Here is a 134,028-nt window from a genome sequence, read left to right as displayed (position 1 = left end):
ACTTGATAACTATCGATTCCTAGGTGTAAGACGCGTTGCTCTTACGGTGTGGGGAATGTTTTGTGTACTTTTGTTTCTCGACGCAATTGAAGACGTAATTTTGTACATTTGGCCAAACAAACCTGCTACACCAACAATGCTAGCATACGAAAAGGTACAGGAATATTAATTTGAAATGTATTTTTAACCAAGATGTTTTAGATTCAAAGGATAATCACTTATTATTTTGGAGGTGAAGAGTAAATATAACCGGCCCAAAATTCAAAATCACTGTTACATTTCAGACATCCGTATCTATGTATTTTGATCACTTTATACAAAATTATACATATTTTTAATCTATAAATTTTAATAACCTTGGAAAATTGTAACCATAAAGTATTCATTAAAGTATATTACTTCCTCCTACCTGTTATTTTTCATCTTTTACTACTCAATTTTTTATCAATGTATAATTGTAGTTCTTAATTACTCCATGTAGTTAACAATTAGTATCATATATGTCGAAAAATTGGGCAATAATCTTGTTTTATATAGTATAATTCTGCTCAAAACTTTTTGGTATTTTATGATGGCAAATGTATCTACATGGTCAGTAATAGAACATTTTTTATACAAGACCTTTTGGTCAGTTTGATTAAACTAAAATTTGAGTTAATTGACATTTCGAATGCAGACTTCAAACTAAAAAAATATAATTGTTTGTTTGTATGGTACCCTTAGATATTTAGAATGTGTGTGTATTTTGTAATCTCTTTTCTGTAATTCTGTAATTTAATTCAGAACACACATAAAACGTTTCAGCTTGCGCGGTCAGCCATGGTAAAATAAAATTCAAATATTTTCGGACCAGAAGGATATGTGGCGGAGTTCGTTTTAGATTTTAATTTGTATTTATGAAGGCACCGCTAAAATTAAAGCTGCTAGACACAAATGCAAATGCATATATAATTGAAACTAGTTTGTAATTTGTAAAATGTTTTAATATAATAAATTGTCGAATAGCGGTACCAGCTGCGCAATGCACAAAGCAGCTTTTAACTACTATGGTCAGATATTAATTTATTTAAATTGTATTAAGAAACCTGTTCTGTTTTTATAATTTTAAATGGTCTGTTTAGAATGTAATGCCTGTTGAAACAAAACTAATTGTGTTAATATGACTGATTATTTAATTTTTGTATAAATACTAATGGAAAGTAAAGCACAACAATAAAATAATGTGTAAATAAAATATATAAATTGAAATTGATTCTATTGTATTTAATTAGTAACAAATATCTTTATGTAGTCGCATAATTAAATTGAAATTCACTTTGGTTCATTATGTTTAATTATATTTTGCTCAACTAAAATACGTTTAATTAGTTGTAAATATAAACAGTTTCATCAATATATCAATCACAGAACATAATTTACATATAAATATTTTTAATTACGCCAACATTGAGTATTGATTTATTTTTTATCGTATTTTTTGTACGAACGAAATATACATATTTTACAAAATTTTTAATTGGAATGTTTTATTTTCTTTTATTCTGACTTTTAAAATTAATAATTATTTTCTGTGTTGTTATCTGTTGACAAATCATAAACATTTAATATGTCAAATGTGTTCGTATAAACTTTCCATTATTCTTGTTGGTTGCATAGAAGGCTTATAAGAATATTCAACTGTTTTGGTTGTCAAAGAAACGTGGTTAACAAGTTTTGATAAAACTCAAATTATATGCCAAGTGACAAACTATTATAACAGTCGATTATACTTATCCTTGAATTTTAGCAGAAGTGAAAATGGCGACTACAGGACAGAAATTGAAAGACAGCACGAAAGTAAGACCAACAAGAAAAGTCATTCCAACAAGTGCAGAAACGCAAGGAATTAAAAATATCAAGCCAAAAAGAAGGCAAATGAATCTTCTTGAGAATGACAGTCTTATATTATTTTGCGAGGATTGTGGTAAAATTTTAACACGAGAGAATTACGAAAATTTTGATGCCGTCAATGCTTGTGTCGCACAAATGACGAAGAAAAAGACCAAGAAGGTTAGAAAACCGAAAACTCAAACGAAAGTCACCGCTGTAAGAAAAGCTGGCGTCAAATCTACAACTTCTGCAAGTTATACTCGAAAATCTATACATTAAACTGATTGAATTTATACAAATATATTATACAATATACACTTTATTGATGAAAGTTCTGTGTTTTATTTGAATGATTCAACTGGCTAAACTTGAATGAGTTGCGAGCATGTTGCTTCGTATGACAGCTGATGCGAATTGGTTTATATAATGCACAAATGGGTTGATTTTAAGACCTTAATTAGGAATAAGAGTAATAATTCTTTAGTAATGCGTTGACACGGCGAAGGAGAAGCGGAGAATGGCGTGCGTCAGTGTTGGTCCAGGAAACTGTAAATATGGACTTCGAAAAAGAATTCAGTGATGAAATGTACACACATTTTTATACTCTTTACATTATATAGTCACTTTATTCATCATCGTTTGTCATGAATGACGCATAGTGCTTACTGGCGGTGCTGCATGATTTGTATCACCAATTTTATTCCTTGTTGAGGTAATATAAGCTTTTTTTGGGGTAAATATACCGGTAGTACAATATGAAGAAGATTTGATGAGTAAGTTCCTCGAACTAGTCCCACATTACTTTGGTACTAACAATGTTTATATAAAATAGTACAATAGGTAAGAATTTTGTTTATTTAGGAATAAAACTATTTTTCTGCTGAAGTCACTACGTATCTTGTAAATTTGGTACGCACGATATTAATGTATTAAAACAACATTTACAATTTTAGAGAAAAATAAAGTAATAATTGTAAAACGTTTATACAGGCCTTATGTACTTATTTGTAAATTAGAAATTGTCTAAAATGTTTAATATTTTCACGAGGCCACTAAAGACCGAAATAAAATTAAATTTTACGCCTTCCTGCGACGAACGACAAAACCAAATGTTGCCTTAATAAATAACGTAAAATTCTCGAACCAACACTGGCGACGTTTTATTATCTCCGTAAAATTCCGCATTAAAATATACAGCCTGGTTGCGAGTGCTGATAATATATTTCAATTCGGACGCGGGGAGACTATAGACTGACCATCTGTTAGAATTACGAGTAATTAGAATCCCGATGCCGGTGAAACAAGCCCCGTCAGAATCTCGAAAGAGATAAAAAGCCATTCAGTTTGGGTTTGTTCGAACAATCCGGTTAAATCTGCTTGAACTTGCCAATCAGCCCTTTCGAACATGCTGATTGTTTTATGGAATGTCTTTGGTCACGTTTTTACTTGGATACAACTAGTTCCATTGCTAGTTTTACTCGGTCTCTTTCTCCGCAGAGTTCAAATTATACATGAATACAGAAGTTCCGAATTGGTTGATTTTTACTGTTTTGGATGTCTCCAGACCTTAGTTTTCTAAACGGTTTCGTCAAAAATACGTATTTGGATATGTCACGCTGTTTCAAAAACGCCAACAGAAACTGATATTTGGCAGACTTCGACAGACTGTAAAACATGATTTCAACATAATTTCTCACAAATTGTTATTTCAAATAGAAACCTCAATGGAATTTATCCTTAACGTGTAGAAAATCCTATGCATAATGTTCCAATTTTATGAATTTTTTTTTATATTTATATTTTCTGTACATATCTTATTTTATTTTTAATTGCACGATTATAATTAATTATTTATTTAATATATTATTTTTTTCTGTAGTATAATTATATAATTTTATAACAAACAAATTTAAAAATATTACAAATCCTTCTGGATAAATAAGGCATCAGCTTCGTTCATTATATGATAAATATTACGAAAATCGGCAAAAATGATTTAAATTATACGCATGATTAAGCACGAATTTTAATTTAATTTAACGAATAAATTTAATATGTAAATAATATTTTTGATTGAAAATAACTTAAAATGACGTTAAATTAATTTGTAAAATAAATATTTTCTATAATATAAATGAACATTATTTTAAATAAAAAGTTACAACTATTTAATTCGTGCAAATAATAAAATTAAAAATAAACAATATATATAAATTAATTATTTATTTGTAATTTATAAATTTGATTAAAGCAAATGCGTTTATGAATAAATTATACACTTTGGTAAATACGTCAGTATGTACATTATATGAATAAATAGTAATTTATTTTAACATTTTTGTAATTAAACGTTCTACCTAGAAGAATCAAAAATTAAATTATTACTGTCCATAATTAGAAAATAGGTAAAATAGTGTTTGCACACTGTATTTGATTTTATTTTAATTAACCGGCATGGATATTTCGCATGTAACATTTTATTTTTGATGGAAAACAATATAAATCTTTAAATGACGTTGAATTAATTATTCATAATTGCAAAATAAACATTTAATTATATTTTCTGTATAATATTATTTTGAATAAAAAATTACGAATCGTGCCAAACTATTAAATTTGCGAGTGCATGTGCAAATAATCAAATTAAAAATAAATAACAAAAACAAATTAATTATTAATCTGTCGTATATGATTTATGAAATATGATAAAGTAATTAATAAATTACACAATTTAGTAAATATAAATTGAAGGTACGAAAAAATGGTCCATTAATTAAACAGCATTTTAATGGAAATAAAAAATGAAAATGAAATAATAAATTTATAACAGAAAAAAATTAAATCTATCAATAAATAAATTGGTTTTAAAAATTTAAACTATAAATTAAATTTTAAACGATATAATATGAAAGGCATAAATACTGTAGCAAGTAGGGTATGTATTTTCTGCAGTTTGAGTTCGTTAAAGTTTAAATTAGTCAGCTAATTTTCCCAATCAAAATCACCGAGATTAGCTTCTCCATTTAAAATTTATAACAACTCTAAATATTTACATGCACTCGATCCTTCACGAAAACTACTTCGGAAAATTTAAATCAAGACAAAAATTCCTTGAATGCTTAATAAGGTAAATGGAAGTACACTTCCGCAAGGATCCTCGGGAATTGATTGTACTCTCGCGAACACCAACTTTCTCCGTGGAGCGAGCCTTTCTGTTTACACTGCTGATTTCGAAAACACGGTTGACGTATTTCAGGGGTATAATGAAAGTACTTGACCATTATACCCGACTTCTTATTCTGCCATTTACGAAGTATAAATACACATTCGAACGACTCTCTCGGGACATCCCGTTCTGCACGGAAACACCCACATGTAATTAATGCTATTTGTAGATTTGTACATAAAAACAATTGAATGTTTACTTAAAATTGGTTCGGCAATGATACGAACACTGTTTAACATAGTGATAAAAAATAAATAGAATTGCAGTTTCTTTTGCGTAGCATCTGGTGCCCGCCCGAGTGGTTATACAGAAGGATCTGGATTTGTTCGATTAGTTAATTTACGAAAGCTGTACGAAATGTAATTTCTTGAGTGGAATTCTGGAAATGATCCCCTCAAGAATATTTATTAAAGCGCTTGTCGAAGGAGTCGCAATTGTGGAGGAGAGCGGCAAAGAAAAGCAAAATAGATGTGCCACGATAAAGGATTTAAGTGGACAATATGTCAGGGATTACCTCTTGATCAAGCAAGTAACTGTCTAACTCGGAAGGCGATTACTGGAAGCAATCGCTAAACTCCAGGGCCAGGCCCGGGTCAGAAAGTGGCGCAGTGGTCGGACTTTGTTATCGCCCGGGCATAGATACGGTGTCACGAAAGCCGCGACATCAAATCTTAACTATTCGGCCCTTGTCACACCGACTACTGACAGCAGATGGCTTTGTTCGATGTCCCGATATCCCCCCGACTTCAGCTCCGGATCCTTAAAGAGAACCTACAATCAGGTACACGTGTTCAGGTGACTCACCCTTAAACTTCAACCCCGAAACTTTTCATGGCCTGCTGTATTCGTTGAATATTCAGTTTATACGTTGAATGTTATCGCACTTATTCATAAAATTATTTAAGTTTACGTACAATTATCACTATAATAAATCTTGAAGACAATTTTCTCAATTTAGTTTTAGTTAAAACAATGCCTCAACGTTATAAACGGCATTCGAAATTTTGTTCAGTAATCTGATGCAGTGCTTAGGGTTTAAAAGCTGTTTTAAAAAATTATACATTTATTTTCTGCTGCAAATGCATCGTAAAACGTCACAATAGATCATCCAGTTTAGCCGTTTTGTACTCGCAAACTTGATAATGAATACAGTAGTTTAACCAGTAAACACTTTATGCGCCGAATGAAGCGAAAATTTATACGGACACTTTAAAACCCATATTGATGCCCTCGAAATAATATTCACATTTTTGTTGCGCTTATCGATTAATTTTACAATTGTTGAAAAATTCAAGACCATTCATAGCCGGTTAGAGAGCTTTTATGAATAAAATTGGTATAATCAATCTATGACCGTTTTATTTTTATTAAGTGATTTTATTTTTAATATTGAATGAATAAACAGTGAACTGAAAGAACTAGCATAGAGATGTTTTTTTCCTTATACTGATTGGTACAGGTAATAATGAAGAAAAATCAATAAGCCAAAATTGTGAAGCACATTCGCATAATGGTGTGTGAGGAATTGTCAAGATAAATGAATCATAATTTCCATTCAATAGACGTTTTGAGAGGGCACTTTGCGAACATATTATTTTACACGGGGGTTATTTCCATAAATCAACCCTCACGCGGCGGATCCCCATCTAAGATCGGGTATCGTGTGAAACTCGCTGTGTCATTACTGGCGTAAATATGCAAATTGTCCTTGCTGATACCGCGGCAACTCGAAACTACTCTGTATTGGGACAGGCTGACTTTAAGAAACCCAATCAGAGACACCTGCGACTAAAAGCCTCTTTAGGCCTGCGATTAACTCGGGACAGGTTAAAATTTTCCACCCGGTCTTCCTTTACCTCACGCTTTATTAATTTTATTCTAATTTTCCTATTTCTTATTTTGAATTTCAAATTTTTAACAGGTTTAAGGTTAACCCTTGATGACTGTTCAAACGCCACATCTTGATTTTAACATGATAATCTGCCATTATACAATTTAGCATAGTATAAGTAATGTAGGCAATCAGTCACTTCTTATAATCTAGCGACAAAAATTAAAAATATGCAATAGTAATAATTAGTCTTTTTTTAAAATTATAATTATAAAATTTAGAAAAACTGCCTACGAAAAAATTTGTTTAAGTTCGAAAAACTTGAAAGGAAATTCGAATGTCGAAAAACAATTCAATCTTATCGACAACTGAAATTAAAGCCAACCTGGAGGAAATGGGATTTGTTGAAACTGAAGGGCTGTGAGAAGATGGTTAGCGGATGGGGGTTTGTTTGACTCCATACCTACAAGAAAAACTCTGGTTTCTACCAAAAAAGTGAAAGTCCACTTTTGATTTGCTTAGGATCACATTCACTGGACCATAGAACAATGGGGACGAGTAGTTTTCAGTGAGGAGTGTCTAATTTTGATTTAAAAAAATGATAGTCCTGCTTATGTTAAACATCCAAGAGTGACACAAAAAGTTTGTTATACATACCCTCAATAAAACACAGTGGCAGTTCAATTATGCTATGAAGACGCTTCAATTCTTCTGGTGTAGGCCTCCTTGAACTGATTTATGTACAGGGATTTATTAAACAACAAGTTACTTCCATAAATTGAAGAAATGATACTCTTATTAAATGTGTTTCAACATGAAAACGACGTATTGGCTAAAACACAAAAGCATCGGTGTTTTGTCTTTCCAGTCTCAATCTCCAGACATCAACCCTATAGAAAATGTGGGGTGTCACATTTATAGCCAAATTCGGCATAAAATTTTACAATTTTAAATGAATTCATCACAATAATTCAACCTTGAAGGAACACATACTTGTCGATGGGCTAAAATTATAAAACATAAAGGATATTATACAAAGTGTTAATGTTAAATTGAATAATAGAGATTTAATTATTAAAAGTCCGTTTCAAAATTAAAGTTGCTTTTCAAGAAAATATATGTAACATTAACAGTAGTACATTAATATTATTCTAATAGTCCATATTAAATAAAAGAGTTAAAATATTTAAAATTTCAAAATTTTTTTAAAATATTTCCATCATTAGTGAAAATATATATAAAGAAAAAATATGTATAAAAAAGAAGTAACAATGCAGTAAACATAATATTAAAAAAAAATATGATAAAAAATAAATTGCTGATGCTTATAGAAATTATTAAAAGAACAAGTGGCACATACGCAATACAAACCAGCCTTTCATATTTTATATTTTATTTTTGTTTGTGACAAATACAACAATTTATATTAAATATTTTATTTAATCTGCTTGAATTTATTAATTCCTATAGACTTTAAAAGTCTGACAAAAATTCAAATTAAAACTTTATTACTGAACACAAAAAATGTAACACTTTGTTGAAAAATATATCTAAAAGGCAGGAACTCAAAGAAACAATTCCGCAACCGTATTCGAGTTATTACGTGAAACTTTTGCAGTATTTGCAATCCCGTTTTACTTTCATAGTGCCTTTTTTCTTTTCCGAGTTTATGGCAAAGTTTCTTAATTTGATAGATTAACAGAATAATTTATTGGATTTTGCAATATTGCCTACATAGCATTTTTGACTTTATAGCCCGGCCTTATCGAGATTGATTTCTCAGTTTTACTTCGGGATTAAGGCACTTACAACTTTAAAATAATTGCGCCTTAAAATTTTATTTTTCAAAGATCCAATTTGCTCACGATGAGCCTTAAACCACTACAATTGTACCACAAACGGTCGAGCAAATTAATTCCACCATAATATACGTAGTGATAATAAACGGAGATAATCGGATGAGTTGAGGTACATATTAGTTGAGTAATGAAAATTTAACTTAATCCATTGCAGAAAGAAAATGCACCGGGAAGCCCCTCGAGATTCATCTCCAGAACACTGAAGCGGTAAGTTTATGAATTTAAATAGCAGAACTCTTGTTTGCAAGGTTCCCTTAAGTGGTTGATACATCGATGACGCGGTAGTTAATTATTCGCGAGTGCCTAATTACCGGAACATGATAATCATCTCATCGTACATCTTCCTTCTCCTGGATGGATGATTGATCGCTATTTTGTCACTAACTCGCCGGATTATTATTACGTAATTGAGATTATATTAATCGATACACGTCAACATTAATTAAATTATTCAATCTCTGTCAATATAACGGCCCTTTGTCTATATTAGTTATCTTAATAGCTGTTTTAAACTATCGCGTCGAAACACTACTAAATTACTTCGCCGCTCTATCCATTTGGCGGTTCATGCATATTACACAAATAAAAATTGCACTTGCTGTATCTATTAAAGTTCTATTATCAAAATATGATTAAAATTGTATAAAAAGATTCAAATGCACATACAATATTGATTAGAAAATTATTGAGATTAATATCGATTTAGAAACACATTTAACCTTAATATAAAAATTCATAATCGAAAGGAGGAAAGCTGTTGGGAAAGCGTTCGGAGCTAAAAGTCCTTGATACAATCAATTCAGAATCAAAAGTCTTCACACGTCCCTTTTATCAGATCGCTTTTATATGGCCAGTTGAGACAATGTTTAACAAAATTACCACTCATCCGAGATTTTATAGAATCAGCAACATGCTGCCTGCTTATGTAACCCTTCATATTAAAACGCCTCACTCTGCTGACTGGAATTATGCCATCAAAATGCTAAACCTACCCCCATAATATTAAAACGTCGAGGGAGCCAGATATATATAAAAATGCCCAGGGAGCTAAATTATTTTATATCTAAATAAATATGCAGAAGTTCGGGTATCAACGCGTTTACGATGCTCTCTACTCGAAATTTACAACATGCGTTAACGTATTTTAATAAAGGTACGCGTTGAAATACCGCGGCGAAACGGCTTTCGACTGTGTTGTATAACTAAGTGGATACAGTTGTAAATTCTTATGAAAGACTACCAAAGTCACATTGGTTTAATATTGAGTAATTATTATATCACTCTTTAAAATGAAAATATTTATAAATTAGTTGCTTTTCTTTCTTTATGATTCTTTTCTCATCAACTGAGATACATTGAAATTGTAAACTTGATTTGAAAATTTATGGGATTAGATTTTTATCGCAAAATAAATTATATTAAAATTGGAAAAGCCAAAGTAAACTCCTTAGCTTATATTGGAAAATAAATGATATTTGTACAAGTTCTCGTCAAAGAAATAATTATAATGTTGTTCTCAGGTAATTTATATTTGAAATGAGACTTGATTCAGAGGATATTAAGTTTTTATTTACCAGATAAGACTCGCTTGTAGATAGTGACGGTACGATAAAGTTAAGATCAACTTGCGTAATTAACAAAAAGAGAATAAAGTAAATTTGTTTTCGAGAGAGGCAATTAAAATAATTAAGGATTCCCGGCTCCCAATAAGACTTTCATTGACCCATTTTAATATGTTTACACTGTTTAGTTACGTTGCCGATACTGTTTTATATCCGAACCCTTTTCAGTTTTAGACACTCGTCAGGCATAATTAAATCCACAATAAATGTAAAACGTTCGCCGGCCCGGGGAGGTAAATGAACTTGATATTTGGAGTTCGGCCCTTATTTTAATATATAATTAAAACTGGGGTTCCAGCTTACCGGAATGACAGCCAGGGAGCTTACAGTTATCTTATCGTGGCCGAAACATTTTGACTTAACGCTCTCCACTTCGATGCAGTGACAATAAAGAACCATAATTCTTCATAATTCGTTTTGTCATAGAACTAGTTAGTTTTAATGAAAGACTGAATAATAATAATAATAATAATCTTCTTTTATTTTTTCTGTTTTAATTTTTCCTGAACTCGCTTCTCTTTAGAAATTTAATCTACTAATTCTTTTAATGCAACATTTTGTAACTTTAACGAAGAGGATAGTTTCTGCAACTTGATATTTCTATGTTAGAGTATGTAAGTTAAATAAAACTATATCTACTAAATGTAGTAGTGAAGATAGAATTGTGCAAATGAAGTAAAAATACTTTATTACTTCATGAGCCAAACTGGATATCTACTCCAGAAAGATGACATTGTGAAGTTTTATTACGGACTCAGGGGATCGAAATTCAAATACCAAGTCAGACGGCGGGATAACTACGAATAGCGCCACTAAAATAGATCACCCTTCATTCAAGCATAATCAGATCGTTTTAGTTGTTGAAGTTATAAAACAGTTAATAATGTTACGGTACATATAATTTCGTGATTAATAAAATTCGGTAAATAAAATGAACAAATCTGGTTGTGGTGAGTTTTGGGTTTTGTGTGTCAAGTTGCTGTAGATATGGTATGGTATATAATAGTAGTGAATGTCCCAACAGAGATCAATAAAATAGATGATGGATAAACGCGACAACAAAACAGAGAGCGGGCCGTAAATCCGTTTGCATAGTCGAATTATGAACGCAGGGAAAGCTGAAAATCTGCCGATAATTACGTGGAAAAACAAGAACAGCAAAAGAACAAATTCAAATGATGTTTGGAATAAGAGGAATCTTAACGCCGGTAAGCGAGCACGAACCGTAAATCCCATTGGGCGCTGATTTTAATGAGAGTTTGAAAAGCCTATCCAATATACACTTGGTTGAATAATTTGCGAGAACAACTAATAACTAGAATATTAAGTGCTATCGGGACCTTCCGCTCATTGCGCGATGTCGCCCTTATCGCGAAGAATTCACCAGTCTGGCATTCTTTATATTTACGGCGCGATATGATACTATAAAAATGAAATTTATTTTTCTTCGCCGAAAAGTTTTTCGGCCAAGAATAGTGGTTATGTGCTAAGTAATCTGACGTTTCTCGACGACCGAGTAATGATGAATAAATTATTAGGCTCCTAAAGTTTATCAGTCTCGGGGATTTGTCTTCAAACTACTTAATGGTCTTGAATTAAGTACGCGAGTAATTTAAATTATGCGCTAAACAGAAATTTACCAGGGTTCAAAAGATTTATAACTAGTCTGAAACAAATAAAAATTCTTTATTATCGTACTCCGTTGAGCATGAATTTTATACTATATTAACTTTTATATGGGAAGTAGATATTTTAAATTAAAATTCATAAGTTCATGTTGTAGATAAATCCAACCATCGGTAATATTTCTATTGAAACTCAAACATTTTGAAATATACCGGCTTATAATCTCTTTTAAGACGTTTATATTATATTATCATCACCATTTTAAAAATATAAACCTCTTACATTTTAAAACATATTTACTGAAGTAAAATTTATGTTCATAGTTTGTATTTAAATTTCAAATATTTCAATCAAATAATATTTTATTACAATACCTCCTAACTGTGGTTCTGCAATATGGAAATTGTGACGATTACTTAGATTTCTTTTGCTCCAAGGCAACAGTATTTAATATCATAAATTTATTAGTTTTCTAAAATATTTGCTTTCGAAAAGTTTCACGATCGAACTTTATTTACACGAAGTTTTCATTTATATTTGTGTCTGTTTCATTTTGATTTATGCCTCCTTTGAATGATTTACCATTTAAGCGACCAAATTAAATCAGCAGCCACAAATAATGAACACTCCATCCACAACGGTAATTAATCTTTAGTTATTACAAATATCACGTCATATTATGCAAATTTGATCAGATAATCTAAGGCCGACGCAAACGAGATCGCAAATCAATGAAGTTGTAGTAATGTGATTGCGTTTCATCGGGACTGACCAATCAAGGACATGCAAGGAAGGCGGGCACTTTGCCCATAATTTATTGTCTACAAACACCAAGCCAACGATCCCTATCACTAATTTTCTACCCATTAACATTATAAAGTATTCATTTAATAGCGGTGTATGTATATGCAAGTCCGGTCGTAATGATTTAATGTTGGTACTAAGTATGCTTGGACTATTTTAATATTTGTTACCGCATTATTTATGTGTGAATTACATAGTTTCAAGGATGGAAACAACTCATAAACTTAAAGTTCACTCTTTCGCGATGTGTTCATCAATAGTTATTGTAATTAACCAGACTGCGATTATGGATATCATTAACAATTATAGTTTATGCCTCGATAATTATTTGTTGATAATTATATTAAGATCTATCAAGAATCCAGTTTGTCTAAATAGATTGAAATAAAATAAAACATATTTGTTATTAAAATTACATACATTAAACCTTAAAATAAAAAGATGTGCTAATTAAATGATAACGTTTTGTAAAATACTTTTTTTGTTTCATAATTTTTAACTGTGAATGGACTCGACCATTTTCTGATTAAACGACAAGTCTATATCCTTTAAATTTCTTTAATTGCTGTGATCAGTTCATTTAAATTGTATTTTTTTTTTCGAATTTAATTACAAATGTGATCCCCCATGTTTTCTATATGATTAATGTCTGGAGATTCGGATGGACAAAACAAAACATAGATGCTTTGTTCTTTTAACCAATTCGTCACAATTTTGGATTTGTTTGTTTTTTGTTTGAGCAAATGTAAGTACCTTAATCAGTCTTCGCTAGAAGAATCGAAGTAACCCTACAACATAATTAAGACGCCAGTACTGGCCAGTACTGTATTTATAATAAACTTTTTGTGTAGTTTTATCTCTATAGGAAGTATTACGTAAGAAGAACCAACATTTTTTTATAAAAAAGTTTAGATTAAATTAATTAAATAGAAAGTACTCGTCTCCACTTTCCTGAAATCTAGTGCATGTGGTCCTAAGCAAATTGGACGTTTACATTTTTGTAAAAATCTATCTAGACAATTCAGACAAATTTTGATACCACGGGGCCAGTTTCTCTAAAATTAATATTATTAATATTAATAATATGGTAAACGATTATTTAGCTAACTCTTCTTGAATTATAATTTTTCTTAAAGTTTCACTTCGGTCAATGATTAAATAATTAGAAGCAAAAGATTGCTAGTAACTAATCCATTTAAATTTAAATTTTGTTCATTGAAAAGATGCGCAGTAGACACATTAATACTAGAGAAAACAATAAACATTATGTACTTATAGGTACTGGCACCTTATTCAAGTAGTACTTATATTTTTAATATATTTTAATAAGTTGATATAATTATGGCTACTACTGTACCTATTTATATTCGAGATTTACACTGATTCCCGATAATTATATGATATTAATTTGAAAATTATGCGTCATTTATTATATGTAAATATTAATATATAATTTTGTTGATATAAATAATTTAATTTATATACAAGTATACATTTCAAAAGTTATTTACTAAAATACATATAGAGCAAAGCTTTAATAAATTAAATTAGTATCGTGTTTTAGTTCAGAGCAAAATTCTGAAATAAAGTTAAAAATAGGGATCTGATTTCTGGCAAGTGTGTCCGAAATAGAACTCAGGACTAGAAAAATATAAACAAAGTACATAATTTAAAAGGCAAAAGAAGTGTGTATCACAGCTGGATGTGTAACTAAGCGAATCCTGCTAGCAAATATCCTGCTGAACAACAGTAAACAGCAGGACTCTGCAGCGTCAGCGTTGGCAAGTTAAGCTGTCACTTATCAGATTGTTTATGTTCTTTCTTATATTCCGTCGCCAAATAGAATATACTTTAAAATATATACAAGCGTTTCGTTCTGCTCTGTTTTTAAGTGCTTTGTGTGATGGATTTACGTTCTGGCACAGTTCATAATAGAATAAGCATAACAATAATACATCAAGCGCTTTTTTTTGATTTCGGATAAACACGATATTATTTAAGATGTTGTTTTAATAAATCTATACAGCTTCAAATATTTGATGATATTATGGCTGCTAAGAAGTTTTTTAATTAGTTTATTTTTTATGTAACGAATAAAAATTAATAAAAATTTTTGTAATTTTTCATCTTTAATAAGGTGTATTGTCGTAAAACTGGGTTATTTATCAGCACAAATGTTTGACTATACAATTTTAAACATTCTATTTATCTTTGAGAAGAAACTATTTATCAAAGTGATTAAATTAAATTTTGTATTTAATAAAGGCTAATAGAAATCCCATTCAAAGGTGGCGAATTTTCATCTTGGGTGGAATTGTTCAAATATGCAGTTTTGAACAGAGCAGAGTAGATAAATCTACTGATTAAAATGTTTAAATTTATTCAAATTGCCGGGTTATTTTTTATTTAACGGATAAAAGCTTATAAAATTTTTATTCAAACATGGTGGATTTTCATCTTCAATAATGTGTATTGCCGCAAAAAACTGACGTATTCATTGGCGCAATTCTTCGGGTATCAGTGTCACCCATTTATAAAAAAACACATACAGAAGGAGACAGGCCGAAAGGCGGCGGTTCCAACATATGAAAAAAATAACGTGTTGCGAATGTAACCGTGTTTGTCGCGAACAAATTCCTGCTGAATATTTACGAGCGTTTGTTCAAATGAGAAAAACATCTGGAAGGTCTAGTGGAAGCCACCACAGTGGTTATTTCTACTTGTTTGTGTGCCGTGATTTATCGCGTATAACACTATATTCTTATTCGGGAATATTTAACAATTCTTACATACGATACCCACATGTGCTGTTTAGTGTCACTGCTTTATTAAACTTCATATTTTATCGCGACGAGAAACGCGCAATTTGTTTGGATTTATTGGCGAAAGATATTAGCCTTTTTAAAGCTCGTCTAATTTAAGGGCGCCACAGTAATTTATGTGTGCATTGTGTTTATACAAGGCTCGTCTTCATTTTCATACATTTAAATTACGTAGAGCATAACATTTTATAATTACGCTGTCTTGGATAAAATTACTTGATAAAATGCACTTTTCTTCATTTAATTTACAACCAAATTAAAATTCAATATCCTTGAGATATCAGATTTTACCATTTAAGTTGTTTTGACATTCTTTATGGAAGTAATAACAGCTAAATATAGACTGTGAACAATTTCAATATATTATTTTTTAATTACTGAGCTTAAAAATCTGTAGATGGAAACGAAGCTACTGAATTATATTAGGAAACTTAGAATAAAATATAAAAAGTAAGTGAGAATATCAGTGGTGTGATTTAACGTATTAATTCTTAATGCCAGCAAGACATTTTACTCAGTATTACGCTAGAAGCACTTAACTGATAGAAGTAATGAATTATATGTGATATCTTTATGAAATTGGAAAAGATTGTGTCACACTTATACAGGAATGTTTGTCTTTTCTTCTTGTGGATCTTTTATTTAAGATTAACATGTTTTATTTTTAAATACACGTTGTATTTAACTTTTAAAATAAATAAATGTTTGTTTTATGCTCGTTTTATAAATATGTATATTTTACCTTTGTAATTAAGTAATATTTTTGAAACATTTGAACATATATTAAATACTTGAAAATATCCTATTTCATAAATATTTTTTTTTGATTAAGTCCATTAAGGCTTGGGGCACTTCACTCCCGAATTTACATCGAAAATTCCGAGGAAGCGAAGGCATCATAATTAGCGGTAGATAGTGAAACGATGCAATAAAAGGTATGTTTTTCTGCATAAAAAGATTATATCTGGTAGCCATTGGCAAGATTATCACTGCTAATGTCTTTTCATATCCAAGTTTCCGGTTAACTGACTCTGTACTCTCTCTCTTTTAATCCCGGCGAATATTGTAAGAATACATAAAATTTACATAATTATCGCTAGGATGTTGAAATAATAATGTCCCGAATATGCATTTCGGGACGTGATACTATTTCGAATTTTATTGTTGGAATGAAACTGCACGGCATAGGTTAAGCATAATTGGAAGAGTTCAACATACGGTGAAAGTCTCATAAAAAAATTTATACACTTAACACCATGTTCTGTTTAAGCACAGTTGAACAAATTCAAATTACCTTGCAGATTATTCTTTTTATGCTCAATTTGAAAAGTTTATCGAATGCGATTATGTTTTTACGAATTATTGAGGTGGACGAAAGAGCTTAAATTACAATATGGGACCGCATCTCTCATAAACGTCCCTTGGCAAAATGGACAAAGTGCAAGGTCCTATAAACGATAGATACGTGTGAGGAATCGAGATCTATAAAGTAGAGAAACTTATACAACTTATTTAGGTAATGAATCCCATGACCGCCTTAGATCGTAAAACAACCGTTCGTCCGTACATGATGCGGATGTATTTGGGGTTTATTGAATCGGACATTTTATTAGAGTGTGGCCATTTTTGCTTTCGTGAAAAATTTATTGGACCCGGTACGAAAGTCTTTATGGTTGTACTTATCTTATTCCCTGTATTTTGGTGTTAACTAAGTAATGATTTTTCGAAGCAGAGATTTTAAATGTAAATTTTATTTCAAGAGGATCTATATAAAAATGGTGAATGCGCAACGTTTTTTTAAAAAAAATGGTGGATGCACTAAAATTTTTAAACTGGCGGATGTGCAAAAGTTTAAAAAATGGTGGATGCGCACATTGGATTTATATGCAGTCGATTTATTATAATTAAGTCAATATTAATAGTTAATAAGACAAGTTCAGCTCAAAACAATTCTTATAATCAGTAAAGAAATTCAACACTGCTCTATAAAATATACCAAAGCACAACCAAAGATTTAAAATATTTACATCGAAACACATACACACATGCATAATCCCGTCGCGGCATTAAAAGCGAACAGTTCATTGGACTAAATTTTTAATTAACAGAATCCTCTTACAAAAGACGGCCGAGGCTTTCCGACAGCACACAGTCCCATGGACCGCTGTTACTTTAATAACGTAAAGCATAAATTGTATTTTATTGTAGCACTAATTGTATTTATTTGCTTTTGTATTATCGTCGCTTTTTCACCAAAACCGTTTGCAACATTTTACCGTACACTTTGTAGTCACCTGCACAACAAAAGCCACTTGCGTAAAAAAGCCAGCTAGTTTTTGAGCCACTTTTGTGAACGTGCATGTGAATTACCAATTTAACATTTATATGCATTTAATTCGTAAATACTTTCATAAACTTCTTTGTTATATCCATGTAACTGGAAAAGATAGACTTTTCAACTAACGTAATAGAATGTAACAGATTCGTACAATATAATAGGTTTTAACACCTCAGGTTACCATCAAATATTAACCACAGCAAAAATGTAAATGTATTTATTTCTTTTGCCTTTATTTCCAGTTTAGTACCAAACGATTAAATATAATTAATTCGTCATCAGTTGCGACAGTTTTTAATTAAAAATGGTTCATATATTGTTACCCTTATTTGTTATGTTTTCGATTCCATCTGTTTGCATATTCACGCAATATTGTCAACAAATTATGTTTGCTTTTAAAGCGAAATTCTCTTTTGTTTGAAAAATAAACAGAGTTTCGGCGAATTATAATATAAACAAAAATATTATTAAATGCACGCGTTCGGTTTGTTTTCCTGAAATCTTTATTTTTGATTGTATTCGATCGCCAACGTTCCGTATCCTTTATAAAAGCAAAAAATAAATTAAGGAATACATACAAAAACTAATAAGGGGTGCGTCATTTTCTTTATAAAAAATTAAACAAACAATTTTGTTACGAGATATTTATTTTGTTAATTCCTGAGACCAAAAGATACAATTTTTATTTATGTTACTTATAACTGATGATACAAAAAATAAATATTACTTACTATGTCTAAGATAAATCAAGCCTAATTTACAGCGAAACTGTTGTATATAATAAAAATAAAACATTTTTTGTATATACAGAAACAAAAGTACTAAATATTATATACATTATGGTTTGGTATTATCACGTATTATACTAGTCTAGATGGCACTTTATAATTAAGTGGTATTTCAAAACAAACTAGAAATTGGGAAAATGTAAATATACATTTTTTGGATATATCAGAGGTACATAGTATGAATATAACATAATAGCTAAGTGTAAATAAAACTAAAATAATCATCATATCACTTCTAAATAAAAGAATTGTAAATTTTAGCAAAACTTTTTGACGAGGAATATTTGTAATGCTATAACATTTAGAGAGTTCGATTAATAGTCATATTGGTTTAAAAACAAATAATAATTTAACAGCAACAACTGCAGTATACACGTATCCTATAAACTAGTGTAACCTAAATGTAGATTGTAGATATTCCTAGTAAAATAAAATAATTACATAAGTTTTAAAATTAACCGTCACAAAAACTAAAACTTCTATATACAATCAATACTTGTGGCTATCATGCACAACCGAGGACTAATATTACGCGCTTTAACCAAGAGAACTCGAAAAAGAGTCATACAAGGAAAATATTAGAAAGGAGACAAGAGATGAAAAAAAAAAGTAATGCGAAAAAGACGAAACTTATAAGACAAAAACACAAACAATACAGTGAGAAGTCGTATGAAAGCTGCGAACAATCGTTGCGAAAATATGCCCGTCGAAAAGGGCCTTCGGGCCTTAACTTCATATGCTGCGGGATTTTAGAGACGACTACTGTTTTACAACTAATGTGCAACGGAACACATTCAAATGCTGGTTTATTAAAGTTTTAATAATGCTTTGTCGCAGTTTTCAAACATATTTTCGCAAGACCTAATTAAATGTACACCACGGTTCGCGAGTTGATCGCGAACCAATGTTTGAATTGAACAGAATGATGAGTTAATTAATTATTGCGCATTTTGTCGGGCCCAGCGAGTGACAGTGGAGGCCAAAAATGGTCGGCTGAAACTATGAAATTATATCTAAATTGTGCGGTTTTACGTATTTTACATAAATAATACTGTTTATCTTTTTTGAAGAGTAACATCTATTTTTTGTTAAATTGTACTATGGTGTAGATAAAACTATGAACACATTTTGTTTGTCTCTTTGTTGTACAGATGAATTTTAGTAATCGGAGCTTTGGGGGGAAAAGCTGACTGGAGCAAGTATCAAGTCGGGGCCTGAAACAAAAAAAAATGTATAAATATCAAAACTCTAGTAGGTACTCATTTTCATTGTTATTTCTTAAATGCCACAAGGGTGTTATAACAAATTGCGTTATGACAAACAAGTGTTGAAATTGTTCAAATTGATAGGATATTTGTCTCGTTGTAAATTGGGCATAATGGGGCTTTAGATTTCATGTTAATGGGAATGTGTGTCCTGGTTATGGCCAACAATGGCACATATCACAGTGGGATATGATAATACATACGAATATGGTTAACAATTGGAATTTAGGCTGACAATTTTACCTTTTTCATACTAATTGTCATATCGTTCCGTGAATAAAACCGTGTAAATCGGCACAGCAGTGACGGGCAAAAATTGGGCACGGTATCGACAAAAGCGCATCGGCAAAATTTCCGGTAATTAAATGATGGCGTGGACGTGGGTCCGTGTCGCACCCAAAGATTTTGTATTCCTGACTGGCTGCCGGTTATTCGAAACGTAATCAGGAAACTAAATGCCGCCGGTCCCGAAGCCGGAATCGCACACACGTGGCCATAACCGCTGCCGGCGCGTCAGCATCCTTTAATGCCGAGGCAAATCGCGAGACCTGCATACAATGCGCCCCCCCATGCAAACACACACACAACTATTAAACTGTTAAAGGCGCTTATTTGCATACGTGCACTGCACATTCGACGCCTTTGTCCGTTAAATTCGACAGAGTATTAATTTAGTTGGGAAACCGCAGCTGAATGTACCTCAGGGATCGGCACTTGACCCCATACTGACCTCACCTGATAAGTAACCAACTCGTGATTAGTTGCACCGGCTTTATGCTCGCCCAAACTTACCACCAACTTAATAAATTTAATCACTTCATTAATTACTTCAAGCTGATTGCTAATAAAATAAAACAAATTATTTTATTCACCGTTAATAATGGTTATAAAGAAATAGTAAAATTAATGATTATAAATTGGACAAATTTTTAAATTTCAATACGTTTTATTAACAATTTTTAAAGAGTATTTATTTGATCACCAATACTAAGATTTCTATTATTTTTTATGTTCTTGAATTATTATTTTCTTCATGTTTCAACTATGTAAATGTATAACTGCGATGCAACTTATATGGCTGAAAGTGAGGGAGAATAAAAAACGTGTTCATTTGATTGCCACAACCAGAATTTTTATTATCTTTTATATGTTCTTGAATTTTTATTTTCTAAATAAAAATGTAATTGGTGAAACAGAAATTATAAGTGATAATTCAGAATATATAAATTTATAATTCAAAATTATAATTGTTGTAGAATGTAGAAAGCACAATTATAGACATGGAACTGAATGTGAGAAACATTTTTTTTTATTTTTTACTTAAGAAAGCAAAGAAAGATAAAATTCATTAAATAATATAAAAAGCAAAAGACTGCTGTAAATAATATATATAAATTCATTGAGAGAAATGAAATACCATAAACTAAAATGTTTGTCAGTTAAATAAATAAAAAGTAAACAATTTTTTAAAGAATAAAATTAGTTTAACCACAGTACACATAACAATAATATACAAAACAATAAATTAATTCAAGTAGTATGGTACATATTTTTAACATATTAAGTTGCTATAATTATGGCCACTATTGTATTAGACTAATTTTTAGACTTTTTTATGTAATTTTATGTAATTAAAAAAACTACATAATGAATAATAATAATTTTAACTTTTTAGCATCACAAAAAAAAAGGTTAAAATACGCAGTACAGTCGCAGTCACTTTTTAAAAATGTACTTACATTTACGGTCGGAGTTTGAGATTTTCCTTGGAGGAGGGACGATTAATTTTTCAGGAAACCTTTAAACGGGCTATTATTTTAATTAAAAATACGACCACGGTCTCGAAATTATTTAGGGCCGAGCAGCCCATGAGACTGGGAAAACAGAAACTGGCTCCCATCCCCGAGGAATCAAACACGTTCCAGGAACAAGACGTATGGTTTGTTTAGATGGTTCTGTCTACTTCCCACGATTTGTGAACCCTGTACGCAATTTACTAGAGAAATGGAAATTTTATTCGCCCTCCACTCAAGTGCTCTTATTCCGAACTTATTATTTTTATTTGAATAAAAGTCATATATTTCGGCTCATGTTTTATACATACGACATTATGTATAATGTATGAAATAATACAATGCGAATATTGATCAAAAATAAATTCTTGTGCTTTGCACGGGATTTCCTAATAACTTTATTGGACACGTCGAACTTCATTGCCATACCTGGCTTTATTTAAATTTTTATTACAAAATTGTTCGCTTTATACATAAAACCCATATTTTGTTTTAAATAATATTATTTATACTAATTTAATATTCATCTATTATATATTAATTTGTCGTAGAATAATTTATCTGTGCCTGGAATGAACACACGTGTAATTTGTACCTTGTGCAGAAATTTATTCATTTGTAAAATAATGCACAGACAGCGCAGTGCAAAATTATATACATTGCTGCATTCGATAATTAAGGTAATTGTACATGTATATGGGGCGTGTCATGACAAATCGACCGCAACTAACAGGTCACATCGTCTGAAATACTAGAAGTAGAAAATTATTCAAAATTTTGTGGATGTACCGGATAAATTTACCTAATGAATCACCCATTTACTATTTTTTATTAATTTCATTCTGATTTGTTCTATAAAAAATGTTATTTCATACATTTTTAGTGACGTTATAAAATAGAAGTATTGTTTCATGAATTCTTATTAATCATTAGTAACTTCAGAATAATTAGTTTTCTCCATCGTTAATATGATTTTATTTTTGTGGACATGCGGATCGTCTCATATTAGAAAATTAAATTCTAGCGAGAACTTCTGAGTGCATTAATTAGATTTTTCGGTCAAAAACCGTCAATTGTGATTGAGGTTGTTGGCTGTTTCAAAATGCGAAAAAATCTGGCGCGGTTTCCGAAATCAGCACAGACGTCTATTAAACACCGGAATTCAAATATTTGTCCGCAGTAATCTGTAATTAAGTTTCGCAAAATATCAACAACGTAAAATTAACTTCCTAATTAAAATACAAAAGCGTGTGCTACGAATTTCGTGTTGGTACAGTGTTACAACACAAAGTTGGAATTTATTAATTAAATTCGTTGCAAAAATGTTCCCGAAATTTAATTTTAATTTGCGGTCCCGTTCTTGGTCTATTCGGTTTGATTTTAATTTGTCTAACTTTTAATTCGATTTCTTTTCAAAGCTGCCGCCTTCGGGTATAATTCCGTTAAAATGTTAGGGTAGTAAATAATTGGAGCACATTTTGATTTTAGTATTTACATAATGTTATAATATTAATACAGTCCTTTTGGCTTATTACAAAATGGATTACCAGCAAAGCAATTGAGGTGAAGATTAATGAACAAAATTTCAGTTCCCATTACGTTCATCTTCGGACTAAGATTTGACATACGGCAAATAACTCAGAAAGTAAGGAGTCCCCCAGATTAAATCGAATAATCGAAATACGAACAATATTTCGTTCGTCGAATTAAAAAGACAGTGAAAATAAAAGACTACCGTTTATGAATGCTCCTATTACCTGATGAATAGTTGGATCGGAGTAATTTTTTATGGAAGGAATGTGTTTCGCATTTACGTATTCGGTCGGTAAATCAAACGATCTTTAAGCGATGCCGGCGGAGCAAATGAAAGGCCACGTTTTATACCAGAATGGATCGAGGGTAAATCTTTCGGCCTTATCGAAGGAATCCACTCGGCTTGTGCAGCTTTGTATCCCGCTAATTCCGAATACGCTGCAGTTCGCCTGCGGTTTACTAAAGAAGTCGCCGATGTTCCGCTACGTGTTTTATTCGCCGTTTCCTTCAACATCAAAAACTTCACTTGCCGTAACAGGTAGGTAGCCCCCCGATGTTTATTTACTCGATCGTTCTTCAGTTCTTGGCTGTTGTGACTGCTCTTTTCACAACTACTCAAAATATTTCTTAACTTTTCAAAGGCTAAGATTACAAAGGCTCAATTTTTAACAGTGAAATTTATTCTATTTTATTCTTATATACACTATGACTCATGTGCAGAGCAACTTTTGAAGTATTCAGACGTCTGAGTCTGAGAAATAAAAGTTTGAGTATACATATTATTATCTGCATATTTGACACTTATCTAATAGGTTTTCGGTGGTTTATTAAGAATGGAATAATATACAGTATCGGACAAATTTAGAGCGGCTTTCCATTTGTTTAAATACTAAACAATATATATACTGGCTGTAACATTCTCACATCTTTTTGTCATATACCAGATTAGACTGGAAATTCTCAGGAGATTAAGCTGGCCACTTTAAGACATTGATTTTTGGTTGAACAAACCATTCTTTAACAAACTTGGCAGTGTGTTTGGGGTCATTGTCATGCTGAAATATAAATTTTAATGGCATTTCCGATTCACAACAGGGTAGCATGAAATCTTCTAATATGTTACGATACATGAGACGGGTCCCTACCGTAAACGGAAAAACAACCCCACACCATAACACTGCGACTTCCATGCTTAATTGTTGAGGTAACATATAACATAACTATCCACCGCCAAATATTAAACTTGAATTCGTACTTTTTTCCAATCTCCTGCTGTTCAGTTCCGATATCTATGAGGGAAAAGAAGTCTTCAGATTCTTCTCTGAAATACAAGGTTTTTTTGCTGGACGTCTTCCTGGCCGCCCTGCCTTCTCTAACCGACGCTGAATTGTTCTCGAAATAATTGATTTATCTCTTAAATCTGTTAAAATTTGAGTTGCGGACATCCAGATTATTTCTAATAAGCATTTTTATGCGACGATCTAATGCTCAGGAGATTTTTCTGTTTCGCCCACCTCGTTTTCGGTTCTCCACACTTCCATGAACTCGAAACTGTTTTTGATACCACTTGTTTCGATGCAAGAAACAGTTCATTTATAAAATTTTTTGCGATATTTCTAAATTAGAGACCACAATAATTTTATTTTTTAAATCCGCCAACAAATATTGATCATTAGACAATAATTTTAATGTAAACACAATATTCATGTAAGAAAGATATAAATACGACTGAAAAATAGTTGAGTCGCTTTAAGTTTGTCGTGTACATTTTTTTTTGTTTTTAGAAATAATTGAATAAAAACAGTTTCTCTCCTACTAAACGTGAAACATATGAGGAAATGAAAAATGAACTAAGAGAAATAAAGTACCGGGCCTAAATAAATGTTTTATAATTTAGTTTTTAAACGTTTTACTTAATATTTATGAAAGTCGCTTTAATTTTGTTCTTATACTGTAAGAATGCGTTATATTTCTAATATATTTTAATAAGTTGCTTAATTGTGGCCTCTACTGTACATAAGATATAATCCTGACCTGTATTTTTATTTAGAATAATAATTTTTATAGATTAGCTGGATTACGTGAATACATATGCAAACATATACAGAAATTCCGATAAATCCAGTTGGCAAAATAAATGAAACTTTTAAAAAGTCACTCTTCAATTTTAGAGCAATAAAGTTAATTAATCTAAATATCATGTGTCAGTACAAAAAAATCACAGGTGTTCGGGCTGAAAGCGCTGCAATTCCCGCATAAAAAAGGACGTTAAGTTTAATACGGGATCATAAATTAAATACTCGAAGCATGACACGAATAAAATTTAATTGGTTCAGCGTATACAAAACGGGTACGGATTGCTGCGATGTATATCTGGCGTAATACGAGGCATAATATTGCCATTATACAAAGCGATTGAAGGATATCCTTCATCGCAGCAACGTGAAAATTTTATGCGATACATATCTGGGTCAATAAGTATTTCAAATCTGTCATAAATACTTCATTGGAAAAATATAGATGATTTGAGTTGATCACACGGACTAATTACGTGACACAGATCCTTGTAATGACATCGTGTTAATTACTATAAGTGTTCATTGCAGTTCAGTTGCCTGTTCTTGAGTGGAAAAACTAGCAGAAAGGGAGATAAAATATCAGCAGAGATTTGTTATAAATAAAATTTCTTGTACCGATCAGTTAAAAGTACAATGAAACTAATCAGATAATCCTAGAACAATGACGAAAGAATACAAAGGATAAAGGATGTGTGATTAATAATGAAAACCATGGCAGTTAAGCTCGCTCTTTTAAAGTGTTAAAATCCAACAAAAGGAGATAAAATACTATCAGGAATTTCTTAGAGTCCACGATCTAGTTCTCCGTCGACTTAGACCAAATGAAGCGACGTTAATTACACGGAATAGGAAACGTTTAACCGTCTATTCTACTTCTTTGGGTCACACTTCCAAACAACTACTACTTTTATTTGTATCTTCCTTTAATAATGAAAACACTAAAAATGCGTGACGCAAATTCAAAATACCATGCAGCTAATTTTCTTTCTAAATGTAAAACCATTAAACTTCGCCGTAACTATGATAATTTTGAACTTTTCGAATCATAAAGGGACAATCAAGGGAATTCTGTTACGGTGTATCAGTCACCTATGCATTTTAAATTCCCCATGTATTTTAAGCAGCCGTTCCAGAAAAGCACGACCTGCTAATCTTATCATCTCTTTTCCCATCATCTCCGCAACAGTTAAATGTACCAGATAAAATGGAAAACACAATACTTTATAGTGTTTTAAATTGGATTAAATCGTCTACTACGGATATGAGATCTTCTTAAATATGTCAAATGCACGTTGGTAATTTCACTCAAGATGAACGTTTTTTTTTGTAACACTATTTTGTGAGCTCGTAATGTTGTGACATTATGTTGTTTCAAATTATGCTTTCAGTAAATGTAGCATTTCGTGAAATCTTCTTTAAAAATTATGTTTAATTATTAAATATCAACTACTCTGTTAAAATTACAACAAAAATAATAGAAATTTCCCTTTTAAGTAATGGGAAATTCATGGAAAACGAAATAAGCTATAATAGAGGTTTCCCCCTTTTTTTCGAAGCCAATTTTCTTAGTTGTTGCAAACCACTCACAATTCTTAGCATAATTTTCACCTTAAACATGTCCGATCCGAAAATAAGTCATAAAATAGCATATGTACGTCGGGATCTGATACGAGTCTGGCCCACCCTAGAATCAGGGCTGTAATTTCCAATTCAGAGGATATGAATTTACAACACTTTCTAAATGCCTAGTTATAAGAAAGTAATGCTTATCTGATAAGGGTGCGTTCGTGATCTAATTTAAGGTGGCGCTGGGGAAAACCAGTAATTTCATTATTTATCCCCGTGTATATAGTAACATATATAGTACCTGTGCACAGTGGCATTACATTAAAAAAGTATTGTCGAATCAGAAATCGTAAATGTTCTCACAATTTTAATTTGAAAATTACATTGTTGGAGAGAAAATACCACATCAAGGGTGTAGATTTAATAAACTGTTAAGCATCCTTTATAAAGCATAACGCTTTGTAAATTTAATGAAATTTATACAATGTGTTCAGTCGATTTAAATATCAAAGAAGTGGCATAATACAATCGTTTATGAGAAATTGTTCTATATTTCAAATACACACAACTATGTTAACGAAATGGACACATTGTTTTCTGTTTATAAATTACAAATGTACATATTTGTAGAAAATTTTTCTTGCCGAAAGAGAGAAACGAGAAAAACGATACATTTTCGTATTGGAAACTTTCCTCTTATTAACCCTCGATAAAAACTAAGTGGAAATCGAGTTCGCCACTGTGTTTTATTGTTTGCATGTTCAGCTTCTTGTGTTTTCCGAAATAGAATCCCTATCGGCGAATCAAAGGTCATTAGGTAAACGCAATATCATTATATTCCACTCCGAAGTCGACGATATCGTTGCGATTACGGTGCCATTCAATTGAGACATTTTACATATAGTCCAAATTATTGCTTCAATCGCTAATGCAGTCCAAATTTTTCTACGATTTGAATAAATGGATTCAAAAATATATATTCGCAGCCGCTGAATGTATAAACATTAATTTTTATTTTATTTCATCGATTAAGGATAAAACAAATCATAAGAAATTATTATTATTATTATTATTAAAGGTTGAAAATTAGGTACATTTAAAACTTTTATTAATATTAATATTTATATCGTTTATTTTAAATTAAGAATGTTAAATATATATAATTTTTAACGTGTTGAACAGTTCAAATTACGAACACTGAATGTGATAATTAATTACAATTTCGCCAGTTAAGCTTCGTGACAAAAGGAAATAATGCAGACTGTATTTAATTTTAAGTCGAAGGAAAATTAAAAAGTAGAGTAATTTGTGGTAGTTACAAGAAAGGAAATAAAGGCAATTATCTTGGATCAAACTATGGAGTAGGTACAATGAATAGCATTAATTAAACAAACTTGGGTTAAAGTTGAAATCTAATATAAAATAATTGTGGAGCTGGGCTGAATAAAAAATAATTTTTTTTTCCTCTAAGTCGACTGAGAATTCTTCTGAAAAGGATTAATAAAATACACGTATAGAAATTAAAATACCCACTGTGTACCTAAAATAATGTTGTTAATGAGGAGAGGTTAAATGGAAGCAAATTAACATTATAATTTCGCATAACCATTTTACATTAGTATTTGGGTCCTGAAAACCATGTCTCCTTGTACCATGCTGAAAACTAAGTTTGCGGAATACTCGCCTTCAATTAGCCTAGATATCCGTTCCTCGGCCTCCCCGTACATGCTCATCCTGTATTGGGCGCTGCGCCTATGGAAATCCTCGCCGAACCCCGCCTCGGAAAGTTCGCCGTCGTCCGGAGGTTTCCTGGTGTTCCTCGGACGCCTTCTGACCGTCGCTGGAGGCTTCCTACAAGCTACGACTGCGGCGGCGACCACTATTCCCACTATGAGAAGTACCGCCGCAGCGGTCAGACCGATTATTATTAGGGTTAGGCCCCTTCTGCTAGAACCAGAGCCGGATTCCTCCGGTTTATCGCCGCCGGATTCTGCAAAACACATTTGTCACTCTGTTGTTCGTTCACAAATACTACTGGCTGGGATTTGTGGATGAAAAAAGTGCGGAAGCCGGTCTGAGCAGTGTGACACAGTTTCGAAGTAAGGGGCATTAGAAAGAAATTGGAAGTTTTTTTTTTTTGATTAGATGTGGGTCGACTCAAACTTCCCTTTTTGTGAGATTGTTTGACTGACGGAACTAAATAATCTTCCACTATAAATATACCTCTATAATAGCAATTAATTTGATTGATTGACATTTTAAATAAAACGTTTGTGTTGGTAGTTAATCACAAAAACTACTGTGTACAACGTTCCTAATGGATTGGTTATGTTATCAATATTTATGAATAGGTAATATTATTTACATTAAGTCAATTTGGATCAAAAAGACATTTTCTTACAAACATAAAAGCTTTGAGCTAGTCTTGTAATATTAAAGTGTTTGAAATATTTCTTATAATATATAACAATATTCTATTGTTATATTTAACATAAACATTATTTTCTTAAAATTCGGAAATTTGCATTCCCGCATCAAAAAAGCGATTTCTCATCTATTTTGTACTTTTTTTATTTTTCAACAATATTATATATTAATTATTAAAAAAATTAAACTAAATATCTATACCACTACTGTATGTACTGATATATGTATTTAATTCTTTAATTTTAACATTATCATTTATGATTTTTAATCAAATTCAGTAAAAATATTTATAGATTCTTTTATTTCATGGTATTTTATTAAAATTAATGTAGATAATAACAGTGTATTAATTTTCAATATATTGCCAATTAAATAGCGTGAATTAATGTTTGTAACATTTTAATTTTAATTAAAATAATAGTCGCAATTTAAATTGTAATTAAATTAAATAGTGATGAATTTTATTGCATTTACATTTAATTTGAATTAAATATCCGTTTAATTAATAATCCAATTACTTTGTGAAATAAATTCTTACAATGTAAAACCGGACAATTCGAATAATACAATTTGCTCGTGTATATTACATGTAGAAATTTCAAGAAATCGCAATTTTCCTCAGTATCCGTATATTGGACAATTACTTAGTGGCAAACGTAGTTAATAGAGAGCGGTGCTCCGATTACTCTTTGCATGTGAACATCCATTTTATAATATCGATGGCCAATAAAGTTAATCTGACCCGGAACTGTAATAAGCAGTGGTAATACAATTAAGTCCATCGGTTCAATCCAATTATTTCAAGTCGAGCCGAACATCATCCGACATGCAATGCGTGCAACATCCTCTCCCACCGCCCACGACTAATGACCAAACTGTTGCAGGACGAAGACGGTAATTAAGACGGATCTCGAAGGTTTTCCGAACAATAACATTCATGGACAAAAAATGCTTTATTGTTGTACGTACGAAGGAGCAATTTATTATACGACGTCGTAATTGTCTTGTCATGACAATGTGTACACATGACCGGCCGTGTTCTATTTGCAAACTCGTGTTTTATGTGCAACGGGGAAAATTGCTGGGGACACGAGTTATTTTTCATTGCACCCCGACGTCGGGGAACGAACGTATTTTGATAAATAAATGGAAAAATTGCTAATATTTTGTTTGCCGGCGATTCGTGACGTGTATAAATATTTCGTAAGTGAACTTTGATGTTTCCCATAAACCACGGATTATCGAGTGCATCATCTATTTCCACTATTTTGTCAAGTGATGTTATACAATGTATAAGAAAAATGTTCTACAAGATATATAAACATTTGTAATCCCATATCTATTTTTTTTTAATATAGAACTAACATAATTTAAACAAAAATACGTGTAGACGATGATTAAGCCAGAGCTAGCCAATATTTATAAAACAATGCTTGAAAAGATCGCTTCCGATTAGTTTCAAGTTCTATAATATTTCTGCCTGTCAAACCTAATTTTTCAGTTATATTTTCAGCGACTATGTTTTCTAGTGGTGCCTTTTATTATTAATTTGTTTTAGTGCTATATTTAATGCAATGCATTTTAACATGTAGCTTACAACACAATAAATAATTCACAACTGACATTTGCTTCAATGGTCAAAACTTCAAATTGAAGCTTTTGTGAGGTAGGTATGTACTATTTATTGCAATTGAAACAAAAACATTACTATAAACTATTTGTTTATGTAAAATATGAAATGAACTAACTTTTAAAATCTGATTTCACACTGTTAATAGTTGTTTTTAAATATTTTTGTTTGTTTACAATTTTAAAATGATAACAGTCATAACGGTGAATTTAAATTTATGAAAAATTTTAAAATAATAAGTTTATACAGATCTAATTGAACATGCCATTTTATAACTGACTGTAATTTTTATTCATTATTTTCTTACACTTATTGTCAAACACTAATTAAAAAGTAAAAATACTACAACGGTTACCTAAATAGATTTATGAAAATATAGTAATAAAATGTCTTAATACATGTACGAATGTAAAGGGGTTGATTATTTGCTTTTTCATGTATTTAATAGTAAGAGCTTCAACAAACATCAATTATTATTTAAATTTTAATAAATAGTTAAGGAACAAATTAGGAAAATTATTTTTTAAGTAAATTCTTAGCAGTAATAGTTGCCTTAGGTATAGTAGGTACCTCAGAATTTAGTGTGATCGTGAGACACCCATAAAGTTCTTTCCATGTGAGAAATTTCAGGCATTTGCTTTGAATTGATAAAACAGTCCGCTTCCTGTTTTTATGTGCCCGAATGCTTCGCATTTCGATCTCCCAAAATTGTTACAGAATAAATTTTCCACACTTGACAAATAGTTTTGATCCTTCAGTAAGTAAGCAGAAAGTTATTTTATAAGCTGCAAATCGGTGTCAGATTAATTTTTCCTTTCCACACTTTTCTAATTAATTTCTAATCAACAATACAATATTTTCCATTTCATCAACGGCAGCAAACATAACGGAAAGTTGGCAAGTTTGGTGAAAAGTTTTACGAAATTATCAAAGAAACGATATCAGCCAACAAAGATTTAATTTAATATTTCAGTAAATAAGCGAAGCAGGAAAAATCTTTTTAGTCGACCCAAGCACACTAATTTACTGTCACTGTCAAAATTTTCCAGACAACTTTCCGTTTTTATGTTTTTTAATACTATAATGTCACCCGATGCCCCTGGGAATGTGAACATAACGAAATTGTATATGAAATGAAGAGGATAAGAGAATACGAAATTAATGTAATCAAATTATTTCGACTGAGATCGTTCTAATGTGTATTTGTGAAAAAACGGCAGAATGGGGAGACTGTTGTTTTTCAATCCCCAATTTGTACCGCACTCTAAGCGTTTCGTAATTTATGCCACACTCTATGTTATTTTATTTGCTTCTCATTTATTCACCAATTTAGGTTACTTTACTACTTAACGCTAATTTGTAATATAAAAAAATGGGATTTTAGGTTTAATAAATAGATTATTTTGTATTAATTTATTAGTGATTTGATTTAATTAACTACGTTTTAGATACGTTTTAATATAAATGTTCAAACAGATAGTCTAATCTTAATAACTAACGATGAAGAACTTTGTGAAGCGTAACAAGTGTTCCTTTTAAAATAGCGGAGACAGGTATGCAAGGTTACATGTAAATACATCGCAAGGTTATAACCCTTACGAAGTTGTACTCGTGTCCTACTTCTGAACCGTTATTTTGTTGTAACAGTAGAGTTTTATTACAAAACTAACTAAAACCTGCAGTCATACCGGTTCGTTCCCCAGATCTTACACGGTCACGAAGTGAGTCTCTAACCTGTGCAATTCTCTTTAAAACGATCTCCGCACTGCTAGACATGCAGAGCGCGACCCCGCGTTATTGTCACCGTCTTCCGTTAATTAAATAAGGGGCCCGCTCTCACGGGAACTACTCACCGCTCTCCTGGAGTGGCTCCTCCGATGGGACTCCGGGACCACCCGTTCCTTCGACCCGGAGGTTGGGCAGCACGACGGGTGGGTCGCTACGGCCCTTGGCGTTCTCCGCGTACACGACCACGTGGTACTGTCGGCCGGATTCAAGACTGTGAAGACGGAAAACCGGACGCTCGCCTAGCACCCGGTACATGGGACCCGATTTTTCGCCTGAAATTTTCGGGACTAGACACTGGGGGCTGTAGTAAGCTGTCGGGGTGGTTGGTCAATATTATTGAGTTATTGCTGTTGTACCTACATTGGATTAGTTACGTCCGTTTGGTTTTATCTTTAACTAGGTTAAATTTAAACAATTAAATGATTAAAGAAAATCGTTATTAAATTCAGATTCAATATTTATTAATTTTATTTTTATAAATTATAATTAAATTTGATTATCTAAAATATTCGAATATTTAATGAAGAAAAAAGATTTTTTTTTTTTTGTTCTTATAAAATTTTTCTTTTCAGTTTTGAGGTAAGCCAAAAGTCAACGTCAATGATTCAACTGTTGAATACAGACTTAGTTGCTACTTGAATAATGTATTTTAAAACTTACAGGAAAGCTTATTAAAATGTTTTCCTTTTTTTTTAATTTTTAAGTTGCTACTTGAACATTTTATTTTTAAACTTTATGGGATAGGTCACAAAATGACTTCAAGTATTAATACCCATTCTAGGCCATAATTTTTTTTTCTTATTTATTTTTAAAACTTGTGGGAAAAGTCATTAAAATGATTCAAGTATTGAATATTGACTGATTATAATACAAATCTATAATTGAAATTGTTATTTTCTTTTACCTTATATAAAACATCAATAGTCTATTTTTTTAATGGTTATGTTGCAACTTGAATAATTTATTTTGAAACTTATAGGACACGTCATTAAATTGACTTCTAGTGTTGAGTATTGACCCATTTTAGGACAAATTTATTTTATATGAAGCTTTTCAGTTTTATATTTTTTAAATGTTCGGTATGATTTGAACAATTTATTTTTAAACTCACAAGACAGATCACTAAAATAACCAACCAAAAATGTTGTGAATATTGTCTCATTATAGGACAGTTCCATAATTGAAAATTTTTTTAACGTTCTAAAAAGTTGAAACTTAAATGATTTATTTTAAACCTTCTGAGAAAATTCACTAACTTGATTTGACTCACACTAAGACAATTATATAATTGAAATTGTTACTTTAAAACCATAAATGCTTTAGGAATAATACGTTCACCCTTGTCCCTTAATTTAAACTATTTACTTGAAATTACGGCCAAACAAAGTTCATGCGTTGCGTTTGTTGGTAACACTATTAGTATATTAGTCGACAGCGAGCGAACTCCGTCACGAATTTCGCTCGAAAACAATTAGGAAATTGAATTGCACACCACGTACACTCGCAGAGATTTAATACCAACCTTGATCGCTGAGCGTGGTTATCCCAGGTGGAAGTGTGGGTATGGAAATGTCGCTAACTTCCAGCACAAAACTTTGGTGCAATCCGCCGTCTTTGCCGGCGATGCAGGACACTTCGAGACCTCCATGTGACGCGTTTCGCAGCATACAGTTCTTCGGAGATTCCGGCGCCGCTGAAAAGTCAACGGAAAACTTTCAGTGTTTCAGGACAACTTTCGTCGTGCCGCAATCTAAATAAATATTCGGAATGTTCTCTTAAGACCGACGCGCACAAAAAAAAACGAGCCAAACTTATAAAATGTTTATATGTTGCATTATGCATGAACGTGTTGGGGGATTTTAATATCAATGGAAACAAATATAGTTTTTTTCTTAAGACTTGGATGACGAAGGATGCGGAGATTAAAAACAACTATGACTTGAGAAATGCTCACAGTTTCCAAACTGAATTGGACAAAATACATACATATTTATGTGTTTCAAAGTGGATCATCACATCAGAAATCACAAACTTTTCATATTTTAATGTGGAAAAATTCTTTACGTGATACCGTGTTTCTTTGATTTCAAAAATAAAGTAGTTAAACTACGTCATAATTGACAATATTTAAATGGAAATTACATTTTTTGAGAGGAGTGTCATCGTCTACAACCCAATTGTAACAAATTATGAACGTTTGTGACATTACATGCATCTATGAACCTTTACAGTGCATTATTTAATTTAATTTTGGCCCGTAATACGCGATAATACATTAACTTGTTAATTGCCAATACGCTGATAAACGGAAACTGTATGAGACGTAATGAGAAGTTATTTATCTCCATGTAACAGTTCATCAGTGAAACAGGTTGGCAAATTGTTCGACAGTGCCGATGCAGTTTCAACTGATGCAGGAATAGCGCCCGGTCGACATGTGGATATGGAACGAGCTGCAACGCCGAAATTCGGCGGCCGAATGCAACGTCAAGCTTTATGTTTTCCAGCCGGTGCACCGCGGTGTGACAATCGCGTTGACTGACAACCGTTCAAGAATTTCATCCCTCTCCCTAAACCTGTAAAATTGCTAAATAGATTTCAGTTGAGGGAAATAAACAATTGGAATTCAGTTGACTGTACAAATTCGCGACGTGTCAATTAAGTGCACAGAGACGTCTGATGAATTACCCGAGTAGATGAAAACAAGAACACTACTAGTGAAGGTATAAATTTCAGATTGCATAATTAACTTTAAAAATTCTGCAGGAAGACTTAAATGACATTTTGACAAGTCTTTGTATACAGAAAGTGACAGCTACTTTTGTTGTTCTTTAATATTCACAGATGGGATTTAATATTTTCATGTTATCTATTAAATTTTTATAGGTTATCATAATCCTTTTGTTTGAAACAAAATTTCATGCTAATTTTTAATCTAAACCATCTAAACTGAGCAAAAATAATAGTAGAATTATGGTACAATACAATAAAAGAAATAAATATCGATAAGAAATTTTGGTAACAAAATTTAATTTACATTTAATACACATAATAAATAAGAAATTTTGTTCCTACATATAAAATGAAAAATACACATATTTTTATATCGAATAATGCCACCTCTGTTTCCTACTACAGTTTGTACTCTACGTGACATACTTCTTATCACGTCATCCAGATGATTTTGATCCAAAGCGTCCTATAATGCTGGAAAAAGTTGTCTTAACCGTTGATAGAGTCTATACATTACAGATTGGTCAACATTAAATGCAGCGGCCACATCAACTGAAAGATTCCTATTCCTATAGCTATGTCGGTCACCTACTGATAAATGACGTCTCTGCTTGATTATAAGAAAAGGCAGAGTTAAAATCGAACTGAATATTTAAATGTCGATTGAAACTCATTTCTTGTTTGATGTTTTATTGTTTTTATTTTTACGTTTTCATTCACTAATAATCAAAGTATACAAAGCGTATAAAAATTTGTGTGCAAATTTATATTTTGGATGAAATATGTTAATATGCTTCGATCAGTTTATTCAGACATTTAAGCCAAATTTAATAAATTATTAAAGACTAAAAAACTGCTTCTTTAGCACTTCCCACAAACGAATCTTATTCATATGTATTATTATGCGTGCAAATTTGAAATCGATACGTTCTTTGGTAAGTTATCGGAAGTAAATACGAAAATCTTGTTCCACGACTTTAACGTCTCAGTTTCTCCAAAAGTAACGTAATAATACCATATAGAACGAACCCTAAAATTAATTATTTGATGAGATCTTTAAAGTTGGGAGAAAAGTAAATCCCGTAAAGTAGCACTTGAACCGCACAAAAAAAGACGTGGGACAGATATTACTATTACTGTAGCAGGAAACGACATCACCAAGGCGGCCATAATCGTAACAATATACGCAAATTTATTTAAAGCGATCGGCTCTCGAAGAACTAAAAACATATTTCACCTTTCCGGTTATCCTTTAACAGTGGCTTCTCCTCGCAGGACTTCGGAATATGGGTAGGTTTAGTGCGTATAAATTTTGAACCGAAATGGACATATTGGTAGGTTGCACGCGTGCCGTCGTGCTTTTAGTTGCCTGCTTCTTACAAGGATCTGCACTCAGGATTGACCATTAAAATTTTCCATTACTGGCCTTACGGGAATGCGATTTTACTTTTGTAGGACGAATTCATTGTGACATCTGTATTATCTCTATTAAGATATTATTTATCACTTTTACGTACTTTATTAAATATAAATTGTCTTTTATTACTCTAATTAAAATACAAAATACTATAAATTAATATTATAAGTTATAATAAGTTGAACAACGAGAAAATGCAGGAAATCTTAAATAAATAAAATTTTAAATCTAGCAAAGCTAATTATTATTTTTAAACGATGTGTTCTGATCCTTCTTCTAAAGCGAATAAAACTCATATGTCACCGTTTTATGTATGTTTAAAAAGTTCTAAAGTTTTAATTATAAAACAAAAAGGATCATACATTGCATGTTTAAATCTGTCTGAGGCACTAATTAAACTTTTTAATTAAAATAATTAATTTTGTTGGTATAAAGTAATTTGCCAACATTAACTTCATGATGCGTAGTTAACTTTAAGTATAAATTTTTACTATATAGCTAGCTAGCTATAAAAATTTCCAAAGAGTATTATCATTCTGAGTTGACCCAATGATAAACATTATTTTAATTAAATTAGATTTTGATCCGCTGGTATGGATAGATAATTTAGTAGGCAATCAGGTTCATTAAATTTGTAAAATCCTTTATCTGGTGTATGTTCAGCCGTGTATTTTAGGAATATAAATTATTCAAGCTTCTACCATATTAATTTCATAGATAGGGACGCAACCCAATGATAATAAATTAAATATTAGCCTTTGTTCTATTTAAGACTTATTAGTGAACAGCTTAATTATATTTTGTATTATACATATATTATAACAATTTTTAGAATTAAAATAGTTTTTGAAACAGAGCCGTTGTTTAAAAATGCTTTTGTCATAAAATTATGAAAAAAAAATTAAACTAAAAAATTTAGACCCTGATATATTGAATAACAAGTAGGCAAAATGCGAAAATCGCGATGAAAATCATCATTAAGCAAATAGATACAATTGAAAAAAAAAGGGGCTTGATTTGCAACACTAAATCGACACGTATTTTTACAAATTACAAGCCTGTAAATAATACCAAATCAAATACAACTAGTTATTTTTTACAAAACAAACAAAATATTAGGACCAAACAGTTTTGCACTACAAAAAATATTACCTTACTAATATTTTTATATCGGCAAATTTTAGAACATGATATAATTTATTTTGTAAACAAGTCATTGCAATCGATGATAAACATTGTGTTGAAATAATGTATTAAACACATAGAAAATATTATAAACGTATTTGCTAATTCGAATGAAATAAATAACCATTGGCTTCTAGTAAAACGTGATCATGAAACAATTTTTCAACGCATAAATGGACCTATCAAGTTAATGAGATTTCAGCGTTGGGTTATACTTTGAATATATGGCATGGGTTTTAACGATTTTATAATATGATAGTAATTTTGATAACAAAGTGTTTGTCTAGTTATTTTCTCATAAATATATATAAATCAAATATTGATTCAAAATTATACGGGTATCTTTAACAGAGAAATGTGAGGAAAAACTTTCAAGATTTAGATATTTAAAATTCGTTGGTGAATTGAAATGAAATAGTAAGATTAATAGTCGGAGTCGGATAGTTATTAGATGGCAAAAACTGGATGGAAACATTTCGAAAAGCGTCGAAATTAATTTGGACTAAGGGAGTCGAACCGACGGATGGTCCTTGGGGCAAAGCAAATGATAAACGTCGATATTTTTTCGTTAGATTTACACATCGAGGTTTGAAGTGCTTTCGCAAAGTAAGTAATTAACGGGTTAAGTAGTTTGAATATTCATAAGCTCGGATGAGACTTCGAGATGCGAATATGGTAATGAAATTACTCGTAGTTATATTATCAAATTTTGCGAGGTGTATAAACTTTGCTTCATTATTAAACTGGCTAATTTAAAATATAACGAATTCAATTTTAATGCGGGGTTGGAGGGGCTTTGCGTAATGCCGAATGACGTTATTTGTTGAACACATGTGTTCCCGTCTAAATTAAATGTAAATTTTGCACGAGGTGTTCAATTATTAATATCATTTAATGAAGTAGTTGTATATTCCGGCATATAAAGTTTTCGCGGGCTTAAACTTTGCATCTTTAAATAAGTACTTTCCAAATAATGAGTAGTTTTTGATGCACAAAATCATGTCGCAATAAGTATGAAAATTAAATTCCTCCTCCTCCGTACTTTTATAAAAATAAGATATATGAATTAATTCAAAATTAATAGGGCGCATAAAAAATATGTATATTAATTTATATTCATAAAATGTCAAGAACCCCTTTCCAAATTATTTACGTCCAAATTTATTACGTTCAATTTTTGAATGTGAAAACTTTGTGATGACTAACAATGTCCAAACAATTTGATTCGAAAACTTTAACATCAATTATTCGGAAAGTTCGCGGGAATTTCCCATGAAATCCAATTTGCAACGTCTAAAACACCTCATGCACTCCCACGCATGAGATAAACAACACCCCATAATAAATTGGCTCACCTGCGGGCACAATGTAGAACAAACACGGAGTCTGCTGCCTTCCGACGTCGTTCGTTGCCCAACAGGACAACGATTCCAGATCCTCCTCGCCGGGAGTGAAGTGCAGTATGGAAACGTTGCCGGTGTTTTGCATTTTGGCCCCCTGGACGGGAAACACACCCCTGGTTGTGTTGTAAGTCCAGGAAAAGCGCGTCACTTCCGGCACCGAGTCCACGTGACACTGCACCACCAGGGTCTTGTGGGGCAGGGCACCGACTCTCATTATTTCGTAGCCTTTGGAACAGCGTGGTGCAACTGAAATTAAAATTTATTAGTTTAGTAAAACAACTCAAAAGGCACAATCAACTTGAAAATTTTCCGAAGATCGCCTTAAAAAATTCGTATAAATTTAATGATATTCACCTAATAGGAAGAGAATTATCATGAAACATTAATCGATTGTATGATAATAATGGAATATTTGAAGGAGCCTAACTCAAAGCTATACACACAGACGGCACTCGAAATGGTTCGAAAACTTTGGCCAAGATGCTAAAGATAATGAAATGTCTAGATCCCGATAGTCGACATCTGTTCCCCAATTAAAATTGACGGTCGTTATTGTTATCACAGTAATTTCCCAATCGAACCATTGTAATCCGTAACTATGCAGACTATTGGCAGTCATGCACTTTGTAAAACACTCTTGTACGTCTGGAGGCTGCATTGTGAAGCCATTCTTAAAGTAAATGATTTATCTAATCATTGAAATAGAAGATTGAGCGAATAATCCGGTTTTAATTTGAAGTTGGTCTGGATGCACCTAAACTTGTGAAGTGGAAACAACATTTATAAACGCAAAATTAATTTAATCTGATATAGAAAGAAGTTGAATGCAACGTGAAATTAATTTTCACTGTCTACCAAAAGACACCTAATATTATTACAGTAGCTTTTTCTGAAGTTGAACGAAAACTTCATTTTAACGCAAATATATTTTATCTATCCCTTTGCAATAACAATAACAAAAATACACAACATAATTCAATATTATTTGTTCTATTTATAATATATATTTCCAATTTATTCCACAATATTGCGTTGGTTTTTATTTAATTTACGTATTGTAAGCAAATTATTTTAAAGTTTATTTTGTAGCCCATAAAACATTGAAATGTAATAATTATTTTTGTTCATCCGTGTACATACATAAATTTATATTGAATTTCCTACAAAATAAAAATAATTTTTATGAATTAATTATATATTTTTTAACATTACTTTGGGGGTTTTTATTTTTATTGCCGTTTTTAATATTAATTCGTTCAGCACATTCAGTTTAAATACGTATAATTAAATAAATGAATTGCGAACCAATTTTCAAGTAAATTAAACACGATGAATGGGTTTTTATTAAATTTCAGTTTGTACAATTCACATTATGCCCACATAAAAATGCACACTCCCGGTGAACATTGTAATATCAGTAATGTGCATTTGAATTTTGCATTTCGACTATCTTCCATCTCGTCCGGTTCGTGTGGGAAAAACGCGGCGCCGACTTAATTGAAAAAAATTAAAAGTGGTAATTTTTAAAGCGAAATGGCAAATTAACAAAGGCACACATGTAAAATAGATTTTAGTCGTGCAATGTGTTGCGCCACGGGATGGTGGTGGTCGTCAACCCTTTTAATTCGTCGCCGCGTTATCCGGTACCAACTCTTCCGCAAATTTTCACTAAACACAATCTGTCGTTTACTGATAACCAGTTTTTGTTGGTCTCACTGAACTTTCCTCGCTTTATTCAATTTATACAAAGGGAAGATACAAATACCAAAATCATCTTATGTAAATTATGGGTCCTGGTGCGTTAGTATTACACGTGCCTATACAAATGTTTACTAACCTTTATGTTATATTTGTTTGGTTTACCTTTCATAAATATACTTAGACATCATTTTACATAAGAATTGAGTATCTAAGTTTAAACCAATTTCGGATTATATTGTTAGGTCAAGTAACTTTTCGAAATCAAACATGTAACTTAGGTGAAAGAAGCCGTTTATAAATATTAAAGTGATGTGTTTGCCATCATAAGCTATATACGGAAATCTTTGGGCTGAGGGGGGTGTGTTTGGCTTTAGTAAAAATGAAACTTTTCTGTACAGATACAGTCATTCTGCGGTTTTCTGGGGCAATTCTCGGAATATCCGACCGCTATCAGACGTGTCCTCGGAGTTTTCTGGTTTCATAAATAAGTAGGATTTATTGCGACATGCACTTCGTGACTCTACTTTTCAGCATCACTCCGCTGCAGATGATGGCACCTTGTCACACACCCACTTTTACGGCATTTATCATCTTTTTATTTCAGATGTATAACTGTAAAACCATAATTCAAGAAGACACCCATTTAGACATTAAATTATATTAGAGACTAAGAAAAAGCGTAAAACTTGGACGAGATAAGAAGATTTGCATACTACAAGGTTCTCAGTAAAAAAAAAGGAACAAAACACATTAAACGAGATAAAATTTAAGGGCAACGTGATACAGTTTCCGAGACTACATTAAATAGATCTTTATTGTTGCTGTTTTATCCAAGATACTTTTAAAATCGCATCTCGATAGAAAATAATTTTAAACTTAATTACAAACTTCTTCCTTTAGTCACAATAAATTTCTTAACTCCCTTGTGAAATATTATTAAATAATAATGTTAACAGTTGTGCACTTAAATGAGCTGTTTCTCTCTGTATAATATTTTAACACTATTATAAATAAAATTGTAATTAAAATTAAATGTAGAAAGTTTGTGCATTAAAAGTAATGAAATCAATAATTTTAATCATAAACTATTATTATTTTCTTATAATAAAGTTTGATACTCCATTGAATAATCAGTCAATCAATTTTAAATATTGTCTTTTTGATATATAAATTATTTTAGTATTAGTATTTTCAATATGCTGCATTTTAAATTCAATTTATTTTTTGTTTATTTAATAGAAAATAAACATTTTATTTCTTGTAATATTATTGATATTCTGATTTTCGAGATAATTCAAATCGTACGTTTCAAAAGACGCGTATTTACTTAAAAACGGATATTTTTAGAAATAAATTTTGTGTTGTGATAACAAAGAATGTATGTAGGTATTTATTACTTTTTACATTATAATCTTTTTTATATGACGTCGTAAACAGCCTGTTTTTTATTAATTATTACACGCTTTCATGAAGCACTAAAACTTACAAATATGCGATATTTTTTTACGAGTGTATTTTGCCGAGAGTTCAAATTTTTAAACAAGCATGTGAGCAAATAATAAAGTTGTCAGATGGCTTTAATAGTTTTGTTATTATATTACATGTTTATTTCAAGTGTTATTTCTTTATATGTTATATATTATATTAATAAAATTATGACCAACATAAGTTTATAGAATACCATGTGAAGTTATAATGAGTGCATTAATTTAAATCATCGAGTATTTTCGCCAAAATAATTGTAACTAGTATTAACAATTTAATAACGCCGTTAAAATATATTTTACTCGAATAAATATATAAATTCGTCAAGTTAATGAGTATCATGCCAGATTGATCAGAAGTTATTAATCATATATTCGACATTGAACTGTGTTGCACGTAATCAATGAGGACAAAAACAACCGATCCTTACACGAAGCTAATTAGCTGCGACATCGGACCCACCCTCGGCCCATCCGAATGCTCTTCACTCTCCGCGTAAACCGCTCAGATTTTGCCCGACGATACAACGTCCGCCGAACACGCATTAAAACAATTACAGACTGGTGTTGTTTGGTTAATTACTGATGTTTTGCTTGATTGTGTTTGCCTTATCAGTCACCATCTTGCGTTGAATGTAAAACAGCACCGGTCCGGGCCCCCGTGTAGTGCATGCTTTTTATCTGATTCCTTTCAGAGTTGTTTTGCAATATGTTTTTAATTGCACTTATCAACGACCATCGACGAGAGTTCAGGCCTATGTGCGGCTACTTGTTAATTAGAGAATTTGCGGCAAAGTGTGATAGTTATTAGGCACCACCGTTTTTCCTAATCTATCATTTCTACAGCTCACTTATGTAGTAATGCGAGTGTTTAAGACTTCGTACGTATTTATTAAAATATTTCTATTTTAAATCAATGAAATATCCATAATTCATACAAATATAATTTCATTTATATACAAATAAATCATTATAATAATAACATAGTTAAACTTTAAATTTTAATGTTCGAATTAAATAAATTCTGGTTTAATGCATATATAATTCCTATTCAATTTTTACAATCACAGTTATTAATAATTAAAATGTTTATTGCAATATTATTTTATATTAAAATTGTTTATAATCGTCGAAATTTATGTTATCAATTAATTCAATTTCAAACTCGCAAAAACTAGACCATCAAAACTCTTAACCATTTATAATTGATTAAATAATAGAGACGTATAAAAGCCACGTATAAATTTTTTCTTTTTAATTAACAACAATTATACATTTAACATACATCCAATTTCCGTTATTGGTGCAGGAACGATGAACCAGACATGATTAGTTTTAATAAAGGTATGGGGAAACGGCGTAATATTTTAATTAAGGCCCGACACTAACAACATTATCAACGTATTCATCCCTGAGACAGATTAGTAATTGAGTGAATTGTGTAATGGCAAGAAAGTTGTAGTTATACTCGTCAACTTGTAAAACGTGACGTCTCCCAGTCAAGGGAAATTGCTCGCCATCTTTCTTAATTAAATTGACCTTGCCAGTTCTCTTTTGCTAGATAAAACTATGACTGTTTTCTTTGCCAATTACGTTGCAGTAGACGTTCCCGTTTTAATTATCTATATAGAATGTGAGACTGAGTCGTAATTTATTTCAAAGGACGTTGATAATAATAGAAGTCCAAAACTCAACGTTTAATATATATGTTATCGAGGTTATTTTGTAATATATTTTTTTAATATTATCATTTTTAAAGGATTTCTAATTCTAAAAAATAAAATATGAACGTCGCAAGTTCTATTATATTACAAATTTGACAGAAAAATGGAACTACATATTTCATTTTATCCCATGTTCAGAAAAATCTTTCATAAAAACTACAAAAACTACATGTATTAACGTTTTTACAAAATCAATATCATATCACTAAATTAACCTACTGAATTTTTTTAATAAAAAAGTATATTGATTTGTTAAGTGATAAATCAGTTTTAAATTTCACAATAAAGCAATTTCGTTAAAAGCTCAACTTCCAATAAAAAGCCGACAAAACTTAATTACGCGATTTATTTATTCTAAAAGTTTCAATTAATCAAACGATTTATTCCATAGTTATATCTTTTAATTTCAAATTGACTATTCATAAATCAGTTTCAAGCTTAACTATATTAAAACAATGGTTTTATCTGTTAATTTTTTATGTCGTATATTAGAAAATAATAAAAAACATAAATACCAGCAATACATGATATGAAATCAGTTGCACAATAAAAAAAATATTTAATAAAATTTTATTAACATTTATTTATGCTATTTTTGCCAATAAATTTTAGTATTTTTGGGTTATTTTTTTCAGGGAATTTTATTATAATAAATTAAATTTTTAAAGCTATTTTAAATTAATATTAGTTCAATAAATATTGTCACATATGTACAATAAGGCATTCCCGAATATTTATTATTGTTTATAGCAATATTATATTTGACGCTGGCTCAGATTGTATTACATCCTGAATAAGGAAATCATCGGGATCATGTTTTAATAAACATTAGTATATTGTTTAATTAAATAAAATATAAAAGTATAACAGTTGTGGAAGATAAGGAATAGTGAGATAGAAGGTGGATTAGGTACAGTCATGTATTGGTTTGTGTGCAGTATTTTGTATACCGTACGAAAAATGCTCTTCGTGTCTGGATGTTGTAAGAGATGGATGCACGACAAAGAGAGAAAAGTTTTGCCCGGTAGTAAGAATCCCTACTCTCAGAGACAATGCGCCGTGCTGGTGCGCGCCGGCGCACAATGTAAATTAATCTTTGCGAATGCATTTAGTAACTCTCCGTATACGTAGGGATGTAGTTCGAGTTCTTCGGATGCTCCATTTAAATTCCGTAACTTTGTATAATTTTCAATCTGTAAAATGAAATATTTTTTGAGGGTATATCAAAAACAAAAATAAGTATTCTAAAAATAAACTACTTTTTTCAAAATAAAAATGTATCCCAAAAATTAAATAAAATATACTAAAAACAACGTCTGCGGAGACGAACCGCATGCTAAACGCAGCAAAACCAAATGATCCCCTCCAGTCAGTTCGGCCCGCCCACATAATTGCATGTATATCTTTCCTTTTTGTTTACAAAGGGGTATTGATGTTCCGTCTCAATATGCGAGTAGACACGCTCATCATTTTTGATACGGTATATTTGGATTCTGTGTTTATCTGAGCTACTCTCAAACTCCAATAAGTCATAGATCTGACATTATTATGACGATGGCATTTGGTTAATGAATTGATTGTTCAAATCAAAAATGGTGTGATTTAAAACAGTAACAAAGACTTTTCGGAATATTGTTAATTATCAAAATGTCTAGGGCTTTATCCTTTTTTCAAAAAATTAAAATAAATGAAAATTATATTCAGTAAAAATTTCGATGAATTTATGATACAAGTGTAAATTACTCTAAAAGAAACCATTTTTGATCAGATTTTTTTATTGAATTTGGAAAGTCTTTTCTATTGCAAAAAAAGATTCTTAAGTCGTTGCCATGGTAGCTGGCTTACAACATGGGTATTCAATATACACGCGTGAACTGCAAATAGGATAGAAAAGCACTTTCAGATCATTATAATCAAATTCTATGGGCCAAACAGATTTGTCGGTCCGAACAATTTTCTGGTTCTTCACTCCTTTAGATCGGATCAGCTTTATACAGGTAACTTTTTTAATCTTTAAAAGTTTTTTAAATTTTTAAAAATATGAAAGTTCTGCTAAAAGATAAATACAGACAGTACATCCCTCAATTCAGTTGAAGTAAAGTTGAGTAAATTTCATAGAATTTATTTTCCTATTTTATTTGTGTATTATTCTTAATAATCGTGATCATCTTAAGGATGAATTGTTTGGTTATACAGTCTTAGAAATTATTGTTTAATTTCAATAATCCCCTTCAATTGTTGAGCACCAGACACACCAGTACAATTTTCATTTCACCACTGTAATTTCCATTCATTTTCTCAGTATTAAGCCCGCCCCTTTGCGTTATGCGTTGCTGCATAATATAAATTCTCATGTATGCCGATTTTTCAACGGCTCGGCCAAAATTGCATTTGGGAAACTTCCCAATTCAATCGTATTTTTCTTAAACTCATAAATCGAATGTTCAAAACATTACTTAAATTTGCCCCCATCTTTGGCAGTGATTGTGATTCGTGGACGGCATCTTTCAGTCTGGGAACTGCGGGATTATAACTAAAAGGGCGCCACCTCTCACCACATAAATATTGCGTGTTTCTTCCGACCGGGCATAAAATGTGGGTCATTCTAATATTGTTGGAAAAAAGCTTAACCACTTATTGGGGACAACCCACCTTAACTACGTTATTTGTAAAATAAACATGGTATGAACCAGACCCAATATTATATCCCTTATTATGCATAGGCGAATCAAATTTTGTATACTTACATTGCACCAGAAGTTCGAAGGGTGGACTGTAGGTTTCGCCTTCGGTGTTTGTTGCTGAACAGGCATATTGGCCGCCGGACTTTTGTTTAATATTCTTTAGTGTCAGGATGTGGTCTATTGGCAGAACACCAGCTGTGTCGTTGTACGGTATCAGGTAACCCTAAAACCAATCAATAGCCAGGGTTAAATGCGGCCCAGAATAAACTACAACAATCTGAACATCCTGTGGATCAGCAGTTTTCCTGTGGTATGTTTTAATAATATGTAAATTTTTGGATTCCTTTAGTAACATTTAAATGGACACTTTTATTGGTCGGTGTAATAAAAATATTGCACTGAGTTGATTCAAGTTTTCTAATATAAAGAAGCTTTTAAATAAAACACCAGTTTTAATAAACCGTTCTTCATAAATATAATAATATATATTTAACTATAATATTAATTTAACAAAAGTCATCTTATGCCACAGTAATGTTATGAATAAAACACAAATTCTCTCATATATGATTAAAACTTGTAATATCTGGGAAAATTCATTAGTAAATGTACATTTCCTGGAACTAAAAGGTCTCAAAGGACTGCGTCAATCCTTGCCGGAGGACCCTCACATAAAACGGGAACGCATTAAAAGTGCACCCGTTCTTAAAAACTGAACAGACCGAAGAGATAATATTTGGTAGACAGCTCTGAGCAAGGAACACATAATTCTCAGGGCCGCGTTTTCTCTTTCTTATGGAACGTGTACACACTTGGGAAATTCGTAATTTCTTCTCCGCCACTTTTCTATTTTCTACCAAGATAAGCGTGTGATATTACTTTCTTGTTGCCCCGTAAAATATTTCGCCTCTGCAAATATCATTCTGCCGCAATTTTATTTACATCTATGGAAATAATTCTCTATCTTTAGGGCGGAACAACGATTTCAACTTTTTTCTATTACTTAAAAACAATGTCTGGAGTTGAGAAAATTTACGTGTGCAATTGAATTTAAATTAACGAGGTTTAATGCTTCGCTTTTTCAGTCTTGTTTGATGCACTTCTAACTGACAAAATCATAATTGCCTGTTTGTATTAAAACCTCAAACTGCAAATGTGAAACAAGTTTTCAATACTTCATATAAATATATTGAGATGTATGGAATAAAATTAATAAATCAAAAACACAAAACATTTATATGTTACAACCACAATACAAATTTCAATAACAACAATAAAATGGTTTCATTCGTGTTTTAATATTTAAATTCTTTGACATGATCATTATTTTATAATAATCAGAAAAGCGAAAATAACTTGATGCATCATTTACAACTTTAGACAGTATAAATCATACAGGGATGGACTGTTAAAGTTTCATAAGTTACAAAGACCCGATTGATGTTGCCGTTGTTGCATAAACAATATATTCGAAAATATAGTATAGCTTAAACAATTCATGATCACACAACCGCCAATATTATGTACTATAGCTTTAATTAGTTGTGGTCTCATGGCAATCTAAATTTCAATTACAAAATTTCCACTAGATGACAGTTTAACGTTGTCATAAGTGCAAAATAAAACTTCGTCGACTACTTTCGTTCTCCAAATTACATAACAAGTTAATTGATTTCCTGCTATTGACGTATGTGCTTAACTACTAATTAGTCATTACTAATTACACATCGATTGCAAGCAAATAACTTTTTTTAATGCCATAAAGTGCTCCCTCCTACATAAATTACGTGCCGGTTGTAAAATTTACAGTTTAAGTAAATTAATGTCTTATTCTGTTTGTGAATTATTTTCATCCGTTTTATGTCACGAAGTAAAATAATCTATTGCAATAAAAAAGGACGCTTTTCGTCTCGGTATATCTGAACGTAGGTAAGTTTTATACTTGGACAATAACAAAAAATGCATAATTCATTGCAACATGATACAAGTTTCTGTCATAATCTTAATTCAATGAGAACTCCTGCAGATTCTTCAACAAAACAAAACTTTTTATTACGGCTAACGAAGTTAATACTGCTTTCGTTTAGGACTTATTGGATTTAAGAAGTTCGTTGTCAAAACAAGAAAAAAAAAAGTTCTAGGAAAATGTTTTAATAAAATATCTAATTTTAAAACTGCACGGAGCCATATCGGAAACTAGATTCCTCATAATTTCTGACGTTTTTAAATATCGCCCTAAAACAAATTACTGGCAGATAAAGAACAGTTAAAAACAAAAGTTCTACTTTATCTCGGCCAAATCCATCTTTAATAGAATCCCAGTAAATATAATTGTGGCAATCAGAGTCTCGAAGATTTATCTCGGAAGAAACGAGTAGGAATTAACGTAGTCAAAACGATATAATCATTAGTGACATGAATGTCACAAAGGGTCGCGAAGTTTTCAAACTTCGCAGCGGCAATTCTGATGAGTGTATAACAGCTGCCGGGCCTGAATCGATGTAAAACGAGCACACCGAAGGTTTCATTTCTGAATGCACGCCTCCGTCGAGATAACTACGTGTCTGAAAGAAAACTTTTTCATTTCGGCCCGTTGTACTCAATGGGATTCAATCAACTGACGCCGTTTAAACAGACAAACATTGTTATTAATCGATTTTCCACCTACCTCCCTACGCAAACGGCCTTCAAATCGTGCAACATTTGAGTTTGGTCCTATATAAGTCCTGCGATTCCCCCATTATCATTCTTTTATAAGCAGCGGTGGAACAATAAAGAAACAAAATCAGGTGGAATAATAATTTTTTTATATCAAAATACCAATGGTATATATTGCTTCAATTATTTTATCGAAATAAGTCTTAATAAACCAGGTAATATTCTGCATAAATGTCGTCTAGCAAGAATAATCAGAAAACGGTCACTTCTTTTAGTTGTAGCTCCTTGTCCATCACCATCATACACACATCATACAGTATCGGACAAAATTAGAGCGACTTTCATTTTTGTTCCGTTAAATAGTAAGACACGTATATATAATAAATTATGATATTTATGGACGAAACATATCACGTCCTCACATCTTTCTGGCATAGACAAGATTAGATTGGATTAAAATCTGGAGATTGAGCTGGTCATTTAAAATATTGATTTTTTGTTTACAAATCAATCTTTGACAAGCTTAGTAGTGTGTTTGAGGTGACTGTCAGACTGAAATATAATTTTTAACGGCATTTCCCATTCACAATACGGTAGTATCACATCTAACATATTACGATACACAGATTCATATTGCTTCTATTTTGATGAAGTCTTCTGTTTTTAGGGCGATGAGCAAACTGTCCACCATTACTTCCGAAAATATTAAACTTTGATTCGTCCGAAAATAGCACTTTTTTCCAATCCCTTGCTGTTCAGTTTCGATGCCTATGAACGAAAAGAAGTCCTGATTCTCGATTCTTTTTTGAAAGACGGTTTCTTTGCTGGACATATTTCAGGAAGCCCGGTCTCCTCTTACCAACGATGTTTACAATTTTATTTTTTGTATCTGGCGACAAATGTTGACCACGAGACATTGTTCTTAATGTAAACATAATATTCATATATGAAAAGAGTCAGATCACCATATTCCAAAGTTGCGATTAACATATATCAATAAATCTGCAGAAGAAATGTTTACAAGAAATGCAACATATATTTCTACATATAAAAAGTAAAATAAATTTAGAATGCAGACCGTTTAGACGTACGTATAGAACGCACATACTCAAATAATATTACTGGCCAAAATAAAATATATTTAATATATTTTTAAATTTATTTAATCTGGTAAAAGTATCCACTTGAAAAGATACGAAGCAGCAAAATTTCTTTAAATATTTCTATTGCACAATTTTCCGTAAAATGTAATGAAACTATTCGTATAGACCTAATATATTCAAATTATTGAATTTAATTATAAAACATATAAATTTAAACAAACACCAAGAATCTAATCAATTCATATCCAATTACATATTGCAACATTCCTATTAATGTAAATGTTCAGTTTTGACATTGCACTGTATAACTTTTCAATATAAATTTAAGTTGATAGCCACGACTAATTAATTTCACAGTTAGTCATAATGAAACATAAAACAGTTTTCAGTTTGTGATGTATTACTAATTAAAACCATATTACATATTATTTTGACAATTTGAAAATAGTTTTTGTATAAAGTGAAATAATTTGTCTATATTATTAATAGTAGGTAAAACTACAACTCCAAACTCCTTAAAATTGATAGGTCTAGACCGATTCGCAATTTTTAGACAATCGGTCTGGGTAAACTGCCAATCTGTAGATACTTTATAAAAGTAATTCATTCTTTTCACGGCCAATAAGAAACGTTCACTTTTTGTTTAGCATACATTTATCTAGTTACCGCTTTCATCGATCACTATGACAGTGGATTTGTGTTATCTATGTATGTCTTACTTGATATTTATCTCCCGATTCTTTTTATCCGTTTTCGCGTCATTTCTTTTATTCGACTTTTTCCGGCCCCGATCACTAACCGGATTTTATGCTTAAACAAACGCTTTTAAATTAATATTTTTAAACTGGCTGAACGCATCTCCTTTGTGCGATCTAATACGATATTCGTACATTTGATGGATTGGTTCAATACAGCCTTAAATATACGGAAGGTGGATTATATTGGAATAAGAGAATGAGGTAATACACATCATTAAAATATTTACATCACAATTTAAAAAGCAAAGTCGGATTCGCCAACGTTAGTTTTGTGTATGTTAGAAACATAAGAATCCTTCTATAATATGTAAAAATATTTATGTTGGTTGCAATTAGAACATGTACCACATTACAAAATGACCAACCGAATTTTGGTTAGATCTGACAGTAACGCGTAGAAGAACAATGATAAACTAAAATAAAAATATATATTACAAATAAAACTTGACAATTGCAACAAAAAATATCTACATTATACACAATTAGATGTAAATTCAGATTGACGTGTAATTATGTTATTATTTACCTACAGCAAAATTATATTACGACAACAGTTACGCAAATTTGCAATTAACAGTTTATTAATCTTGATTGTTTGTATTTAATAATTAAAAAAATCACCCCATTAATTATATCATTCATTTTAATCTATACATTTATTATTGAATTTGTTGCATAAATATAGTATGAATACCCTTATGGGGTAATTTTTGTTCACTTATTAAAATACTATCCGAATTAAATTTGAAATATTTATCTCATTTCTATGTTTGTATTAATATCTAGTCGTGTAATATAAAATTAAATTTTTCAAACCTCGCTTCCCAAGTCATACAGAAATGTAAAACATACAAGTTAAAAAGTTTATTTTAATTTTGTTTTCTTCATCAAAGAGCTTGAAATATTATATTTTATTTTTTACTTAAAACATGCTTGATCAAAATGGAGTCTATAAAAATGGAGAGAAAGCTGAAAACGAAATTTCTTTAACAGAGGGGGAACCTTAAAACCTTTTAAACAATTTTTATTTAAGTTACGAATTTTAGGGATCTTATTTAAACAAATTTTAGACGTTTAAAATATTAAATTAAATTATTTAATATATTAATATTATGAATAGAATATTGGTACTACCATTACGCATGAATTGAAAACCTTATTGATTTTATCTAAAACTACGTCTTTAACAAAGAAATATATAATTTAATAATATTATGATTTGGCGTTAAAATTAATTAAGGCTAAAAATATTTTAACTTACACAAGTTGTATAAATTGACTTTCTGTGAGAAAGTAAGTATTTGATAAAAGTTTATTTTAAAATATTGATTAAAATTAATTTCAAGCGAAGTGTAAATTATATTGGTGTTGAGAGTTGACAAATATTTAGTTTAACAGTACATGAATAATTTATAATTCACCCCTCTCCTATTAAATCTTGAATGTAAAAACGAAGACACCATTAGTAATCTTGTTCGGGCTATAAAACAGCCATAAAACAGGAGCACAATTTAAGTAGCCAATTCGGCGGATACATATTTATGAAAAGAAAACACAAGTACAACGAAAATATTACAGCGAAAAATATAAATGGGACTTCAGTATGCGGAAAGTTAATTTCCATATTTTCTTCGATTTTTATTTATATTGGACCGCTCAGACTTCAACAGGGGCTTTTGCATAGCTTCCGCATATATTAGAATACTTTTACTTTAAACTCTAAACATACAATGGACTGAATAACAATTGCGCATTTTGTTTCTCCACAACATTCAATTAAGGGTTTGTTTATGTAAATAATTTTTCGGGTTGTTGTTGCGCGAGTGCCCCGCTCATTTTCCATGCTGAAATTACAATTCAATCCGACGGATTTCGCTACAATTGATTTTTGTTTGCGATCTCATTAACTTCGTTCTCCCCTTCTAGTTCTTGTCCATGCTTAACGTATTAATAATTATTATGATGGTTATATGTTAAACAATTTAAATATGCTGTTTTATGCATATAAACTGTACTAGGAATTATCGTGTGGGTTGAAACACTAGGCTAAATTTAATAAATGGTTTATGTTTGTATGCAGATCGATCTAATTAAATTCGCAAACAAGCCATAAATCACGGTTATGTTTATTGTTGTTATAAGTAGAAACTGTTTTGCCATTTCTATTTTAGAGGCACATGAATTAATAATTTTGTGTGCTCAGGCTAAAAAGAAGCTCATATCAAAATAACTGAAAAGATTTTCAGGGTTTTAGGTCTTTATTTTTTCACACTGTTCCAAGTAATATCTTCAAGGATTACGCTACTCGACAAATTACTCTTTGAGATTACACACCACACGGAAAAGAACCAGCCAAATTCACTAAAAAGATTATTTCGTTTGACAAATATAATAACTGAGTGAACAACATGTGTGACATAAAGTATAATCGAGCAAACATAAAAATGTATAATTAAATTGGACAGTAAACGTTTGATTGGCGGCATAAACAGGTGCTTAGTCCACTTGAGAGGCGGTCGATGGTGTTTAGGGTTATGGTTGCTAACATCAACAAGTGTCCGGCAGTTATCTTAAAAGCAACTTTGTCTCGAACGGTCATAAAACAAACTTTGGGTCTTGTAAATATTTAACGGGCGAAATTAATTTTAATACGACTTACATTTTGATACCAGCTGTAGCTGAGGGGCTGAGGACGGGCCGAAGTCTCGCACCGTAGAATTATGTCCGTGTCTTCGTTAATGGGACCCCCGTTCGCAGAGTCCATCTTTACAGCAACCCTGGGAGGGTCTGAAACAATCACACATCAATTAGTCCTTTTAGTGAGAGCTGCAGGAATGTAGACCGGAGTGAACGTCGACTTGGGGATTGGTTATTAATGACACAATAGTGTGGCTAATTTACGAAACCCATTAAGACAAATAAGCAAAAGCGGCGGAATAACAATTTCGGGGTCCTGTGTGGTTCGCGGGACGGATTCCAAAGTGAAATGTAATTGCCCCGGTTCGAATAAAATAACAACCTTCGGACAATGCAATTATAATTGGATTGTTTGTGTTCCACGTTAGGGCAATATAGCCAAACACACATTAATTAGCTTAATAAACACTGAGTAACGACCGTCAGATGATGATATTTATTTTTGCGAACACTTGACATATCGATATCGGTATTTGATAAATAAAATTCTAGCCGGTATTCCCAATCCATGTTCTTTGCAAATATTTCAGCAGACACTCGCACTTAAGTAAATATGACAAACCGTTTTACTGACACCGAATTGAAAAGGTTAAGGAGACAACACGTGAAGTCGAAAAGTTTTAGTAATAGATAAAACTAAGACGAAGATAATTGGAAAGAAAGCAAATGTAATTAGTTTGCTGATGAGGTATTTCTGGAATTCGGATTGAACTGAACGTCGATCTGGGAATTGATTATTATTGACACAATAGTGTTGCTAATTTGCGAAACCCATTAATTGCAAGGCAAATAAGCAAAAGCGACGAAATAACAATTTGGGGTTCTCGGGTTGGTGCGGAAGTAATTGAACCGGTTCAAATAAAGACAATTTTCTAACACTGAAAATTGGACAGTTTGTTTTTAGAAAATTAAAAAATATTAATTAACGTTATAAAATACCAGATGCTGATAATCAGCGACGGTTTTGAGCCACTGGCTTTAGAGAGATCATTGTTCTGAATGTAGAAAATATTTTTTATGTACCCAATAATTTTATTCAATTATGGGTAGTTAATTGAATTTTTCTTAAAGTAGTCGAGCGACTCAAATAACATTATGAAAATTCTTTTAATGTTTTATTTTCACATAACTTTCCTATGTAATTGAATGAGAGTTTCATTATAAAGAATATTATCGGACGTAAACTTGTTCCAAACTATTTAATAACATGAAGCTTGAAATTTTAAGATAGATAATGCAAAATGCGCTTTGTATTAAAATGTACTAATTATATTTAGTTGGAAGCTAGTAATCTTATTCACAGTAACTACGTCGTTTGTTTGTAAATAATATTTGGAGAGAAAGGTAAAATAATATGTCAGTTGTTCCGAGCTCTAATTGTTTCAATAATCGTCTAATTATCTTCAGCGAAACAAACGGCGAAATTTAATTCTTGAATGGGAGGGGGGAGGCCGTAATCCAGTTTGCTTACATTTTATTAATAATAACGGAAAATTTAATGAAAGTTTACAAAGAGCTCAGCAAAATGTACGGTCTTTCTATTAAAACGGCAAGAGTAACGTTGCGGATGTCTTTAACAAAGCTAACTCTGGGCTTTTTCGTTGGCGAAACATGCATAGAATTCGGGATGATCCAGGTTTTCGGAAACCGAGCAGCACAAATGGGGCAGTTTGTATTCGGATCGCTTGTCAGCCAAAGTTTTGTATCTTCTTAACTACAAGATGGTATGTAATCGCTTCGGAGGTGGGTTCCGGCGCAGCAAAACAACACTGATTAATTTATTGCCGGCACTCTTTATGCTTTATTAAATTTCTCTCCGCCGATTTGTTCGTAAGTGCTAAAGTATTAATTAATTAAAACTTTTTTACGTTCGGATTACTTGTTATGTACATTTTATACACTTTGACCCTACTGTTTGTACCCATTTCCGATTATTATTAATACAAATTTATTGATTTACACGCCATATTTGGTTTACATCCGCAAAAACCAATCAAGTGGGTAAATAAATATTAATTTTAACGACTGTCCTTGTGGTAGGTAAATTACAAAATTATACTTATAATCTGAAAATTAATTTATATTTTATGAAAATTTTCTTAAAAGCTTTAAAATTATATTCAAAGCATGTATTTTTGCAAATTTATTGGTGTGTAATTCATTAATTAATGAGTTACAGTTACATTTAAATACGTTATTCTTAAAGAAAAAATATCCTTATATTGCAACTTATTGAAACATGTTAAACATATGAGCAGCTCTACTCTCTGTTGTGTCTACGATGCAAAACTATAATTTAATATTACCAAGGCCGAGAGAAATATGAGGAGGTTGCTAATAGGCTAAATAAGTTAATCGTTTCCCATATTATTATGGTAAAAAATTTATAGAAAATGGTCAAGTGGTAGTTATGAAAAAATTTTTCTGAGAAAACTTGAAAGAAAATCAATAACTAGTTAATTCGAGTGTCAAAATCCAATCCAATTTTGTCAACTGAAATTAAAGCCAACCTAGAGGACATTTGACCCCAGACCTACGAGAAAAACACTGGTTTCTGCTAAAAATATTATTCAATTTTATCTTGCTGGACCATAGAACAGTGGAGACAAGTAGTTTTTAGTAACAATGTTAAATTTAATTTATAAAAAAATAATGGTTTTGCTTATGTTAAACATTCTACAGCCACAAAACTAAATAAAAATTTTATTAAACCCACATATGGGTGGTTCAATTATGTTATGGGAATGCTTCATTTCTTCTGCCGTAGATCGCCTGATTTATATACAGAGATATATTATGTAATTTGCTTCCATATATTGAAGAAATGATGCTCTTAATAAATGTGTTTGAACATGAAAACGATCCCAAACCAAAATTATGAAGGATTTATGTTATTAAAATAACAAAGCATCGATTTTTTGTCTTAACATCAACCCTATACAAAACATGGGAGATCACGCTCATAATAAGTTCGACATAAAAATTTTATAAACTCATCACAGCAATTCAAGAAGCTGGACTAAAATTAGTAAGTAAAAATGATGTTATAAAATGTTAATATTAAATTAAATAATAAAGATTTAATTATGAAAAATCAATTTTAAAACTTAAGGCTTATGGTTAAAAAATTTAATATTTAAAGTTCCTATAATAATGACTACTATTAATAAATAATATTTTTTTTAAACTACAATTAATAAATAGGACGACTTCCGATTAATGTATTGTACAAATTTAATTAGCGATTATTTCCGCTTTCTGGCGAAATTTCCGCGATAGTACGTACTCATCCAAAACAAAAAGCAGATTTAACCTTATAAAATGAAAACTGGTGATTTTAATTGAGAAAACAAACCTAATGAGTTGGTCATGGGCGGAAAACTCGTTAATTAAAACTTCCAATATTGCCCCCAATTAATGAGCAATAAGCAATTATACTTTAATTTCCTGCTTTTTGCGGCCGTTTCGGCGGTGTGTATTAGTTAGAGACCGAATAACTGGAATCCTAGGAAAACCGTTTATTAATACCACAACTGGCGAACACAAATTGGTTCTCACACATTTATTACTCCGGGATAGTTCGCTATTACGTTTAAGAAACGGACCATCTGATTTCACCGAAGGCTTCTTAGTGGAAAATGGATATTTAATTAGTTCATTCGAGGTAACTCCAATAAAAACATTAATTTAAACTTCGTGAGTGGTTGGGTTTTACAACTTAAATATGAAAACTAAATTAAACATTGGCTTCCTGAAATTACATGGCGGGATGCCCTTTATGTGTAATTAGGTCACGGATTAATATCTTATGGGAATCCAAATACTTTTGGGACTTTCACTCCAAACTCTTTAATAACAATAAAATTTACGGATTTTTTTTACTAAAATGGCGAATGCGCCGGTATTGATTTTCAGTTCCTTAAAGATGCATTAGTAATATGTACTCGAGTACTCGTAGGAGTCTAATCCGAATCCAGAGTACCCAGAGTCGAAGTAGTCGAATATTTTAATTAATTATTTTCTTATCTTACATTTGTTAATTAATAAACTGTTCTGTATGTTTACTTGTAAAATACGCCGATATTGACTTTAAAAGTATGCGAAGGGTACATTTTATATAAGAAGGAATATTAAAGAAATATTTTAAAGAAAAACAACAGACAGGTCAAACAATTTTTACGAGAAGCGCGCATCAAGTTAATTTGTCAGCTTGGAAAAAAGCGGGTGTTAATTCGTTAAACTGTTTCACAAATAAAACATTTTCGGTAAGGTTTTGCGGTCGACGGACGTAAAGCGAATTTAAAGCATGACTGGGGGGACGGATAGGAGACAGAGGAGCGTAGGTAAGTAAGGCCGGGGCTGTAGTTCAGCCTTTTGCGGTTCCATTTCGGATCTTGTGACAAATGTTAGGTCAGTCCGTGTCTCGGAATGGCGACCGCAGCTAACGGGATTATAGGAGGTATACGTTACCAGTGCTTTTAGTCCTGATTTCGTGCATGACGAGTTTATTAAATAAATTAGTCGAGTCCGTTGTACGGGCAAATCCCCCACGTGTAACCCCCCCTAAAACGACGCCAATAAGCGATATCGTGTATCGTTTTCGGACCGCGATTCGTATTCTATTTGCACGCTCACGCAGTATTGCGGATGCTCATTTTTTATCAATTTACCATACACGGCGTGGTTTAATTAAAAATTAGAACAAGCTGTGCGTGTATAAAAATAAATCAAGTAAAAATTCCGTAAACAAACTGACTTGTTACATTGAAAACTCATCATTAAAATCAGTAGATTGCAAATTTTTGTGTAGGTGTTATACAATGTTAAATATCATAAAAAGCTGGCTCTGGTGACAACTTATAATTGTTAAAAATTTCGATTTCCTGTTAAAATCAATTGCCTTTTATGGTTAAATTTATTTAATTTCAACACTGATTCGAGGCAAAAATGTTATTTAATTTTATTTCAACAGGTTACAAAATAATATAAATTTTCATTTTAAATTAAAAACCCACTTTATATCGTATTTATTTGACACACGCATTATTAAATGAATTCATACAAAACACTTTAAAACAATAACAATTATATATATCCATAAATTATGAATATCGAAAGTTAACGAAACAACAACAGTTGTAAGAATAATACCCACATATTTATTTTACTACGTTGATTGTAATGAGAGTTTTAGGAAAAAGCAACAAAGCGATGGGAAATTTTGTTAATAGCATCTGCTCAGTGCAATATAGTTTGCAAATAGATAAATTGTAAATATACAATAAAACAAACGATATCATTTACAATAGAAATTAAGACATAACCGTGTTAATGGGAGACGCAAGTCCGCGTATTAGATGCTGCAGTGACACGTTAATCCACCCGAGGCGCAATTCCTTTCGGCGTGGCAAAAAGCGAATTAAAAAGCAAAACTCCAAAGACAAAGTCGAAGCCGTGGAAAAAGAAGGAGATGGGTCCTTACAAGCAACATGTATCTGCCTGGCGTCCTCGACGGTTCCCCCAGGAAAGCGTGGATTGTCAGCTCGACAAACTAATTCCTTCCCGTCGTCTTCTGCCGCGACGCTCAGCGACACGATACTCCCAGTGAAGGTTTCTGTCACCTCTTCCTGCAAAACAACACAATTTTACGTGCATATGGAGCCCGGCATATATAAATATTATTCGCGTATACAGCAAACGGAATGGGACTTTTTTACAAAATGAAATATGTCTAATATACTTATACACCGTTATTTTATTTTTTTGTTTTCGGTTTTTTATTTTAATCGCTATACATGAGATGAGATACTCTGGTTGTATTAAAGAACGAGTATATTAAACTTAAGTAAAACTCTCTGAGGTAAAAAAGTTATTTTAAACAAAATATTCAGAAAAATTAAGTAAACATCTATATCACAATGTATTTTCAAAGTGATTAAAGCTTAAAATGTATTTTAAATAAGGTAGTTTTGTTGATTTCATAAAATTATTGTACACCAGTTTAAAATAGGTTTTCAGGTTCACTTGGATCTTGATCTTATCTGACCAAAGCCCGTTCCCAGTTCTATTACAAGTCTTAGTGGTCATTTGCTTTCATCCAAATATTAACCCTTGCAAATTCTCGTAGAATAACTGATGTTAATTCGTTCCAACTCTGATAAGCTATAATGTGTCTAATTAAATACAGTCGGTTGAATTAGTTAGGAAAGTTGCTAATGCGTTGTAACTTACTTACCGTAACAACAGCGTTCCTAATAGGTTTTCCATCAAGTAGCCATGTTAACTTGGCAGGTGGATAGGAACCGGAACTTTCGCATCTTATATTCTGGGATTTTTGCGTCGATAACAAACCATTGGCCGTAACGATTTTTACTTTGTTCGGTTTCACTGGAACAAGTATATTTAATTAGTTGTACGTATTAACGGTTAACTTTAACCGAGTAACGGACCAACTTTTTAATTCAATTTACACCAGAATTGAGACGTAAAACCTTTGACTAGGGTCCGGGCAACTAAAAAACAAATATCTTCCTTATTTTGAATATTTGTCACAGCCAGACACTTACTTCCAGTTAACATCTACAAAGCATGATTTAATAATAACTTCACAATAATATTAGTTTAAAATAAGAGAAACTAAATTCGTTTAATGATGAACAACGTTTCAGCTAATTTAATAAAAATAACCTTGTGCATTAGTTATTTTGCTTTGGTAAAAGATTTCCGTAATTTTCATCTTGCATAATGTTGTACAGGAAAGTACGGAAATTTTGCATAGTATGTATTAAGAAGACTTAACTATTTAATAAGCATTAACTTTCTTGAATAATAAAACTCCATTATGTTTCAGCCTTTAGCAACTTCACAAAGAAAACAAAAATCCATTTTAATTAGGTAAAATAAATATTCGTTCATTGAACTTTACCGACAATTAGGATCAAAGTGCACAAATTTAAAGCATTCTTCTTTTTACAAACGCTATAATTTTTTATTTAAAAGCCAGTGAAAATAAAATAAACGTAAATTTCTCATTGTTTCTTTTCCCTGCGGACTAGTTCAACAGCAGACATGGCCGTAAACGTTCACGTGAAAGGAACTGTATAAAAGTTAAAATACACTTACGAGTCCGAGATCTTTATAAAAGTAATATGGTGTTTATGTGTCAGAATGCGAGGAACACTACGTGATGTTCTACGTTATGTTACGGTAATTTTACGAAAGGCTGGTTTGATTTTCGTTTAAACGTTCAAAAAAACAAATCCCGTAATATTTTCGGCGTTTTTACGGAAATCCACGTTTAATCCGACGGTTGCTGGGGGAAAGCAATTCCTTCAGTTCGACCGGGATCTCTTTTTTGGCGTGAGCCGTCAGTCATGATTTCCCGGGCATCGCTTGCACTTACGGAAAACAGTGATCGGGACTTCTCTGACGACGTGGCCGGCCTTCTCGTCAGACGTGGCGCGACACTCCAGACGGGTTCCCTTGAGGTAACGAGGAACGCTCACGACGGTCAATTGGTTTACCGTCGTGCTCGTCGCCCTGCCCGAGTCCACCAGGCTGTCCAGGATCGTTCCGTTGTGCCACCACGTCAGCGTCGGTCTGGGACGACCTGCGAAACGAAATAATTCAGGCCGTGCTTTGCCTTACGAATCACTCGTGTACTGTCTGTTTTCCTTCTTCACTTGAATTCAGGATGATTGGTTTGGTTTTCGAATTGTAATAATACATGTGTAACAGTCAAATAGCTAGGACAAATATTTAAAAAATGTTACCTCCAGAAACTTGACAGGATAAAAATAATTCGTGCCCTTCAAAAAACGGTCCCGCAGACTCGTTCACCTTTATCTCTCTGCCCTCAGCGTCGAAAATCTTAGGACTTGAAGGTTGTTCTGTAACAAATCAAATTTACAGTTCAAAATTTTCAAACTTAATGCAACAAATATTCTTAAAGGCTTAGCATAATGTATAATGATGATATATAATGTGTAATATATTTTAATTAAAATGGTTCGCCCGAGTTGTGAAGTGCGTCTCTTAAAAGCACCGCATTAAAGATATTACGGACGCCCCATTCTTAATAAAAAAACTTAATAAATCAAAAGCGGTGACAAAAACACGAAATAAAATAAGGAACTGCCAACTGGTGTTAAGTTAAGGTAACTCGTTTCGTAACATATTATAAATTGCTAAATTATTAAAAAGAATTTTTTTTTTTTTTAATAATATTGGGAAATAATGGGCCTGACCTACTAAGGTTAGATTGATCTGGTAGTTTTTGGTAGGTGAGTTGAGGAAATCAACGCGACATCGGAAAAGTCCCTGGTCGTGGATGTGGACGTTGCGTATCCTGAGGCGGGCGGTGGAGGGGTTGTCGTCGCTGATGAAGAAGGACCTTGCGCCGAGGTCGTCACTCATCGCCAGATGCGAGGCGGCGCTTAGAGGACCACCGCGGGCGTCCAGGCTAAAATTAAAAATTTATTTTAGTCGATTTTCATGCTCCACAGACAACTTCGTTTTTTTATGTCTGTGGGCGAGGGTTACCTGCGCATTCGCCATTTTTAAGTCATACATGCAGTAGTAATAATTATTATAGGAACTTTTTAAAATGTTAAATATTTTATGCATAACTCTTTTACTTAATGTGAACTGTTAAGTAATATTAATTTATTGATGTTGTTTTATAGAGTACTATAAAAACTACTCGTTCTTATTCTCTACAGTTTTAATTTCGAAATGGATTTTAATTTAACATTAAAACTTAAAACATTTAAACTGTGTATAATATCCACTTTGTTTTATAAATATGTCTCCGTGGTATAGATTCGTCCAATTTCCGAATATACAACAAGACTATTTTTCTTCCTGTGATTCGTCACAATTTTGGTTTTGTGTTTGGTATCGTTTCCATGTTGACACACATTTATTAAGAGTATCATTTCTTCCATATATGGAAGCAAATTGTTGTTAAATATATCGGTGTACATAAATTTAATCTTGTCAAAAATAGAAAAACTTAAACATCGCCATAGCATATGTTACTTGAATCGTCACCATATTTATATTATATTTATAGCAATAATTTCATTAAAATAATAGTTTGTAATAATTTAATCATTACAATATTTTCAAAATAAATATCTACAAAATCTACAATATCTGTAATGTAAATGTGGCTTTACTTTTTAACAATTTCATGACGTTTTCATTACTGTCACATCATCAGTTAACATGGCATAAATTTAGATTTTTCTAATCTAAATCAGTAATACGATCTTCATCTGATGAATCTAATCATCTCCTATTCAAGCGCAATCTAAATCATTATTATACATTATATAAACTCCGTGATTCCATTGGAAAAATGATAAGATTAATTTTGGAAACGATTTTGAATACAGACAAGTTTAGGAAGCTAAAAAGACAGCTGGACCTCTACAGGGAGATTTCACGTACAAGATTAAGGCCAATAGACTTAACTTATCAACATGTATATGAGAAAGTAACAATCCCAGATACATATTGTAAATACGAAGAAAAAGGTCTCGTCTTCATATGGCCCAAACGGAAAAATATTAGGCGCATTCAGCAAATTACTAACTTTTGGTGGTATGTCTCTCACATATTATTCTGGCTGTATGTCACAAATTTTTTACCAAGTGGGAGTGCAGTTCCTATAGAGCAACCGCCGTGGATATACGAAAAGGTTATAAAACCACCCAAGCCCAGAGATTTTATCATTGAACCGGATTGGTAATAACTAAATATATTTTGTACTCAATAAATTTTTATAGGAACTATCTAAATAAATATGTCTGAAACTACAATGTTTATATTTAATTTTTAATATATAATATCTGAATTCTAAATAAAATTCCAGCATATTTCAACAGCTTTGAAAGTTTCCCTTAATTATTAATTGTTTGAGTATTTAGGTATGTCTGAAATAACTACAATTTACAGTGTAAATATTCGATAATTTATAAAAAAAAAATATACAAGATGTACAAATTATATTAAAAAAGATGTTTATATGTATGCATAATTAAAAAATTAAATTTTATTTAATTACTTGTTGTATGTTTGTATATTAAACTTTTAAAATCAGTAAGAATCTATAATGTATTATTAATTAAATTATCGAAATTTGTTAACTGATTTTTAAATTTGAATTAATGAAAAATAAATCACATTAATAAATAAAATTAAAAAATATTGAGTCAGTTTTTTGTTCTATTCAAACAACTATCGCTACCCCAATATTTTTTGTGATTAAATTGTCAATTTGAAAGCTTTTTACACTACACAAAAACACAGTATTTTTTTTAATTACAAAGTTAGCGAAATACTGGTTAATATATTTAAAAAAACGCCCCTCTTGCTCAAAGTTGGCGTCAAAACTTGAACGATCAAAAATAAATTCTATTAAATGAAACGCGATAAAACATCGGGAGTCGAGAATTTCTCTTATTACATCCACTCAACACAATGTATTCACATTTCTGGTTTAATATGCGAAGCGATGAAAATGGCACTCAATACTTGATGGTTTTTGCACGTTCAGCAAATTATTATTAAGACGCATCGGTTTTTTGACGGCTTCTTATATACAGGGGAACGTTTTCGTAGTCAGTTAAATAATCCATTATGTTTGCATCTCTCTCCGATTTTTAAGGGTTGTCCCTTTTCAAATGCGGAAGCAACATTAAAAACTGAAAACCTAACGAATGTTCCGTTCCCCGAATGGATTTACATTAGAAATCTGTTTATTTTATGATTCATTTTTTTCAACTTTAAATGCGTTATTCGATTTGATTTTTATCTTTCGTTTTAATGTCTTCTTGTTATGCTTAAACTAAACCTTAGGTACTTGCTTTTAATTAAATGTTTGTACGTTTAAGATTTTATATGCCTGTAAATACATTCTCACTCCGATGCAAAAATAAACACATCATAAATTCGTATACTTATTTTACGGCGATTAATGTTTTATGTTTTACTAAGATTAGCACCGTCTCATACCAGCATTTAATTTGAAAGATTACAAATACGGACAATGTTTTAAAATAGAACATTTATTTAAAGTCATATTCAGCATTATCCTGGGATGGTATTTTTATGGCTGTTGAGATAAATATGCTGGCATTCGATGGTCCCGCCGTATAGAATTTATTTGGAAAAATCGCGAACCGATGAGCATACAGGAAGTGAGATGTGGAGAATCCGGAATACATTTCGGCGAAGTTCAGGATATATAAATCAAAGTCCGGGAGCAGCGGAACAAATTGCTGAGCTCACTACTTTTATACCACAATCGCCGTAAGGCACCCGGTCTACGGTAGTGTGTTTTGCTTTGCCGAATAATCAACCTTTATTTCAAAACTATATAAAACTGCGGGATTATTTTAATATATGGCGGCGGACTCGTTCAACGAAATTGCGCACCAAGGAAAACCACTCCCGGATTTTTATTAAAATTGAAAATTTCACGTACAAACTTCATTATTCCGGAGAGCGTTTATCGTTCGGCTTCATTGTTTTCCCGATCCAGCAATTTGATAACTTAAAACGATGTTTAAATATATTTGCCCATTTTACTGCCTATATAAAAAGAACAACAATTAGAAATTCGGTTTGGAAACCTTTCCTGCTTGCAAACATTACGTAAATAAGTTGTGTAGGCGTCTAATTTGAATTAATAAGAAAATTAGCTCTCTCAATTGGTTGAGCAAGATTATGGACGTTGTTAAGTAATATATTTATTCCAATCTTCGTTACACTTTGTTGCCCATCAAAATTAACCTCGTATACACAAGTATTTAACATTTTAAGACAATATTTATTCTATAGCATATTTGTAAGGAAGCTAATATGCTTAATGGCTATTAGTTTCTAATTATTACCTATACAATGGTACTTTGATTTCGTCCTTAAACCAAAATATCATTGTTACACTGCTGTTGGCTGAGACATCACATGGTAAATCTACATCTTGACCTGGTATACCCCAGATAATAGTAGCGTGTACTGAAACAAAAAATCAGTAAATTACGTAGTCAAATCGGATTTTTTTTTAGTGATTGTAAATTATAAATATGTTTTGTATTTCTTCACAATTGCTAAACGTTTCTTTTAGGTTAAATACTATTTATCTGATATATAATTTTAAGAAGAGTTTCCAACTGATAAGGTTTGAATAAAACTGTTCAAATAAAATTTTTACTGTTGTAAAAGGAACAAAATAAATTGTTTTATTTCAATTAATAATAAATTAATCTGCAAATTCATACAATTTTATTTATACCTATATTTAAATTAAATCTTAAATTAATAATATTTTTTTCAAAACCATCTCAATTACAAACGATTTAACAAACAGTCAGGGTAAGTGATTAATACACATATGCGTATCCTAGGGCTATTGATCATTTACGTGTTTTGATGTAACGCCCCAAATAATTAATCCTAAGTTGATTTCTATTGTTCCAAATTCTAAAAGCCGATAATTGTAAACTTGAAATTGGTTGTTATAATTGACCAATCATTGTGGAAACCCTCAATTAGTAATAATTATCATATAGTATCAAACAATCAGTATATTGAGGGGCTAAATTGCTCCTGTCTAAAAATATTATTATATTATATTTGAACTTGTTTGATGGAATCTTAAAATAATTAATATTTATGATAAGACAAACACAAAAATGTTTTAAATCGATTGCGATTGAAATAACCACTATTATTTATTAATATATAGAAGTCAATTTCAGCTGTTAAAAGTCATAAAAGGCAATAATTTAAAACCCATACAAAATGGTCGTAGTAATAATTGACTGATTATTACGAAAACTCAACAATAATGGACACATACATTTTCCCAAATCCATTATCAAATGAGCGATTGGATTATTCTGCTGCGTAATACAGACATAAAATGTATTCACTAATTTACGAAGTACTTTTCGCTGCTGTGTACAATTCGCTCGTAAATTTTTTTTTTTTTTTGGTATACGGTTTTGTAAACACGAAGATGAATTTTGTTTTTGATAGGCAGTAAAATAAAAACGACGGATTGGACAAAGGGGCGTGTGCGGTAATAAATTTTGGCAAAAATTTACATCAAAGGGTTTTTCTCGTTAAAAAGTACGACAACAGATTATATCAAGGTAATTACACATGTGTACATATATGAGTTAATCTCATGTAGGTTTCACGTTTTCCAGAATAAATTCTTTAAATCTGCTTCATACTCTCCGTGCATACTTCAGTGCGCGTAAGAATAAAGCATGGGTTGGATATGAGATATTTATTGACAGATAAAAATATCTCTCATTTTACCCTTTGCTGTATTTTGACGGAAAATATCGTATACATATGTGGCTTCGTTTTTTATCTATGTACATCATCATTTAGAACGTTTATTTTCTGGCCCAGTGATTTTTCATCTCCATACAACCATGCAGAAATGTTGAAACATTTCTATAGGAATATTTTTACAAAGGCGAAAATATATTTTTTTGTAAATTCAGCTAATAAATTTGAAGGTACACGTGAATAAATACTTGGCAAATATCATTAAACATTTTTGTTTGTAATGCTGTGTTACACTAATATATTTATTTAAGTTCCAGTAGCAAATATGTGCTCTTTCAGCGTTTAAACAAACTAATTTGATGGGCGGCACATGTACCTGCACTTCACTGCGCGATAAAACATTCTATGCCTCCTGTTAAATTTACGACTGTTTAAGTTTGTGGTGAATCAGTGCAAATAATTGTACAAAGTTTACGTGGCAAGTGGTACTAATGTAAACTAAAGTTTGGTCAAGTTCGCAAGATATGAATCTGGTTTGGTATTCAGATCTTTGCCCGGCATTAATCAAACGCAAGTGCATTATTACCGAAACCTAAACTAATTTGGATAGAAATACACGTTCCCTGGACTAAAGGAATGTCAGGCGTCAGAAATAAATCTCGTTGTTACAACTTGGCGCCATTGTAAGTAATTCGAACTTATCTGGGGGGATGGAACGGGCCACGCGTGCCAATCTCACCATCTCCCGTCGCACTTTCCCTCTCGGCTGATGCACTCCGGGAGTCGGGGACTCTTAAAATTTTGATAAGAAAACTTTTATGGGGTTTTAGTTTCCAATCATTGTTTCATAGACTCCTATTAAGATCACTTCTAATTTGCCGTCATCATTTGTTAAATACATTTCTTAGGTGCTAGTTCAGAATGTATACGTATTCAGTTTCCGAAGGTATATTTTGAATAATACTGTCACTTACTACCTACGTATGTATTTTAAACTCAATGTCATATTTTAGCTAAAAATAATCTTCTCAGAAAATATGTCGCTCCTTTCTTTGATGATGTCCAATTATAATATATTCACATTATTTTGAAATGGGGACCGGAAACAGATGCGTTTTTGTGCAAACAAACAATTTTCTAAATTTAACTAACAATTTTGCATAAAAAAAATGTTTTTAATAAAGTCGCACAAATCCAAATTATCGTAATCCTTCTTCGAGCTTTTGAAATTGAATAACAATGAATAATTCATAGTACCAAGTTGAAACAAAATGTTTTATTAAAAGCAAAGGAAAAACATTGAGAACTCTAGCATAAGAAGAAATGTAAAATGGGCTAACATCCATATTCACATGACTAACATACGTTTCTCTTGTTGAGAAAAACTCTTTGATGGAGATTTTTTATACTGATTTATCACCGCCACGCCCTTTTGTACAATCCACCATCGTATTTATTTTACTGCCTATCAAAAACAAAATCCCTCCGTACATGTTTACGAAACCTTACGCTGAAAAATATTTTTAGAGGTAAATCATACATGGAGGGAGTGCCAATTATTATAGCAACTTTTTATTGTTAAATATTTTAGTCATAACTCTTTTCTTTAATGTGAACTTTTATAATAATATTAATTTACTATTGTTTTTTATACTGTATTATAAAAACTACTATACCTTTATTTTATAAAATGTTACATATATTTTTCTGAATTGAGCTAGACTAGAACTTTGAAAGGGATTTTTGATCTGTGTAATTTAACATTAACACATTCTGTAATTTACTTTTTTTATAATTTTGGCCCATTTCCGTGGCATTTCCGAAATCATAAAGTAAAAAAAATACATTACAACATTATATATACTGGCATCAAATAGTATAGATAATAATTCTAATATATTTAAATAAGTTTCTATAATTATTAATTATCAGAGTTATTAATATAATTTATTTTTTTGCTTTTATATATGTGATAAATTTAAATTGCAGTTTGTTTATATTAAACAACTAAAAATAGCGTACGAAAAAGTCAAAATATATCAATTTCCAATTTGTTTCCATTTCCGCAACAAGTATGGAAAAATGAAAGAAAATATTTAAATGTCTGTGCATCTGTTTGAGTAGAGTTTTAAATTTAAATAAATAAATTTATAAAATTTACCGGTTGAGCTAATGTTCATAATAAAATCGATGGGACTATATCCCATAGTACTGGTCTCGTAATGCCCAGACTTTTTTTTATTCCCGTCTCATTTTAAAGCATTCCACATTAAATTCGCAATCATATTCCCCGTTCCCAGGGGTATCTCAACGGATCGGTATATAATATTTTTCCATTTTATAAACAGAGCTTGATACCGACGAAAGCAAATGTTTAAGATGGAGATGTCAGATCGTTGACGTAAATGTCCGTGCATTTGGAACGAGAGAACGAATCGTTTAACAGCAGCGCATCTCGCTATCATCCTATTCCCTCGAGTGTTTCCTGGGAAAATAACAATGAAAAGTGTGTCGTCGAAATTCTGTATTTTTTTCTGTAATTATCCTCCCCCTTCTAATGCACTGTCTTGGTAGAAGACCGAACTGTCAAAATTTTTTTTATAATCCCGCAGACACCTTCTCTAAATCACTCAGATCACCACAATATTTTTTATGATTACTTAAAAAAAAACCCAGATGAATCGAATATTTTTCTTGTCCATGCTCAGTTTCGTTTGAAAAAAACCCCATCATGAAATACTCCGCATTTAAGCTTTATTGTATTTTAGGCAGTTGAGTTGTAACAATCCTCTACTAAATGTAACTAAAATTGATGGTGTACACGCCAAGTTGCGCTGTGCAGATTATAATTTTGCGAAAGACGAAAGTCCCGGTAGGATAGCTAAATTAAATGAAAAGATAAACAGCTCAAAGCTGTTCAGTCCCAGAGAGAAGATTTCAAGACAATCCATTAAACACGTACATATAGTTTTTGCCAAGATATCACCCCCTAATGTACATATTTATTTCAACCGTAAAACCGTGCCGTACGTCATCCGTTCCGTGAAATAATTAAGCTCATGCCATAATCTGATATTAAAATAAATGTTCCACAGAACATGCATATGTGCTTCAGACAATAAGTTCCGATGCTGCTCACCCTCTCCACTATCCACCATTGTTCTGGTGCTTATACGGCACAATGCAGACGTTTTATTCATTGTTCCCCTGATGACTTATGACGTTTTAACGTACGGTAAACACAATGACAAAAACCTCCGTATCTGATGTTACCTGTTTTATATTCAGCTGTGCGATAAGTTTCTGCGATACATACGTTACAATTACCAGATTAACATCTAACAAATTTGTGTATGGATAATTGGTGTCAAGAATCGAGAACAATTTCCTCTGGGGACTTAAAATGTGGAGAATTGCAGTAACGTTGGAATTGTAAAGCAATTTTTTTTCAATATGAAAGCCTGTTATTATAATAAAAGATAATCGAGTGACTCATTTGACAATAACCACAGTTTTGAACCATCCGAATCTCACGTGCCAAATTTTTCGCTTATGAAACACCTACCGGCGCCTAATGCGTTTTATTTCGGGAAATATTTGGCCCACTTCGAGGAGTTTCCTAGATCCTATGACAACTTAAACGTAAAAAATTGCTTGCCTGACAAACACATAGAGTACAATGCTCTTATTATTCCCAGTTAAATTGGATGATGTATTTTTAGTTGGCTTCATTACCCAGTCGAATAATCATTTAAATATGAAATTTTGGCATTCTGCTTGTTTTCCGGTGCGTGCACGTACTTCTGGGAATCGTGTTATTTCAGAACTGTTCATAATTGTATCTAGTACTCTGGAAGATACGAATATAATATAAAATAACTAATTCAGATACGGTAAGTGTCTCCGACTTAATTTATATATTCGCCAGTAAGAAGATAATATATTATACTTGAAAACTGTGTTAATCTAATAATTGTTTTAACTATATGTAAACCGTAGTAAAACATTAAACACAGAAACGATAACATCCTTACACAGTGGTTGAAACCATAAGCAACAATCATTCCATTTGGAGTTTTCAAAGTATCGAGACAGTTCAGAAGTTCACATAAATTTATGACAGATATACGACGGCTTAAAACTTATGTCTGGGCATTTTGATGAAACCTTTTTTGTCGTCGGCTTTTTTGCTAGTCTACATACATTCGTCATTCAAAGATTTGCCTGGAGAACATTCAACGCACACATTATTCACCGGTGGTTAAATACAGTAATAAACGGTCTAGTCGTTTTAATTATGTGTTTGATTGTACTGCTTACATGTAAACTTAGTTTAGGCATGAAATTAAGTTTCGCCATCGTTTTCTAAGTGCAAATTTGTTATCAAAACATCCATCAAAACTAATATACTATGCCGACTTTGAAGCACTTAATGGATTCAGTTTTAATAAAATTCATGATTTAATCCAGCATATTAGAACTAATCAACCTCGTTAAATGTTTAATGTATCTATTTTCAGAAAACTGTATATATGCTAAAATTGGATAGTGCCGCGTTTGCTATTTCTTGGAAACTGGTGCTTTATCATGTAAATGTTTTTATTAAATGAGTCAACATTAATTAAAATGGTCAAATCTGGCGCCTGGTGAGTAATTTTTAATCCGCCATGGCTACGACAGATAAATTCATTTATTTCTCTTTAGAATTGCAAAAATTTTGGTTTTCTTCAAAGTTTGAAAATATTATTAAATTATCAACTTCATTCATTTGAATCAGATATTTTCCAGTAGTTTAAAATTCTATTAATTTTTAATCCTTAGGCAAACTATATGTACTTAATTAAATTTGTCAAGTTCTTAAATGACAATTATCCTTTTTTTAAAAGACACTGAGGAACAAATCTAATCTAAGTTATCAGGGGGAGAATAGATAAGCGCACTTGCCACGAACTGAATTAAAAATAACGAAAAACTCCATAAAAGTTAGTTAGTCAGTGAATTAAGTCTTTTGAAGTTCTCGACCGCCAGTGCCGTTTTTAGAGCGTCGTCGGAATCCGCACCCACATAGATATTTTCGTTCTTGTGCGAAAAGCGGGCGAAATGCCAAAAGTGGCACACGACACTTATGGAACAGTCGTTGCGGGGGATCTACATTTGTTTTCCTTGTAATTACGACTTCATCATATATTCGGTCGCATAAGAGCCGTAATTTTGTTTTCTGATAATAGCTTTTTAGTAACGACCGCGGATTACAATTATGTAGTTCCGTATAAATTATCGTCGGCCAGAACTATAACGAATTCATAATCTGGTAATAATGTTCTAAAATTTATTGTGGGTTGTTTTTTTTTGGTTTCTCGTTCGCGCAAACTGCTCCCTTATTGATTTTCATATCCATTTTAGTTTTACTTGTGCCGTTTATAACCGATATTATCTCTCTTATCGTTGACGGTGGAGCCCATTAAAATGTAATTCATCATATTTTTTTGATTTTGTTAGTTTCTTTAAGACTCCCGTCGCGCCAACTTTGCCAGTAAATTCATTAACTTTAGTTTTTTTCTTATTTTTGTTTATGTTTACACAATTTGGGGGATAAAAATTGGAACCCGAATCATCTGCACTAATAGCTTCTAAAGCAAATTTTCATGTGACAACAAAAAATTATTTATTCGTTTTTTTTCAAACATAAATAGAACGCCTGAATTACCTTGAACCGAGACTTAAACATTTATTTCTCTAGTTTCAGTTAAACCATGTTTACAGGTCACTAGACTTTCAGTAATTTCAGCACGGCCTGCCTCGACATTCTACATGCACCTAAACAATCTCGAGCACGAACAAGATGAAAGGTGAATCCCACCGAAAATGTTCAAGGCCGAAATTTTGGACAGAATCCTAAGGATATTTATATTAAAAAACATCAAACACATTTATCAAATACGTAATCTTTTTCCCCTGGAAAAGGTTAATGACGGCCTTTGTCTCGCGTATTTCGACGGATCCCAACGAAATTTTATTAAATTCTGCGCCACATTTTTCGACATGGTCACCTGCTCTCTTTTAATATTTTGAATTAGGATTATGCGAAATACATTCCAAGTTTTGTTATTCTTCGGGCGAACGAATGCTAAATTGTAAATAATCCAGACCAAAAAGATAACTCGGAGTATTTACATTTAAATTACGAACACGCCGGAGGCCGTAATCGTAATTGTCTTCGCTCATTAATAATAATTTGCTGGTGTTTAGTTTAGATGATGCCAATTATAATTTAAACGGCCATAATCCTAAATATGTACACAGCTCTTTTGAGAGCTCGTTTGCCTGGTCAACGTTATAAAAGGTATTATTTAATTTGGATTATAATGTCATGGTGCGAGGGACCACTTAAGGGCCGTAATTAACGAGGATTGAGAGATTATATAATCTCATTTAACGCGTGACCTATAAGCCGTTTGCAAGACATTCCGCAGAACTCGCTAAATCGTGATTTTCGTCCAGGATTACGCCGTGAAATCTTCGTCGCACCAAACAGGATAATGAAATTTCCCCATTAAAATTATTAATATTATATTAATTACTGTGACGCGTCTTGTGGAAAACATTCCGTTATAAAATGATATTAGCATAATTTGAATTATTTCGAAACCCACCGATATAACTGAACGCCGTAAGATATTTGCCCAAAAATGTTTGATGTGTAATTTGTAGGGCTTGACTGATTCATCGGCGTCGGCTCCGGTTGTTCAAAAATTCCACCATGGGCGCCGCGATGTTTTGTTAATGTTTTTTATTTGATAAATTCCTGTCTATTACTGTTTTCTGAGTTTCTTCAGCGATTAACTGAAATTTATTAAAAATTTAAATTATAGTAATAATTCCACGGTCACAATAAATTGTTTTCTTCTACATGTAAAATGTAGATGTACAGAGTAGCCCATCTGAAACTGGGGGCCTTCTCGGGGCATTACATAACGTTCAACATTTAACACCTGCCTTATGAAAAAGGACTTCTAATTGCCTGTATAGTTGTAGTTTTTGAAAATTAATTTACTCCTTTAGAAAATTATAGGGCTTTGAAATACCAATAGTATACTGCTTGCAAAAAAAACGCAACACCTAGATATAATTGATTTACTTCAATTTTTATTTAGAAAAATATTAAACTATTACAAACAATAATTGATTAAAAAATAAAGCATAAATTGACGCATCGTTACATGCATCGAATGAGATTATCTATATCCTAGACGAACTGTATCTGACGTCTTAATTCACTAAGAGTCCGAAAAGAGCACTGTAAAGTCCTTAAGAGTTGCCCTGTCATATCTCACACATGTTCGATTGAGGAAAGGTCTGAAGATCTGGGTGGCCAATGTAGTGAATTCACATGATAGGTTTCTGGATGTGTGGACGGGCATTATCTTACTGAAAAATTAGTGCGAGACCTCTTCTTATGTAGAAAAGAAAATAAGGCTCCACAACCTGGTATATCGCTGGGACGTCATATTGCCACTAATAAAAAGTGACGGTGACCTGATACCATAAAAATAGCACCCCATACAATTAAACTCACTCTTCACAGCAGAGGGAGGATCACCTCTTTCTCCACGTCACCGTCTAACTAACGGGTGAGCATCGTGCATGCCCAAGGAAAAGAGTGATTCATCACTAAACACAATGTGATTCTATTCCTCATCCCAATGTTTCTTACACCAGTCACTAGTTGGCGCCTATGGTTTGCTCTTAGAGGTAAGTCCAAAAAAAGGCGATAAATCCGTAGGCCAAAAGACCTTATATGGAAATAAACAGACCGAATACCAAGGGGCCTACCGCTATCGGCAAAACTTTAGAAATCACTCGCGTTAAACTCAACCTGCCCCTTAAGGCCCTTGAGCTAAGAGGATGGTCTTGCTGCTCAGTGGTAGCTCTTGATATTCCGGAACCTCTTCCTCTACCTCTTCTGCCCTCTTCATTCAAGAACTATTACCGTATTACAATACTCACATTTTTGTTCAAGCACTGCGCTATTTCTCGAAACGAAACTCCTGCTTCACTCAAGCCCACTATTCTACCTCTATTCAATAGGTTAGTTATTCGTATACCTAATTTTATAAAAATATTTTAACACGTTCTGGGTGTTATGTTTTTTTTTACAGAAAGTATACTTTTGAAGAAAAATTCGAAAATAGATTTAATTTTACTAAATGCTCGAACTGTTGTCCGCCAACATGATTACAGTGATACAGATTATCTTCAAACCGGATGCCGTACATTGTGGAGTACTTGCGGTGTCATTTGTTGGAATCGTTTTCATGTTCAAACACATTTATTAAGAACATCATTTCTTCAATATATGCAAGCACATTGTTGTTTAATATATCCCTGCACATAAATCAGTCTAAGGGGGTCTACACCACAAGATTTGGAGCATCTCCATAGGATAATTGAACCGCCCCATGTTTCACTGTGGGTATAACAAACCATATTTAACATAAGCAGAGTTATCATTTTTTTATAAATTGAATTTAGACTCATCACTAAAAACTACTCGTTTCTACTGTGGTCAATTGATTGTGATCCTAAGCTTGTCAATATTGGACTTGCTTATAGATGTGAGGTCAAACGAATCCACATCCACTAAGCATTTTCTCACAATCCTTGAACTAATTTTAACCCAGTCCTATTTCCTCTAGGTTGGCTTTAAGTTAAGTTGATGATAATATTGGATAAATAAATTTGTATATTTTATAATATTGTATTACTTTCTTTAAATAATTTTCCATTAAATAGTAGTATAACTAATTTTATGTATAAATTATATGTAATATAGTATATAGTTTTCTGTTTTATACCCCTAATAATTTGTAAATAAATCATTTAAATTCTGAATAGTTTTCCTTCCAATATTTTTCTTTCTTTTATTTCTATCAATTTTGTCAATCGGCAATAATGGCCAATACAAACAACCATTTTACTAAAAGCTTTACATTTATTTATTCAAAGTTATTTATCATACAAATGCTACATACATTAGAGAAAGTGTTTATAAGAAATTTTAACATGAAATGCCAGTTTCACGTATTCATTTTAATAAAAATTTATTATTATTTATTTGTTTTTATTTCAGTATGTAGAATGATGTGTTTTGCTGACATTCTATTCCCATTTTTCACTTGAACCAGTCAAAAAATACGGCCGACATACCTGCAATGGCCGCTCGTTATAAACACCGAGTGAACGCTAAAAATAAAATTGTTCGGATGTAAAGGAAACGGGCACGGCTACAACTATTACAGACGGGTGACTATCTCTTTGTTCACCCCATCTCTAGGCGTCCAAATTTAACTGCAGGAACTTTCGAAAAAAGGTAAAACTAAACGTGGCACACAATAAAACGGCCGGCTTCAGCGTTTTCCAGCGTTGCAGCGTTACAGGAGCGGTTGCGGATTGCACAAAAGACGCGTGGTACCAGATGCACTTCTAAATTAAAAGGCTCTCGCATACTGCGTTAAATTAAGATCGTCGGAACAATATTTCAATAGAGGTTCGGTTATTGAAAGCGTATTTGCAAGTGCATTAGCGCCGCGTTTTTAGCACGTCACGCACCGAGCGTGAAATAGGGCCAATATGGAAATGTCTTCGGCGTAATTTTATTGTGCACAGCTGTTTGCCGTAAGATTACAACCCGTTATGTCTGGTGGGTTTTATTGCGCGGTTTTTATTTTACGGTGGATGCGGTTGCTTGTCGCTTCGGGCATTGATTTATTTCGGACGGACAGCTGAACTAAAAATTTATTTTGGCCACGGACATGTACCGGGTGGCCAAATGGTGGGGTCGACAATATCTCATAGACTATCAACTGAATGGATGTAGAAAAAACTATTAAACATATTTTTAAGATGGCTAACACCATTAATTGATCAGCAAACTCAATTTTTCTTTCAAATTTAATAGTTAAAGGTAGATTTAAGATATTTTTTCTTAATTGTGAGCCATATTTTTAGCTCCTCTTTGTCTCAATCAGAATTGATAATATAAATCAAATTAAAGAACTGATTTGAGCTCTCCATATAAAGTACCGGATAAAATTAAAGCGACTATCTTAAATATTAAATAAAATGTTTCAAATCTAAATTATTAAACATTTATTTATGGCCGCTACTTTATTTCTCTTAGTTCATTTATGTCTCAAATGAAAAAAATTAATGAAGATCGCAAAAAGTTATAAGTAGAACAGTTTTTTGTATTAATACAAGTGGTATAAAAAACAATTAAAAGGTTTGTGGTTCATGGGAGTCTGGAGATTCGAAAACGAGGTGGGCGAAACAGAAAAATCTCCAGAGCATTAGATAGTCGCATGAAAATTATTATAAATAATCCAAGGATGTCCGCAACTTAAATTTTAAGAAATTTACGAGACAAATCAATTAGTTCGAGGACAATTCAGCGTCGGTTAGAGGAGTCAGGGCTGCCAAGAAGACGTCCAGACATAAAACCCTGTCTTTCAAAAGAGAATCGAGAAGTGATCGTGGACAATTTGTTCATCGCTCTAAGAACAATAGATTTCATCCAAAATATGTTACAACTATTAAACATGGAGGTGGCAGTGTTATGGTGTGAGGTTGTTTTTCCACTTACGGAATGAGCACGATTCATAAAATAGAGGACAAAATAGATCGTTTTGTGTATCAAACAAATTGGAACAATATAGTCGAGGAAGTCATTTCCAATCTAATCTCGTCTCTGCGAAAAAGATGTGAGGACGTTATGGCCAACAAGGGATACTGGAAGAATTATTAAATATTATGCCATTTATGTTGGATTTACTTTATTTTAATTTTTATGAAGAGTCACTCTAATTTTGTCGCGATAAAAATTGTTAATTTTCTGGTTTTATTTTTTTATGTCATTGTTAGTCAATTTAACAAAAAGAAAGTCGTTCTAATTTTCTCCGATACTATATATAAAATTTAAATTTTTTTTCGAAAATGAAATTTTATATATAAGGTGTTCTGATTTGCTCGCGCCATCTTGAAGGGAAACGTATCATGTAAAATGCGGATAAAAAATTGTAGTTTATGTTACAGGGGAACTATAAAAGTTGACTAATAGGCATGTATCTTTGGACAATATCCAGTGGTCAATATGAAATGTGAAATGTTTCGGGTGAATGTATTACTGTCAACATAGTTGACATCCTCGACACCTGTTTAATTGTTATATTGTTAAAACTTTGTACTGATAAATTAGAGAGTAACCACAAAATACATTAACCTGTCGGTGATGACAAGTATATTCACATAAAAAAATCTCACATTTGAAAATAGCCTATTTTACTTTTGCCCATTGGACGTTGTCCAAATACTTCATAGTGTATTAAGGACCTCCAGCTCTTGAATCTTTTTTTTGGAGGATAATTAAGAAAACTATTTGTCGATCAACTCCTTTTATTTCTTCTGTTGAAATTAAAAATGAAATTTTATCTACTACACTATATTAATTAATTTTTTTAGAATTATTTCTAAAATACACCGGTCCAACAGATTCAGGTATAATCAATATTGAAATATCTACAGAGTTAACATAATTAAATAACGTTTACATTTCCTACATTGAATATGTTTTTTAAAGCCACTAAATTTAAAAATGATGTTATGGATGAGAGTTTACCATAATTTTTTTTTTATTTTTTGTTTATATTTCTCTTGGAAAAAAGGATATTAAGAAGCGACTTTCACAAATTTCTTTGATCACATTTAAAAATATATACGGTTGCAGTTGAAATGTTCGATAAATTTTTCAAACTTTGTAGAGAGGTCAACTTAGTGCTGTTGTCTAGCGATTGAAGTAAAATATTTAAAACCTGAAATTTATCGACATCTGTTCAGACAAATTGAAGTTATCGAGTTTTACCTTTTCCAGTGTTTGCCACCATATTAATTTAATACAGGGAGTAAACAGAAAATATCTCAAATGTTCTTAAAATGTCCTAAATACACCTTTTATTGGTAAATTATATGTCAGTCCATTTTGTTAATATTATTTTTTATACATATATACATTCGTTTAGTATTTTTTGAGATATAGTCAATGAACTCCCCCATTTGGTCATCCAGTACAAGCCGTTATATTCTTTTGGATTCGAAAAAATTAATATTATTTTACAATGTAACTGCATTGTGCATTGGATCAAACGGCTCAATTACTTTTTTTACATGCGTCAAAGTGACTATAAAAAGTAAAAATCCAATAATGCCCGTTTGTGCATAGTCTATACTATATAGATGGCCAAACCAATTGTATTTGTAGTTTTGTAAAACACTGAAGCCTTACAATTAATTAAAAGCAACAAAAAAAGCCGTAAATTAATTTTCAATTTCAAAGTGAAGAGTTACCTTGGTTCGCCGACATAGTTGCGTTTATTTACGACCGTTCAAATGAATTTTTTTCCAACTAGAATAAATGGATATGTAAAACTTCGTAATATCTGTGTACGTTTTTAGAACTTAATACGGGAGGGTTTTATTATTGGAACACATAAATCGCGGACGAATTAAAATTATTTATGGGTTTTCTGTGGATTTGCCCATTGCAAATGAATCCATTAACAATGCTAAGCTGTAAAATACACATGTTAGTTGAGTTATTTTTATACCAATGTTTTAATTTATATGCGCCGGTTTGCTTAATTAACGAAAAAACCGTACCGCAAATTATCTTTTATGCCATTACATCGTTTTGCAGTGCAAATCTGAAGTTATTGGTCGAGGATTATTCTCAAATGTATCCGCAATCAACTAACCGATTTAAATGTGTGCAAAATTTTGAGTCGATTGTCGATCTATATTTATGTTTTAATTAAAAAAAACGGCTTAAAAATCGGTTGTTGCTTAATTATTTTATTGCATGATTTATCATTTCTATTGGCAAAAATTTTGTTTAATTGAATTGTTAATTTTTTTTTGCCAATAAATAATATTCTGCTTTATATTGACAGGAATATGATTACTTCAGCGAATGTTATGCGGAATAATATTGGAGAATCCATAAAAGCCCGAATAAGCAATTAAAGAATACACCCACATCCTCTAAATTTAAACAACGCAATGTAAATTAGCAAAAATAAGCAATTTCTCCCGACTTTTCCAAATTTATTTACCCGAATTCTTCGTTTATTTGTTAGGGAAATTCTCGACTGTAATTACGTGATAAGCAAAACAGTAATTTAGTTTTAATTTCGATAATGTTTTGTTTAAAATATATGAAACGTAATTAAGAACATAATTCGACTTTGTTTTGCTTATTCCACTGATTACGGGCGTATTCTCATTTAAAATAGCTGACAGCTGATTCTTAGGAAGGAAAATAGTAATTTAATTTTCCTTAATAGAAGAGAGCAAAAGAGAATAGAAGAAAATAGGCTTGATAACGACTGTTGAATCGATAGGGAAAATGTTACAGATACAATGTGCTGTCGTGTTTACTTAAATATTTATTCAGGATACTTTACTTTTCCACATTCTCACTGTCTTTATATTGTGGGCAATTCTCCTAAAGTAACACATCTCATCACAATGTATAAAATATGGAGATGTTGTAGCGTCTTTGTTTGGTTTTTGATACGTAATATGATATTTGATAATAATTTGGAGGGAAATTCGCTACTAAAGAATTTTGATTAAACTAGTTCACATACAGTTTCATTTGCCAGTTCAATTTTACACTTCAAAGATTCAGATTTACATTGATTTAAGCTCCACGTACGAATCAATTGGAAACTAAGAATAGTGTGTGTGGGTGACTCACTATGTTAATATTCCACCAATATAAAATTGAATATTTATATTCCGTTTAAGCGAAATGCGACAAGTTTTAAAATAGAGCCCACCTAAAATAGATCAGGTATTAATAGATGGTTCCCTGATGTCAGCTCAATGCAACATAAAATATGACTGTTTAAAATAAATATAAATTCCAATGTTTTGTAAGAGAATGACAGTAAATTCTAGATAATTCGCTTTTTCATGGGACAATTGACCCATTATTTATTATATACGCATAGTCCAGTTCAAATTGAAGTTCAACTAGTGCCAGTTATTTTAGTTAAATACTAGTCAAACGATAATAATCAAGATAGTTATAATTTATTTATGGTCCTTTGCGTTTCGGGCCAGCTCAAACTAATTGCAAATTCCGCAAATATTACATCGGTGTTCCTTTGAGTGTTGCTTTTGGATTTTGCTGAAACAATATTTCAGCTTTTCACGGATCAGGACCCGATATAGTTTCACAGGTACTGTCAAAACATCCACGTTTAAATTGGATGTAGGAAATTTAGTTGTTTCGGGATCTACGTATTTGGTCTAATAATAGAACTAACGGGTAATTTAAAAGATAATTTAAAAATTGTTTACCTCTCACTTCAAATGACCTACAATAGGGAAGTTAAATATAAACGAAGCCAGCTTTTAGGTGCATAAATTAGTTTGAAAATATCAAAACATTTAGAAATTGTTAATTAGAATTTCCTTTGTTTTACCTAACCAATAATCTAAAAATATAAAAAAATGTAAACTATTCAGTTCTAATGCTGATGACATTAAATTTTCAATACTCTCTCAGTCCAAGTCAAAACAGTGATAACGTCTTGTTACCGAGCCTGCTTTTAACACAACCCAAACACGACATTCCTACATGACATCTGAATATTTTTCTTTCACTGTTCGGTGAAGGCAATAAATGACACTGCGGAGTCATTAAGCGCTTCATCTGCACTCGTGCGCAATCAACATCAAACTAAAATTTATTAACACACTAAATCTAGACAAGAAACCCCAAACAAAATCACAACACGTACAAAAATAGCATTATAATTTAATATAGAGTAATCCATTGACTTTTTGATTTAGCCTCGTCGCAGCATCACTAGTGTCACAGATAAACGCCATTAGTTTAATGCACCAAAAAAAACCATTGCACACAAATATACTGACCGTAATAAATCAATTAAATTGCTATGATTTATTTCAATTATCGAACAGAATTAGGCGGGATTTAAAATTAGTATAAATTAATTATATGTTTAATCGGCATGATTTTAAACTATGATGTTTTAAACTTTGATTTACTGCGCTGGTCATAATTGCACCGTGTTAATTTGCATAATGCGATTGATTCAGTGTTGATTCTGGTGCAATTATTATGTTTGTGAAAAAATTGCCTAATTGAGATTGACTAAGCGAAATTATTATAAATCGAGTTTTAATTCTTGCATTTGTGGTATGGTGATTTTTTCGTACTTAGGCGTTAATTGACTTCATAGCTAAACAGTGAAATAGATTTTAATTGGATCTATTACAATATTATTGCATGTAATATATCCTATTTAATTGTTGTTGATTATTAATTAACATATAAATTAGTATCAATAGAATAAGAAGGCAAGTTGTGTATGACAGATAAACAAATTTCAAATGTGAATGTACAAAACACATAAAAAATAATATAACCGTTGAATAAACATGTTAATTGAAGCTCTTTGATTTTAAGCTGGATTAAGTCTGGTTGATAGATAAATATTATTTGCAATTTATATTGACATAGTGCCAAGTTCATATACATACACATTAAATGTGAATTCTGAGTGAATAGATAAGTTTCTCTCTTTATTTGCCTAGTCATTTTAATCTGTCTATTTTTTAGAAATTGTATACCGTAGTTTATTTAAAATTTAAAAGAAACTGGATTGCGTTGTATATTTGAATAATTTATGAATCTATATTTTTAGTGAAAGGAATATTCTGTCACGACAACAAAATTCAATATTTAGTTTAGTGACCAACATAAAAAATGTAATTGTTAACATTACTGTAATGTTATTGTATTTAAGTAGTTATTATATAAATTTACGTCAATATTTTCTATTTAAATACTAAGTGAGGTATTGCGTAATTCTTTTTACAAATTATTATATAAATTTACGTCAATATTTTCTATTTAAATACTAATTGAGGTACTGCGTAGTTCTTTTTACAAATTAACTAATCATTTTACCATACAATTTCACACAAAAAATCAAGTTATATTTAATTTGATTGTTTTGTCATAATCAAATTATAATTGCGTTTATTTCAAAATAATGTTTAACAAAACGTTCATATTTAATTATGTTGTCCTACACAAAAACCGTCCATGAAATGGTTAGTTATAATTATTTTGTCAATGTTAAGTTAATCCTTTGATATCTAATTAAAATTTTGACACATATATTAAATTTGTATAATGTATAATTATTGTATCAATGTAAATTAGGACTTGTTATTTTTCGATTCCTTAAACTAAATTATAACTGAAAAGTGTTATTTAAATATAAATAATTAATGGCAATTTAATTTTCTCAGCAACTTGAAATGTCATTCAGACTAGATTGCCATGCCCAAGAGAAACTAAAATTATTTCATGAAAACCTAGAGTTTTTGTTTCTAATGAAGTATATATATTTAATAAATTATATGAATAAACTTTTATAATAAATATTATGAAATTTTATTCAATTAATGTAGATTGACATAAAAGAAAATTTAAATAATAGATATGAAATATTCAATTTTCAACAATTTCTATGACCATAATACATTTATTTTATGGTTATAGGAACATCTAATATTTTTAACATTGACATTGTCGTTTAATAAATAAAACTTACAATTTTTTTGAAATTCCTTTGTATCCATGGATGTCACAACACCAATAAACAACAATACAAAAGCCACAAATCCTTGGCACCGCATGTTTCCTGAACCGATATAACAACACCAGAGGATCGAGTGATTCCACAAAATATTACCCCATAACTTAGTCGAAAACCCCTTTAAAATCCCTCACATTTCCACCGAAAGTACGATCGAGAGTACGTCGCGTACGCATTCTAACAGTCGTAATTCACACGTGCTTCGCGCTAACTTTAACTCGTCACTGCGCATCCAAGACTAAGTCCTAAGCTCCGCTCTACCACGTAAAACATATAACATTTAAATCGTCCACGACTCCTACTCGAATTTTTTGCGTGCAACTTTATTTACGGCCTTTTAAATTCACTTTTCTATCCATCATTCTATTACGGCAACAGGATTTATTAGATTATTGTCATCGCGGCGCTTGCATTCGGGACTGTTTGTTTGAATACGTTTCAACGCTCGTATGTATTTACGGCTAAATATGTAAACATATCGTACATATGTTTGTAATGGTAAATATTCCCTTCTTTTCATCATAATTTATGGGTACTCTTCATAAGACCGGTATTTTTAGATGCCTTTAAGTACTTTGATGTTTCTGGGGGCAGGTCTTAATTAAATAATATTTTCCTTTTTGCCAATTATATTCCCGAAATATAAATCTTGCTGTTCAAAAACTATTATTAAATTAATCACTGCGCAATATCATTTCGGTAATTATGAAAAAAAAAAACATTTTAAAACTTGCGTTCGCGTTGCCAATTGAAACTAATTCATTTATAATGAAAGAAAATGACACTTTTTATTAATGAGTATGTACTTTACTCGTATTTTTAACTTCCTGAACAAACTGAATGCGCACATGTACAAATAATTGATTAACCTGCATAGTTTTGCTGCGAAGAATATTTTAATTAATGGTATTAATTGTTAACGTCAAAAATAAAATTAAAATTAGACGAGCTGAACCTATTTTAATTATCCACGACAATATTTTAATAATTATGCAGATTTTTAATAATATATGAGTTTTATATGACAGATAAAAAATCATAAACCTGCTTTCGAAATATTTATGTGTCTTAACTGCCAAAATATTGCATATTTTTTTAAATGAATACCCACTACAAAAACTTTTATTTTCCTTCTTATCGCAACCTCTAGCAATAAATAATGCTTTTATCTATTCCCGAGGAGTCGTTACACTTTAATTGCCTAAAAGAGCGCGAGTTGGGTTTGTTATGATGACTATTATTAGATCCGTAGTGTAGAAAACGGTCGCTCCGAAAATAATTCACATTAGAAATAGAATAAAACAGCTGACTATTTCGAAATATATCTCGCGGAGATATGTTTAATTTTATAAGAAGTTACACGGCGAATATGTACTTATTTCGCTGTGTAAGTGTACAAATTGGATACGGCCGGTTTAGAGCATTAACGTTAATGAGTTCAGTCGTAAACTTTTGGTGTAAGTACTATTTTTATCGGTTAATGTGTTATAATTCGGAACGGCCGTAAAATGAACGGTAAGGGTTCAACTAATCATTGATGGGGTGCATTTCAAAACAAATTTTCAACGTCTCACCTACAAACGGTGTCAAGGATCTAATTAGATTAATTGTTGTCCAAACGGCAGGATTCTTTTTATGAAATATTAGGGGTCTGAATGCGAACTCGCCCTCGTTTAATGTGAATCGGGACAATAATTCTGGAAGAGAGCAGCGGAGTTTCCAGTCAGACATCATTTTGTGTCAGATTTACACACTGGATAAGAAACTAAGAGGCAATAAATCCTTGATATTAGAAGATAAGTCACGCACCCACTAAGTTTACGGAAGCCATTTGTTACCTTAAGTAAACATGAAGTTCCCTTTTGGAAAAACCACCGCGCCAGAAAAAATAGATAGTTTTAATTATTGTTTGTGGAATTTTAGGGGGCTCGGCTTTATGGGCCAAGGGATATTCGATTAATGGATCACTGATGATTGGATGGAAAGTTCGAATTTTTTTTTTCGTTAGAAAAATCATTTAGAGCATCAATGATTATTAGTAGAAATACAAATTTACATTCGAAAACAAGCGCACACCCCAAAATGGAAATCCAAATGATTATTATTAAATATGATATCAATTTAATTCATTGTTAGTGTTTAAATTCTAAACAAAATCAATTTGGTTCATATTTATCCACAAGCTTTTTGTCCCATTCCACTTTTCAAATGTTATTCTTCCAGTCATTTCGTATTAAAAGGTGACATCTGGATCCAAAAACGTCATATAATATCTTAAAGAACTTCCGGTGCTGTGATCCACCGACATAACTTGAAACGTTATTTTTAGTGTAACAGTGACTCACACTTTTTAGCCTTAAAAAAAGCATCTTCCCGTATTCAAGGAAAACTTTAAATTTCCAAATATCACTACAATCTAAAACAACATCATTAATAACCCCAGTAAAAAAGGCTTTAGCCGACATCAAACAAAGGGCTCGAACGCATAACTTAAATAACGAAAGCCTTACTGATAACACTGATAAAACCGCAAAATCCAATTAAAGTTAAAGCAAACGATTCAACCCGTAATTTTTAATATTTATAACCAAAGTATGAAGTTAATCCTCCGAATAGTCTCTCAGGCGTTCCTGCTGAATTTGATGGATGGATAAGTTTTTGCAGGAAACTGGAAAATTCCGTCTGAAATCGTGAGCAATTCTAGCTCAATCATCCTTATTACTTTCTACATCTGGCAATAAAAATTGAAGGAATTCCTAACAAGATTATAACATTTCGGAAGAATTAAACGATATGTGTTTTTTTTTTGTATGTACCTATTATGATGTTCATTTAATTATATATATGAATATTTTTGAATACATTAGGTTTCATAAAGGGTGTAATTTTGATGAGGATGTCAACGATGAGAAGTGAATGTTTCTTCTATGCAGCCATCGACGTATTTAGATTGTATTTGACTTTAACTCCCCTTTAATTGATGACGCCTGTCTCTCGCTTGTTTTTCTTAACAACGCCTGAAACGCACGTGTATATGTCACATTTTTCGAATGACAATGTACAACCAGCCACTGTGTTTTGTATCTAAATAAATACAGCCACGGGGTGCTGAACAGTTGCGGTTCTAAAGAAATAAACATTAATTTATTAGGTGAGCAACCCTTCCTAAACTTAGAGTATTATGCAAAACATTTTAGGTGTTTTTAAGGGGTAGCATAAACTATTTTTACGTGTATCATAACGCTGAATATTACATAAATAAAATTGGCTTTTTAAATAATTCAGTTTACGTAAAATTGTTTGAAATAAAGGAAGTTTACAGCCTTATTTTATAAGCATCCCTTGTTTCTCGAGAACGCAAGATTTTTAAAGTAAAATAAATATGGTAGTTAATATGACTTTCATGCAACATTTTAACCTATTTATCTTTCTATGAAGTGAATTTGTTTCAGTTAATTCCCATAGAGGCAGGATGCGCGGTCGTTACCGACGCTATGGCGAAGGACGTAATTTTAAAGTGGCCGTGCAATCGGTCTTTTGACAGGAACGGTCCCATCCCCCCGGTCGTCCGTGTTCATCGGGCTTTTGTGCGTAAAGGTACGTAATGATATGTGCGTAATTAGCAAGAACTGCCCTAATTTATAGGAGACATTCACTGCTACATTTACATTTTAAGAATGCCTCGCATACTAGTTGATTAAACATATTACTGGCTGACAGCCATTGTACACGTACGTGTATTAAACTGATATTTTCGTGAAATGGCTTGATACAAGCCAGCAATGTTCAAATAGCAGGCAAAACCTCAGCCGCTCTGCGAGGCAGTATCCATTTTTCTTTACCCCGTTTTTAATAATGATATAAGATATAATTTATGGGCATAAAGTAATTTAAGTACAATCAGAGACAACATACAGCGAACATTCAAGTTTGTCTGTGCAATGAGGTCCGTAACATTCAATAAACTTTGGCCTTTTATATTTTCAATATCGAACCATCGGCCAGTATGAAAAAGGTTTGGTGGCTTCGTTTCATTAAAAGTTCGTGAGTGGTGTAAAAGTGACGTGGGTTTGCAAATTCGTGTTATATCTCAGTGCGGGATCAGAGCTAACAAAAACTTCGCGGCCCCTCCAATTATTTTTTAAGAACTTCTCGTGTTATTTAGCAAATATGTACGAACCGCGATAGTTGCTTGCCTTGTGAAAATTAATTTAATATTTTTCACTATAAATTTATATATAAATATTTTAAATTGTTTTTGTATATTAAATTTTATGTGTTTTAGAATATACTGTGCTCATTATTATATTAAATTTTTAAAATGTTAAATATTTTAATATTTAATGTAAAATAATATTAAGTTACTATTATTGTTTTATACAAAAACTTGTTTTATAAAAACTATAATATTCTTATTCTATACAATGTTATATATATTTTTCTGAATTGAGTTGGGCATAAATATATTAACTTCCAATCCGTCACAATTTTAAATTTATGTTTAGGATCGTTTTCATGATGAAATACATTTATTAAAAGCATAAATTGTTCAATATATGGTAGCAGATTGTTGTTTAATATATCCCTTTAGATAAATCAGTGTGTGGGGGCCTACGTCAGAAGAATTGAAGCATCCTCATATCATAATTGAACCGCCATTGGTTTTGTCCCTGTAGAATGCTTAACATAAACAAAGCCATCATTTTTTATGAATTAAATTTAAATTTGTAACAAAAAAATAATCGTCCTCACACTTTTGTGGTCCAGTGATCCTAAGCAACTCACAATTGGACTTTCACATTGTTAGTAGAACCAGGGTTTGTCTTGTGTCTCTTATAAGATTGGATTGTTTTTTGACATTTGAATTATTCAGTTATCGATTTTCTTTCAAGTTTTTCGAACTCGGACAAATTTTTTCGTAGCTGTCACTTGGCCAGTTTCTATAAATTTTTTAATACAACGGAAAACGATTGACTTATTTATCCGCAAACTCTTGACCATCTTTCCTTATTCTCTCGATCTTGATAACGCTGAATTATAATTTTTCTTACAGTTTCACTTGAAGCAATAATTAAATAATTATAATAACCAAAAGTTATATAATTATTATTATAATATAGTATTAATAATTTTGAAATTTCCATTGTAAAATATATGTAATTTTTAGAAAAAATTAAATTAGTTTAACTTACTGGCATCGAATGAACTGAACTCATATTGTTAATATAAACTTCGTCGCAAAACTATGGAAAGTCTGAATATCTTTTTTTAACATAAAATTTTAAACATTCTGTATATTAAATTATTAGCTTCACCACTTTTGCCATAAGTAGACATTTCTTGAAATTTTAAAAGAATTGGTTTTATACTTGTTACATTTTAAAATATTTAAAATGAACAACAGAGCACATAATCACAATATTTCAAAAGAAAATTGTTCGGTGGCCGTTGCTCTTTACGAAGAAGGAAAAAGTCAATATGAAATATTGACTTTAAACCAATTAAAGGAAAAGATCATAAAAATTTGGGAGGACATTGATCAGGATGTCATAAGAACATTAATTTTAATTATGAGACGATGTTGTTAACGCACGTAATGAAAATACTCTATATTAGTGTAAATAAACTTAACTTGTTGTTTTATTAGTTTTTTAATAAATATTCATAGATTTTTCTTAAAACTGTATCCTTAATTTATTTTTAAAAATAAATTTCAAAAAATTTTTGTCATTTTATTGTAATTTTTAATAATTGACGTATTCAAATTATTAATATTCTAATTTTATACATTATGTAAATGCAGAATAGATATATTAATGCTTCTCAAAAAAAAAAAAAAAATAATAATAATAATAATAAAAAACTAACAGGAAAGAAACGAGTGACAGAATAATTAGGTAAATTAAATTTGTAATTAAAAGTAATGCGGTAATTGCCTCGCATTACAACGAAAATCAATCAGTGATTTTTTTGCTAAAAAAGACGGAGTGAAAGTAAAAAGGGGCCGCTTGTTAATTACCTTAAACGTTCTTGATAGTCCTGGTCGTAAATTACAAATAGGCCTTAACTGATATTATTTATAACCGGCTTAGAGCGGCGTCCACAAGTGACGTCGTGGAAATTTAATGGAAAATTATTTAGGAGCGGACGCCCCGAAAAAGTGTGCATTTTAAGCGTAACACTTTTCTCGGCCATTGTTTTCACCGAGACGTTAATAAATTACAATATAAATGTGCGGGATTAAGTGCGCTGCCCAACGATAAACTCGACAGATTACTAATGTTTCCCGGGCCTATCCGGCTCGAAGCTCTGCATATATCTTTATGGCGGCGTGATTTGTTTAATTTCGAGGTTAAATCAAGTGTAATCTAACACCGACCTCGGGTGTCATACTATAAACTAAACAATTTCCCTTTTTAACCCAAAAAAAATCTCTGAACGCTCTTTTTTTGTAAGATTAAATACATATTATACAAAAAATAAGGCCTTACGATTTAAAGGCTTGGAAAAAACATAGTAATACGTGTATCCTTCCCATTTATTTTACCAGAACTACATCAAAGAAGAGCAGATGTGGGTCTTTACAATGTGTTGACACAAGAATTTATTGTATATTATTTTTAATACATTAAACCAACCATTAAAATGGGTAATTATAACAGTTTACAATGTATTATTACATATCTATGTTCTCAGAACATAAGTAGAACGAGCTTTTTACTAAACAGTTTCTACGAGTATACTATGTCAATGTCAATCACATTATGGTTCCTTCTTTTATTGCATATTTTATAATTCCATATAATAAGGAAAATGGTATTATGTATTTATGACAGAAGAAAAAAGTGTCAAATTACTTGTAGAATTCGAAGTACATAAATTTCCTAATTCTTTTCCAAAAAACTATAAAAATGTAAAAAGCCCATTAAAAATTTGTGAGTTTTTATTTACATATTAGCAAGCACCATAAACGATCAATCTATAATTGGTATCATTTTGGAATTGTCCTATAAATATTAAAACAGCTACAACTGAAAACATCCTGGCAGCAGTTTTGCATTGTACGAACTAATTAACGTACGCAATAAATTTACAGTTGCAGTTATTTAATCTGTAATTTGTTTTTACGTCACGAGTGTAATAAATAAAAATAAAATATGAACGGTAAACCTTAAATTAAAGTAATAAAATATATGAATAACTTGCATATTTAGTGATGCATGAATATGGACAAATGCCAATTTCAGTAAATATAAATATAAAAATTGTTTTTATGTACAAAAGCGTTTTTGCATATTTATTACACGATATTGAAAAGTCCGTTAAATCTGCTAAATTAACTTTTTTGTAATTATAGTTTCTGCTAAAGAGTAATCAATGTTCTTGTTTATTTTTGAAATATTACCAAGTTTATATTTACAATTTTATTATAAAATAAAACGTAAATACGTAAAGAAAATATTAGTTTAAAAATGATGAAAAATATTTGAAAAATATTAAATTTAATTGTATCTACGTACCGCAGAAATTGTCAATCAAATTGTTGTAGGGGCCCAACACCACCAACTTCACCAACAATTTAGTTTTCTTTACTTAATGTATGAAATAAATTTTTATTTTCATTTATTAGATTTATTTGTACATTTTTTTTTAATGAGTAGAAACGACAAAAGAAATTAATATGAATGACAGTGAAAAATAATAATTTTAGTATGGAATAATATACACATGAAATAAATTTGGAAATAGTTCATTTCTTTAATATACTGTGTGTAAACTCTAATTCTTTTTAGAAAAATATTAATCTATTACAGAATAATAATTGATTAAAAAATTAAACAAAAATCTGAAAGCAAAAATATTCTATTTTTTTTGTTCAACGTTAAAAATCTAAAAGAACAATGACAATATTGACCACTTCCTAAGCATCAGTTAATTCTATGGTAACTTATTATCAATAAAATGAGATTAACAAAAACTCCATACTTTTGACCACTACTGTAAGTGTTAAATATCGTTGTATGTATAGTATAAACATAAAAATATAATGTTTCACACGTAATGAAAATTTTGATGATCGTCGTTGTAAAGATAGAATAATATACAGAGTCTCTTTAACTATCAACACTTTATAAACACATCTGTTTTCTTGTGACTTTACCCTATTAAAACAAGATAGTACATATTTCATTTTAATTATTCCCATCTTATAATTATGTAATCAATTAAATTTACGAGAAATAAAACTATATATGCATCAAAAATTTTTTATTAATGAAGCGACACAAATAAAAACCGAAGACGCATTTCTTACATTAGAGTGTCAGACTACAACACGCACAACCATTTTTTTCATCACATTCAAAGAGATCTAATGAAGCCGTTGGCACTTTTGTTCGCACATGATAATAATTAAATTGGCCCCGCCATGCCAACGAAACAAACGGAATAATTAATATTACATAATTAAAAACAAAGGGCCGAATTAATGCGCGGGTGCAAAGACAAAAATCCCCGCCATTAGTATAATTAGGTTCACACATCAAATAGACGTAAGTTGGCAGCGTTCGTGACGTAACCGAATACGGTTGCCGTATTAGCCGCCGCCAACATATGTCAAATGTTTTGTAAATTCACGGACCTCCGCATTACGAAATCCCATTTTATTATCCCCAGATATTCTGCATATGTAAATTTGCTAAATCGTATATAAACCTATGTAACCGTGCGTTATTACGTACACACAAAGCGGCACAAGAACTCGTTCGGTGTTATTATGAAGATGTTCAATTTACCGTTTGCAATTTCCCATGTTTTAAACATTTCTCCGTGTCCGAGGCTGGATATGAGTCCAGTTAACTTATCTCGGATGAAACGTTTATGTTCTGGTACCTTTATTACTTACTTCACATATAGGGTTTAAAAAATGGCTCGTACACAATTAAATTTCCTATTTACGACCACAACGGTTTTGATTAAAACAAATTTATATTCTTATTAAACAATTACCGAAAATTTTCTTTGTCTCACATAATACCAAATTTTCTTATAAAAAAGTACACGATTAACAGTGAGCTTTTGTTCGTGGTTCTTGCTTATTAAGTTGGTTCGGATGTTAATTAGGATTGTATAAAGGAATCAACCCGAAAATCTTATTAAATTCAAGTATTAATTAAAGAATTTCCCGAATAATAATAAAACGTCTGTATTATAAATCGGAGTTGAATTTTTCTTTGGTACATAAAAAAATCGTGTAGAAGTGATGGCTTTGGGGTGTATCGGTCTTGTCTAGGTTTGTACTGAATTATTAACAGTCATTTAGCAGATATTTCGTAAAAGTTTGTGAGGCAGGAAGGTTCGTTTATACTTTATTGAAAAAGAAGCACAAGCGGTGCTTAAAATTTACGGTTTCCCTTCCACGTAAATCCCGAAGTTGTTGGTCCGGAACGCAAGAGTTTTTAACAGATAGCTCATTTGTCATTGATATCTATACCGTTGGACCGGCAACCATCAAATGCCGGAGTAATTTCGGCAATTTTACCGGAAATATTGGCCCCGATACTTACCCCTTTGAATTTCGTATTGATATGTGGCATGTACGCATCCATAAATAAAATAATACGGTATAATAAATGCGACAAGAAAACATTTACCTACGTTTAAATTAGGGAAATAAGAAAATCTAGTTAAAGTTTATTAATAGAGCGGTATATTGCTATTCTTGAAAAGTATGTATATTTTTATTAAACTGGATATTAAAGTGGAGCTCTGTTATAAAGTTTAAGTACTTCAAAAAGCAATAAACTTTAAAATTTTATTTTTCTAGTTACATTAGTTTATAACATTCTTTAATATATCCATATATGCCTGAACAAACTTAGGCAGCAAGTAATTTTTAATGTTTTAACAGCAAATATATTTTGAAGCAAATTATTTATTGAAACAATTTAAGTACAAATTAAAATTCATTATTATTTTAATTATTATTAATTAGACAAATATTAATAATATATATATATATATATATATATATATATATATATATATATATATATATATTATATATCTGATATTTAATGGAATATATTTGTAAGTTGATGTTTTAACATGAATTGAATTTTAATAGTTTAATATAATGCTTTAGATGTTGAGGGTTAATGTAGTAATAAAGCATATTTTTGTAAGTTGTGTGCCTTTTAATCAAACAAAACTGGACGAAATTAGACCGACTATCTTAAATATTAAATAAAATATTTATTTATGCCCTTTATTTCTATTAGTTCATTTATGTCCCACATTTTTCACGTTCAGTAGGAAAGAAACTGTTTTTATTCTAGTATTTTTTAGGCGTATTTATATATTTCACACATGAATATTGTGTTTACATTAAGAACAGTGCTTCGCGGTCCATTTGTGTGATTTAAAAAATAAAATTGTTTTGGCCATTCAGTAAGAAAAAATGGTATCAAAAACAATTAAAAGGTTTCGAGGTAATGGAAGTGTGGAGAATCAAAAACGAGGTGGGCGAAACAGAAAAACCTGCAGAACTTTAGATCAGGAATAATTCAAGAATGTCTGCACCTTAAATTTTAAGAGATTTAGGAGATAAATCTATTAGTTCAAGGACAATTCAAAGTCGAGGGAGGGCTGCCAAGAAGACGTCTAGCAAAAAACCCTCTCTTTTAAAAAAGAATTGAAAAGCAAGATTTCTTTTCGCTTATAGCAATCGAAACTGAACAGCAAGAGATTGGAAAAAAGTACTATTTTCGGACGATCAAAGTTTAATATTTTTGGAAGTGATGGTGAACAGTTTGTTCTTGGCCCTAAAAACAGTTGACTTCTTCCAAAATATGTTACAACAACGGTTAAACATGGAGGTGGCAGTGTTATTATTTGGGGTTGTTTTTCCGCTTACGATATAGATCCAATTCACAAAATAGAAGGCAAAATGGATCGTTTTGTGTATCATAACTTATTAGAAGATGTCATGAATGAATTGGAAAATGCTGTTAAAATTTATATTTCAGCATGACAATAATCCCAAATACACTGCCAAGCTTGTTAAAGAATGGTTTGTTAAACAAAAAATCAATATCTTAAAGTGGACAGTTTAAGCTGCCGATCTTAATCCAATAGAAAACTTGTAGAAGATTAGATCAAATTTGTTGGAACAAATCAAAAATGTTTGGAACAATATAGACAAGGAAATAATTCCCAATCTAATCTCTTCTATGCAAAAAATATATGAGAATGTTAATCAATAAGGGATACTGGACGAAATATTAGGCCATTTGTGTTGGATTTTTTTGTTAATTTTTATGAAGTTAACGTCAAATATTTATATATGTGTGTTTTATTATTTAATGAAACAAAGTCTCGTAAGTATTATTTAGTATTTAAACAAAAATAAAGTGCTATAATATAATATAGAATAGAAGAAGGATGGAAATATAATAATTTTTGTAACACAACCAAATGTTTCGGGCATATCGGGTATAATTTAATTAAAAAAAAGTTGCGTGAACGTAAATTAATCGTCCGGCATCTACTAACATTTGATCAGCAAAGGAAAACAATCATCACCAACAAATTAGCATTTTAATGAAATCATTAAACAATATATATTCCATAGATAGAAACTAATCTGTCAGTGTCGGAACGCAATATGACACAAATCAAAAAGACATCGACACGGGTCGAGCTCCAAAATTGAAACATAAAATAATTTAAACAATAATTCACGCCGCGCAACAAATCACCGGGCTTATGGTTTGAATTGTATGAGTTCTGCATCTAAAATTTGATTTATTATCTAACAAATATTTATGCCGCGACGTGCAAATTCGTCCGTTTTAATTCGACGCAAAGTACGAATTTTTTTGGCGATGATTGACGACCGGAATTGTAAGTTATTGATGTGGAAGATTAAAGTGTGAGATTGCGGTTATGAGATTCCATGGGGGTTGAGACAGTGTTCTCGTTTCAGCACGAACTTCAACAACGCCAAAGACAATAGTAATATTTTTTGTTGTGGCATTTAGTTTTTTGTTAAAAGTTAAATTTATGCAGTAATTATGTAAAAAGTTGGCGAATAATGCAACTAATAGCTCAAAAATACTTAACGGCTTTTATTGCTCTACAATCCCATTTCTCCCACGTTTACAGCCATTGACTCATTTATACTGAAATAATCTGACTCAAAAACTCGGCCAATATTGATTTATCTGCGAATTTACTAATGCGAAAGTTCCTTGGACTTTTTGACGCCAAAGAATAAACAACATCCTGATTGACAGAATTTTAATGCCGGGAATGAGTTGCTTACGTTTTATCTTAAAGTTAAATTAAGTCAATTTATTTATTTTTCCGAACCAGGTTTAATTAAAAACGTTTGAAAAGTTTGTAAATAAGCAATCTCGTATAATTAAAGGCTAATGAAAAATTCTTGTAATTTTTCAAACAGTAAAAGTATAAAACTAAGCAACATAAAAAATGCAATGACTCGATTCGGAAAACATGTGTAAAAGTTTGTTCGAGTCACTTAACCCTCCCTAAAATGACCCGCGTTTTGTAAATACTCTACTAATAGCTTCCTTATGTGGTGACAAGGAATTAACTGCACAAGAACATTTCAACCACTTAAACTCACTTTATAAATTTTCCACCCCTTAAAACTGTTGTCATGAATTTGTCAACTAAAGCGTGAATTGATTTTTTTTTCATGTCAGTCCGTGGGAAACTTCATAATTCTTGAATATTAGATGTACACATTTATATTAAATAAACATTTCAGTGGCTGCAGAGAAGTGGTTTCGATTATGTGAAATATGATATGTTTATGAGCCATCTTTTGACACATCTCTAGTTCTGAGAAGCCGTCATACAGTCAGCTTTTTGTTGCGGGAAATACGAATAATCAAGAAACATTCCAAATTGTAATACTATGTGCGTTGTTTAAAAAATATCAATTTTTAATTTTTAACGAAGATTAAAATACTTCGTGAAAACAAATTTGTTATTATTTTTTCCGCGTTTATTATGTGTATTTAATTTTTGATCTAGATTTTCTTAAATTATATAGGAAAATAGTAACTAACAAACAATATATCTAATTACGTACATTTATAAATAAAATCAATAATTCACAACGCAACATCCATTAACGAATATTACACAATTTTAAATTCTGTTATTAGTGTTTATCCCGTCTGTTACATATTAATTGCATGCCCACGTTTAAGTTTTGTATTTTCATTTTTCCGTCGATCATTCAATTACAATTAAACATGTACAGTGGCGTAACGAATGTTGAATAAATCGAAGGATAAATGGGTATTTAGGTACCCCTGTATAATTGTCAGACACAATACTAGAAAAAAATCATAATCTAATAATATCGCAAAAAAAGAGAACAAATTACTGAAACACAACTTCGGTCCGTCTTTTATAAGTCTACCTTTAGGAATTCTGCCATTAATTTATTAATTTTAAATTAGCCTGAGCAGTGGCAACTGAAAGTGCTAGTAAAATTGTTATACTTGTTATGAAAACTGAAAACCAACTTGATCTAGAGAATTACCACACTTTAAAATTTTCAAAAGATCCTCGACATTAATGATAAAATTAGTTATAATTAATTAATTTTGCTTTGAAAGAAAGCAGCTGAACAGAATTTTTTTTATTAAATTCCTCATTACATTTGTTGAGTAGGATTATGGCTTGTTCAAATTGCTCTTTAGTATCCATACTGATGAGATACTGTATTTTAAACGTTATATATGAGTATTGCAATAAAATTTATAACTGTTTGATATTGGATATAAAAATATACTGGTATGGTACCACCTTTAAAGTCAAATTTATACTTGAAACCACGAGCCTCAAAATTTTTACTATTGCTCTTAAAGAAGAATGGACAATTTCAATAATTTGTTCGTTTATTGATTTTGAGTATGGTGGAGGATGCTATTCATAGAATAAGGGAGACCGACTAAATACTAATTGGAAAAATGTAGTTTTTTTTTTTAAATTTCATTAATTTTTTTAAATTTATTAATTTCCCAAGGAATTTTTTGTGATATTAGTTTAATGATTAGTTTAAAAGTTCTGTAGTTAATGTAATTTTGTTTAATTTACGCAGAAATTTATATTATATTATTATATTATTTATATTATTTATTAAAATATGTCACATAAATTGTTTAGTTTTTATTTTAGAAATTCTCTGCCACAAATTGAAAAATGTGTATAAATAATATTTAATTATTTCAAGATTATTAAAAAAATATTCAATTTAAATTTAAATACCAATTTCCAAACATGATGATTTTTCCTTTACAAAAAATATGCTTTAGATATATTTTTAAATAATACTTAACTATAATATTTTTTATTTATTTCTACATACTCATTATCTATTTTTTTTATTTAAATTATAATTATATTCAGAGTTAAGAATTAATTGTTACTCACAAATTTATTTGTAGAGTATTCCCATTAAGTTCCTGGGTAGGTTAGGTTCCTGTCCCAGTGTGAACTACGCCCCTGGGCGTGTGGTTGTTGTAAAACAAAACCTCTTTTTATGAAGAAAAGTGATACGGATTTTCTGGTATCTGATTTATTTCGATTTAATTAAACGGCACCGTTAAAAGTTCATTATACTCGTGAAATTTGATATTTTGTTTGAAAAAGTCAGGCGCCTAGTCCGAACGCGTTTTGTATATGTGATGAGTATAAAAAACTGCGGGAACATGTGGTCCCAGGAAATCTAAAAAATTATATCATGAATCACTTTCTGACATTATATTATTTTCGGCATGAATCATAACGAAAGAATTTTATTTTTTTTTTTTTTTTTTCGTGTAGCGTATTTGGCGAAACAGCCAATTAGCGTCGTAAATTAAATTATAAAGACGGAAATATTAATTACCGTCGTTTGAAAATTTTTAAATACACTTTCTTTGAGAAAAGGACCGAAGGTATGTTCGTACGACCTGCGTAACAATTTTATAGAGCTGCATGAGAGTTTCAAAGGATGTGAAATTTGCATTTTGTGATTTAACTTAATGGTATGGCACGAAGGAGGTCGGGTCGTTGAACATAAGACGTCGGCTCATTTTGAAAAGTGCAATTTCTATAAAACCGCTAATATCTCATAACCAATCTATTGACAATATACTGCCCCTAATAGGATATTCATGTATGCATGAGGTTGCTTGTTGTGTATTGTGTGTGCGGGTAATCAGCGCTATCATTAATGAAGACGTAATGAGAGGCTCTCGATCAAACATCCTGGTGGGGGAGAGAACGGGGACGCCAACTTTACAGAACGGCTATCGCTGCTCTAAATCTGTGCTTCTTGTTAATTTTTGATGGCCAGGTCGCATCCTCCAATGGCCTGATCTCTGTACAAAAGATGCGGTTTTCAAATCTTGCACGCAAATAACGGCGCATATGGAAACTTAATGTTTCGCCGCGCTGTTTACTCAACTGCTTTACGTTACTACTGTGTCACTGAACTTGGATTTTTGACTGTGTTAACTTTAAAGAGAATAATTCAAGTATGATTATCATATTTATTTACTGGAGTTTAATAATTATCATTTTTATTTCAAAAATTCATAAACAAAACGTGTTTTTTGGATGTTATTAAGGGGATTTGTCACTGCTAGTATTTAGCCCAACATAATAAAGACATTAATGATAATGTCTAAATAGTAAAATTGTTAAGGAAACTTATGCCACATTTTGAGGATTAACGTTTCACATAACAGTATCATCACCAGTTTGCGAACGCTGGACGCTCAATTGGATGTGAACAGAACAGTTTAAATCCTAAACTACCATACACATATTTAAGATAATTAGATAAGTAAAACTATGCACATTAACCGGGCTATGGAACTCCGAAATACGTACTATTGGAAAACATTTCTAGACAACTGGAACTGATATCAGCACCTAGAGCGGACTTCTACGATCCTTTATGTCCACCATTTAACCGAAAACAGAACATCATTGCGACCCTTGTAATCGCCTAATTCAGGCCGTGATGCCTTCCAAATTATTTCACTGATAGCAGTGCAAACTATTTACCAATTAAAATGTGCATTTATGTTGGCCCGAACCAAACAAATTATACCCCCAGAGTGGTATTTTAATTGACGAAATATTTTAATTCGCAAGTCGTGGCGCGTCGGCGTCTTAACTGAGAAATTGTTTCTGGAACACTGTTCCTCTTGAATCTAATAATCCCGCAATAATTAAGTTTCTATTGCGCCTAAGCCAGGTTATAAGGCCAGAAATTCATTGTCGTGTAACGTTTCCAACCTGTTTTGTACTGAATAATTTCTCAATAAGAATAATATCATTGGCTCAAACTTAAATACCTACCCATTTCAATTTATTTAATACTTAAATGCGAGGTAGTCCTTACGACAATTTTAACCATTAGACAAAATCATCAACTTTTTACTAAGTCCCTGACTTAACAAACAACTTCAACACATATCCTGGTTCATTATAACAACAATTAAAATTAACTATTCCTATCTCCTGTCCAATATAATTATTTTGTGAGTAAAGATGTATATATCTGTATAGGCAACCGCAGCTTGTTCACTGTCAAGTATAGCTTAATGAAATCTATAATTGATCTTAGCTAGCTTAGAGTGTGGCCATGTACAAGCTCGGTTACTGTCAATGTCTTTATGTTAACAGTGGCCATTGAAAGGCGGTTTGGTACTAGAGACTGTAGCATTGTTTTGTTCTTGGGTTAATTGAGATAGAACAAATGTGTACAAGGAGGACATTCAAAAATATAAATTTAGGTTTAATTAGTATTTCCGGAAATCTTTATATTCACCTACCTTAATGTTTTTAACTCTCTCCTACAGTTTAAGGTAATACTACGACATATTCTAAATTATTTGCATATCTACACATATATCGTAGTGCTATAAATATAAAGCACTTTACATTTCCCAAATGATTTACATGAAAAATGAACGCATCTTGCTAAACAACCAATGCCAAAGCATACGACGAATATTAAGTAGTACAAAATTCATTTTAAAATTGGCAAATGCAAATGTTTTTCAAACATATTTCCTAGAGCGATAACCTGTGCGATAATACTCATGTAAATCGTGAGTGATTTTTCATGACACCAGTTCAAGTTTACTCACTCTGGAAATTTGCCATTTAGATGAGATGTGTAAATCTATTGACAAGACGCGAAGTGGAAATACTAAAACGTTCATGTGCCAGTGTAATTTTTTGAACGGACACAAAAACTCATCACAAGGGATGGAAAAAATATTTTATTGTGGTGCACGTTTTTAATATTTTACTATCCAGGTAAAATATGTAATATTTAAAGAGTTTTATATATATATATATATATATATATATATATATATATATATATATATATATATATATATATACAATATAAGTTATTAATATTTTTGCCATGATTACAATTAACATCAACTATTCGAATGTTAAATAAGTTTTCCAATAGACTATTTTGCCTTTTAGTTAATATTAATTTTCGGAGAGTAGTCCTTAAACTAAATGTATAATCGATACTTAATAGATCCCATAAAAGCTGTTCCCCGATGACCACCAAACATCCCAACAACTAATTGAGCTAATAGCTAATTGAATTTTTCATCGTGCTAAAATCCTTAAATATATCGTTCGGTCCAATGGCTCCATCTGTGGCTTCAGTATGAAACAGTATGAAAGATGGATTACAGAACTTTTCTGAGGCAACAATGCTGCGATCTCTTAGCTTCGTAATCAACTGCAAATACCTAAAAAATACTGCATCTTAATTTTCAATATTTAATTAATATTGTAAGTGTCTTTAATGATATATTTTTTTAAATAAAATCTAATACGAAAAAATCAAATCAAAATTAAGAATAATATTTAGACTTGTTTTATTTTGAGAATTTGTATAAAGGAACATTATATGAATAAAATATTTTATTCATCTACATTTTTACAATACAATACAATAAATTGTATTTATATAAACAATAAAACATATAGTTAAAAACATTTAAAAACTTTGTACTCTTTTCTAAATTCGTAGTATTGTAGATACACTAATAACATGTAATTAACACACATCATGTATATCAGTATTGTAAATTATCGTTGGTTGACGATCCCCTTTAATTTCTAAGAAAAAAATCATCTATTAAAATAGATTACAGTATACTACTAATACACAAAACTAGGCATTCACCAATTAAATCGTTTAACGTTAAACCAATCATTTTGTAAAACTAACTAATACCATCATAACAATACACCATTGTGTAACACAAATACAGTTTTTTAAATACCTTTTTGACGTTAACAATAACTTGTCATGTCATGGTGTTAATTAACTTAACGGAGTAACTGTGAATGAAGTGAGGCTTTCAGTTAGCCGTAGTGTTCTATAGATTCTTCATTATAATTTTAATAAGTTATATTGAGTTATTTTATTCGTTAATATTATTTCTAGTGATGGAACAACTCGAGAACAAGAATCGAGTATCCCTATTAAAAGTACTCAGTATTAGAATGATTGACCGAACATATGCCGAATTTGTAAATCTGAATATTGGTACTAGAGTGCGTAATCTATTCGAATTCCATGGGTTCCTATCAATTGCATGAACCAGTACTCGAGTATAAAAACCTGAGTAACTTTTCAGAAAAATTCAAAATACGAATAAAACTAGAATTTCGTATTAAAATAGATAAATATTTTTGACAAAGCTGAATTAGGTATGCATCAGATCAATCGTTTACAAATTTAATTAATAAAATATAGTACCATAACGTAAAACTAGTATAATTGACTGTATTATACAAAAAAAACTTTTTTAACGTTAACATAACTTTTTTTACATCTTCAAGATTCTATCTAAATTCTATAGTTCTTTAGTTATAATTCTAATCAACTGCATACTTATATGTAATCAAGAATTCAGTATTACTCAATTCTTGAATGTACTCAATGTACAATTGAGCGGTTTTAGTTATTATTATATTAGTGTGATTCTGTACTAGAATACATGAATAATAGTTCTCTCGATACTCTCGAGTATCAGACTATTCCTACATTTGATTACCCAGTAGTATTCGAATTACTGCCTTAACATATGTAGAGTTTATAAATAAAAATTAACAAATACTCGAATACGCGATATCTTTGGACAACATTCGAGAACAAGAATCAAGTACTACTTTGTTCTTATATTTCTACACTTGATTACTCATATCAGGAGTACTCGATTACCCATCATTCGAATAACCTCTGTCGAATTTATAAATCCGAATGAATAAGTATTTAAATACATAGTGCTTCTAAATACTCATGTTCTCGCATTATTAGTAACCCTGTATATGAGTACACAGTCATGAGTTAGCGTCATATGTAACACATTTGAATCACTTTATATTTGACACTTAGACACTCTAGTGATGGGCAACACTCGAAAACAAAAATCAGGTTCTACTTATTTCTTAAATATATAAACTGTATTTTAAATGAGTGCCCGAATAACTATCGAGTTTATAAATCCGAGTAGACAGGTACTCAAGTGATCGGAGCTTTCGAATACCCATCATTAGTGCGATCCTGTACTAGAGTACACAGTCACGAGTTTGCATCGTATGCGTCACATTTGAATCGCTTGTACTCGGTACTTAAACAAGCAATTATTCAGAAATACATGAAATGTGAATGTTGTGTACGTAGTACAGTACCACCGATTATAAATAAAATTCTTAATAACAAACATTAAAATCTGATATCAAATTTCGTTTTTTCCCAAATATACAAAGATTACACCCTATATTCACTAAAGGTGATGCCAATCAGGTGCCGTACGTATAAATGAATGTTGACGTATCTAACGGAAGTATTTAGACCTTTCGGCACATTATCTACATCACCCCATCCTTAACTTAACACCTGAGTAATAAATATTAAAGATAGGTATGTATACCTCCAATCGATCAAGGTTGTATCGCGTGCATTCAACCAGACATCAACTATAGAAAAATCTGTCCAACTAACACAATAAAAAACTAATAGATAACCATTTCTTAAAGACCCTGAAGTACATCATGTCTTTAAATTATGTTATTATCATATTAGTGGCCTATATTGTTGGCGTTGCTGATATCCATACTTTTTGAATTCTTAATTAATGTCAATTAGATATTATACTTCTATAGTTTCTGTACTTTTGCAACTGGTTTCTTTGAAAATGTTATACAATAAGACAATTAAAATTAATTGAAAATTTGCATTTATACCTATACAATATTTGTCTATAAACCAGTTTACAAATAAATATTTTAGTTTTCTTAAATTATTAGTATAATATTAAGAATATAAAATTAGTTTTATTTTAATAGGACTATTTCATACTACACAATTTTAAATGTTAAAAATAATACAACAGAAATATTAAAAAATTATGAAATAATCTTATTAAAAGAAGATGAATATCGGCAACTTACATCTCATGAATTTTTGTTTTAAACTGTACACATTTTTTGTATATCTATGCAATTTACTTGGTAATTTCGTGGAATATGTGAGTATGTATGTAACAAATATTTGCGGATTTATAAAAAAAGTAGTTCCTTAGTTTCTTAAGTCTTTCTTCTTTAACATGTGTCGGCAAGAACGTTGATTTGCCCATTTGTAGATTTGTTTTAATCAGAGAAGACATTGAACGACCTGAAAACATATTAAGCATTACATTTTATTCAAAAGTAGCTTTTTGGACAGTTGCATGATGAGATCTAATTTAGCTTACAATATATCTCATAAAACAGTAGTTTAATTAAAAATATAATAACCTTATTTGTATTATTGTGATATTATCAAAAATGATATATCAAGTGCAAATATTCAGGGGAAAATTGTGTTTTACTAAAATATAAAATTAGTTCATTGTATTGCAACTAAAACTTAGATGTTAGCACAGTTAATTAACACTGCTCATATAATTTAGTTTTTAGTGTTATTAACTTTTGCACAGAATTATACAATGTAGGGTAAATGAAAAACTTTTTTATTATTATATTTATATAACCAAGTTGCAGTTTTGAAAACCTCAAATGTCAGTTCTTTTAGTTATATAAAGATTACTAAAGTACTATTCATTTTACTATTCCTTATAAAAAATTGTGCTTCCTGAGAAACTCAAATAAAAATTAAAAATAACTGGCAAAAAAATATTGTCAGAGCAAGATTGAGTAATTTTTTTTTAATTAAAAATTCTATCTATCTATTTGCTGTCAAGTTAAGTAGGTACACAATATGATTTAATATTTGAAACTGTGAAATTATAAACTTTGATTGCTAACTCAAAATATTGAACATTTTCACATAAAGTAAAAATAATGTTTATTTTTTAAAAAATTAATAAATTTGCTTTACCTAATATATTGCATGATCCAGTTCTTATAGTTACATGTTGTTTATGACAAGTCCAATAAAGACATGCACTTATTTTCACTTAGGAATAGGTTTTATTTTCAATAATGGCATTATTTCTAAAAAATAAGTATTAGACATCTTAGCTTCTTCAATAACAGTAATTATTGTTGCTTTTATAATAATGATCCCACCTAAAATATTAATCTTCTGTATCTTCATTTTAGCTGTACAATTACTTGGATCTTCAATTGATTGTCTTCTACAAAATGATAGGAATTAGTGGCAATAATTAGTTGGTTGATTTTTATTAAATTTATAAATAAATACCTCCATTTTTCATTTCATACTAGGGTGTAGTTTCAGTTACTTCAGTATCTGCTTGCGTCTGTGTTTGTTGTTCTGAGCTGTCTGCCTTATCAGAAAATAAGTATATCCATAACATGGTAAATCCCAGTCCACAGACTACCAAGTAAATCATAACAAGTAACCAGATAAATCTGAACGACAACGCGCGTAATGTGCACAATACGCAATTTGACAGTTTTAAATACCAAGCACCATCTGCCACGGTTAACAAGGAACAACCCTGTTTAGTTGTATTTAGGAGACCCTTTCAGTGAAATCGATAGATTACGTCTAACCTTCACAGATGTCACCACTCATACAAATTTACCCCCGGATTATCTGCTGCAGAAGTATTTGAATTTTACTTTATAGAAATAAGTAATTTTATTGTTTTCCTTATTATATAAAATAAAAAAAAAATAAGACAATATTCTTAACGTGAATAAAATATTTTTATTCAAACATATTCCTTTTGTAAGATTATAATCCTGGTTATTCCGCTAGTTTCGAACAATTTAGCTAATTACACTATTTCTCTCTCTAACCAGACAAACACAGTTATTTGTTATTTTATCTTACCTACATCAGATTAACGGACAATTTTCCAAAGAAAACCACCATAATCCCACTTAAATTAAAACAAGGTCGCATCTGTTACACAACAATTTAATTTTAAAAGATAGTCTAATTAAAATAGTTTAGCTCACGGTTTATCTTAGTTCGAAGTAATTAAACTTGTAGCAACGAATTGTGTTCGAATTGTGCGCACCGTCAGTGTGCATCGTAAAAGATAATGCTGTTGCTTTATGCAAATTTTGACGATGTATAAACAATTTTCCTACAACTGTTTTCAATACGCCTGTTAAATGCTTTGTAGTAGCTTAAAGTACATACGCTTGATTAACCCGGCCTTGCCAAAGGTTAAAGAAGTATCAAATATGAAATTACATGAATAATGAAGAGTTGTTTATTAATAAAGAAGCATAATATATTGATGAACAAAAAATCAGCACAAAGCAATGAGCATTTTTGTAATCTATTTTGTAATTATTGTATACATTCTGACTATGTTACGTGGAGATAAATTACATTATATCTAAACAATTAACTGTAACCTCAGTTATTAAAAGACTCTATATATTCTATCTCATTTGCTGCGGGGTAATACTTCTAGTTAAATAATTAAAATTCATACACACTACCACCCGTGTATATACCACCAATCTATAATTCTTAAAGAGATGACAGTATGCAGTCCTCCCCAGGATGGATCCACCTTGTCGTGGTCCTGGGGCTCAGTACCACTCCACAAACCAGTGGCAGTGAGAAGCTAACGGATCCAACCACAATTTCAATCCCTCCGAATCTGTCCCTGATTGATCTTGTTCTCCCAAATTGAAGATTTTCCCCTCTTCATTTCAACAAAAAAAGTATGCTGTTAGAATACCGATTCCAATTTGAATTTCTGTACAAATAAACTTCACGTGTTTTTTTGATTTGGATAGGCCACCTTGCCACCTTATTGTAGCATAAATATCTAAGATGTTGTTTTGATTTTTCTTAACCCAAATTTTATTTGTTATCTATTATTTGTTCATTTAATTAAATTAATTACCAAATTTACATTTTTTTTAACCAATTTCTATATGAATTATTATTATTATTATTATTTATATGTGAACCACAATTAATATGGTCAATTGGTCAATAAATTACCCGAATAGATTTTATTAACTCCCCATAATTTATATCCGCATCATCTTGTAATATATTGCGTCATATTTATTAGAAGAAAAAGGTCCTTTAGAGACCGTGGTACACGATGACTAGAATATTATACGGTCATATCGATAATACCAGCGTAAAGCGTAATAACTGAAGAATTACTGTGGATTTATGATCGCGGTTATGCCAGAATGCATAAGGGTATCCTTTTATCTTAAAATGTTCATGGGTACTAAATGGAAAATTTACTGGTGTTGTGTATATCAAGTATATTGTCTCGTAAAATCTGCCACATACATTTTGCTTAAATATTATTTTTATTGCGTTTTGTTTTTATTCCTGGTCCATAATTCATGCACATTTTCCTGCAATAAAACCATATTCTATGATTTACTTAAAACGCGCACTTCGGAAGAGTGCTTCAAGTAAATGTGTTACAATGATTTCCAGCTCACCGCTCCAAATTATGGTGTTGTCAACTTTGAAAATGAAGCTTTTCTTTTATTTATATTTTTATATGTTTAATATTTATAAAAATACTGAGAAGTACAATATTACAAAAATTTAAGCATCTAATCTTAATCGAGAACGTCATTAAACTGTTCAAACGGTTCCTAATAATGTGTTTTACTTACAATTAGCGTTATCTTCGGAGAATCGAGTAAAATTACTTAAGGCCAAAACATACCAGAAATCTAATGGTTTCAGAACGATGGCTTATATTCCACGTAGGAGCTTTTAAATTTCTCACAATCGCTGTTTGAAACCGATTTCCATTAAAGCCATTAACTCAAGCTCGATATGTTGAGAACTGTATGCAGGTCCGTCGTCACTAACGCAGATACAATGCTTATACCTAGACTCTACGTCATGGTTAAAGCGAATAATTTGGCACGTATTAAATTAGCGTTACACGTAATTAGAGTAAAAGCTGGATAATCCGAGAAAACAATGCGCAATACAAATCGTTTTAATCCTATTTAATAATTGCGTTCCGGATAATATACAAAGTGATTGTTAAGTAATTGGTGGCAGTGCGCAGGTCCAGTATTAATAATATTGGTTCTGATATTATATCTAGTGAATAAAATACGGGGGATTAGTTTCCAATTCACAATGTGATTATATTAACATTAATTTAACATATCCACGTCTACTTTAGTATTACAATTTTAATTTAATTTTAGTTCATTAATTTATGTTGTATCTACGGCAACCCTTTGTAATATTTTTAACATTTAATAATTGAGTGAGTCTGTTCTAGAAGCTTTGATAGTAGGCTCTATTTTAATGATTGTAGTAAATTGTCATAGTAACAATTTAAATAAATTTAATTTACATGTCATTTTAACTTGTCAAGTAATACGTGCCATAAAATGGATGTTGTTAGAAAAATTAAAGACTTCATTATTGAAAAAGCTATTTTTTTGCACAGAGAAGTATCCATTTTAGAGTGCATCATTTTATGGTCTTCGACATACGTTTTGGAAGAAGCATGTTGGAGACACAAGATTTCTGCCACAAAATTCACTTTAAAAATGATTATTATACCGCTGACGTTGATGATGTTGTTTAGTTACCTACTGAAGCAAGGTGTATTACACATGAAATGGAAATGGACTGTACCGTGGATCATAATTATGCTTCTTAGCATTAAATCACATTTTCAAAACTTGGGATTAATAATAGACCATTTGGAGAAGAACGAAATTAATAGTTTTCCTTTGGCCTGTTTCTCAATATATTTTGGTGGTTTTACCACAAAAGTCTACAAGCTCATAAAGGTAATCAAGGTGTGCATGCTGCTTTATAATTACAGAGATGTACAATTTCAAGTACACTTTCAAGAAGTCTACTTCGATTAACACTTGTATCAAAATAAAAAAACTTTACAATATGTTTTAAAACCATCGTAAATATGTATTTACTTTAGAGAAATTTTGTACAGCGGACATCTATGGAATAATTGGAACTGTATTATACACAATCTGAATATTCTGAATTGAATAATGGCTATGGATGAAGCCTTTATATTCACTGTTATGCTGTTATGCTAAACATATTATACAGATTTATACTGAAGCAAATTATTTTGAACTAAATTGGAAAGTGACGTACCTTTGGATAATGATAAGATTTTCCAACAATAATGAAGGAAGAGCTAGAGCAACGCAAAGTACATGATTTTCCTTTGGTGTCCTTTATATTTATATTATCTAAGCGGATATTAGTATTTTACATGTCAAAGTAAAAAAAGTCTAAAATCTTCATTTTTCTTTGTCATTTCATCTTGTCATATACATACCATTATAATAAAATGAATATCGTTCGTGAAATCAAAAACTACATTGTGCAAATATTGCATTTCTTGTACAGAGAAATCTCCGTGTTTCAAGTAATGAGTGTATGGCTGTCGTCATCTATTTTGGAAGTATCACATTTAGGATATAAAAATCCCTCTTTAAAATACAGTTTTTCATTTGCTATTCTTCCGCTGGTGATGACGCTTATATTTACTTTTCTATTGAAGCAAGCTATTTATAAGGTGAACTGGAAATTGGCTTTGCCGTGGATAATGATAATGTTTTTTAACATTTATCTACATTTTCGAAGCTTGCAAATGGTAAAAGAAGAAATGGAGAAGGATGGACGTAATAGTTTTCTGTTCGTGTTCTTCTCAGTGGTTTTCGGTGACCTTATCACAAAAGTATTCAAAGTCTGGAAAGTAATCAAGTTGTCCAAGCGATTATACCATTATAGACATATGCGTCCCCGCTAATATTTAAGGAACGGATATTTTATTAAGAAGTTAGGAAATTAATTGTTTATATATTGCTTAAACGTACTGGAATATGTATCAAAATTTATTTACTACTTTATTACATTATAAACATTTTATTGAATATTGTGTTTTCTTTAATCTTTTCTAGTAAATCTTATATATATATATATATATATATATATATATATATATATATATATAAGATTTATTATTGTAAGACATTATGATAGATATTACTTAGGAATTAACTGTAAACTGTTTAATATACCTGAAGTCAACCCAAAGGCAATATCATTGCACGTCAATCAATAATCCTGAATAAAGTTTTTGATCCGGTAGGAAGTGAGATAGCGGTGAGTGAACGTACATCAATCAATAATTACACATGCAAAGCTCTATTCAAGGAACAATTAAGCAAATAGATATCCTGCCGCACCGTCGTGCAACTGAAGTAGTAGGCGTTATACCGAACGTAACAATGTAACACACTAACATTCAAGCCGTGAGCTATTATAGTACGCCAGAACAATTTTATTCATTTACTGCCTACCGGCAAACGGGGCTTAACCACCCGCTTCCTACATCAACTCCAGGTCAAACTAAGAATCATCAATTCACATGAGATTTTGTTTGTTCCAGTCATCCTGTAGGTGGCATTTTGGAATTTTTATGTGATTTTGGGAATATTTGAGCACTTTTAAGGTTGAAAAAATCATGATTCATAACCTCCAAAGATGAACAATGTTTCAAATCCTGTGATATTTTTTGTGATAATGACTAAAAGCTATTTACTTTTTTTATTCTCAACGAAGGGTGACTTTTATTAAGGAGGAAGTTTGAACGATAATATTGACTTTCATGCAGTCGCAATCATGGCTAACAATTAAAATTCTCCTCATCTACATATAGATAATCTAAGGGTGTGTGAGAGAGTCTTGTCTTGGGAATGGGAATCTTGGATCTATATGCCACTCAATGTTAACTCAATTAACGATTGGTCTATAATTTCCATGTCCTACTGTCGGGCAAACAACAGACGACCAGAGCGAATAAACAGTATCATTGTCGATTCAACGGTCGTAGGCAAGCGGAGCGAGCTAGTGAGATCCTCCGGTAACTTATCGAGAGAAACCTCTAAACTAATTCATGTTGATATAGGTGTAACTCCATACCTTTACTCCGACTATAATTAGGGTCTGTGTGGTTCGGCAATTTATCTCGTTACACGGGAGCGCTAATTAACAAGGGGAGCTAATGAAATAAGCCCTGATTGCGACACCGATCAAATCGTATATATAATAAACCGACATCTAGCAGGTATCCCGCCGTGGACCGGCACTGTCGTAAAGGAAGTCTATAAAATCGGTTCTATTCGGTATAGGGCAATTAAACAATATCCTACCGCCTATTGGTTTCAAATAAGTATCCACTTCATGATCAATAACCGTTTTCTGAAAATAAAAATTTGATAATTATACACTTCGAAAAAAAAAAAATAGTTATTTATATTTATTCTTCAAAAGTGATATAATATTTATTGGAATTTTCACTTTTATTTTGAATTGTTTTCTAATCATTAGTATTAATTAGTTAATTTTTTAATTGAAATCTTCAATTATCCTGAAATGGTTGAACCGGCGAATCCACCATTTTTAATAATACGTTTAACACATTCGCTTTTTATACAAAATATTGGTGGATGCGCGTTCCACAAACGATTTAAAAAATATAGTATCATTTCTACTGGTTTAGTAGTATCTATCACTTGTTGGTAGTTAAAATGGTTCTCAACGTATTTTCTTCAGAATAAATTAAAAATAATAATTTGAAAAATGCAGAAGAGTAAATACAGAGATATAAATGGATAGAAAGTGCTATTAAAAAATGCACTATTTATTAATAAATATAATAAACTATTACTCTTCGTGTTTATGTATCATGGCTCTCAATAATTACTCTTCATTAGTGGTAATAAAATCGTAATTCGCAATAAACTAACTGCATATAATTGTAAGATACGTAATTATAATTATAGTCTATACATGTCAATTATTATTCGTATGCATAAATTAGCGTTAATAACACCAATTTAGTAAAATCTAATTAAATGGGCATTATACATTTAATTTTTCCTGTAAAACTAGTGCTTGATCAAGAAATAGATATTAATTGTTTCCGTATTTACTACTGCTATTACTAAGTAGTTCGGATTTATTGGCATTATATCAGGTAATTAAACTCGGAACTGTTGTCCTTCTCCATATTACAGAGTTATTTGTTATTGGCAATTAACTGCGTGGGACCTCTGATGTACAAAGTCATGGACGTAGACAATATCCGTAAACGTAGGCAAACCAATTTATCCATCTATGCTAATTTCTGATTAATCATGTTAAACATCAAAAAGCAGGCACTTAATAAAGTTTTCTGGTTGTAACTATTTTGGACTAGATAGTTTGTCTGTGTATTCTTTCCTAATAGAAAAGACTTTGTCAAATCTGATATTAAAACCAGTTATTTTCATTTAATTTAATAGAACTGTTTCAGGGAACGTGTAAATATTTACTGGCTACAAATTGTTCATAATCCAAAGAAGTCACCGGTTATAAGAAATTTAATAAATCAAAATCAATAAAACAAGAACGTACCGACAAAATGAAATGCCCAAGAGATTATGGAAAAAAATTATGATAGACAATTCCGAAATGAAGGGGATTTACTTTTCATTTAGGTACATAAGACTGTAATGAAAGTTTAAATAAATTACGCCAATCAAAACGACTAAGTTAATACAGAAGTATTTAAAGAGGAAAGTCCATTTTAATTACTTACCGGATTACAATAAAAAACCGTAATTTATCATCAAACATGAATAATACAAAGAGCTTTTCTAATTTTTCATTAATGTATGGGGCGATCGTGAATGGAAATATAGGAAAATTAGACTGGATGATAATTTCAGCATTATTGAAATAATAAAATTCGCAAAGAAAATAATTGAGCGCGACCGTACAATTAAGTCCGTAATGCAGTTTTCTGATTTAAATTGTAGTTTATTCTAATAGGAATTGGTTAAGTAGAGCATTAAATTCATTTTTTAGGGTAAGAATACATGTTCTTGTAATCGGGGTAGATTATGGAAAATATATAGCTATTTAATCCAATAAACTTTGGTATTTTCAAACAAGAACTTTGAGAATATCCTGCGTCACTTGAACATTAAATCATGTAGGGATTATTGAATGTCTATAGCCGGAACATGCTGTTAGGAAATCTATCTAGGGCAATACGAGATGTTTGATGGGACGGTGCGATGGAATGATTAAATACAAATAATCAACCAAATATACTTGAAGATGCATCGATTATTCGTAATTCCTGACGCACCAAATAGAAAGCGAGTATCTAAACTAGATTGCTTTTGCATAGAGGTTTGCGGGTCTTGTCGGCGGTCATAATTAGAAAGAAGGGTGGATAGTTGGCTGCGAAAGGAGAGGGCGCTTTAGTCTGTCGGCACATCAGTACTCTGGTGTGTCGTTAGTGACCTCCATTTGCATTTACATCTGTGTTAGAAACTATAGAAACCCTTGACATGGCCAAGGCGGTGTGTTAAGATTGAAACTGAGATAAGACGCTCCTTTAACTATTTAATAAGATCCCGAAGGGTCGCCGTTCACTGCATTAATTCCTTCCCGAAAACTAATTTATAGCTGTTTCTTATTGAGTGCCCAGCAAAAACTACCAGACGTTTATTCAATATTAATGCTGGTACATTACTCCTTGATTTTAATCCATTATCACTGCCTATATTTACCGGCTTATTTAGCCAAAAATTTTCGAGTATTCGCAATTTGCAAAAGGATTTAATTAGTAAAATTTAATCAATTAATATACATACTATAATGGGAAAAACATAGTTAAACGGTTTTATTTCATTTTTATGTATTAGTATAGTTGTAAAATGGCCCTACAATATTGGTATTTACTAAATTTTTATTAGCCATAAAAATATTTATAATTTATATTAATGAATAATTATTATATTAAATGATGAATACATTCCTATAATATTAATAAAATTTTATTATATTTATTGCAGATATAAATGACGGTTTAATACAGACTAAAAATTAAATTTGTGTATGAGATTTAATGTTTATAAATACATTAAATTTGGGATCAGCACGAAAGCTAAATGCACAGTTCATAAAATCTGTTAGCTATTTTAAAAAAGTTTATTGGAAATGTATTATTAATAATATGTTTCATATGACACGCAAAAAGACGATTAGGATTCTCCTTCAAATTCCTACATGTAAATTTACTTATACATTAATAATGATACAATTTGCCAAAATCCGTTTACAGTTTGTAAATGAGTTGGCTAATAGTTATCATCAGTGACATGATAAATTAATAGCATTAATTAAAGATTACATCGAAAAACACAAATGTACAACATAAAGAGAATTTTTTATTAAAACGCTTTTAAAGGGAGGTATTTAACAACAACTATTGTCAACAAAAACCGTTGCCAATTTGCAAATAAATGGTATTGTAAATACATCACATCAGTATAGGATATTAATAAAACCAGTTTCATTTATATTTAGTTAAATATATTGTAATAGAGTGTTAAATTTACAAGTTCGCTTATTTGTTATATGTACAGATATATTAACACAAAAATTATAATAATTATTAATTTGTATTTATTATATCTACATATTTATGCTATAAAATCAAAATTATTTATGTCTGATTTATATTGACCTCTTTTAATTATTTATGCAGTATTTGATATTTATTTTGGAGTATCTAACCAGTAGATATTATATTGAAACAATTATTTGTTATAATTTTCTACCTTGAATATTAACTCCAAAATACCCTGTACTGCAGTAAATTAAGGGGTCAACCAAGACCTCTTTTTTCTTTGAGTCCCATCTCACAAACAGCAATGTGAACTGTTAAAATGTTACAGCACTATAAAAACTAATATATTCTTATTCTATAAAGTGTTATATATATTTTTCTGAGTTGATCTGGACACAAATATAGCAACTTTAATTTTGGAGAGGATTTTTAATGATTAAATCTGTGTTATTTATTTTAACATTAACAATTTGTATAATACCATTTTTGTTTTAAAATTTTGATCCATCTCTGTGACATACACTCGAATCTTTTCCTGATATACGACAAGTCTTTCTTCAATCTTCTTCAATTGCTGCGATAAAATCATTTAAATGTGTAAAATTTGTATGTCTAATTTGATTATAATCTGTAATCATGTTTTCTATAGAGTTGATGCCGGGAGACTGAGATGGGCAAGACGAAACATAGATGCATTGCTCTTTTACAATAATCAATCGGTCACGTTTGGATTCGTGTTTGGGATCATTTTTATACATGGAAGTAAATTGTTGTTTAATATATCCCTAACTATAAATCAGTCTAAGATGGGAATCTCCATTGCAGAATTGAACCTCTACTATGTTTCACTGATGGGTATGTCAAACCTTCTGTGTAGTTTTGTCCCTGTAATATATCACTAAAAACTACTCATCGGTGCTGTTCTGTGGTCCAGTGTTTGTGATCTTAAGTAAGTCAAAAGTTAACTCACATTTTCAGGTTTCAGGGTTTTTCTTGTTGGACAAACGAATTCCCATTCATTATCCATCATTTCACGGTTCTTGAGCTAATTTCAGTCCTATTTCCTCCAGGTTGGCTTTAATTTCAATTGACGATAAGATTGGTAGTAGCTACCACTTGGCTAGTTTCTCTAAAATTTTTAGTATTATTGGAAACGATTAACTTATTTAACCGTAAACTCTGAGCTATCTCTTCTCTTTTCTTCTTGGTAACGCACAAGAAAATGAATAACCATAAACTGAAAAGTTGCTGTACTTATGACCACTACTGTATATATAGAACAATTGAAACTCTGCAAAAAAAGTAAATAAATACACAAAATAATCATAAAAAACCAACAAAAAATAATCTTAACAGGACTTCGCATAGGTCACTCGAAATTAACTTGAAAAAACAAAACTTCCATTATGAACGTTTACGATAAAATTAACGTTTCAGAAATGCTTTAATGTCTTCAAAACATCTTCAAATTTCGTTAAGTTGGAGTATAATTATTTGACTTCCGTTCGTGTAATATCATTACGTTTGACACATTACACCCATATCGATAAAACGTTATCAAAACACTGACACTTTCGTAGCCATCACTTTGAACCTAACGGGAATAAATTTAATAAGACAATTTATTTGACACGCCCCCGGCTTCGTCCAAAATCAATTTAGCAGAGCCGCCTCCTATTTGTACTTATCGAAGGTGCAGTATCTGAAATGAGGCTCGGCGAATGGAAAAAATAAAGAAATACACAGAGAGGAGGAAAAAATGGGGCTATCGTGGATCGGCCTCTTATCGTGTAATCAATTACTTTGAAGGGCCCCTCGAAGTCCATCAGCTTTTACAGACAAGGCCACACACGACTAAACTCTAATTATATTGTAAGCAACGTTCAAGACGGTTTTTAAATTACGTTGTTGCACGTTTTCAATTTTTCTTTTGTTTTTTGCGTCCCCCCTTATACCTCAGACGCGGCCGAAAGCAGTAAACGAAATATGAAAATATCACTTAAACGCACACAAATCAATGGACCAAATCAAAATCAGTAATTAATTCGTTCAAAACTCCGGCAACAAATAATTGAAATTCTGGCGGACGCAGCAAAAATAGCCGACAAGAAACAGGACGGAGAGCCGAATCATAAAACAAAATTTACACGCTGGGTCGGATCTAAGCCAGATGTTAATTGATAAATAAAAAACACGGGGTCGCAAAGCGACCAACTAAACTATTCGCAGTTGCATAGGAAGTTGATTGTAAATTTCAAACTTGCCTACGTCCGGTGGAATTGCTACATTATTCCAGTATTTCTTGTGCAAATACCATCGACTCGGTAACATTGTTTGTAGAACTCGCACCGGTGTTGGGGTCGTGTATTAAACCAGTATTATCTTTGACTAACTTGATATTAGTTGTTATGTATGTACAGGTTTGTGTAGTTTTGATTTCTTTTATTTGGTCTCATAAAAAAGTATTTGTTCAATTTTTCATGATTACTTATAAGTCTAGTGAAACGAGCTTTGAAGCAACACCTATTTATAGTTTTTTTAGAATAATATTACCTATTAGAAAATAATAAGCTAATAATGAACCGGACCTCCTCTTTGATTAAGACACTCATTGACGCGTCGGACGGACATGTTCTTGTCTGAATTTCTTGATTTGAGTCTGATATCTGAGTTCATTAAAAACCTGACGAGGGCACTGTAAATTTGTTAAGCGCCGCCCATCCTACACATGTTCGATTGGGGAAAGGTCTGAAGATTTGGGTATTCCTGGCAATACCACAAGCAATAGCATCCCATACCGTTAAACCCACAGTGACCCATATGACTTTCCACAGCAAAAAGCAAGGATCACATCGCCGTCTTATTAACACGTAACCATCGTGCATGCCCAAACAAAAGCGTGATTCATCACTAAACACTTTGAAATTCTATTCCTCATTCCACTGTTGACGTTTCATACACCAGTCAGTACGTACAGTCTAGAAAAGGCGGTAAATCCGTAGGCTAAAAGACCTTATATGGAGGTAAACAGATAGAATATCAATTCGTCTACCTTCATCGTCAAAAAATTCATGAGCAATTATCCGCATTGAACTCATCTTGTCCCTTAGGGCCAATAATCTTATGGTTCTGTGGTACCCCAGGGTCTTCCGGAACCTCCTACTCTACCTCTTCTGCCCTCTTCACTCCATGACTGTCAACAGCGTATTACAATACTCACTATTATATACTATTTCTTCTTCGTACCTAAGCATGTTAAGGTAATCACTAAATAAAACAAATTGTGACAAAAACTAAGTACACGCTTGTTTGCGAAATCATTTCTTATTTCAATAGGTACTTATTTGTATTTTATGAAAATATGTGAATGCGTACAGGGAGTTGCGTTTTTTTATAATCAGTAGTAGAACAGCAAAACATCTCAACAATATATGTGGTGATTTATAAATGTTAGTAAAGGAAAAAGACAAAAGCTTACAATAAATACTGGCATTAATATATTTTTTTTTTTTCTAAAAATTCAAAGCTCTTCCTGCTATTATGCAATTAGTTTAGTCTGCTTTGACTGACCAAAAAAGAGACACATTCAAATATATTTCATGTCACTGTTTAACAATACTCTTATAGTAAATGCGAAATCATTTCTTATTTCAATAGGTACTTATTTGTATTTTATGAAAATATGTGAATGCGTACAGGGAGTTGCGTTTTTTTATAATCAGTAGTAGAACAGCAAAACATCTCAACAATATATGTGGTGATTTATAAATGTTAGTAAAGGAAAAAGACAAAAGCTTACAATAAATACTGGCATTAATATATTTTTTTTTTTTCTAAAAATTCAAAGCTCTTCCTGCTATTATGCAATTAGTTTAGTCTGCTTTGACTGACCAAAAAAGAGACACATTCAAATATATTTCATGTCACTGTTTAACAATACTCTTATAGTAAGAATAGTAAGAATTTATTCTTAGTATGATTTATATTATTTTATTGAATAATTAACTTTCAGAAGGAAGAAAAAATTGTACTTCTGAAAAGAGGGAAACAAAAATAATCATGAAACATCAAGTTCTAAATATTGGTGTCAACGTTAAAAACTTAAGATTCTCTAAAAATGTTTTACAATGTTATTAATAAATATAAAACAATACACAACTGAAAAAACATACAAATTTAAAGAAACAAAAATGAAATTCTTTCTTGTCTTATAGAAAATATAAAAATGAATTAATTAAGTTAAAATATCTGTTAAAAATAAAAACCAATGGTTTGGACATAGGATCATTATAGACAATTGTTGGACCGTTTCTTGTATAGACAAAATATGAGAGATGTAATGTAATAACGATAATTTACCAGTTTATGTAAGATAATGACATGAAGCATCCACAATTGTTCAAAATTGGTTAAAACATAACCATTTTGCAGTTCTCGATTGACCAGCGTAAAGTCCGGATATAAATCCAATTGAAAACTTATAGAACAACATGAAATCCCGATTAAAACACCAGAAACTATCAAATTTAAATGAATTGCCGAAATCTCGTTGAAACTATGATTGGACATTGAATGAACAAAGAGTATCATTTTTTTTTTAAATTACTTAATTAAATTACTTTATTAAGTGTACTATTTCTGTGACCGGTCACATTGGGTACAAAATAAATTATTTTAGAATTAATAATACTGTAATTCTTTTAAATAAAATATTTAAGCGAGATTTTAGGGAAGCTAAATTGTTAGCTTTTTTCACGGAAATAAAAAAGGAAGAATTATAATTAAACCAGTAGTTTTTCGTAAAGAACGAAGCGTAATGTTATGGAAAAGTAAACAAAGGATGTGCAATTTTAGAAGCGCGTGACTTTAATATTAATTTGTAACGATTATTACGAAAATTATATCTCCGTCAGATACTAGAATAAATAATGCCGCTGAAAGGGAACGAATAATGCATGAACTTATCCATAAAGTATACTTAAAACAGTTTTAGGTAATAATTTTAGGGCAATGAAAATGAATTGATGTATAAATAATGGCAATAATAAATATTTAAATTAGTTTGCAAAACTAATAAAAATAGACAAATTAATTTATATTGTCTAATAACAGAAAACATGGACTAGCTTTAGATCTGTAATTGAAATAGAGGATCTAGTAATCCCAATCACTCTGATCCAGTTTACCATAGTAACATCGTTCATAACAAACTTCATTACGTGATTTTACTTCCTGTCACTAAATCGTGTCTAGCCGAAAAACGTGAAAATGAGCACCATTTCAAGATTCAGTTTTAAGGTAAAACAACTGGCTTCTGATACATTCTCACGTACGATCCGAGCGAATTGTCCCTCATTTTTGGCTCTCGTGTATATCTGGATGTGCACCGCATTCTTGGACGTCGTCCATTTAGATTTCCATAGGCACCTCACTATAAAATTTGTGCCGTATCGCGTGGTGACGACAACGCTGTATAGTGTGTTGGTGAATCAGGCGCTCATTAGGAAGAACTACCTGCTCGTATTACCCTGGTGTGTGAACAAGCTGTCCAACATGTACGATCATGATTTTCAAAACCTGAAGAACGCGATGGCCGCAATGGATTATATATGGGAGTCGAGACTCTTGCCGTGGTTGTGCGTATTCCTGGTCGCCTTTATGGCTACCGCAAAGATAATCTTGATGTGGAAGGTCATTAGAGTATGCATACATATCATCGCACGTAGAAGATAAATTTATGAAAGTGTAAACTTTATTTAATAATCTACACTCTTTATTAATAAATTTATATATATAATTATTTTATGTATTTTATTTATTTAAATTTCAATTGAATTTGTTTTTCTTTGTTTAGTGTAAAGGTAAGTAATACTATATAATTTAAAATTATAAAGTAAAATTCAATTTAATATTTGTGACATATCTGAGGTTTTATTTTCATTAGTGATTAAAATAGTTAGTAAATAATACATTACAAAATGAAAAGCTTAGTCATACATTTACAAGATTCAGACTCTTTTGTACTTTTATTTCATTTCCATAAAGGTGGATAACAGATAAGTTTATAAAACATATGCTTTGCAAAGTAGATTTTTAATTCTCGTTATATCGAGATGGATGTTGTTACAAGCCTGTTTACAATCACTTTGAATAAATAGTAAAGTTTACATTCCTTTTAAATAAATCTAATAATAATTAATATAAATATCCATAAAAAGAGAGCTAAAATATTTCTATCAAAGAAAAACAATGTCAGAATCTCAGTTATTAATAAAATATATCAATAGTTATTTTATGCCTTTTATATATTTAATATCACTTGAATATAACTTTGTTTATGGTAAAGTTAAGTATTATTACATAAGTTTATATTATACAGTAAAATTAATATTAATTTAATGTTTATGACTTAAGAGTGATTAAGATAGCTAATAGACAATACATTACAAAATTAAAAGCTTCATGACATACTTAACATTTACAATACAGCACCATATCTTTTGTACTTTATTTGATAAAAAATTTTGGTTTTCATATTATTGTGAATCTGACTCTTTATTTATTGTAAGGGAAAGTATTATTATATAAATTTATATTATAGAGTGATAATCGTATTCTATTTATTGTTTATGACATATCTGATGTTATATTTTAAAATATATATTAAAGAATTTGATCCTTCACCTTTATAACTGCTTAAAGTCATATACTTAACAAAATTAAAAGCTTTGTTATAACTTCGTCAACATTTACAACATACTGACTCTTTTATATTTTATTTCACTGCAAATTATAATTTGGATAATGGTAGATAACATAAGCCCTATGGATTTTGCTAGAACACTGTAATTGAATATTTTACAACCACGTTGAGTTATTAAGTTTTACTTTATTTTCGTTTATAGATATACATAATAGTTCATTAAAAATCTGAATCTCACTGGTTATTCATGTTAACATTTCTTAATCTAATTATTCGTAATATCATATCGTAAATATATTTTATTATTTTAGTTTTTTAATATTGTTATTATTTCCGTCAAGCAACGAACTTCTTTGACACTTTCATTATGCTACAATTTTGTTATATACATTGTCTTATCACTTTACTTAATTTCCACCTGACGTAAAACTGTAAAGAAATTATATTTTCCTTTCAACCAACATGCTACTTGTTTATACTTCAAAACTTGTAACAAGCATTAAAAAGAAACCATGATCTTAAACCAAAACAAATAAAAATGTTATATTTGATTAAAGAAAATATTTTACAAATACGAAAAGTATCTAGGCAAGTTGTAGAGGTAGTTTAAACTTTACGAAAACATTATTAAATTACATATATCAAATTTCTAGCTTTTAGCAATATAGGAGAACATTTTCATTAAACAGTAAATGATTATGATATATCTGGGAGTTTCAATTGAATTCTGTTTACGGAGCCGCACAGAAAACACGGAATAATAAAATAAATATCTCCCGGAAAGTTATGAATTTACTGGAGTCCTACATTACAGAGGGATTAACCGTGAAGTAAGCAATTTCGTGGCCGGTCGGCATTCAATTTATCCACGTATTACGGGAAAGTTGTGTAAGTATTTCAGGAGCGATCCACAACTGGAAATATCAAAGCAACAAACTTGGCAAAAGTAAAACTTTACAATGCTTTGATGATAAAACCAAAACGACGCAGAATTAAAATACTTTACCGTCAATGTAATCTATTTGGATTGAAATACAGTTACATCGAATGAATTTTAAATTTTCAGGAATGGTTAAAAAGTCGGGAACGAATGGAGGTCTGGAGACGGAACTTGGCCCAACAACATTCGTTAACGAACATCAATATATACAATTATGCAAATGGATGCAAAGCCACCGTTTTCGCGAACCGCCTCCTGGATTTGAATTCATTAAGGAAACAATAGGAAGATAGATAAGAAGTTCTATGATCCGGTCAGGACGACGTTGGTCGGGCTTTCCGATTGTTACTTTAACGAACTCTCCTGTTTACATATTGCCGACAATATTGCTGGACTCCCGGAGATAATTAAACACAGAATTCGGCGCTTGGATCCAAAACCCAGTAATGCGATCTCTGTGCTCATGCGGCCACAAATTCGCACATATACATTCCATATCGTCCACTTTTGCTAATCCACTCGCAAAACACCACGTTCTCCAATTTATGTATGTATAATTAGCTTTGGATGCTTATTAACAATCATTATTCACTCACAGGTATAATCGTCGAAACCGAACACAGTTTCAAACTCCATCGCTACCTGGAACTTGGAACATTTTGTAATGTGAGTTTCCTGCTTTAATTTATCAACTATTAAAAATATAATTAACTCTAAATGGGAAAAATTCTATTGGTACTAACATTAACAATTATTTATCAAATACAAACTGAATCTATCAATGTCGTAACGCAAATACGTATAATTTATGTAAATTATGTGTATGCATTATTTGGAAAATCTGCGTTGAGGATGCGGAGATCATATCAGTCGTTATTTACACTAGTTTGCAACAGATTAATTGGTACACAACATTACTGTTTCAATTAGTCAATATGACGGCTGAATAACTTGGTCGTTAATTTAATTATTTGTGTAATTTCATGGTTGACTGTTATACCTATTTGCCGTACTATCTTACTACTGCGACACAAGTAATTATATTTTATTGACTCTCGATTTCGCCGGACAACACGATATAATCGTGTGTATGTTGGACACAGTTCAATATACGTATGTGTATGTACACACTCATTTAATTATTACATGACACACTGGTAAAATAATGAATAATAGTTTATCAGTTATTAGGCTTCACAAAAGTTAATACTTAAAAATTAAAAAGTGAAAAAATTAAAATTTTAATTAAATTATTTCAAAAAAGATTATAAAATATTCCACAATATTAATTTTAAATCTGCTTAATTTTAAATTTTCAATTAGATAGTTAAAAGTATATGCACAGGTTAGTAAATAAATCAATATGTAACACAAAATCCACGACTCAAACCTTCTGTAAAAACGGTTTAGAAAAAGTATTTTTATTAAAATTTACTCAAAAGAAAGAAGTTTTAAAATGGCACGTCTAGACTAGTAAGGTAACAAACTACAAATTGAAATGTATACGTTGGCACTTCTTGAACAGCCATCTGCCCTCGACTGGGTTCTATTCGATAGTAGATTTATTTGGAAAATCCACGTATAGCATTATTAACATGTTCATTCGCTTGGCAGCTCGTTGAAAGTTTTAGTAAGTAATGAGCTAACTTTTAATGGTATACACAATAAAACAGGTAAAGGAGGATACATTTTATATACTATCGTTGTTAAAAAACAGAACGATTTGAAAATTCGTATTTAAATGGAATACATTGTTTAGTTTTGTGTGGAAATATTTTAATTAGATGGTCGAATGGCGGAGGACGCGCAATCTAAGCCCAAGAGATAATTATAGAACGCGATAAATAAACGAGAGGCGGACGGAACAACGGTAATTCCTATTATTCATTTCCTTTAAAAAGATACAGTAATTAATTTATTTATGTTTGTGAAAACAATAAGCTGTAAGCTCTTCGCCATTATTAGGAAACACCGATTATCTTAAATCTGGAAGCATCTTACTGCGAATTACTTTTGTTCGGTAGCATGGAAATCCTCTTGTTTTCGAGGGATTTATCTGAATTTAGAAAATATATTTATTTGAAGCGGGGGTTTTTAACCATTCATTTTCCTTAGGAATTAATTGTTGTGTTGTAAAGGTATTCATCAAATGCTTAAAACACCTTTTATTGCAACGTTCTAAGCAGTTCACGTTACAAAAGACGAATTAAAACCTATAAATTTCTGTTGCAATTCTAAAGGTGTTTCTAAAAAGATCGTACAAAACATAAACATGTAATTAATCTAACTAGTCGAAAAGAAACTCGAGAACTACAAGATGATTTATTATGCGAAAAAGCTATTTTGTCTACTGTTCAGTTATTCAAGCCGCATAAAAAATTAATAGACACTGTTGGCAAAACGGTAAACACTATTCCATCGAAATGTATGTTGTCAGCGTTGTCTTTACATGCGATTTTAAAATGCCGTGCTTTATGCAAAATTTATGATAATTGAAACTAGTAACTGTTTGCTTTTTTTCCCATGCCAGTACATACAATATAAATATCAGCGGACCAACATTCGCGTCGCATTTATGATGTTTAGCATAAATTATTGCTACATACGCGATAAGAGACACATCGGACTAATGAATCCGCAGACTACAAACCAGTGAATGAAATCTATGTGGCGTCCAAAAATAAACTTGGAAATTTCGATGCAAAACAAACAACATCGAATGCAAAAGTTGTGGGAATATTGTACGTCTATTTAGACAATAAATCTTTTCAATTTGCGCGCATTCCGAAGTGATATACGGCCGGTTATTTGCATGGCGTATATCAAAAACCGTTGCCATAATTCCGCTAATTTAATATTAAAATTTTGCCAATTTAATGAAGCTAATTAGGGCGGACACAAAATTCGCGGGTGTAATATAGATAATAAAGTTATACGGTTCTCAAAGTTAAAATATTTGTTATTCGCCTAATTGACTATAAAACTATGAATTGAACGGTAACGTTGTGAAAATTTTATCTGACCCGCCAACTCTAAAACTTTTATTGCCTGAATATATTATCCTTTCAAATTAGTTAATAATTAGTAGTTTAAGTTCGCGACTTATAAAATTATTACTTACATTAAAAATCTATTTTCGAAAATATCCATTATCATAATTAATGGAGTAGTTTTGTGAGATGGACGAATTATTTTTTATAACCGTTACGACGTTTATCAGTTTACTAGCCTAGTAAAATTTATTGGCGTTTTCATAATAGAAAGTTATAGATAGAGGAAATCTGTTGCGAAAGTTTTCAATGTAACAAAAGAGATCAAAATGAAATCAATTTTGGGAATCAGGCGACTTAAATGAATGTGTTACACTTAGTTAAAGTATTACCTTGAAATCCTTTTTCGAACAGTACTTTAAAAATCACAAAACATTAATTTAGAGTTAACTTATGCGCTAAAAAGCTTAGAGTATCCATCTTATAAATCTGTCTTCTAAATTCTCTAAAAAACCCACAACAATATTTTTTCTCAGAGTTCTATAGTTTTAAACTTCAATTAATCATTGTACAGGGTGGTCTATCTAAAATAGACTAGTGGTTATTATTATAACATAGCAACTTTTTAAAATGTTAACTAAGCTGATCACAAAAAATTAAGCATATTGCTTTATTTTAGAACTAAATGAATATTTATTAAAAATTAGAATTGTAATAAAAGAAATAAATCCTTTTTCGAACAGTATTTTAAAAATCGCGCTAAAAAGCTTAAACCAAAGACAACTTAAAATTTATTTTACAAAATAAATTTTAAGTTGTTATTAAATTTTCTTCCCACATATTAAATAAAAGTATACAAATTTCTAAAATCTAGTAATTCCGCCTCTGCTTTCTATTTCAGCCCTACGTGGCATACTTCTTATATATCATCTAGATGATTTTGATCCAAAGCAATTCTGAAAGAAGTGATCTTAATTCACTGGAATTATAAGCACGGGGCTGGTGACCAATTAATGATCTTCCAGGCATATCCCAGGCATGTTCTATGCAATTCAGATCTCCTGACAAAGCTGGTTAAGGGCAGACGCTTAATTTGAGCATTTCCTAAGTGATTAAAGACAACCCTAGCTCTGTGCAATCTAACTTTGTCGTCTAAAAATCGAAAATTTTGTTCCAAATTCCATTGATAATGTTCAACAATGTTATCGACAATGTCTATTGCATAAATTCCACCGGTCATGCTACGAACGCAGTTGTAGACTTCCATCCTAAAAAAATACCACCACAAACCATTATGGATCTACCTCGGTGTGCGTGAACTTCTCGCACATAACATTGATTTACTCTTCGACTTGGAGGCGTCCAGGCTCGTACTGACCTTCTATCACTCTATCATTTGTAAATATTACAGTATTCCACTCTTCATGCCCACTCTTCATGCCAATCTCGCTGCATGATGGGTAGGCTGGAGGGGTAGTCACCTTATGGGTCTCCTACAACAGAGCCAAAATCAAGTCTTGTTTGAGAAGTGTGCAGTTTCTTATTGGGTCCGCTCGTGCTTCTCTGGTAAATAATCTGTCTTCCCGGTCAGATGTAAGTTTTGGTCCACCTTCTCTAGGCTGATCTCGTACATGTCCAGCCTCTAGAGACCGTTGATAGAGTCTGCAAACTACGGATTGGTCAACAATAAGCCAGTGTGAAACATTCCTACAGCACGATGACGGTCAGCTTCTGATAAATGACGTATCTGCATGATTTTAAGAAATTTGTTGCTAATTCTTGAACACAGTTAAAATCAACGTATACGGGGCGTATAAAATTGTATATTAAAATTTTTTTTGGATCAGTATATTTTAGCCTCAACTCTTTTATTGATTAATGATTGTTGATATAAAAACCACTAAAAAGTTACATATAGTTTTATGAATTATTAAATCTGTGTTATTTACCATAATTTAACAATATTACGAATCTACATCCACTAACCATCTTCTCCAAGTCCCATTTCCTTCAGCTTGACTTTAATTTTAGTTGACGCTAAGATTGAATTGTTTTTTGACACTCGAATTATCCAGTTATCGATCTTCTTTCAAGATTTTCGAAATCAGACAAATTTTTTAGTAGTTGTCACTTGGCCAGTTTCTATAAATTTTTAAATAACTTGGGAAGCGATTAGCTTATTTAGTCATAAACTCTTAGCCATCTTTACTTGTTTCCCGCAGTTTTAATTCGGCCAATTATTAAATGATTATAATAAGCTTTTCGCCGCTAATAAATAATCGATAATTTTGTTCATTGAAAAATAACTGAAGAAACAATAAACATTATAGGTACTGACATTCAAATCAAATAGTACAGCTCATATTTTTAATATATTTTAATAAGTCTTTATCATTATGGTCACTTCTTATAGTTATATAATAACATATCATAATTTGTTAGATGTCAACGATTAGTCGCTTTAGGTTAAGATCATTTCAACATGTCCACCCATGCACGGCTGCCCTAAGGCTAGTCACAGAACAACTTTGAACATGTTCGAAGGCGTGGTTCGACAAAACTACATGATTGAATTAACGAGCAACAATATCAATTAAGTATCAGATAGAAGAAACCATTTACGTTTATTAGACCGCACAGGAACGGCGGCCTGTAATTATTTCGCAATAAATTTAACAGCAAATTTCCAATTCTTAAAGGAGGCAAAAGGACTTTATCTATAACTCGTTGCATAATGCATTAGGAACGAATTATACATAAGCGCCCGCTAAACTTGTTAATTGGGTTTATTTTCGACTCAAATTCTATTTAGTGGCAAAATAAAATCCAAATAATTAATTAAATGGAAGGTTTTAGTTTTAGATTTATTTGCGGCGTTGTTTAAGTGGATTTTTATGAGCTACTTAAATCAGGACAGTTTTTTTTTTTCATTTCCCCTAAACAATGAGATACAAAGATTAAACCAAAAATCTATGCCGACAATTACTTCAGAACAATTTGTGAGTAGTTAATGAGTATAATAACTAAAAATGTAAAATTGAATAAAAAAGGTATGGGTTAAAAATTGGTGCGACCCTGGCAATTTTCTAATTTCTCGGGGCCATGAAATCAGGTGTTAAGACTGATTTGTAAGTGGTAGGAAGTAAGCGCCAGTCCTTTTAACTCATACCTATAATTTGGGAACATATATCTTCCCATAATCGATGCCGCATAAAAAATCTAATCCATTAAAATGATGAAGCGGAATTAATTTTCCTGTGGAAAGTAGCGAATCGGAAAATTACGGCGGGGCATAAAATAATATATTATTATCTATGAGTATGGTGTTAATAGAAATCACACCATTATGAATTTTTATGTGCCACTTATATTGTTATTGGTGTTGTCATTAAAAAACCAATCTTGTAACTAAGGCGTTTCAATGTGTCAAAAACAAAGCCGTCTAACTGTCAGATTAAGAGCTTACAGTCTTCTTTACTATTTTATACAAGAAATTTTTTAATTTATAAAAAGGCCAGATGAATATGTTTAGTACTACGTCCTTAAAGGACGGTTCAGAAATTAATAAAACATACTGCACTTCTGAAACTTTATATCAGGCATTAGAAGAATACGATTTATTGACAATTCTTGAAGCGTTCAATGAAGCACCGGGTAACTCTATTAACGCAAGAAATTTGAGGGAACTGTTAAGTAAAAAAATACATATTGAGTTTGAAGATGATGAATATGAATCAATTTTTAACAAAATTGATGTTAGCAGGTAAGTTTGAGAAATGTTGCGTTACGTAAACTCTTAAAATTTAAGGTGATGTTATTTTGAGATGAGTTTTTCGTAATATCATTTACAGTGAGGGAGCAGTCACTTGGGATGAATTTATATCTTTTCTGATACTGGGTTACGAACAGTCAGCCATCAGTTTGGAATACAAAAGTCTTGAGCCTCCCATTCCAGGCAAACCAAAGATGAAGCAAAGCATTCACAGATCAAACGTGATCAGAATAGTGTTTTGTCCTACTTTGAAACCTGATCGTGAAATGTCGTGGGCCTTAGGAAGCTATATGACTCTAAGTAAAGATGGTGTCATCAACTATTGGACTTTAGACATGGAATATCAAAAAACTGTGCATTCGACTAATCCCGATTTAAAAGTTACCACCACCTGGGTTACGGATATGGCTGTGATGCCGGACGTTAGCATTATTGTGACGTCCAGTAGCGAAAGAGATTTGCGGTTTTATGATACCTCAGCTAGAAAATTCGAACTGCGTGTCCGTTTCATATCACTGGATTACGCAGTATCCACGATGTACTACTACTATCCAAGAAGTGCCTCTGAAGAATCAAAATTGATCATGGGCGACATGGGAGGAAGTGTTATTGTGTTACATATTGAAACCGAAGAAAGAGGTCCTTTTAAAAGTGCCTTAGGACGTCCTTTGCTTCAATGTCCAATTTTACTCGTAAAACAAGGTTTGCAGTCTGGTTTTAGAATGACTACTTTCAGCGCTATACATTCGGATTACGTTAGACAGGTTTATTATTATAAGTCATTGAGGAGTGTAGTTTCTTGTGCCAATTGCCCTGTGTCTCCGTTCGTTATCACAGATCTTATAGATTTAACAAAAAAACAGGATCCAAAAGCATATAAAGTATATATTATATAGAGATATATTAACAAATATTTACACATAATATTTATTAGGTGTCTACAGGAATTTGGTGTTTTGATATAGTTGAGTCATTACATATGATTGCTACTGCTGGACCCGACTGTCTCATACGCATTTGGAATGCTTTCATGCCCACACGTCCTACCGCAACCCTCTACAGACATCACACTGGAATTATACATATGACGTTCCAGGATAACGCAAAACTTCTTTACTCCTTGTCCAAAGATAGAAATATAAAAGTATGGGACATGCAGACGCAGCAGTTGACACAAAATTACATCGATTTGCCGTTGGCCCTGGGTGAAAAGGAAATGTGTACTTTGTACAATCCAGATAGTAGAGAATGGATTCTTGGCAGCGCCATGGTAGCAATATTACCCCTGAGTCCTAAGCAAAGTTCTGAACATACAGATGGAAATACCCATTCAAGTGGTGTTTCTTGTGTTCTCTACAATAAATTGTTTAAGGTTAATGTCGATGTATTGTATCATATTTAATCTAACTGAAATGAATTATATTAGCTTATCGTAACTGTGGGTATTGATAGTTATATACTGGTATGGAATCCTTGGGATGGGAGAAACATGCTAGTAATTAAAGAAGCACACGTTATGATGCTGCACGGACTTCCAATTCCCGTTGAAATCACTTCAGCGTCATTTTCTCAAAACTACCATTTTTTAATTACTGCAGCTCATGATGGCTCATTGAAAATCTGGGACTTCCACAATGGTAATTTTTCCAGATTGTATTCTTGATATATAGTATACAACTCTTAATAGGAACGTGTTTGCGAAATATGAGATTCGCCAAACCTGCTGAGATCTGTCAGGTTTTCTGGATCGGAAACAGAGTCCTTGCCACAGGATGGAACCGCAGAATTACTGAATTCAACTCCAAAGGAGAAGCAGTTGGCCACGGTCGTCATTTTAGCAAGAACTGGGACAAAAGACACACAGACGACATCAGTTCAGCTGCAGTAAGAATCCCTCAAACTGTTGTAACTGCTTCATTCAACGGCGAAATTGTTATGTGGAGATTAGAAACGGGCCAACCTTATAAAAAATACAACGTGGCTAATCCCACTGTGAGAATAAAAATTGAATATAAGATGCATAAGCATTCTGAAATAGAGGATGAAGGAAAACAAAAGACAAACAAAACAAACTTGCTGACGAGAAAAAGCCTACAAGCTAGAAGGACTTCTGTTCTCACTTCGGACAAGCGAAGAATAAGTGTTGCAACACCTACGGTGGAGATTAAAAGAAAAATTTCTCAAGTGGTAGGTATACTGAAAATCTACCAACTGTCACAAATAAGAAATAGGTTTTTATAGGATTTGCCAGATGAAATCTTATCATTGAGAAGACTGGCTGTACATTCCATGTTGTTTCTTAATTCGCGAAAAATGGATGCAAATAACGGAACGCTTTTGATATCATTAGAAAATGGTTATATTCAAGTTTGGTCACATGACGTACACGGTGGATATATAACATCCTTTTCTTCAATTCACAAGGGGGGTGATTATGTTATTACAATGTGTACTGATGAAAACAATGAATTCTTATTTACAGGTGATATTACGAACTTATAATATTAAAACAGACAATAATTTTATAAACAATTCAAGGACACAGCACAGGTTATGTAAAGACATGGTTAATAAAAAATTACTGTACAAGAGATCCTGAGGAAATTTCTTTACCAAAGTATAGGCTACGTTTTCCATTTATGTGGGGCTTTGTGGTTCAAGGAAGAGCATCTAGGATTAATAATGGACAACCAGAAAATCCAATTTTGTTAAATTCGTACAAAGGACATTATCTACCTATTTCATCTCTAGTCTATATAGATGAATCCGAAATACTCGTGAGGTATCTAGTTGACCTCAAAATGTCCACATAGATATTTTTTATTTATATTGATTTGATTATTTATAGCGGAAGCGCTGATAGAAGTGCAAGAATGTGGACTTTGGGTGGAAGATTTATTCAGACTCTAGGAAGTTTTAAAGGGTGGAAAGAAATTGAAAAAGGGAAACCACTTAGTAAAGACTTTGAGTTCACTGTTCCTGCCGATTTAAAACGACTTCTCAGTAGTACTTCTTTAAGGGTGATGATTAAACTTATTTTAATCATCTGATAATAGTGTGAAAAATTCTTTAGGTTTTAAGTGGAGGGTATTTAGACAGGACCTTGACCCAGAAGCAAGTTACACGAAGGGCAGCAAAAGAACGCGTTGGGGTAGATGTTACCAAAGTGTATGGAAAGGCACTGACTGCACCAATTCTTGGAAATTATTACAAATTACCGATACGTTCAACTACTTCAATAGACGTCACATTTGATACAAGCTTCCCTTACGTAAGAATAGATATCTGTTTAAAATATGAACCACTAAAATAACGTTTACAGATTCCTGTATATCAACACTTAATAATGCCCGTTCCCAACGAAGTTATTCTTCCAGAGCGAAAAATCACTCCATTATCAGAAGAAACTGCCGAGAAGAAAGATGAGAAATTTTAAAAATCATTCAAGCTCAATAAAAAAAAAAATTTCCACGTTAATCTGGAAAAATAGTCGACATTTCTTGGAGCAAACTTTTATAACAAAATAATGAAACAGTTATTATAACATCAGTTTCAATAATTAAAATACAGGGACTGTAAAAAAGGAATGTATTATTAGTATTATATATCAATGAGAAAAGTACTTATAATTTTTTTATTTACAAATACATAATATTTAAAGAACATTTATATTTTACATTATCTATTTGAAATTAATTATTTTTTCTCTCAGTACGTTACTACAATCCACTTAAAAATAATTTTAATAATAGCAAATTGTTGCCATTCATTTCAAAGGGATACATAACATTACCCGACTAAGGTGGATAATTGATTGCACTCATAATGTTGCTTTGTGTTACCTCTACATTGTTCCAGTAATCATTTAACAGAACGGAGAATTGATTAACTTTTAGGAATTTCAAGTTAAATTATTTCACTGGCTCATGAACGTTATTTAGAGGTGTGTAAGTAAAAATACTTGTTAAATTAGTTTAATGGTTCAAAATTGATTAGAAAAAAGTATTTGTTAAAAATGATACCATACAATAATCAAAACTAAAAACTTGCCAAATTAGATTTCTGTTTATATAATAATTATTAATAAATATTGTGACATACAAATTAATTATTGCAAATTGTCTATAATGACATTATTTTTGGTGCTTGTCTAATATTTCTATTTTTTTCAAATT

The 134,028-nt window shown here is 31.3% G+C and overlaps 2 protein-coding genes and 2 long non-coding RNA genes across 4 annotated transcripts in view; 2 read left to right on the top strand and 2 right to left on the bottom strand.

Annotated features, from left to right (window-relative positions):
- LOC109595781 (uncharacterized) overlaps nucleotides 1-408 on the top strand; it is a 1,124-nt gene extending 716 nt beyond the window's left edge. The window contains exons 2-3 of the long non-coding RNA XR_002191331.2: nucleotides 24-154; nucleotides 202-408. This is a non-coding gene — a long non-coding RNA (uncharacterized LOC109595781). The remainder of the gene's footprint in view (nucleotides 1-23; nucleotides 155-201) is intronic.
- Nucleotides 409-18,676: 18,268 nt separating this feature from the next.
- On the bottom strand, nucleotides 18,677-84,629 carry LOC109594967 (neural cell adhesion molecule 2). The gene is made up of 14 exons (XM_049961501.1): nucleotides 84,433-84,629; nucleotides 66,313-66,436; nucleotides 62,659-62,873; nucleotides 62,185-62,301; nucleotides 61,815-62,021; nucleotides 60,648-60,799; nucleotides 59,895-60,039; nucleotides 54,375-54,502; nucleotides 47,260-47,419; nucleotides 39,556-39,849; nucleotides 34,388-34,558; nucleotides 32,931-33,137; nucleotides 28,705-29,010; nucleotides 18,677-19,999 (listed from the first exon to the last, which is right to left on the bottom strand). Exons 1-14 carry the CDS (start codon nucleotides 84,515-84,517, stop codon nucleotides 19,944-19,946), a joined length of 2,367 nt encoding a protein of 788 aa, XP_049817458.1. The 5' UTR covers nucleotides 84,518-84,629; the 3' UTR covers nucleotides 18,677-19,943.
- A 20,288-nt stretch (nucleotides 84,630-104,917) lies between these two features.
- Nucleotides 104,918-106,788, bottom strand: LOC109595767 (uncharacterized). Its single transcript, XR_002191329.2, has 4 exons — nucleotides 106,268-106,788; nucleotides 106,132-106,199; nucleotides 105,941-106,056; nucleotides 104,918-105,235 (listed from the first exon to the last, which is right to left on the bottom strand). It is a non-coding gene; the product is annotated as an uncharacterized LOC109595767 (long non-coding RNA).
- A 22,769-nt stretch (nucleotides 106,789-129,557) lies between these two features.
- Nucleotides 129,558-133,440, top strand: LOC109594977 (WD repeat-containing protein on Y chromosome). The gene is made up of 10 exons (XM_020010252.2): nucleotides 129,558-129,844; nucleotides 129,933-130,734; nucleotides 130,788-131,225; nucleotides 131,280-131,490; nucleotides 131,541-132,040; nucleotides 132,095-132,335; nucleotides 132,392-132,635; nucleotides 132,702-132,873; nucleotides 132,927-133,124; nucleotides 133,176-133,440. Exons 1-10 carry the CDS (start codon nucleotides 129,600-129,602, stop codon nucleotides 133,287-133,289), a joined length of 3,165 nt encoding a protein of 1,054 aa, XP_019865811.2. The 5' UTR covers nucleotides 129,558-129,599; the 3' UTR covers nucleotides 133,290-133,440.
- The last annotated feature ends 588 nt before the right edge of the window (nucleotides 133,441-134,028 follow it).

Source organism: Aethina tumida, chromosome 1, assembly GCF_024364675.1.
Source record: "Aethina tumida isolate Nest 87 chromosome 1, icAetTumi1.1, whole genome shotgun sequence".
Taxonomy (NCBI): Eukaryota; Metazoa; Arthropoda; class Insecta; order Coleoptera; family Nitidulidae; genus Aethina; species Aethina tumida.
This window is presented reverse-complemented; position numbering and strand designations above follow the sequence as displayed.

Coding starts and splice junctions, on each gene's coding strand:
- LOC109594977 (XM_020010252.2), top strand. CDS start 129,600: ATGAATATGTTTAGTACTACGTCCTTAAAGGACGGTTCAGAAATTAAT. Junction 131,226..131,279: donor TCTACAATAAATTGTTTAAG/GTTAATGTCGAT, acceptor GAATTATATTAG/CTTATCGTAACTGTGGGTAT. Junction 132,636..132,701: donor GAATCCGAAATACTCGTGAG/GTATCTAGTTGA, acceptor GATTATTTATAG/CGGAAGCGCTGATAGAAGTG.
- LOC109594967 (XM_049961501.1), bottom strand. CDS start 84,517: ATGCGGTGCCAAGGATTTGTGGCTTTTGTATTGTTGTTTATTGGTGTT. Junction 62,302..62,658: donor GATCAATCTAACCTTAGTAG/GTCAGGCCCATT, acceptor GATTTGTTACAG/AACAACCTTCAAGTCCTAAG. Junction 60,800..61,814: donor AGTCCCGATCACTGTTTTCC/GTAAGTGCAAGC, acceptor TACTTGTTCCAG/TGAAACCGAACAAAGTAAAA.